Source organism: Dama dama, chromosome 10 (genome assembly GCF_033118175.1).
Source record: "Dama dama isolate Ldn47 chromosome 10, ASM3311817v1, whole genome shotgun sequence".
Taxonomy (NCBI): Eukaryota; Metazoa; Chordata; class Mammalia; order Artiodactyla; family Cervidae; genus Dama; species Dama dama.
In genome coordinates this window covers 4,960,600-5,104,158 of record NC_083690.1, presented here as the reverse complement: position 1 = coordinate 5,104,158, position 143,559 = coordinate 4,960,600, and the positions used below count along the sequence as shown (strand labels likewise).

The following is a 143,559-nucleotide window of genomic DNA, read 5'->3' as shown; positions in this document are numbered from 1 at the left end:
CCCTGTCCATCACCAACTCCCGGACTCTACCCAAATTCATGTCCATTGAGTCGGTGATGCCACCCAACCATCTCCTCCTCTGTCATCCCCTTCTCCTCCTGCCTTCAATCTTTCCCAGCATCAGGGTCTTTTCAAATGAGTCAGCTCTTTGAATCAGGTGGCCAAAGTGTTGGAGTTTCAGCTTCAACATCAGTCCTTCCAATGAACATTCAGGACTGATCTCCTTTAGGATGGACTCGTTGGATCTCTTTGCAGTCCAAGGGACTCTCAAGAATCTTCTCCAGCACCACAGTTCAAAAGCATCAGTTCTTCAGTGCTCAGCCTTCTTTATGGTCCAACTCTCACATCCATACATGACTACTGGAAAAACCATAGCCTTGACTAGACGGACCTTTGTTGACAAAGTGATGTCTCTGCTTTGTAATATGCTGTCTAGGTTGGTCATAACTTTCCTTCCAAGCAGTAAGTATCTTTTAATTTCATGGCTGCAGTTACCATCTGCAATGATTTTGGAGCCCAAAAAAATAAAGTCTGACACTGTTTTCACTGTTTCCCCATCTATTTGCCATGAAGTGATAGGACCAGATGCATGATCTGTTTTCTGAATGTTGAGCTTTAAGCCAACTTTTTCACTCTCCTCTTTCACTTTCATCACGAGGCTCTTTCATTCTTCTTCACTTTCTGCCATAAGGGTGGTGTCATCTGCATATCTGAGGTTATTGATGTTTCTCCTGGCAATCTTGATTCCAGCTTGTGCTTCATCCAGCCGAGTGTTTCTCACGATGTACTCTGCATATGAGTTAAATAAGCAGGGTGACAGTATACAGCCTTGCTGTACTCCTTTTCTTATTTGGAACCAGTCTGCTGTTCCATGACCAGTTCTGACTGTTGCTTCCTGACCTGCACACAGGCTTCTCAAGAGGCAGGTCAGAGGGTCTGGTATTCCCATATCTTTCAGAATTTTCCACAGTTTACTGTGATCCACACAGTCAAAGGCTTTGGCCTAGTCAATAATGCAGAAACAAATGTTTTTCTGGAACTCTCTTTCCTTTTCGATGATCCAGCAGATGTTGGCAATTTGATCTCTGGTTCAGGTATGACCTAAATCAAATCCCTAATGATTATACAGTGGAAGTGAGAAATAGATTTAAGGGACTAGATCTGATAGACAGAGTGTCTGATGAACTATGGATGGAGGTTCATGAAATTTTACAGGAGATAGGGAGCAAGATCATCCCCAAGAAAAAGAAATGCAAAAAAGCAAAATGGCTGTCTGAGGAGGCCTTACAAATAGCTGTGAAAAGAGGAGAAGCCAAAAGCAAAGGAGAAAAAGAAAGATATACTCATTTGAATGCAGAGTTCCAAAGGAGAGTTAAGAAATGCAGAATTCCAAAGGAGAGATAAGAAAGCCTTCCTCAGTGATCAGTGCAAAGAAATAGAGGAAAACAATAGAATGGGAAAGACTAGAGATCTTTTCAAGAAAATTAGAGATACCAAGGGAGACTCCGGGAGTTGGTGATGGATAGGAAGGCCTGGCTTGCTGCAGTCCATGTGGTTGCAAAGAGTCGGACATGACTGAGCGACTGAACTGAACTGACTGATCCTAAAGGGTGTGAGGTAATATCTCATCGTGGTTTTGATTTGCATTTCCCCAGGATCAGTGATTTTTAAGCATCTTTTCTTTGTTGGCCATTTTTATGAGTCATAAGATCTGAAGACATCACTGCCATCTGTTATATGCCATCTCCTAACTGTAGGAAAAGTACCTAAAGGAGCAAAATGCAGTCTTTTAAATCTACAGAGATAGAATGTGGATTAGTGGTTGCCTGTGGCTAGGAGATAGGGACGGGCAGAATGGGGAGTGACTAGCGATGGGTATGGGGTTTCTTTTTGGGGTGATGAAATATTCTAAAATTAGTAGTGATGGTTTCACAACTCTGAACTTACTAAAAACCATGGAATTATGCAATTTAAATGGACAAATCTTGTGCATACATAGCATATCTCAATAAAGCTGTTTTAAAAATGCTGCCTTTTGAAAGTAGAACTAAAGCAGTAACAGTGAGGGGGGAGGATGTGGGAAGGTTGGAGTGTGAGTTTGGGGTTAGTGGACACAAACTATTATGGATCAATAACAAGGTCCTAGTGTATAGCACAGGGAACTATATTCAATTCCCTATGATAGACCACAATGGAAATGAATATAAAAAAGAATGTATGTGTATGTGTAACTGAATCACTTTGCTTTTCAGAGGAATTTAACACAACATTGAATATCAACGATACTTCAATTTAAAGGGGGAAAAAAAAAGAAGTAAAAGTGATAATAACAAATGTCACTACTTCATTAGTCAACTCTATTGAGTAGGAGAGAATGTTACACATTTTGGGTGAATTTACGTTCCTACCCAGAATTTCAGAATTTCTCCCTTCCTCCATTGTTCCAAATCAATTCCTCTTCCTTAGGTTGGAGTCTGTCTTCCTTAGGTTCGTCTAACCCAGAAAACTTTTTTTTTTAAGGCCACGCTGTACAGCATGTGGGATCTTAGTTCCCCAACCAGGGATTGAACCCATGACCCCTGCATTGGAAGCATGGAGTTTAATCACTGGACCACCAGGGAAGTCCCAATAATCCAGGAAACATCTTCATTTCTTCAGCAGAGGCAGGCCTGCATATTTGGCAGAAAGTTAGGGAGCAGTCAGCCAGCCTGAGGTATCTCTGGGTCTCACCCCCGCCCCCGAAAATGTCATGGTTGGGGGGAAAAGGACTCTTGCAATTCCCATGTCTTAGGGACCTGAATGCATCCTACTGGTTTGTCTTATTTGTCCTGCAAGTCTAACTGGAGCAAGGCTTTGAGGGGAGGAGTCAAGGTCTGGGTGATTGGAGGAGAAGTCACCTGAAGTGCAGCCCTGGGCATGTCACCGTGGCTCGAGGCCAGCCCCCAGGCCCACCAAGACCCTGGCTTTCTCAGGCTGAGTGCCTTTGGGCGTAAGTCACAGAGCTGCAGGTATACCAAGAGCTTTGCAAGTTCATCTCTGTGTGTATCCAACTCTGCCAAGGTTCAGTTCAATTGAGTTCAGTTGCTCAGTCATGTCCGACTCTTTGCTACCCCATGAATCGCAGCATGCCAGGCCTCCCTGTCCATCACCAACTCCCGGAGTCTACCCAAACCCATGTCCATCGAGTCAGTGATGCCATCCAGCCATCTCATCCTCTGTCGTCCCCTTCTTCTCCTGCCCCCAATCCTTCCCAGCATTAGGATCTTTTCCAATGACTCAACTCTTCGCATGAGGTGGCCGAAGTATTGGAGTTTCAGCTTCAACATCAGTCCTTCCAATGAACACCCAGGACTGATATCCTTTAGGATGGACTGGTTGGATCTTCTTGCAGTCCAAGGGACTCTCAAGAGTCTTTTCTAACACCACAGTTCAAAATCATCAATTCTTTGGCGCTCAGCTTTCTTCACCATCCAACTCTCACATCCATACATGACTACTGGAAAAACCATTGCCTTGACCAGACGGACCTTCGTTGGCAAAGTAGTGTCTCTGCTTTTTAATATGCTATCCAGGTTGGTCATAACTTTCCTTCCAAGCAGTAAGCGTCTTTTAATTTCATGGCTGCAGTCACCATCTGCAGTGATTTTGGAGCCCAAAGAAATAAAGTCTGACACTGTTTCTACGGTTTTCCCATCTATTTCCCATGAAGTGATGGGACCAGATGCCATGATCTTAGTTTTCTGAATGTTGAGCTTTAAGCCTACTTTTTCACTCTCCTCCTTCACTTTCATTAAGAGGCTTTTTAGTTCCTCTTCACTTTCTGCCATAAGGGTGGTGTCATCTGCATATCTGAGGTTACTGATATTTCTCCCAGCAATCTTGATTCCAGCTTGTGCTTCATCCAGCCCGGCGTTTCTCATTATGTACTCTGCATATAAGTTAAATAAGCTGGGTGACAATGTACAGCCTTGACATACTCCTTTTCCTATTTGGAACTAGTCTGTTGTTCCATGTCCAGTTCTAACTGTTGCTTCCTGTCCAGATGTTCCTTGGTAAATGTGGAAGGTGCCCCCCTTGCAAACTGCCTTCCTGACTCAGAAAGAAAGGGAAAGGACTAAGAACTAGCTGGAGGAAAATGACAAAGAGCTGAAGGGAGGCAGGTGCTAGAAACGTATTCTGATGGAGTCTGGGGTAGAGAGAGGGTCGCTGAGCCTCTCTCTTGCAACAGTGATGCTCCAGTCGGTCTTGGACATCATCAGGGAAGCCTGTCACGTCTCCGCCTACCACGCAGTTCAGAATGAGGAAGCGGGTCCCCCGTGAGAGGAAATGCCTGGCCCAGGGTGGTCAGTTTCCAGCTGAGCCAGGGCCCCCAGCTCCCCGGCTTGCGGGTTCCCTCAGACCCCACACTGCTGATCTAGCCCAGCCAACAGCCTCGGGGGTCCCGGGCGCTCACTGCTGAGGAAGAGCTTCTCCAGAAGCCTGTCCACCCCCCTCCGCCCCTGGAGGCGCACGTGCACCCCTCCCCGCGCTTTCTTTGGAGCGGGCTGCGCTCCCGGTTTGCCTTCTGCCTTCTCTGCGGCAGCCCCCTCAGCCCCCACGCCCGGACCATCTGGAAGTGCCGCTCCGCTGCCTAGGATCCCGGCACCTTTGTGCCCACCCCCTCCGCGGTGTTCTGCCACCCGCCCGCGGGCCCACACCAACGCGCATTTACCGAGTACAGAGAGTTCTCCTCGTATTTGTTTCTGATGGCTTAGGGGGAATCAAATGTTGCTTCTCAGACTTCAGCGTCTTAGCCCTTTAAGGAGAGACAGTAAAAACAATTATTTGCAAAATCTGCCCCTTGGTGTTTATTATAGTTGCCCCTCACGCGCTCCTCTTCTGATTTGCATCCAGGACAAAGTCTGTGGCTTAAAGGGGTCAGACGCCCAGACCAGCAAGGGCTATTCTGTCCCCTCGGCCTCACAGGATTCTGAGCTGCAGTGGCCCAGGTTGTGTTCTCTGGAGTCTGACCTGCATGGCTCCAGCTCTCTCTCTCTCTTTCCTTCCCTGTTTTCCTCCCCATTTCTGCCTGCTTGTGGGATCTTTGTTCCCTAACCAGGGATTGAACCTGTGCCCTCTGTAATCCAAGCTGCAGAGTCCTAACCACAACCCTCCAGGGAATTATCTTTCTTTTCTCCTCCATCCTGCTCTCCTTCTCTTCTTCTCTTCTTTGTCTTCTTTTCACCTCCAGAGTTTCTCACGCTTGTGACAAGCGTCATCCAGTTCCCACCCGAGTGCAGTGCTGTCTCAATGATGTCGATTTTTTTTTTAAGAAAAAAAAGTGTTTATTGGAATATAATGGCTTTACAATGTTGTTAGTTTCTGCTGTACAGAGATGTGAATCAACCACATGCATTCATATACACCCTCCCTCTTGACCCCCCCCCTTCCCCTATCCCACCCATCTAGGTTGTCACAGAGCATGGAGCTGAGTTCCCTATGCTTTATAACAGGTTCCTCCTGGCTATCTGCTTTTCTAATCTGTCAGTTCATCCCAATTTCTCTGTACCTGTGTCCACATATATCTGTTCTCTACAGCTGCATCTCTATTCCTGCCTTGGCAATAAGTTTATCTGTACCATTTTTTCTAGATTCCACATATATGCCCTAATAAATGGTATATGGACATGGCTGTTTTCTGCATATTGATATGATAGTGTGGTCTGTTCTAGAAATTCATATAATTGAGATCATATATCCTCTCTTTCACCGTCATGTTTTAGAGATTGGTTCATGTTGTGACTGTAGATTGTGGCTTTTTTTTTTTTTTTCCTGAGTAGTATGACTTTGCTGTGGTTTTTTTATAGCTGAACATCTGGGACATTTCCAAGTTTGGACACTACAGATGAAACCACTATGGATATTCTTGTAGAAGTCTTCTTGTGGACACATGTTTGCCTCTTTCTTAGAGAAATAGCTAGAAATGGAATTGCTAAGTCTATGGTTTTATTTTTCGTTTTATAAGAAACTGAAAGACTTTTTTCCAAGGTGATTTTACCACTTACACTCCCATCAACAACATTTGAGAGTTTTGGTTGCTCCATATCCTCACTGATGGGCTTCCCTGGTGGCTCAGCTGGTAAAGAATCCGCCTGCAATGCGGGAGACCTGGGTTCGATCCCCGGGTTGGGAAGATCCCCTGGAGAAGGGAAAAGCTACCCACTCCAGTATTCGGGCCTGGAGAATTCCATGGACTGTATGTCCATGGGGTTGCAAAGAGTCAGACACGACTGAGCAACTTTCACTTTCACTTATCCTCACTGACATTTGTTGGGTTCAGTCTGTCTAATTGTAGTAATTTGGGTTGGTGTGTTGGAAATTCAACATTTTTATTAATTCCAGTTTACTATTCTTTTTTGGTGGCTAATGTTTTTTGTGTTTTGCCTAAGAAATATTTGCCTATTCCAAGGTCATAAAGATATTCTCTTGTTTTCTTTTAGATGCTGTATGGTTTCAGTTTTTCATTTAAGTCTAGGATTTATTTATTTTTAAACATTGTTGTATTTATGGTTGTGCTGCATCTTCATTATTAGGTGTGGGCTTTCTCTAGCTTCAGTGAGCAGGGGTTACTCTTTGTTTTGGTTAATGGACTGCTCATTGTGGTGGCTTCTCTTGTTGCAGAGCGTGGGCTCTAGGGCCCAAGCTCAATAGCTGGGGCGCACAGGCTTCGTTGCTCTACAGCACGTGGGATTTTCCTGGATCAGAGATTGAACCTGTGTCTCTTGCATTGGTGGGTGGATTCTTTACCACTGAACCATCAGGGAAGCCCTAAGCTGAATTTTTTGGTGTAACGTAATGAGTTGTTTCTTTCTTTCTTATTTTTCCTTTTGGGTAGACAATTATTCTAGCCCACTTGTTAAAAAGATTTTTCTTTCTCCATTGAATTATTGTGGTACTTTTGCTGAAAGTCAATTGGTCATATACATGTAGGTCTATATCTGGACTCTGTTTTCTGTTCCATTGATCTGTTTGTATATCCTAATTCTAATACTGTCTTGATTACTGTTGTTTATAGTAAGTCTTAAAATCGACTACTGTAAGCCCTCCAACTTTGTTAAGATTATTTTGGCTATTCTAGGTCCTTTCTGTTTCCACTTAAATTTTAGAATCTGTTTGTCAATTGCTAAAAAAAAAAAATTGCCTTTTAGAATTTAGGTTGGATTTATATAGAATCTATTGATCAATTTGGGGAGAATTGACATCTCAGCAATATTGTCTACTCATGCACTTCACAGAGGGTACCCTTCTTTCAGTATCAGCTCGGAGCCAACTTTTCTTTCTTCTTATGACTCAACCATCATTAATTAGACTGCCTGAGCCTCCTTCACTTCAGCCAGCAGCCCTGCCCATGCTTAAGCTGTTGATGCTGTAGGCATTGGCCTCTTTCTCATGTAAGGTCTTGTAGGAGACTTGTCCTTTCCAGACGTCCTCTTTAGAGGGACTCTGAACCCCTTTCATGGTCTGTGTGCGGGAGAGAAGATAACACCCTTTTCTTGTGATTTCCGCAGGTCCCACCTTTAAAGTGTCTTCCCATGATGCATGCCCAGGGTCTTAAGTGGGAGAGAGCATGGGGGCGAGAGGTGAGGAACACACCACTCCCCATCATGGGATGTGAGGCATCACAGGCTTAGGAAAGGAGCTTTGAGTCTGAACAAGCCTGAATTTGCTTGCCCATTCCTATGCTAATTAGCTGTGTGACCTTTGGTCGTTTATCCACTCATCTGAGCCTCAGTTTCTGCACCTATAAACAGAAGGTGATGGCATCTCTTGTATTGGTGCTTGGGATTGTTCAGTGGGATGCTGTGTGTGGACACACATGGTGTGGTACTTGCTTTGAGTAGAGGCTCAGTGAATTTTGCCTCCCTCACTCTACTTCCTACCACTGCCTGGGATTTGATCTTCATTCCATCTTCATTCCTTCATTCCAAGGCTGTCCTGGAGCCTCCTAGCAGGCACCCAGGTGCCGAAGGAGTCGTCTTACTGTATGGGAAGTCTTGGCACCCTTCGGAACTTACAGAGAGATCCACGGACAGAGTAAGTGGCCACTTTATGCTGCTCCAGAGCGTGACCCGAGAAGTGGGTAGTGGACTCCCTCTGTTACTTGTTACTCAGCCTCTGATGTGGCCTGAAATTCCTCCCGTTAGTCATTTCCATTTTTAAATTGTCTTCTGGAATCATTGATTCACCTGGAGAAACAGTCCACACTCTACAGGAGTGTAGAAAGCCATTGTCAAGGGTGGAGAGGAAGGCCATCTTCAAGGGTGGAGGTTGGCTGTCTCTCCTTCAGTAGCACACTGGACCCTTTAAACCTGATTTCATTGGCTGACTTCTTGGAGCAGAGACTCTGTCATTTACCTTTGTTGATCAGCAGCATTGAGAATGGGCCCTGATTGCAGCAAGAGGTCATCAACATGTGAGTGGCCTTTAAAAATTATATGATTCTGACACATGCTACAACATGGATGAACCTTGAGGTCACGGATGCTAAGTGAAATAAACTAGACACCAAAAGACAAATATACTATGATTCTACCTATATGAGGTACCTAGAATAGTCAAATTCATAGAGATAGACTGTAGAGTGGTGGTTGCCAAGGGCAGGAGGAAGAGGGTATGAGGGGTTGGTGAATAAATACAGTGTCAGTTGGGGAAGATGAAATTGTTCTGGAGATGGACAGTGGTGATGGTTACACAATGATGTGAGTGCACTTAACACCACTGAGCTGTGCACTTAAAAATGATCAAAATGGTACATTTTATTGTATGTATTTTAGCAGAGTAAAAAATTTATGTGTGCATGTAATCTGATCAGTGTCCTAAGTTTTTAAACTGTGGAGGAGCCTGGCTGGCTACAGTCCATGGGGTGGCAAAAAGTCGGATACAGCAGAGCAACTCAGCACAGAACATAATCATAATACTGTGAGCTAACATTTGGTAGATGAAAACATTGCTGCTTTTGCTCGATTATTCAACCAATATTCCTTCAGCTGCCAGCTCTACCTGAGCCCCTTAACCAAAGCTTGAGGATTCAGAGATCCAGTCCCAGGCTTACTCTTCCAGACCTGAATTCTGAGAGTGAACACTCGGCCCTTGAACCCCTGATGCCGTGAGCAAAGCTTGCGCTCTGGTGGAGACCAAGGAAGAACTGACCGGTTCCTCCTGGTGTTTGAGACAGTGATCTAGCTTTAGCCTGTTGTGTAAGGAGGGTCTCGGGAGGACAGGGATGCTGTGCCAGTGGAGGCCAGCCCTGGGTGAAGGCACGGGGTCCTGACGTTGTCTGGTGAGTCTGGGAGACAGTGGGGAGCCCTGTGGAGCTCAGGTAGGGTGCTCAGTGCCCAGTGAGTTTTCAAACTCGGTGCCAGCTTCACCTCAGTCTCCTGTCAGCTGGTGACCTCAGCTGAATTAACTAAGCCTCTGTAAAAGCTCAGTTTTCTCATCAGTAAAGCACTTCTGCCCAGTTCGACAGGATTAAATGAGAAAGTGTGTGTCGAGCATTGAATGGGGCTCTCCCTGTGTCATCGTGTGTCTATTATCTATAGACCTCTGTCTATACGCACATGCGAACTGGATGGGTCAGGGTGGGAGAACTTGGAGGCCTGGAAACAAGCCCTGATTATTTACAGGTTTCACTTCTCTGTTTTTCAGCCAGGGTGTCTTGGCTCTGGGGCGTGGTGAGAACATCTGGGTGTGGCTGGCGCCCCAGGTCTCCCCAGCCTAGCCTCTTTGTCGAGTGTGGCTGGGAGTGTGGGACCCAGGGAGGAGGATCTGGGTGGAGCCTGGGGTGTCAGCAAGGGTGGGTGCTGGGGCTGTGAAAGCCCAAGGCTGACTCGTTGCTTCCTGTGTTGGGGTCCAGGTCAGAAGTCCAGGCCCTTGGGATGAGCCAGTCTGCTTTGTTGCCATGGAGATGGCACTGTCTTAGCCCAGACCCATCCCTCCCACTTCCTGGAGAGACGGTTTGGGAGGCAGTGGATCCTTTTCGTCCACGGAAGATGTGTCGCACACACTCATGGGTGGCAAGCGTGGATGACTTAGATGTGATAGAGCCCATGGACAGAAAAGGAAAGGGAAAGGAAGGGACGGGACGAGGCTTCATCGGCCACTGATAACTCCGCTTGAGTCCGTTTCTCAGATCTTGCATAGTCATCAGTTGTGACTGTCGGAAGGCTGAGTGCTCAGCGCTCAGACACTCAGTTATCTCTGACTCTATGCAACCCCATGAACTGTAGCCCGCCAGGCTCCTCTGTCCATGGGATTCTCCAGGCAAGAAAACTGGAGTGGGTTGCCATGCCCTCCTCCAGGGGACCTTCCCAACCCGGGGATCCAACCCAAGTTGGATTGTTTACAATCTGAGCCACCAGGGAAGCCCATTCCCTTGCAGTCCACTAATAATTATAATAACTAACCCTTATTGAGCACCTACTGTATGCCAGGAACCACACATGTTATACCCGTCTTTATGGGCTTTGTTCGGGTGGGAAAAAATTACATCTCTATTTTTATTAACTCCTAATGGATATTCAGCATTTCCTTCAATTATGAGTATAGACGGCAGACCACAGTATTGTCAGTTTACTTTTTGGTTTATAATATTTTTTAAGTTTCACGTTATAAGCCTGTACTGCTTCTGTCATGTTCATTTACTTTTTTTTTTTTTAAGGCTTTTATTTATTTATTTATTATTTTTGGTGTGCTGGATCTTCATTGCTTTGAGAGGGCTCTCTCTAGTTTTGGCGAGCAGGGGCCACTCCTCGTTGCGGTGCGCGGGCTTCTCATTGTGATGGTTTCTCTTGTTGTGGAGCACAGGCCTTAGGACGCACGGCCTTCAGTAGCTGTGGTGTGTGGACTCAGTAGTTGCAGCTCCCGGGCCCTAGCGCACAGGCTTAGTAGCTGTGGCTCATCGGCTTAGTTGCTCCACGGCACGTGAAATCTTCCTGGACCAGGGACAGGTGGATTCTTATCCACTCCATCACCAGGGAAGTCCTTCATTTACTTTTTTTTAAAAAAATGTTTATTTATTTGGCTGCACTGGATCTTAGTTGCAGCATGGGGGATCTAGTTGCCTGATCAGGGATCGAAACTGGGCCCTCTGCACTGCGAACAGAGTCTCAACCACTGGACCACCAGGGAAGTCCCTTTCATTTACTTTTTAACAGAAGTATTCTCCAAAGCATCTTTTCCAGAGACAAACAATTTGATAACTTTTATTGTTTTATAACAATACCACTATAGTTTTCCTCGCCTATGTATCTGGTACCCTATTTTAACTGTCTAAGGCAGGTAATCTTTTCCCTGCCTTAAAGATGAGACTTACGGACTTCCCTGGTGGTCCAGTGGCTGAGACTCTGTGCTCCCAATGCAGGGGGCCTGGGTTCGATGCCTGATGGATGAGCCAGATCCCACATGTCTCAACTAAAGATCCCACTTGCCACAGTGGAGCTGGAAGATCCTTTGTGCCACAAGGAAGACAGGGAGCAGCCAAACGAACAATAAAATAAATAAATAAACATTAAAAAAAAAAGAAAAAGATGAGACTTAGACTTAAAGATCTTACGTCACTTGTCCAAGAGTGACAAGTGTCCACTGTCAGGAGCAGAGCTGAGACTAACAAGACTAACATTGCATTTCCCCCAGCCTATTTCAGAGTTGTATACACAGCATTTTCTCATTTACTTTTTCCTCTTGGGTCACATAAAACTCTGTGAGCAGGACAAGGCAGAGCTTATCCTCATTTTACAGAGGAAGAATTTGCGATTCAGAGAGAGATAAATAACGACTTGCCCAAGGGCTCATGTGGCAGTTTTCAGAGCTGGGATTTCATTTCAGTTCTGGTGGAGTCTGCTGGCTGGGTCTGGCCAAAGTGGGGTCCATTCACTGAGGGAGACAGACACACAGAAAGAAAAGGGACAGCCTGAGCTCATGTGCTTCGGCTTTGCATAGGCCCAGCTTTGGGGGGCTGTCCTTTCCTGACCTCTCCCTCCCAGGGGTGGGAGGGTGTGTTCGGAACTCCGAGGTGTAGAGCCAACCCCTTTTCTTGGAATAAACTGCGCACACAGAGGTGGGCCGCCTGGCTTTTCTCTACCAACTAGTATCCCTCCTTCTGTGTGTGAGTTTTCTAGCCCTGCTTCCGGCCAGAGACCAGCTGCCTGAATGGGAGTTTTCTAGGCTGAAAGATGAGACTTCCTCTCCTTGAATACAGATAACAGAGGGCTGGACACTTTTTTTTTTTTTCCTTTTTTTTATTATTATTATTTTTTTTTTTCCAGTGGGTTTTGTCATACATTGATATGAATCAGCCATGGATTTACATGTATTCCCAATCCCGATCCCCCCTCCCACCTCCCTCTCCACTCGATTCCTCTGGGTCTTCCCAGTGCACCAGGCCGGAGCACTTGTCTCATGCATCCCACCTGGGCTGGTGGTCTGTTTCACCATAGATAGTATACATGCTGTTCTTTCGAAATATCCCACCCTCACCTTCTCCCACAGAGTTCAAAAGTCTGTTCTGTATTTCTGTGTCTCTTTTTCTGTTCTGCATATAGGGTTATCGTTATCACCTTTCTAAATTCCATATACATGTGTCAGTATGCTGTAATGTTCTTTATCTTTCTGGCTTACTTCACTCTGTATAATGGGCTCCAGCTTCATCCATCTCATTAGGACTGGTTCAAATGAATTCTTTTTAATGGCTGAGTAATATTCCATGGTGTATGTGTACCACAGCTTCCTTATCCATTCATCTGCTGATGGGCATCTAGGTTGCTTCCATGTCCTGGCTATTATAAACAGTGCTGCGATGAACATTGGGGTGCACGTGTCTCTTTCAGATCTGGTTTCCTCAGTGTGTATGCCCAGAAGTGGGATTGCTGGGTCATATGGCAGTTCTATTTCCAGTTTTTTAAGAAATCTCCACACTGTTTTCCATAGCGGCTGTACTAGTTTGCATTCCCACCAACAGTGTAAGAGGGTTCCCTTTTCTCCACACCCTCTCCAGCATTTATTGCTTGTAGACTTTTGGATAGCAGCCATCCTGACTGGCGTGTAATGGTACCTCATTGTGGTTTTGATTTGCATTTCTCTGATAATGAGTGATGTTGAGCATCTTTTCATGTGTTTGTTAGCCATCTGTATGTCTTCTTTGGAGAAATGTCTGTTTAGTTCTTTGGCCCATTTTTTGATTGGGTCATTTATTTTTCTGGAATTGAGCTGCAGGAGTTGCTTGTATATTTTTGAGATTAATCCTTTGTCTGTTTCTTCATTTGCTATTATTTTCTCCCAATCTGAGGGCTGTCTTTTCACCTTACTTATAGTTTCCTTTGTAGTGCAAAAGCTTTTAAGTTTCATTAGGTCCCATTTGTTTAGTTTTGCTTTTATTTCCAATATTCTGGGAGGTGGGTCATAGAGGATCTTGCTGTGATTTATGTCGGAGAGTGTTTTGTCTATGTTCTCCTCTAGGAGTTTTATAGTTTCTGGTCTTACATTTAGATCTTTAATCCATTTTGAGTTTATTTTTGTGTATGGTGTTAGAAAGTGTTCTAGTTTCATTCTTTTACATGTGGTTGACCAGTTTTCCCAGCACCACTTGTTAAAGAGGTTGTCTTTTTTCCATTTTATATCCTTGCCTCCTTTGTCAAAGATAAGGTGTCCATAGGTTCGTGGATTTATCTCTGGGCTTTCTATTCTGTTCCATCGATCTATATTTCTGTCTTTGTGCCAGTACCATACTGTCTTGATGACTGTGGCTTTGCTAAGGGGAAGGTTCATAGCATTACAGGCTTACATCAAGAAACAAGAAAAAAACCAAATAAATAACCTAACTCTACACCTAAAGCAATTAGAGAAGGAAGAAATGAAGAACCCCAGAGTTAGCAGAAGGAAAGAAATCTTAAAAATCAGGGCAGAAATAAGTGCAAAAGAAACTAAAGAGACCATAGCAAAAATCAACGAAGCTAAAAGCTGGTTTTTTGAAAAAATAAACAAAATTGACAAACCATTAGCAAGACTCATTAAGAAACAAAGAGAGAAAAACCAAATTGACAAAATTAGAAATGAAAATGGAGAGATCACAACAGACAACACTGAAATACAAAGGATCATAAGAGACTACTACCAGCAGCTCTATGCCAATAAAATGGACAACTTGGATGAAATGGACAAATTCTTAGAAAAGTATAACTTTCCAAAACTGAACCAGGAAGAAATAGAAGATCTTAACAGACCCATCACAAGCAAGGAAATCGAATCTGTAATCAAAAATCTTCCAGCAAACAAAAGCCCAGGACCAGATGGCTTCACAGCTGAATTCTACCAAAAATTTAGAGAAGAGCTAACACCTATCTTACTCAAACTCTTCCAGAAAATTGCAGATGAAGGTAAGCTTCCAAACTCATTCTATGAGGCCACCATCACCCTAATTCCAAAACCAGACAAAGATGCCGCAAAAAAAGAAAACTACAGGCCAATATCACTGATGAACATGGACACTTTTTGACAACCCAAACTGATCACCTGGTAAAGAAAAGGGAGAGAACCAAGGTCCAAGTGACTTTTCTGTTGGCACTGACAAATATAGTTTTTTAAAAAACTAGCAAAAACAAAACAAAACAAAAAAACCCCTAGCTGGTTCATTTTCTTTGGCTGTGCTCTGTCTTAGCTGCCACACGCGGGCTCTTCCATCTTCATCGCCGCATGTGGGATGTTTAATTGTGTCATGCAAGCTCTTACTTGAGGCATGTGGGATCTAGTTCCCTGACCAAGGATCGAACCCGGGCTTCCTGCATTGGGAGCGCGGAGTTTCAGCCACCTGACTATCAGGGAAGTCTTGTAGCTCACTCATCTTCTAACAGTCTGTGTGTGTAATGATGAACATGGCTCTAAGCTGCTACCTCGGTTCCTGGATTATGAGTTTTTGAGAAAAGTGCCCAGTGATGTACAGCACAGCAGGCATGAAGGCTCCGGCCACAGCCAGTAGATGAGCACAATGGATAGCAGCGTTTGGCTAGAAAAAGAATCATTTAAATATAAAAGTGTCATATTTTGATGTTGTGTTGAGTTAAGGAAATGTTGATAATCACACAGTGAGCGGATTGGTATCGTGATGAATTCTCCACCACCCACTGTAACTCAGTTCAAAACATGGAGGCACATGGTAGGCGCCCAGTAAAACTTTCCCTGAATAACCCTGGGAGTCAAGCCGACCTGATGAATTGCTCGCTGGGCTTTTTGACACGACAATCAGACAAAGAATTTAAAAGTGACCTGGGTATTCCATGGTTATTCCAAGTCTCACAATAATCTTTCAGAATAAACCATTGTCAAAGCAGTGTTGCCAATGAGAACAAAGCCCAAAATTACATCTGCTTTCACCAAGGAAACCTCACGTGGTAATCACTTCTTTCCACTCTTACTGGTGGTCTGACATGTGAATGGGATTTGCTCCTGACTTCAGCAAGCAGAGTGCCTGCTGGGTACCAGTTAACTTCTGGTTAACTTCTGATCAACGCAAATCAAAGGGTTGCCCAGGGAGTCCATTATACCCGCACTTAATGCCATGTGGCCAGCAGGTCCCCGCTGGGTGTAAATATTGAGATAGAGAGTTTTTAAGTGTCTGCAACCCCTCACTTTCATGGGAACAGTGGAAGCAACCAGGATCGAGCCCCCCTTTCCAGAAATGTCTTCTCCTCTCTGGTGGTTCAGTTGGTAAAGAATCTGCCTGCAATGCAGGATATCTGAGTTCAGTCCCTGGGTTGGGAAGATCTCCTGGAGAAGGGAATGGCAAACCACGCCATGGGAGAACCCCATGGACAGAGGAGCCTGGGGCTACAGTCCACGGGTTGCAAAGAGGTACATGCTCAGCTCCTCCCATCAGTTGCTCAGGCTGATAACTTTGGAGTTAGTTTGACACCTTTTTCTTTCATATTCCTGATCAGATCCATAAGCACATCCTATTCGCTGTACTTTAAGAATGTATGTAGAATCTCACCACTTTTTTTTTTGAAGATTTTTTGAGGTGGATCATTTTTTCTTAAAGTCTTTATTGAATTTGTCACAATATTTTTTTATGTTTTGGTTTTTTGGCCACCGGGCATGTAGAATCTTAGCTCCCCGACCAGGGATAGAATCTACACCCTCAGCATTGGAAGGCGAAGTTTTAACCACTGGACCAGCAGGGAAGTCCTGAACCTTACCACTTTTAACTTGGTCCACTGATACTATACTGGGGTGAACGACCATCATTTCACACCTGGGCCGTTGAAATAGCCTCTTAGCTGGGTTTCCTGCCTCTGCCCTTTCTTATAATCCACACCCAACACATGAGTAGAAGGATCCTTTCGTAAAAATGTAAGACAAATTACATAACTCCTCTCAATTCTTTTCAAAATTCTCCTGATCTCCATCCTGCTCAGAGTACAACCTCAAGTCCTTATGGTGGCTTGTAATCCCCGTGACCTTTCTGAGTTCACTTCCTGGGACTGTCTCCCTGGCTAACTCCCCTGGGCCTCCTTTCTGTTCCTGGACCCACCAGACGGGCTCCCATCTCCAGCAATTCCTACCGCCGATTCTTCCTTATGTCTAGGACACTGCTTCCCAGAGAGCCCCACGATTCACTCCTTACATTCTTCAAATCTTTACCCAAACATGCCTCTCTCAGTGAGACCTACCCTTGTCACCCTGTTAAAAAGTTGCAGCAATCCCGTAATCCCTTGACCAGCATGCCTTCTTTGTAATCTCAGGGTTGCCTTCCCCACAGATGAGGAAGCGAGTGGTGTTCCCTGGGCTAGTCCAACTCAGCCTGGCCAGCCCACCACTTCCACTTTTATTTTTCTCTGTAGTACACTCACCACCTTTTAGAAGACTACAAAATTTTCTTTATTTGTCTTGCTCATTGTCTGGCTTTTCCCACCTGTGACTTAAATATACATTCCATAAGGTTAGGAATTTTGTCTCTTTTCCCCCACTATTAAGTTTCCAACATCTATAACAGTGTGTGGCACAGAGTAGGTGCTGACTACAGATTTGTGAATGACTGATTGACAGGCTTGCTTCTTCCTTTTCAATCTTATACCTTTTGTTTTTCTAACTGCTTTATTACACAGACTGGAATACACTGAATAAAGTTGAAAAGAAGCAGAGAAAGATTTTTGTCCTTCCTGATTTTTAAAGGGTCTACTTTTAACATTTTACTGTTATATATTAGGTTTGCTATAGATTTTTTTTGGTAGGTACTTTTTATTCGGTTAAGGAAGTTTCTATTCCTAGTTTGCTGAAAATTTAAAAAATACACTGACATTTAAAAAGCTTTTGCACAGCAAACGGAACTGTAAGCAAAATGAAAAGACAATCTAAGGAATGGGAGAAAATATTTGCAAACAATAAGCGATTAATTTCCAAAGTACAGTACACTGAATTAATGTGGTACATACAAACAATGCAATGTTATTCGGCCCTAAAAAGGAATGAAATTCTGACATGTGTTACAGCATAGATGTACCTTGAAGATATTATATTAAGTGAAATAAGCCAGACACAAAAGGAAAAAAAAAACTATTGTATGATTCTTAGATGGGGCGTCTAGAACAGTCACATTCATTGAGACAGAAAGTAGAATAGAGGTTACCAGGGACTGGGGACAGGGAGGAAATTGGGACTTAGTGTTTAATGGGGACAGAGTTTCAGTCTGGGAAGAGGAGCAAATTCCGGAGCTGGAGGGTGGTTATGGTTACACAATAATATGAATGTGCTCAATGTCATCCAATTGTACTATGAAAAGTGGTTAAAATGGTTAAGTTTTGTGTTTTTTTTCTTACCAGAAATAAAAAAATACTTCTTGTTAGGTGTTTGGAGCAGGAGCATTTCTTGCAGTATCGCTGGGCCTCCATGGAGAAACAAAACGCGGGCCCTGACATTCTAAACCACTGTGCTCTGTGCTTGTCCTGTCTCGGCGTTTATATTGTTGGGAGAAAGAATGGGTGCAAGCATATGATATCACAGCAGTTATTAGAAAGGGCAGGCAGAGCGTCCATTCCCAGCAGACGCCTTTGAACATTTATTTTTGGCTGCACGGGGTTGTGGCTGCGTGGCCTTTCCCTAGTTTCAGAAAGCGGGGTTACTCTCTAGTGGTGGTGTATGGGCTTCTCATTGGGGTGGATTCTCTTGTGGAGCACAGACTCTAGAGTGCTCAGGTTTCAGTGGTTGCTGCAGGACGGCTCAGTAATTGCAGCTCCCAGGCTCTAGAGCTAAGGCTCAATAGTGGCACATGGGCTTAGTTGCTCCAAGGTATGTGGGATCTTCCAGGGCCAGGGATCGAACCTGTGAGCCCTGCATTGGCAGGTGGACTCTTAACCGCTGGACCACCAGGGTAGTCCAGCCAGCCACAGGAACCCTTTTAATAAAGAACAGAGGAGCTTCTGGCACTGACAGACGCCGCTTTGCCACTGCGCCATTTTCTCCCATGAACAGGCCGTGAGGTTTGTCCAGCTGCTCTGGGTAACCAGGGTCAGCTTTTAGTGCATCTGGTGGGGATGGTGTCTCTGCCCCAGGCTGTGAGCAGGGCTCTGGGTGAAACCAGCTCCCATTGCCAGCCTTTTGGAGCCTCTGTCTACAGGAGGCTGTTCTGTCACACCGGCCCCTACCTTCAGAATCGCATGAGCTTCAACAGTGTCCAGAGAGTCCCTTCTTGGATGCCGATCCCATGCCTGGCAGCTGTGCCCAGATTCCAAAGAGAGCCTCCCAGACTTGCCTCTCAAGCTGTTCTGCCTCTTCCTGACTTTGAGTCGTGATGCCCTCAGGCAGGGATGCGTCTGCATCTATAGGTGACATCATTGGTCCCATCATCTGTATGGTGACATCACTGGAAGGGAGAGGTAGGCGCCTTTCTCTTCCCAAGCACATTTCTACAGCTGCCCTGGCTCCACCTGTGAAAGCAGATCTATATTGGGGGGGTGGGGGGTGTCTGCTGATGTGCTCTGTGTGTGGCCGCTTTGGCCAGGGCTGCGCCCGCACCCACACGCCTCCCCTCAGCATGGCCCAACCCTGCCTCACGCCCCCTCTGCCCTGCCCAGCTGGTCTGCTCAACCTCCTGGGCACAGACCACCTGCTCAGGCCTCTCTCTGGGACATTTGTCCTTAAGGCTCCTGGGCCCTGGTTTTGCTGCCCTCACTGGCAGAGTTCCCCAGAGAAACAGAACCAACAAATAGATGGGTAGGCAGATAGGTAAGGTGAATGGATGGATCCAGATCTATCTATCCTTCCATGTGCTTTGTGCTCAGATATATATCTACTTATCTAGGTCCGTCCATCCTTCAGTCCATCTAACTATTTATCCATCTGTCCATCCATCCATCCATCCACAGAGATTTATTCTAAGGAACTGTGAGGGCTGGCAAACCTGAAGTCTGCAGGGCAGGCAGCAGGCTGGAGACCCAGGGGAGAATGGACACTGAGCCCAAACAGGGCATCTTTAAATCAAATGCAGTCAGCCCTCTAAAGCAGTGCTGGGCTCACACTCCCTGTCTTCCTGGCTTGGGTTCCTGTGGTTTCTCTGACCCTCTCTCTGTTCCCCACATCCCTGCCCTGCCCTCCACCCCCTTCCCTGATGTGCTAACTCCTCTTCTCCCCCCATGGATGCCGTTCACTTGGTTGATGGGAGAAGCCCCGCAGTTTGTGAGGTGGGCAGATCCGGGCTCAAGCCCAGCAGCTCTGTTCCTAGTTGGTGACCCTGAACAAGTCCCTCAGCCCAGGCTCCTCTGTGAGGTGGTGTCGTTCGCCTCCCATCCCTCGAAGCCCCTGGTGGAGCGGGCGCCTCCTTGGCTAGGATGTCCTTTTCTCTCCTGTGATCGAGCGAGGTCTCCTCCCTCACAAGGAGGCTTCGCAGTCCCCCCACCACGCACACGGGTTGGAAGACTCAGCGTTGGTGTGTCAGTCGAGGTCTTGTGAGAAATAGCCAGTGGAATGTGTGTTTACAGAGGGAGGTGGTGGGGACTGGGAAGTCGGAACTCCATGGGGGAGGCAGCCACTGGAAAGTCAAATAGGTGGACATTGCAGTCTGAAGGCAGAATTCCCTCCCCCTCACAGGACTAGGGGCTCTTCTCTGAGGGCCGGCAATTGATTGGGTGAGGCCCACTCACATTAGGGAAGGTGGTCTGCCTGACTCAGAGGCTATGAATTTAAATGTTACTAATCATGTCTGAGAAACACCGGCACAGCAACATCTAGAGTGACGTTTGACCAATAACTGAGCACTATGACCTAGACAGGTTGACACGTGAAATTAACCCTCACACTCTCCCGCAAGGCTCATCTCTGATGGTGCTGGTGTGAACTGGCTGACATACCAATTGTTGCATAAAGCGCGTTCTTTGGCTCATATGATTTAATCCTCATAGTAACTGTATGAAGTATGTTCTATTTTGAGCCTCAGTTTATAGAGCAGGGCCCTTAGGTTCCTAGAGGTTAAGTAACTAGCCCAAGGTTGCACAGCAAACTGTGTGGCTGGGGTTTGAAGTCAGGCAGTCCCACTGCCGAGCCGACTGCTTTGGCCTCACATTTTCCTGCTGTCTCTCCCAGAATCCTCAAGAGCCTCTTCCCTCAGCCCCACTGGGACTTGCCGGTCCACTACCCTGCCTGTTAGGAGCAGGCAACAGGTTTCTGAAGTACTAAAGTCTGGAACTGCCTGCGGCCAGGCCTGTCTGACGCCACTTGGAGCCAAGGAGGAAGGAGACCTACCGGCTCTCTGTCTTGGCAACCGGGGCACTCCTGCATGGCCACCATCCCTGGTGGGGCAGAGGCCAGACTACAGTCCTGCAAAAGGCACTGTGACCACAGGCTCAGCTGATAAAGTGTCAGGAGGAAGACCAGCTCTGAGCTGCAGAGTCAAGTGAGGTTGGCCCCTCTTCCCCGCAGGGCCCCGTGGCCGGAGCACAGGCGATAACAGGACTTCCGCCTTCTCGGAATACTTGAGCAGTCCAGGAATGAGGTTTTATTCGGGTCCTGGCAATGCTGCCTGGGCCTTGGGAACTAGCATTCTGTCCCTGACCTCCCTGAATCTCAGAAAGCTGTGATCTCTGCTCCGTGTAGCCCTACACTGGGTTCACTCGCTGCCCTGGGCACCAGCCTCTTGCTAACCATATAGTCATTTCATGAACCCAAGATGTTTGTATTATGATTCACATGGTGTTTATCTGTGTCTCGATGCATTTCTACCTCATGTCTTTGTGCCTTCTTGTAACACAAGTACGGAGGAAAAGATGGTTTCTAAACTTTTAATGTTTCCAGGATTTAAAATGTACTTAAAGAAACTTGCTTGTTGTTGTTTAGTCACTAAGTTGTGTCCAACTCTTTTGTGACCCTGTGAACTGTAATTTGCCAGGCTTCTTTGTCCATGGGATTCTCCAGGCAAGAATACTGGAGTGGATTGCCTTTTCCTTCTGCAGGGGATCTTCCCAACCCAGGGATCGAACCCATGTCTCCTTTGTTTCCTGCACTGCAGGTGGCTTCTTTACCAGCTCAGCCATGGGGGAAGATGGGTATCATTATACACCCGGGACCTAACACATAATGCCAGGCACATTGTCCCCAATCTCAAGGGTTTATGGAATGACTCAAGCCCTAACCTGGAGATTGAGGATGCTCTAGCAGTTAATAGGTTTCAGCAGGGAATGTTGCCTAACTGTTTCCAGAAGACAAACAAAAGAAGGTGGATATGACCATTTCCTGTGTCTAAAAACCTGACATGGCTGATTTACAATGTCAAAGTCACCAGCAACAGTGGGTGGACTGAATGATTCGCAGAGAGGAGGAAAAGCGCACGCAGGCCAACTTTCAGATTATTGAAGGAAATCAGAAATGGGGAGCGTAGGATAGCACTGAACGGGGGGTGGTAGTGCACAGTTAACACTGTCTCCCAGGGCTTCCTGTCCAGCTAGGTCGGTCAATAGAGGAGGCAGCGGGGTGGTTAAAGGGCTACCTGGAAGCTCACAGAGAGTGGTGCCTGGCTGCTCAGAGCTTCTTGGCCGCAGGACTCTGATCTGGTTTTCAATCTGAACTCCGTCCCTAGCCCATTGTCTGACTTTGAACCTGTCACTCTCCAGCTCCTAGTTTCACATCTCTAAAATAGGGACAATAATATCTACCTCAGCGGGTTGTGGTGAGGACCAAAAAGGTCACAGTGAAAGCATCCAGTGGTTTCTGGTACTTAACGCCACATTCGAGCAATGTAAGTTTCCTACGCTTATTTCACTGACTGCTCTTCTGAACTTCAATTTTTTTCATCTGCAAAAAATGGGATATGTGAGAGTGCCTGGCACATCATTGAAGCTCAATAGAGGCTTTATTTTTAATTTTTTATGACTTTTATTTTTGAAACAATTTTAAAGTTGCAAAAAGTACTAGAGTTCTCCTATACCCTACACCCAAGCTTCCCCTAATGTTACCATGGTACCTAATCAAATTAGTGGCTTCTCTGGTGGCTTAGCAGTTAAGAATCTTCCTGCAATGCAGGAGACTCAGAAGACGCAGGTTCCATCCCTGGGTTGGGAAGATCTCCTGGAGGAGGGCATGGCAACCCACTCCAGTATTCTTGCCCAGAGAGTTCCATGGACAGATGAGCCTGGTGGGCTACAGTCCATAGGATCGCAAAGAGTTGGAAGAGATGGAGTACGCACACATGCAATCATATTAGTACAATGATCCAAACCAGGAAATCAACATCTCACAACTCAAAGCCATTAACCAAACTACAGACCTTACTCAAGTTTCCCTAAGATGACATTTTCTATTCTGGGCTCCAAATCAGGATCCTATATCCCATTGGGTTGTTGTATCCCTTAGTTTTCTGTGATTTGTGACAGTGTATTTTGGTGTTTCATGACGCTGACTCTTTATATGTGTACTGGTCAATAACTTGGGAGAAACACTTCTCAATTGGGGTTTGTCTGGTGTTTTCTCATGATTAGGTGGTTACTCACTCTTTGCAGAAATACCACAGCAGAGTTACTGTGTTACTTTTTGTTTTTCTTTTTCCTTTATTGTGATAAAATACACATAAGATAAAATCTACCATTTGAACCATTTTAAAGTGTACAATTCAGAGGCATTGAGTACTTTCACAGTATTGTGTGACTGCCACCTCCATGTTGTTCGGGAACATTCTCATCACCACCAGTCCCTAGCAATCACTAATCTGCTTTCTGTCTCTTTGGATTTACCTTTTCTGGACATCTCATACATTGGAATTGTACAATATGAAGTCTTCCCTGATGGGCATTTTTTTTTTACTTAGCAGCATGTTTTCAAGATTCACCCAGGTTACAGCAGTGAATCAGCCCACCACTCGCTTTCTATGGCTGACTAATATTCCACCATGCAGACAAACGGCATTTTACTTTATTTTCTAATTTAGCAGTGAAACCTGGTGAGGCAAGGTGGTCGCAGACCCTGGTGACTGGCAGGAGGTACTGTGAGGTGTGTGGAGGACAAAGTCAGGACTGGTGCCCTGGGGAGCAGAGGGCTGTATTTCACCTTGCAGACAGTGCTCACCAGGTCACTGCTGCTTTGAAAACTTCCTCTGTGGAAACGGAAAAACAGTTGTCCAGGAGGACGGGGAGACGACCCAAGGACGGGAAGGGAAACCTTCCCTAGGGCTGCAGAAGCTGGGTCTCAGTGGCACCAGCTTTCCAGGGTCAACCATGGCCTCCTGGGGGTCTGTCCGGCCGGGCCAGCAGAGGCTGGGGCTCGGACTGCACCCAGATAGTCGCCCCAAACACACTCAGGGAGGGGCTCGAGTCCCCGGTGACACTTGCTCATTGCTTATGAAGAAAGGGAAGCCTCCCTTTAGGCACAGGCAAATAGTTGCAAACTTCCATTTATAAACAAGGTGTGCTGAGCGGGAGGGTAAACATTTTCAAGTCCTAAACGTCGCACCTCAGGAGCTCCTTAACTAGCAGATGCCCTCAGGTTTCTGCGAGCGGGTCTGCCAGGCCGACCTGAGAGGGACGGCGGGCTCTCAGCCGCGTCCGCCGCCCCCGCATCGCGCGCAGCCCGCGGCCAGGGCGAGGCGCGGCCCCAGGCGCAGGGCGAAGGGCGGGGCCTCAGCACACGGCCCGCCCCTGTCCCGCAGCCCTGCCGTCCCGGCGCGCGCACCGTGCGCGTGCCCCGGACCTGGCGGCGGCGTGCGCGGGCCGCGCGTGCGCGCTGCGGCGGGGCGAGGGGCGGCGCGGGCGCGAGTCTGTCAGTGACAGCGGGAGGGGGAGGGGGCCGGAGATGGTGGCGACGGCGGCGGCGGCGGCGGCTCTTCCGACATGAGGCAGCGGCAAAGCGGGGCTCGTCGGCGGCCGCGGCCGGGGCGGCATCTCTAGCTCAGGAGGCGGCCCCAGGCGGCGGGCGGGCGTCCCGGGTCGGCGTCGCGGGAGCGGGCTCTGCGGCAGCGCCGCGCACGGGCCGCCGGCTGAGGGGCCCGCGCCCGCCGCGCCCTGCGCTCGGCGCCCGGCGGCTCCGGGGCGCGGGGCATCCCCGCCCGCCTCGTCGGCCCCGGAGGCCGGGAGGGGCGGCGCGGCCGGGTCAGGCCCCGCTAGACGGGCCGCGCCGACGGGGGCGGCCGCAGCGCCGCGGGCTCCGCAAACTCGCTCGGGGCACCGGGCCTCGCCGCCCGCCCGCCCGCCGCCCGCGGGGCCGCCGCGCGCGGGGCGGGGGCGGGGGTCCGGCCGCTGGCCTTGACGCGTCTGAGGCGCCGCTCCGTGCGCAGCATGAGTGGCCGGCGGCCGCAGCCGGGAGAGCTGTGTTTGCGAGAGCGGCCCGCGGCGTGAGAAGGCTCGGCTGGACTTCCCTCAGGAGCGGGCGGCGGAGCAGGCGAGTGCGCGCGGAGGAAACGAGCTCGGGCGGCGGTGGACGGGCGCGGGGGCGGCCGCCCGCGGACCCCCGGGCGCTCCCGGTCCGGCCCGGTGGCTGCGGCCGGCCTCGAGGGTGGACGGTGGAGCCGTGCTCAGACATTCCCCAGTCGTCGTGAGCAGACGGTGGCTTTCCCAGTAGACCGCCGGGGCCCCCGCTGAGGAAGCCGGTAGGGCTGGTGGCCTTCAGGTGCGCGTTCCTGCAGGAATAGACCCCGGGCTGACTCTGGCTGTCTCGCCGACAGGTCCCGGTGACCCCGGCCGGCAGGGTTCCGAGCTCGGCAACATGGCTTCCCCGCCCCACCAGCAGCTGCTGCAGCACCACAGCACGGAGGTGAGCTGTGACTCCAGCGGAGACAGCAACAGCGTGCGGGTCAGGATCAACCCCAAGCAGCCGTCCTCCAACAGCCACCCGAAGCACTGCAAGTACAGCATCTCTTCCAGCTGCAGCAGCTCCGGGGACTCCGGAGGGGTCCCCCGGAGAATGGGCGCCGGAGGCCGCCTGCGCAGGAGGAAGAAGCTGCCCCAGCTGTTCGAACGGGCTTCCAGCCGGTGGTGGGACCCCAAGTTCGACTCCGTGAACCTGGAGGAGGCTTGCATGGAGCGTTGCTTCCCGCAGACCCAGCGCCGCTTCCGCTATGCGCTCTTCTACATCGGCTTCGCCTGCCTTCTCTGGAGCATCTATTTTGGGGTCCACATGAAATCGAAACTGATTGTCATGGTAGTCCCTGCTCTGTGCTTCCTCGTGGTGTGTGTGGGCTTTTTTCTGTTTACCTTCACCAAGATGTACGCCCGCCATTACGTGTGGACTTCACTGGTTCTCACCCTCCTGGTGTTCGCCCTGACCCTGGCTGCCCAGTTTCAGGTTTTGACACCCCTCTCAGGACGAGTTGACAGCTTCAATCATACTCGGGCCGTCAGGCCCACAGACACTTGCTTATCTCAAGTGGGGAGCTTTTCCATGTGCATCGAAGTGCTCTTTTTGCTCTACACCGTCATGCACTTACCTTTGTACTTGAGCTTGATTTTGGGAGTGGCCTATTCTGTTCTTTTTGAGACCTTTGGCTATCACTTCCAAGACGAAGCCTGCTTTCCCTCACCTGGAGCAGAGGCCCTGCACTGGGAGCTGCTGAGCCGGGCCCTGCTCCACCTCTGCATTCATGCCATCGGGATCCACCTGTTCATCATGTCCCAGGTGAGATCCAGGAGCACCTTTCTCAAGGTGGGCCAGTCTATTATGCACGGAAAGGATCTGGAAGTGGAAAAAGCCCTGAAAGAGAGGATGATTCATTCTGTGATGCCAAGAATCATAGCTGATGACTTGATGAAACAGGGGGATGAGGATAGCGAGAATTCTGTCAAAAGGCATGCCACTTCCAGCCCCAAGAACAGGAAGAAGAAGTCTTCCATCCAGAAAGCCCCTATCGCCTTCCGCCCGTTTAAGATGCAGCAGATCGAAGAAGTCAGTATTTTATTTGCAGATATCGTGGGCTTCACCAAGATGAGTGCCAATAAGTCTGCCCACGCCCTGGTGGGTCTCCTCAACGATCTGTTTGGCCGCTTCGACCGGTTGTGTGAGGAGACCAAATGTGAGAAAATCAGCACCCTGGGAGACTGCTACTATTGTGTGGCTGGGTGTCCTGAGCCAAGGGCCGACCATGCCTACTGCTGCATCGAGATGGGGTTGGGCATGATAAGAGCCATCGAGCAGTTCTGCCAAGAGAAGAAAGAGATGGTGAACATGCGTGTTGGGGTTCACACGGGGACTGTCCTGTGTGGCATCTTGGGCATGAGGAGGTTTAAATTTGACGTGTGGTCCAATGATGTGAACTTGGCCAATCTCATGGAGCAGCTGGGAGTGGCTGGCAAGGTTCACATTTCCGAGGCCACCGCAAAATACCTAGATGACCGGTACGAAATGGAGGATGGGAAAGTTACCGAACGCCTTGGCCAGAGTGTTGTTGCTGACCAGTTGAAAGGTATGTGCATTTCTTTGCCTCATCATCTCCCTCCCCTATCCCGTTTGTGTTGGAAAAACAAAACAATCTCTTTCCAGTATCTAGAGGCAGATCAGTTGTCTCCCAGGGCCAGTGGGACTTTTCCCCTAGTGAGTCAGATATCACAGGTCTGTTCACTGTGACAATGCTGACCTAGATGACACCTTTAGAAGGAAGGAGAGCTTTGAAAATGTGTTGCCCGCCAGCCGACTGTTAATGTCTCTGAGATGCTGGGGCAGGTCCAATTAGTGTGAGGGGATCCGAGCCCTTCAGTGGTCAAAACTTTGAAGCGCCATAAGAAATTGCCTTTGTGATGCATTAGGTTGCCCTTAAGCCCCATCAAAACATTTTTCTATGCCTTTCTCCTCTCTAGGCCTCACTTTGCTGGAATAAAGAAGTCAGCTAAGCCCTGCAGGACTCTTGAGAATTAGATGAAATTATGTACCCCCAAGTGCACACTGCCTTTTGCCTAGGTCTCTTTTTTAAATGTTTGCATTTTCAGCTTTCAATTTTCATATATTCATTATGGTTTCTAATCATGGTATTTGTCTTACCTTTTGGACAGCAGCATTTTAGAATGTTGAACTTCTTAAACCACCAGGTGATTTGAAAGTGGGACATATACCCAGAGCAGTCTTTAGACCTTCTCCCCCGGCTCCTCAGATTTGTCCCTGTCTTAAGTTCCTTACTGCTATTCTTGTTCTTTCACCAAGCTGCTTCTTTTAATTTTCTTTTTTTCACTTAAGGCAAAAATCTTTGAGGTCTGGGAAGTGATGACTTATAAGTAACTGGGATCAAAAGTAAGAATTCTAAATAACATCCTCTCCCCTCCTTTTTAAAAAGAATCCTTCTATTTATTAAGGTCTTCAGGTGAAGGAGAACATCTGTTTTGGAACTATGTAGAGACAATAACATTGATCTTTAAAAGCCAACATTTGTAAAACTCTATTGTGTTTTGTGGTACCCCACGTTGTATAATTACATGATGAAAAGCCCCTGGAAAGGGAGTACTCAAGAGAAGTAACATCTTAAATCAGAGACAGGAGAAGTAATAGTGTAAATCTGCACTCGTAAGTGGTTGAGTTTGAGGGCCTGGATGGATCGTCACACCGCCTGTGTGCTCAGTTGATATTTCCTTTGTTCTCCCTGTCATTTACTTATTTGTTATCTGGTGAAGGTACTTTATCCTTATCCTGATCTTTATTTGTTCTGTTGATTTTGCTAATAGTTGAGGAATTTGTGGGTAGAATAGAAGAATATTTTCACCTGATACTTCTCTCTGCCTAGAGAGCTTTGTGTCTGCTTTCTGCTAAATACTTTCTCTCCTTCTGTCCTCCTCAAATTTCTCTCTGCCTCTCCTTTGTGTTAGTTTTGCACAGCATTATTAGCAGTGCTGTAGATCAGGGAAGGGGGCTTCCCAGGTGGCGCTAGTGGTAAAGAACCCCCCTGCCAATGCAGGAGACACAAGAGACACAGGTTCAATCCCTGGGTGGGGAAGATCCCCTGGAGGAGGGCATGGTAACCCACTCCAGTATTCTTGATAGAGGAGCCTGGTGGGCATAGGGTTGCACAGAGTCAGACACAGCGTTGGACTTAATGCTAGCAGAGAGCTTGCAGTGCTACATTGATGAGGTCAGAAACTGCAGTTTACAGTTGGCTTGAGATTTTACTGTGACAAGTGTCTTCATCTGTAGGATGGTGGCCCCTTCTCTGGAGTCTTGAGATGCCTGTGGAGTGGGGTACGGATGCAACCCTTGCTCGACATTTTGATACTTTTAGGATCTGAATGTCCCCGGCTCCATCCTCAGGGATTGTGGGACAGATTCCAGAGAATGGAGCAGCACTGTGCTATGTTAGATTAAGTGTGACGATGATGGCAATTTTGTAAGTGGTGCTCTGAGCAGTGTATTACTTGAATTTCAAAAATGAAGACAGATGTAATCAGTATGTCTGGAAATTGCCAGGTCTTTGACTCTTTGGCAGTACCCATTTTGGTTTATTTATGTGTAATTTTATTTTTAACTTACAGATCAAAGTTCTTGAAGACACTGACACCGCCCCCAAAAAAAAGCTAGAGTAAATTTTTAAAAACCCACATAGTGTAAATTTGGTAAATTAATTTCTTCTTTAAATTTGTGTACACTGTGTATTTATAAGGGAAGATTTTAGCACTGGATGGAGGATGGGGAAAGATAGAAGCCTTAGCCAAACTGGTGATTTTTTAAAATATAATATTCTCTTCTTTAACAGTTTCCCTGAGACCATGATTTTTGCTTTATTCAGCTCATTTTGAAACCCTCTGGACAGGACCCCAGTAATAGAGGATGTCTACACAACTTCCTGACCTCTTTTTTTTTTTTTTTAAACTGCACAGTTCACTTCTCCTGATGCTGTACAAATCTACTCAGCTGAGATGTTAGCATAGTTTGTAGAAGACCCTTTCCACAAAAGGAGTTAAGGTTATATACATAAGATTCCTTTTAGCCCATCTTTTTTGTGGCAGGTATTTTTCTCTATGCAATGCTGAATGCTAGCCTTTCCTCTCGTCCCCTTTTCTGATATTGGGGCTAAAAATACCCAGTCGAGGACTCTGTAGAAATGAAGATCCGTGGAGTGAACTGGGGGTTCCAGCGCTAGCCTGGCAGTGTGGGAGGAAGCTGCTGCTCTGTAGTTTGTCTGAATGGGCTTTGTGGAAAGTGGACTGACGTTATTTCTGCACTGTCACTCACCCCTCGCACATCTTTATTGTTCTCTCACAGCACCTGGCCCTGTGGGCACACAGGTGGAGTCGTGATGGTTCCTGCCCTGGGTGAGCTTGCAGATTGTAAACGTTCTTCGAGTCCACAGAGTTGGGAATGCTATAGAGATGTGCACGCACCCAGGGTGGGTCTTGAGGTCAAGCAGTGGCTCTCTAGGGGATAAAAGGACATTCAGTGCAGTGGGGGAAGCGTGGGCAAAGGCTTGCTGTGCTGTGCTTAGTCGCTCAGTCATGTCCGACTCTTTGCGACCCCATGGACTGCAGCCCGCCAGGCTCCTCTGTCCTTAGGGATTCTCCAGGCAAGAATACTGGAGTGGGTTGCCATGCCCTCGTCCAGGGGATCTTCCCAACCCAGGGGTCAAACCCAGGTCTACCACAGTGCAGGCAGATTCTTTTACCACCTGAGCTATCAGGGAAGCCTGGGCAAAGGCTTGGGGTTACATTTCTTGGCAGACTGGGAAGTTTAAGTAGTTCATCAGGACAAAGGCAGCTGTGATTACTTGGGAAGGAGTTTGGGTCCAGTCCTGTAGGTAATGAGGGGCCATGATGGGCTTTAGGCAGGAAGCTTAGGTGCTCTGACTTGCAGTTTTAGAAAGTTTACTCCTTCGTCCTAGGGAGTGTGGGTTGGAGATTAGCGAGCCGTTGCAGTAAACCCTTGGTGGCCTGGACCAAGGGAACGAGAACGGCAATGGAGGTGAGGTGGCCAGTGTGAGTAGCAGTCAGGTCACCTGGGTTGGACCCACAGCCATATTAAACAGAGGAAGGGGGCAGGTGTGGGGCTGGATTGTTTGAGAGGCTTTTCAGGTTTCTGGAATTGATGTGGGGATCTTTTGGCATCAGGAATGGGTGAGAGGCCTTTAAAAAATCTGTGGTGTAAGTGGAAATCGCAGGATCAAGTTGTAGAACTTGAAATAGGCCAGGAAGCCCTGGCTTGTCCATTCATTCATTCAGCATTTTGTTTGGGGCACATTTCTCGGTGCTCACTGTATCCACTGCTGTGGATACAGCAGTGAACAAAACACAAAAATTTCTTCTTTGTAAAAGTAAAAGTTAGTTTGTTTTGTGTTCAGTTCTAAGGAGAAGCCATAAAGCAGGAAGGAGACTATGGAGTGTGTGTGTGTGTGTGTGTGTGTGTGTATGTGAAATTTTAGAGAGGGTGGCCAGTCACTGAGAGAGAAGGTTGAAAGAATTTTCAGCAGGAGACTAGGATTTGAAAATGATCCAGAAAGTGAGGGGCAATTATTATTAAAGATTAGGAAGAAATAGTCTGATTTGAGTGATGGGAAGAAGGGTCCTTCAACTCCGTTTGGGACATACCACTGGGCCCAAGAGAATGCTGGCTGTTGTGTTCTGTCTTGGGCCACAAGCAAAAAAGATGAGTACTGTCAGTTGTTACAGGTTTTCCTCTCATAGGCAGAGAGTCACAAAGGAAGTGAAACTCAGAAAATACCTACAGACATCTTATTTTCCCTCCTTAACTATTGATCTAGGAAGATAAAGGTGCTCGGTCACCCTAAATCTACACCAACAGTTGTGTATTTGTAGAGGGAATACCAACAATATTGTGTTGTTATAAGCTAAACAAAAGAAGACTTTCCCTGCAAACCAAGCTTTGGACTTGTGGAGCAGCTTGGGGAAAGATCTGTGGATGTGCCTGGGAGAGATGCTCACCCAGTGGCCATTTCAGTGACTGACTCCTTCACCGTGTGCTCCTGTCACTTGGGAGAGTTCCTATCTAGACCCTGTCTGGGGTCTCTCCTCAATCTGACAGTGGGCAGAGACACTCAGCACTTCAGCCTCTGCCAGCAGCTGTCCCAAACTGGGAGTCTGGGCTCCTGGTTCCCTGCCAGCTACAGCTAGGATCCCTGGCTATGTACTAGTTCGGGGTGCAGTTTGCTTGCACCCCTGGCTTCACCTGATAGCTTGTCCCCAGCCTAGCCCATACCCCTTGCTACTCATTGAAAAAGACCGTGATGCAGGAAAAGATTGAGGGCAGCAGGAGAAGGGGGCGACAGAGGATGGAATAGCTGGATGGCCTCACTGACTTAATGGACGTGAGATTGAGCAAACTCCAGGAGATAGTTAAGGGCAGGGAAGTCTGGTGTAGTCCATGGGGTCACAGAGAGTTGGATACAACTTAATGACTGAACAACATCTTGCTGCTGTAGAGCTTGCCCATGGCTGACCTCTTGGCGTCCCCTCTTAAGTCCTGTTGAATAAAAACTCCATGCTCACCTGCATCCTTGAGCAGACTCTCATGCATGTAGCCAACAGCCTCTGGAGTAGCAAGGAGGCAGAGATAAGATGAAGCAGAAAATCTGGCTTGACATCTGGGATCGGAGACGGCAAACAGCTGTGGAGTTGGTGCTCAAGCAGCCCCTGATGACAGTTTATTCAGACTCCTTCAGACCAAATTATATGGCTTCCAGAAGGAGCACACAGCTGTTGATCCTGAGGACCAGCTTTTGAGTAAATTAGCTTCTGGCAAAGAAAGTTAAGGATATGGTTTGCTGAATTGCAGGTGGAATGAAGGGAGGAGAGTCATCTTTTCAGGCAGGATAACTAAGAAAGGAAAAAATTGAAAAGAAGCAAATAGAATAGGTAAAGAAATTTCAGGGTTCTCACCTACTAACCAGCCTTCAAATGATTGTGTTTTTACCTATACCGGTCAGTGTCTCCTGTGGACTTTGCTGTGGAATAATAATCTTGAAAAGAACACAGTGAATTTTCTATGGTGTATGCACATGGGCCTAAATTTTCATCTCTCTGCTGATTGGTGATTTTAGTATTGGTATTTCTGTTTAGATTTTGATATTGTGAGAATATGGTCATTACATACAACGTAACAAAAATTTACCATATGAGCCATTTTTAAGCCTGTCAGCTGGATTTTCTTAACTGCTTTGGCATTGTCTGTTGCAGTATGTTGAAGAATGTGTGGAAAATCTGACTCTACAGAGGGATATAGTTGGAAAGTGGAGGAGCATTTTAATAGCCATTTAGATAGTTGTGGATATTTTTCTTTGGTACTGCACGAACACCCAAGAAGTGGTAGTTTATTGAGGGTTAGTTACAATATCTAATCAGCTTTTTGTCTGCTGTCAAAAAACCCTGTTGGATTTTTGAACGAACTTTTTACCCAAGTGTGACTTTGTAACATCATGCATTGGTCATTTAGAAAATTACGGTTTCTTGAGTTACGCAGATCTTCCAGATGTCGACATAAAGTCTTTAAATATTAGGACGATGTCAGCTTCACAGTGGTGGGTAAAAGTGTTCCAAAATTTTGGTTTTCCCTTGAAAGTTTGAGTTTCATCCTTGGCAACAAATACGCTCAGTTGTTTTCATTGAAGGGACAGACTAATTTCGTTCATTTCTTAGGAACAGTCTGCCAGGTACTCAAGTGAATGACCAGAGTCTGTCTGTGCATCAAGTATAAGCGATGTTCTATCAAAAAAGCAGCCCAAACAGGAGCATAGACGCTTTTGGAGACAACCGGTCACTTTAGTTCTTAGGGCAGAGTTGTAGGCGTATTCCAACCTCATCCCTCAGAACACACTCAACATTTAACACAATTATTCGATTTTACTGCTTTATCAGGGGACATTCTTAAGTGCAAATGACTGTTTTTTCCTTCTGCAAGTGTGTGATGCAACAGAGCTGGTTAATGACCAGAAGAGTTTGGTGCTACTGCCCAGATTCATGGTCAGGCACCAGCAGTTTCTTTAGGGGTCAGGATGAAGAATATTGGCTTAGTATCATCACGTTTGCTTTTGTATCATAAAGGCCAATATCAACATGTGCGTGTGTGCTGAGTCACTCAATTGTGTCTGACTCTCTGTGACCCTATGGACTGAAGCCTGTCAGGCTCCTCTGTCCATGGAATTTTCCAGGCAAGAATGCTGGAGTGGGTTACCATGCCCTTCTCCAGCCAGAGATCTTCCCCACCCAGGGGTCGAACCCGTGTCTCTTGTGTTTCCTGTATTGGGGTGTTCCTTACCACTAGCACCATTTGGGAAGCCCAGTGTCAACACGGAGAAAGGCAAGTCCTGTCTTAGTATGAAAATAGTTTCGGCCTCACAGATGCCCTGCAGAAGTCTTAGGGACCCCTGGGGGTCTGCACACCGCCCTGAGAACTGCTTCCCTGAGTGGTAAGAAAGGAAGAACAAAAGTTTGTACCCACTCCCCGGACACATTCTCGTGTAGATGGTAGAGTTCATGTTGGAATTAGGATGGACGTGTGACATTTATTGTGGAAGTAGCAAGTGACTTCAGTTCATGCATTTCCTTTTTCTCAAAAAAAAAAAAAATCCTTTGTGACTCTGCCAAGTCCCTACTGCTGGTGTTTAGAGGTCAGGATAAAGAACGTCAGCTTTGTTTTTTGATTTATATTTGCTGAGCTCCCTCTTTGGCGGAATAGTGTAGCGGTCGGTGCGTGGGTTTTGGTTTCCCATACATTTGGAATCAGTTCTCAGTTCTGAACAGTGGAACCCGGGGAAGGCAGGAACGACAGTGCCTCTGTCAGAGGCCTGTTGGGAGACTAGGAACAAGTTGATCATTCAAATAAAGCAGTTATTAGCATAGCGACGTGACTGCAAAAGGCGTTCAGTAAACAATAACCAACTCTTCTGCCTGAGGAATCACGTTCCATGTTGCACTCGGTGTGTTTTTTCTTGCCCTCTATCTGGTACACCTCTTGTGTAATTGGGTATTGAAACCGAGAACACACCAGGGACTGTGATTGTGACAGTTTCTTGAATGAAAAAGGGCAAGTGTCCAAACTACAAAAACATGGATAACTTGCCCTAGTTAAACTGTAGCTGCCAAGTTTGGCAGCTTCATTACTGAAAGCTCAAGGGAGTTCAGGCAGTATTGTTCTTGGGCTGGTCTTGTCCCTAGAGCTTAGAGGTACTTAAGGCGACGTGACCCTTGATAGTTGAGAAATTATGGGAAAATCTTCACCTCTGGGACTCTGGAGATACTGGATGAGATTTGTACCAGTTAGTTATTCAGCTCTGCTGTGTTCTGCTGTAAACTCATTTATTTATTCAATAAACATCGAGTGACTTTTTTTTTTTTGGAAACTATTTGCAATGGCTCGACTAGGTTCTGGAGATAGAGCACGATGCCCTCTTAAAAGCCTACAACCTAGAAGGCAAAATAGATACGAATCAAATAATCACCTAAACAAATACTGTCTAAACTTGCTGATCTTATTACAAAAAGGCCTGGAGGTAGGGAGACTTACCATCTCCTCCTTATAGGTGTGGGAACTGAAGTACTGAGAGGTTAAAGGTTAAGTGACCTGTGATGGTCATCCAGCTAGAGAAGTTACCAAATGGTGGAGCTAGTATTTATTCCCAAATGACTGTGTTAGAAAACATTGGTACCTGCTTCACAGAATTGTTGTAAGGATTAAAGGAGAGAATAATATTAAGTACTTAGAAATGTACTTGGCACATAGTACTCAGTAGAGATTAGATTCACTAACTAGCATTACTGAAAGTGGGGAACGTTTTCTTAGCAGCAGCAGCAACAGAAAAACAGCTATACTTTTCTTCATTCAGCTCTCTCCTGTTCATACAATGTTTTCAGGCATGTTATTATCTCAACCATTGTGAAATCCTAGGATCTTGGGATCTGTGTATCCCAAGAAGTTTATGTATCTGTGTATCCCATGACGTTTATGTTTCATTTGCTTGATTCCTTCCCATTGTCCACCAGTTTTCAGGCTGACTTGGTTTCTTAACATCCTCTGAAGAGGACTGGTGGCTTTTTTTTCAAGAATTAATGTAAACTGTTGGATTTTAGCTTCTTTGGTGTATTTCACTCCATTACAGATATGGTGGTGTTTTTTTTTTTATGCGCAAATTGTCCCTTCTTGGCCCCTTGGGAAAACCCTTTTGAGTTAGCCCCTGAGTTCTTTTCATACAAACTGGCAGTGTCTGAGGGCTCTTGTACTTACCTCATAACGTTTTTATGGAGTAGAGAAATTATAGGCATGAAAATCTTGTTATTTCTGTTTGTCTGGTATTTTTGTTGAGCGAGACTGAGCTAAGCTTTACCCTCTTCTTTTTTGAAAAGAAAATTAATAGTATATGCGTGTTTATGTGGAGAAAGAGCACTTCTGAACAAATGGTTTGTGCTTCTTCAAGCTCCTCAGAAGCTTTAATTTACATTTTCACAGTTGACAATTACAGAGCAACGCAGCTTTCTGTCTCCCGTATCGTCCCACTAATGCTTGTTGAAGGACAGGTGCCCTCGAATGTTGGTAAATAAGGATAATGAACAAGGAAATGAAAGGGATCCTAGACCAAAATGTAAGTCAACTGTTTGCAGACTGAAGCGCACGCCCCCTGCCCCTTAAGCCCTATCTTCCAGGATAGCTGTGGAAAGTTCTGGGAGGCCCCGCTCCAGGAATTCCCTTCCTGGGCCGCTTGTTCTGAGTGGCAGCTTTTGGAACGATGCCCCACCACTCCCCTTCCTGCGCTTTACAGTAATGTGCATCTGACTTCTGATCCTTATCCACCATGCTTGGATGTGCCTCAAGAGCAGGAATTTTTGCGTATTTTATTTACTGCTGTATTCCTGGTGCTGGAAACATAACTGGTATACAGCAGAGGCTCAATATTTGTGACATGAACAAATGAATGAATGAACATGGGTGGTGTTGTTCAGTCACTAAGTTGCATCCGACAACTCTTTGAGACCCCATGGACTGTAGCACACCAGGCTTCCCTGTCCTTCACAGTTTGAGTTTGCTCAAACTCATGTCCATCGAGTCGGTGATGCCATCCAACTGTCTCATCCTCTGTCACCCCCTTCTCCTCCTGCACTCAGTCTTTCCCAGCATCAGACATGTGTGCGAAACTACGCCCCAGACATCTGCATGGAAGGTAGAGAGAAGTCAGCAACTGGCCTTCCAGGAATAGCTGTGTGGTTAATTAAGTCGAGGCTGTGAGCAGGGTCTCTAAAGGCCCTAGAGAACGAGATGGGAGGGTGCCTGGGAGTGTGGATGGCCCGCAGGTGGGGAGTGGGGGCAGTCCTGGGCTCCCGGGTCCGTGGGGAAGGCTGCCAAGCAGGAGTGCAGAGGATTGAAAACCCAAGTGTTTATTCAGGGCCCAGGAAAAGTGGGGTTAAATGGCTTAGTTTTGGCAATAATTTTTAAGCTTTTTAAGACAGAGATTTCAATAAGTATATTTATCTTTAATAATACTGTAGCTCCTTAAAATTCTTATTCAATTATCATTTGTGCACATGGAAAGCCAGTATATCCTTTTTTGGGCAAAGCTCCAGCATAATCTTTGTGCATAATTTCCAGGATTTTTATGTAATGCTATTAAATTCTATTCATTTTTTTTTTCCTTCCAAGGAAAAATGTGCTACTGAAAGCAGCTTTTGGATCATTTATATTTGTGTTTGAATTGTGTGGGAAAGATCAACTTTGGTTTTTTACCATGTAGTTTGTAGAGAGGAAGAAAACCCACATGCAGGTGATTTTATTTTCTTGTTTATGGATATCAACATACAATATCCCATTAAGGCTTTGACGTTTTAGGTGGAAGAGACTATTGCCCGTGAATTTAGTTAATTTTATCCTGTCATCAAGTGTTGACATCGCAAGTGTGGGTCACACTGCATTCTGTAACTTCATAAATGCGTTATCTTCTCCATGAGAAATGCTTCTTATGGTCATTAATTTTTGTTTTGTGAATGAGCTGTCTAAAACCAGGAGAGGGGAGTGTTTCTGAAGGAAAAGTATATTTATAGAATTATCTTATTATTTGAAAAAATAAATTTGTTTAGTAGATTAGCTTTTCATCTTAAAATGCTTTCTCCACTAACTGGATAAGCACTTCCGGGAAAATAATCTCTCTGGTTCTCAGTTCCCTCCTGTTCGTAAAGCATGAAGTTTGAACTAGATGTGCTTTAAATTCCCTACCATTCTTTAAGAACAGCTGAGCTTCTGTGATTGGAACACAGTACACATTCTTCATATGAGGAACTGGTTTCTTCTTCGTCCACTTGTTTAAACTATGAACCCTCATTTAGATAAATTTAGCATATGGAAACTCAGATTTACCTAACCACTAAATTGCAGGGCATGGTGAAATTCTTAATGTTCTAAAGGATTCTTTACTTTCTTCAAATATAAGTAAATAAAGATTGAGTTATAGAAGTGTAATTTACACATGGTTTTTTTTTTTGGATCACAATTGTTGTATAAAGCAGAGTATCATTAGAGGAATCCAATTTGATTTTGAAAGTTTGAGACATTCTCTGGAAATGTCTTGGAGAAAATGTAAAGTGATTAAATAATAGTAAAAAAAAATGTGCTTTGGTTCCTGTTTGAACATTATTTGGGAGAGAGATTGGAAGGTTAGTTGCCAGTAAAATGAATTTCACTTGTGTTGGCAAGTTTCTCCCTAATAGGACAGAGCAAATACTGGGTTAATAATGTGCTTACTGATTATTCCATTAATAAAAGACTCACTTGCTCCCAAAGTGGGTTCCTGGATCAGCTGACTGTATATTTAGGGTGTCAAGGTCCTATATACTTTGTAGTTGGTATGACTTCAGTAGGCCCCAAATTAATACACCCAGGAAGAGTCTACCTTAGACCTCTTAATTAGAAATTACAGGTCACAGTGATAAAAGGAAACCCTTGGATTTCATTATAAAGGATTTATAAAAGATTTGAATGGTTTTCTTAGCCTGTCTTACAAAATAGCAAAGCCTTGCAAAGTAGCTCACGGAAAGTAATATGACATTTTCTGTGATCTGCATGGTTGGTGAAACAAAGTAAAAAGGAAAAACACTCTACTACTCTGTCCTGAAAGTTAGCGTTGACACTGGGTACATGTGTCATCCGACCTGAGAGAGAATTTCACCTCAACAAAGGCCCAACTTGTGAAACTGTAGCTTCCCTTAGAGAAGCTGTTATTCACAGCCTGCTGGAGTCATATGTTTTCTACTGACTAGAGCGCCTGACTCAGTGTCAGTCATTGCAGGAGGTTAAAACCTTGTGGAACTACCATGCAAGCAAAACATCTCAAAGGACTTTTCTGGTCTTTCACACACATTTCATAGTGACTTTCTCAGCTGGAATAACTTAATTAGCCCTGTGTTCTCTCTGGCTCCTGAAAGAAATGGTGATTTATGAACACTCTTAGAGCCCACGATCCTAAGATAACAACTTTGTCCCTCTGCCATTTGAAGTTCAAATGGAAATGTTTGCTTTCATAACTCCAGTCATGATGTTGCTTTATTTAGTAGCTATTAAATTTCCAGTTCCATATACTGCCCTGGAGTCGTTCCAGTTTGCACTAAGGTTTCTACTTCTTTCAACAACATTGCTTATGGTGTGTGGAGCTTTCCTGAACAAGGAATATGAACGAAGTTCTTGGGGTGGATGATTTTGAACTTTTCTTTTTTTTTAAATTACAGCTTTTTTGGATGTATAATTCATATACTGTGCCATACTATTTACTTGTTTAAAGTATGCAATTCAGTGATTTTTTTTTTTTTTAGTATATTCACAGAAATGTGCAACCATCACCATAATCAATCTTAGAACCTTTTTTTTTTGTTTTTCAGTTTATTTTTTGACAGTGCCTCGCAGCATGAGAACTCTTAGTTTACCAACCAGGAATTAAACCCATGCTCCCTGCAATGGAAGCATGGATTATTAAAAACATGATTTATTTATTTATTTTTATTTTTGGCTGTTACTGTTCCTGCTTGGGCTTTTCTCTAGTTGCAGTACACGGGCTTCTCATTGTGGTGGCTTCTCTGTTGTCGAGTACAGGCTCTAGGGCTCATGGGCTCATGGGCTTCAGTAGTTGCAGCACGTGGACTCTAGATTACAGGCTCAATAATTGTGGCACATGGGCTTAGCTGCTCCGCGGCCTGTAGGATCTTCCTTGATCAGGGATCAAATCTGTGTCTCCTGCTATTCTTTACTACCAAGCCACCAGAGAAGCCCCGGAAGTGTGGATTCTTAATCACTGGACTGCCTGGGAAGTCCCTGGAACATTTTTATCACTCCCACATGAACCTCTGCACAAATTAGCACTCAATCCCCATTTCTCCCCTAAACCTCCCAGCCCCTGGCAACCACTAGTCTACTTTCTATCTCTGTGGATTTGCCTATTCTGGACATCTCATGCACAAAAAAATTATGCAATATGCAGCGTTTTGTGTCTGACTTCTTTCACTGAGCATATTGTTCAAGGTTCATCTGTGTTGTACCTGTATCATTACTTCATCCCCTTATTTGGTCATATGGATAGACCACATTTTGTTTATCCATTCATCAGTTGATGGGAAAGAGATTCCTTTTTTGAAATCAACAGTCATACTGAATACAAATAGAAATGATAAAAGTATCTTTTATTATTTAATAATATAACTTGACTAAAATTTAGCTGTTTAATTTTCACTAATGTTTAAAGTTTTCCTGAAAGATGATTAAATGAGATTTATTGCTGAATTGTAATTTAATGTAAATGCTTCACATAATCAGCTTAGTGTTTTTTTTTTTAAACAGCTTTCCTCTTTTCTAAGCTTGATTTGGGTTTACTAAATATTAAATTCTCTGATGCTCTTCCTTTCTCCCAGCCAGTTACCGAATAGACAGCTTTGGGAGTAGCAGGTGGTTGACTTTGAAACCAGCCTCATTTGATATCTTGTTAGATATAAATATCGAATATAGTAAAGCTTTTGGAATTTCTCAGGTGTTTTGAAGAGTTGAGGATTTTCCTCTGTAGTCAGTCACATGTTTTCCTGTTTTAACCAGTTTAAATGTTTGGTTTTATGTTTCTGAAATGTATGAAATACTTTTTTTAATCTTCATAAAAATGAAATATACCAAATAAAATTTAATTTTCTTGCTGACTCAGTTATTTTTATTGCTTGTTGTTTGGCTTTTATTGATATAGCATTTTGCCTATAAAAATAGGAATTTTTGCTTTTTACTTTTGATAAACTAAGATTGTTCTGTTTTCCCAGTTCTTATGTGTTTAAATACTTTTTCTGCTTGCTCTCTTGCTATCAGCTAATGTAGCTATCAGTATGCTTTCTTGTGACAGGTTTGCTCCTGGTTTTCACTTTATTCCATTAAAAAAACCCCAAATAACCAAACTCATTAACCCTGCAGATATACTTTGATTAAAAAAGACTGAGTTCCATCTTTGTGTGATTTTTTTGGTTGTCTGCTATATTCTGAATAAGTTGCCAGGTACTGAGTTCAGGATGAGTAAGATGTTGTGACAGTTATTTTTAGTATATTTTTAAAGGGGAGGAGAAAGGGAAATTTGAATCAAATCTGTGCTTTCATAAATGGAGCATGTTTTCCACAAGACTGAAGTAGGTTTCTTTTGAGTGTGTAGAAATAGAAAATGGGAATTATAGATTAGATTCTGTAGCTAATTCACTAACCGTGAATTCTATAACTGGTTGTATTGTAAAGGTAAAACATGAACGTTAAATTTGGGAAGTATTGATTGTTGTTGAGATTTACCAGAGCTTTGAGAAGGTACTTTGCAGACTTTCCCAGGAAGCATTTGGTAAGAAGAGCTCCTTGCAGAGAAGTCATGTGTGTCAGGTGTCCTCGAATCCACTGCCAAGGAAGGAGGGGCCGTGTTTCTTCCTTTTTGGTTTAAGCTGAAGGTGTGCCTGGGTTTGCATACCCCAGATTTAGTCTTATGGCCTTTAAAATAGGTTGGTCTATGGTGGTTTGTTTTAGAATGGTCTGTTCTTCCCGAAGGGCCTGGCCAGGGCCCAGGTGCCCAGCGCAGGCCCAGGTGACCCCAGTTAGCTGATCCATGCTCACATCTCACTCCTCAGGTTATGTTCCCGTGTCTCTGCCCTCTAGTTCAGTAAGGTGTTCTCTGAGGTTAAAAACTAAGGTAGACTCCATCTGTAGGAGGATGGGTTGTCAGCGTTTAAACTGTCCAGGTAGTCAACGTGCTAACATATGCCATCTGAGCACTGGTTTCCTCTTTAGGGAAGTGTGTTGTCTGACCTGGGAGGTTCTAGCTTCAATCAGTCCAATGCCATCATGCATGTAAGAGTGCCTGGTGTGTGGTAGGCATTCAGCAGATGTTGGTTTTCACCCTGCTCCCCTCCCCACAACCGGTTTCATCAGCGATGAAACCCATGCAGTCAATGGTAGTGTCGGTTAGAGACTTCCCTCATACCTGGGTGGAGCTTACCTTTCGTCTTTGGCGCCCGCCTGCCCTTTGCAGATGCGTGTCTCCTGCCGTGAGCTCTGGACACAGCGGATCAGGGCAGGGGTGGCAGTCAGGGAGACTCTAAACCAGAGAACAGGAGGCCGACACAGTGGGGCCGCACGAATGAGTGGAGCAGCATGATGGCGTAGTCGCTGCGGGTAGTGAATTTGTGTCTGGTGGGCAGAAGATGCATTCGTCTCTCCAAAGAGACGTTCATTAATATTGTGGCTGAGTTAAGACTGTTGGCGCAGCACTTGAACTCGTTTGTCCCCTTTTACAGGTAGAGAAAAAGGTATTTTCCACAGATCAAGTGCTCAGTTCATGCTTCTCCACGGGGCCTCCCGAGCTGCTTGCCCAGAGCCTAGGAGGAGGGGGTCGACATTTCTTAATGATAATCGTTGTAAGACTGTCATGGAAAGTCTTTGGGTGGGGACTTGGGATTTATCTAAACCTGACTGGCTCCCAAGCCTGGTGGTGCTGCCCCTGTTGCTTTTATAAACTGATGCCAACTTCCTGTACACGAGAACTTTCTAAGGTCTCTGTTCTGCCACCCATCCCCTTGCTGTAATCCCAGTTTTCTGATATTCTGTTCACTTAAAAAAAAACTGGTATGAAATTCACAGAACATAAAATTAAGTTGACAGTTCAGTGGCATTTTGTGTATTCACTGTGTTGTACAACCATCGCCTTCCACTCTAGCACGTGTTCATGGCTCCAGATGAAAACCTCACATCCATTAAGCAGTTGCCCCCCATGCCCCCCTCTCCCCAGAACCTGACACGCATCCAGTCTACTTTTCATCTCCATGCACTTGCCTGTGCTGGATACTTCATGTGAATGGACCATCTGTGGCCTTTGTGTCTGGCTTCTTTGACGTATCATCATAATTTCCAGGTTCATCCGTGTTGTAGCATGTATCAGAACTTCATTCCTTTCTGCGGCTGAATAATACTCCACTGTGTGGCTGGACCACATTTTGTTTATCCACTCATCTGCTGATGGACATTTGGGCTATTTCCACCTTTTGACTCCAGTGAATGGTGCTGCTGTGAACCTTCTAATTTTTGAGCACATGTTTTCAGTTCTTTTGGGTATATGCCTAGGAGTGGAATTGCTGGGTCATAGAGGAACTCTATGTTTAGCTTTTGGACAAACCTCTGCAACTTTTTAAAATGAGAAACTTGTAAGAAGGACTGTGTTGAGTCACATCTGGCAATCAGATGTCTCAGCAAACATCCTCCAGGTTGAGAGCCAAGCTGGAATAGGTGGTGATGAATGAGGGGTCCTGATTGAAATCATGACTTTGTTCCCTCTGAGCTGGAGTGGTATTGTGGTATTAGGGAAAGGATAGCGTAGATGACACTTGTTTAGAGATCTTTTCTTTCTGATAAACATATGGGTTTGAACTGTCCCCTCTGGGCTGGCACTGGATTCAGCAACTTTGGAATTGTGTCTTAGATAAACAGTTGGTATCTAGGGCAAGCTTTAAAAAAAAAGTGCTATTTAAATATTGACCAAAAGAAAAAAGAAGCCCTAAACAGCTCTAGGAACTTTCTTGTTCGAATGAATCCAAATTGTATAAATACAGCGTGGTAGGATCAGGCTCCTCTCTGGTTCCGTGAGTTGATAAGCCGGGGGCCTCCTGTGCCGTCTGGACACTCCTGTTAGCTGTCCTTCCAGCACGGGGACGCGGACTACTGCACACAGCCACCAGTGTTCCCACAGCTTGGCCTTAATATAGAACGTTTTTCCAAAAAAACATTGGCCGCTGAAAGAGCCCAACTCCCAAACATGGTCATTGGTTCATAGTTCGTTTGTATTTGTTTTTACGTAGTTAAAATAAGAAAGAGTATGTGAACTGGTCGGTGTTACCAAGCGTCAGTCCTGTTCAGGGCAGAAGAAGAGGAAAGTGAGTTTCTAGTCAGAAAATGACTCTTCCTCCTTCGGGGCAGAGGAGGGGGCAAGGGTCACCTCTGCAGTGACGAGGGTAAGGGTGGGGGCCCTCTGCCCAGAAGCTGGGGTGGGCAGATGCTCCACCTCGGCCCCCGACTCTGGGAAGTGGTGTCACCGCCTCAAGGCGTGTTTATTGTTCCCCCTGAGAAGGTGCCCTGTGCACGGCTTGGAATGCCCTATAGGGCAGCTGGATTACGATGCCCACGAGTAGAGAGGTTTTGTAGCTCATCTCTGCACAGCGGAGGGGGATGAGGTGGGCGGTGCTGCTGTAGCCTCCTGGGAGAGCTAGCAGTCCTGGGGGGAATCCATGGGCTCCAGGGGGATCTTGTTCACCATTTCAGTCATTCAGAACCTTTGTTTCCATCAGCATTCTGAGTTGTAGAAGTTTAAGACAACTGATTCATGCTGGTCATGAGACTGATCCATAAACTTGGTGCCAATGTGTTGGTTTATGTTGGGGAATATAGTGTATTTTTCTAGGGGTTAGAATATTCTTAACTACTGCCCAGGGCATTTCCTCCATGAACTCAAGATATGTGGGGGCCTAGGAACAAGGTTGCTAAGGAGGGTAGTGTAGAGTGAAGGGTCTTATAGCATGTGATGCTTTACATAGCCATGGGGGAATCACAGTCTGTACCTCTTACCAGGACCTGGAACACTTAGGTCCACCAGCTCGAATGCCTTCCCTGAACTGTGTAAGGTGCTGCCAGAGCTCTTACCCTGTGCTTTCCTTAAAGAAGAAGAGATGCTGCAAAATAAAGCTTCACCATAAAGTAGAAAGCTCCCTACTTCATAAGGGAGGGAAACATATGTAGAAAAGCTTACAAGTAAAATGAAGATGGTTTCAAATTAATAGCGTGTGAACTAATGAAGACCTAACTAAAAACTAGGCTTCTCTTGTGGCTCAGCTGGTAAAGAATCCTCCTGCAATGCAGGAAACCTGGGTTTGATCCCTGGGTTGGGTAGATTCCCCTGGAGAAGGAAATAGCTACCCACTCCAGTATTCTGGCCTGGAGAATCCCATGGACTGTATGTATAGTCCATAGGTTCGCAAGAGAGTTGGACACAACTGAGTGACTTTCACTTCACTTAACTTCAACTAAAAGTAGCTAGAAATAGAGGAATTTTTAAAAAAATCTCACGGAACAAGAAGTGTGGCAGTTCCAGGGCTGCTTAAGTCAGAGGTTTGATGATATTTCCAAGGGCCCAGGTGCTGACTGTCTTTGCTCTCTGCCGTCCCTGCTGGGTGGGAGACGTCTTCCCTCATGGCAGAAGGTGGTTGCAGACATTCCAGGTGACACATGACATCCATCAAAGAAGAGGGCCTTTCCCTCACGTGCATGTCTTGTTTTATTAGCAATGAAACTTTTCCTCGGTGTCCCCAAGCAGACCTCCCTCAGGCCCCTTTGGACAGAGCAGGACCATGTCCATGATCACTGGAAGGGAAGTGAGGCCCTGTTGGCCTGGACTTAACTTGCTTCATCAACTGGGGCCCGGGGTGTCTTTCCAGAACAAGTGGGAGAACCCCCAAAGAGTATCAGGCTTCTGTTGTTGAGAACAACAGAGGTGGGGCCTGAAGAAAGAAAATGGCCCCTAGGGATGCACAGCCTTAAGGCTGTGATTTCAGTGAAAACTCTGTGTGTTTAAGATGAAAATTTAGGTGCTTGTTCTTAGGAGAAACTTGTGAAACTGGATCATGCAATCAACTCAGACTTTGCATGTCTTCTCTTCATTTCCCCCAAATGGATCCAGTCCCCTAGACCTGGCACAACAGTTTTTTCTGCCTCGAGCCCGTACCCTCACTGGTTGAGTTTTTTTCAAAGGGCGGGTCCTCTGTGCAGTCCGCCCCTCTCCTCAGCCCGCAGACTGGAAGGACGTCTTCCTCCCCCACTCTCCTGGCCCCTGACATCAGCTCTGACCCGCTGGCCCCCCACAGACGTAGCCACCCTCCTCCCCCTCCGGATGGGGACTCTGCCATTGACCCTGTGGGTGTAAATGAATGAAGGAAGATATTTAGACTTGATATGATGAGAGGTAAAGCACTCTTGAAGGTTTTGAGCGGTGTTGTGACTGTCGCGATGAATGTGGTTTTAATGTGTAAGAGATTTATTCCTTTATAGTCACCTGCTAAGTGTCTTGGATTTCACCTCTGTGTCTTTTTCTTTTTTTCTCAAAAAAAAAAAAAAAAAAAAACCAAAAAACCCTTGTAACAAACATATTTCTTAAACTTTTGTCGGGAGCTCTGGAAAGTATTGGTTGTCCTGTAGGGATGATGAAGTGTCTAGAGCAAAGCTAGTTCTTCCGGAGCTGGGGAGCACTCTCGGTCCCAAGGATGGCAACAGGAGGAGGCGAAGATGGTTTCACAGTGGGCTGTGAGCTGTTTACAGCATTTTCTTTAATGTTAAGTGAAACAGGGTTCTAAAATACTCTGCGATTGTTGGTTCTAATTTGTATTCCATGAGAAAAAAAATAAGTGAAGTGCCAGTGGCCCCTGGAATATAAACACACAGTGAAAGTATTTTCCTTTCCTGAGCCTCCTGTCCTGGCCCTGGGCTGTTCCGTCGACATACATTAGCACGCCTGTCTTCCTTTTCCATAGAGCACAGGCCTATAAATATTTCGCAGTTTAAAAATAATGTTTTCCCTACCGTGAGTCAAGGTTCAGCTCTCGCCTATCTAATTTTAGTTCCTTGTTTTTATGAACTTGCAAATGTTTTCTTTAACCAGAAAATGGGGGGAGGGGGGTGTGGGAAGGCACACACAGAGATGAAGGAGACTTCTTGGTACGTTTCCTATAGCATAGGCATTTCTGTGTGAGATTTGCTGTTTTGTTGGACAGGTTATAGAAAAAATTGTGAACTAAGGAGTTTAGAGAAGATGCGGAAAGAGTGCTGTCTGTTGGTATCTACATGGAATGTTTTTTGAGAGTAATGTTAGAGACCTATGGAATGCTGACATGGTTCTGGAAAGTCTTAAAATTTTGCCTCTCTTAAACTAATTTTATATGAAAAATGGAATGAAAAGATAAAAAACAAAGAATTATATAACACCCATTACCTGAAGTGACCTCTTTGTAAGACCGTAACTCCTTCACATCCTGAGGTACAGGCAGTGATTTTTTTTCTTGGTTAAGATTGATGTCATTCAATACGGGTTTTCTACTTCTGCTGCTGTTTTGTTTAGATTTCTTGTGCATCTCCTTAATTCACATATTCTTATTTGTGAGGATGTAATATCCCTTGGAACAAATGACCATGATTTGTGTAATGGTGTTCTGCCTGAGCTGTTAGATTGTTTCATCTTTTCTTCCCCTCTTGTCAGTATTGCATCTTTAAGGAGTTGTGTGACATTTGAAGACTTATGCTTAGACAGATGACCAGGTGGGTGGATATCTTATACTTACATATTTTTAATAACAAAAATGAAACATGTTTGTGGTCTACCTTCAGAAAAGGCAGAAGAGCAAACAAAAGATTAAAAAAATGCTTACCACCCAGAGATGGCCTGTAAGAGATGTGAACCTCTCAATACAAAGCTTTTAGACCTTTTCAGTTCAGGTATACATACCAATAATTATCTTTTAACAAAATGGAAGGCAGCTATGTTCACCGCTATACCACCAACGCAACAAAATGGTGTCACAGTAAACATGTTGTTTTATAATTTACTTGTTCACCTAATAGATTGTGAGCGTCTCTCCACCATTAATCTTTATATACATCTATATCATCATTTTAAATGACTGTAAATTATTATCACAGGGGTGTACTATGACTTGTCCAGGAAATCTCCATTGTTGGAAATTCAGATTGTTTCCAGTTTTGTCTTACTACATATCGTGATGCTGAGAGGTGCATTTTCCAGACATCCCTCAAATCAGGATGCATCACAGAATTTCGTGTATGCCATAGTTTAATGGACAAGTTTCTTTTGCTTAGAATAACACTTTTAAGATTTCATCCAGGGACTTTCCTGGTGGTCTAGTGGCTAAGACTCTGAGCTCCCAATGCAGGGGGCCTGAGTTCAATCCCTGATCAGGGAACTAGATCCCATATGCTGCTGAGTTCTCATGCAGCAACTAAGACCCAGTACCGCCAAAATAAATAAATAACTTAAAAAAAGATTCATCCATGTTGTCGCATGAATCCAAAGTGTGTTCCTTTTTAAGGCTAAGTAATAGTCCTTGTATGGATGGATCTACCACAATTAAAAAGCTCCACTCATCAGCTGATGGCTGTTTGGGTTGTTCTCAGTCCTTGGCTGTGATGAGTAAAGCTTCTATGAACATTCACAGGTCTTTTGTGGACACGTAATTCCATTTCTCTTGGTTAAATACATCAGAGTTGAATTACTGGATTGTGTGGTGAGTGTGTATTTAATTTCATGTGAGTGTGTGTGTGCTCAGTTGTGTCTGACTCTTTGCAGCCCCATGGACTGTAGCCCCCCAGGCTCCTCTGTCCATGGAATCCTCCAGGCAAGAATACTGGAGTGGGTTGCTGTTTCTTTCTCCAGGGGATCTTTCCAGACCCCGGGATTGAAAACACGTCTCCTGCAGTGCAGGCCTTCTCTTGCATTTCAGGTGAATTCTTTACCACTTCATATGACACTTTAAAACTGATAGTTATTTTTCTGTGTAACAGGCCTCTTAACTGAATGCTTATTTGTTGTGATGTTTGAAACTCACCCAGTCTTTAGATTTTCTTGGTATATATTCATATAAATTTAAAATCCCTTCCTTTTCAGTGCTTATAGTTCTTATTTCTTTTTATGGAACTGACATGTGCAGGCTCCACATGTGCCTTTTCTCTGCGTAGAGCTACTGTAACATATGGCTCTGGGGGGTGTGTGTGTGTGTTCTTTCCTTAAGAAAAGAAAGGATGATGTAAAGTGCAGGAAATAATAATAAAGGAAATGCTGACCTATTTCTTAAGTGCTCATCGCCGCCAAACGAGGCTTCCGGGCGGTGGCACCCGCCTGCCAACACAGGAGTCGTATGAGACTTGGGTTTGATCCCTGGAGAAGGGCCTGGCAATCCACTCCAGTGTTCTTGCCTGGAGAATCCCATGGACAGAGGAGCCTGGCAGGTTACACTCCATGGGGTTGCAAAGAGTCAGACACGACTGAAGCAACTTGGCACAAACTGGTTGAAATGTGCATTGAAGGCATAGGTGAGGCAAAGTGAGTTCAGAATAAACCCTGGTTGTATGCTGGGTGTGATCAGAGGTGAACTTGTTCTGGGGTGAAAATATCACATTCTGTACATTCTTTATTTCTTAAGTAGCCTGAATTACTGCAGAGAAGGCAGTGGCAACCCACTCCAGTACGCTTTTTTTTGGGGGGGGGGGTTTATTTATTTTTGTTTTCATTTATTTTTATTAGTTGGAGGCTAATTACTTTACAATATTGTAGTGATTTTTGCCATACATTGACACGAATCAGCCATGGATTTACATGTGTTCCCCATCCCGATCCCCTCTCCCGCCTCTCTCCCCATCCCATCCCTCTGGGTCTTCCCAGTGCACCAGCCCTGAGCACTTGTCTTACGCATCCAACCTGGGCTGGTGATCTGTTTCACCCTTGATAGTATACTTGTTTCAATGCTATTCTCTCAGAACATCCCTCCCTCCACTCCAGTACTCTTGCCTGGAAAATCCCATGGGCAGAGGAGCCTGGTGGGCTACAGTCCATGGGGTCTCAAAGAGTCAGACACAACTGAAGCGACTTAGCAGTAGCAGCAGTAGCTTGAATTACAAATCATAATATCCAAAGACTTGGTTTTCCCCCCAAATAGAAAACTTCTTAAACACCTTCAAATTTCAAAAGCGAAAGAGGAAAAAAATGTTTCTGCTACCTTTTTTCTCTCTAGCCTATTTAATGAAAGAAGGAATCAATTTTTCACCAAAGGTGTAACTGTGGAGTTAGTTCAGTCACCAAAAACAGGTTCAGACATTTGATTCTGTTCATGTAGCGAAGTGTGTTAGTTGCTCAGTCATGTCTGACTATGCTACCCCATGGACTATGCTACCCCAGGCTCCTCTGTCCATGGAATTCTCTAGGCAAGAATACTGGAGTGGGTTGCCATTCCCTTCTCCAGGGGATCTTCCCCCTAGGGATCGAGCCTGGGTCTCCTGCATTGTAGGCCAACTCTTTTACCATCTGAGCCACCAAGGAAGCCCACTTAGCGAAGATGTACAAATTCACAAAGTAAATATTTGCATGCATTACCTCACGGAGGAGAGTGCGTCTTGGGAAGTGACATCTCACTGCTGGTGGCGGAGAGCCCATCCTCTTGATCAGCTTGGGCCCTGACTTAACCTGCTCCCGAGGGTCACCTGAAGGCTGCTTTGGTTTTGGAATTCCTCTGGGGGCCCAATTATGTTTGGGACAGACCCTAAGCACAGCCCTCTAGGATGCGCAGGGTTACCCCAGAGCAGGCATTTAGCCTTGACATTGGCTCAGCCGCCTGTGTGCAGGGTGACTCAGTTGAGCCAGAACTGTCTTAATTCGATAACTATCCTAATTTGAACCATAAGGCTTGGGTTTGACCCAGAACCATCTTGGTCTGCAGTGGAGTTGTGGTGTGTGTAACGCTGTCAGATTATGTGTATTGTTAGAAGCCTGGGGAGAGGAAGTGACTTGCTTGGCCAACATAAAAATAGCCGTGGTACAAGAAGAAGGATTTTAAAAATTAGTGTTTTTAATATGCTTGTGAAGTAATGTTGGTTATAAATACTGTTTCAATCTATTTCTTAAATCCAGTTTTTAAAAAAACCTGCATTTAGGGCAGGAGTTCAAGTTTCTAACTTGGGGTGCATTTTTCTCATCCCCTCCCCTCCCACTCATTATTCTAATTGAAAAAATAAGTTGCTAGTTTTTAAAACTTTTTCATAAGAGCTAGGCATCAGCAAAAATTTCCTCTTGATTCTGTCTCATGATGACTTTCAGTTTAGTCATATAACAGATAAGGAAATTGAACTAGTAAAGTTGCATTTGCTTTGATGTAATAAAGAATCTTTTCTGCATCTAAAGAAAATGGAAATTTATGGAAAAGCAAATCCTTTCTTTGAATTGTATGTAAATAAGAAAGCTGGGATGGACAAGGTTATGTTTAACTGGGCAGTTTTGAAATTGCTCCTGTTTGAAGCCAAGTTTTTTGATATGAATTATTTGTTGTTCTAAAGAGTAATATTCACCTTCTTGGGGCTTATGGAAATGTTATTGGATATATGATCTCTGTCATTAAAAAGTAAAACTATTGGATCTAGCTTAGGGAGAGAAAATTAAAATATAGTCAAAGGACTTCCCTGGCAGTCCAGTGGTTAAGACTCTGAGCTTCCAATGCAGGGTTTGGTTTGATTCCTGGGAAGTAAGATCGCACATGCCACGAGCCGTGAGCAAAAATATAAATAAAATTTTAAAAATAAAATATAAAAAAATCTAGTCAAGGAGCAAAGAGGAGTTTGTTGTAGTTGATCAAGATGATAATACCAAGTGTTTTTTCCAGACAAAAGACTTATGCAGTATTATGTATTGTAATTGAGCTACTTAATACTTTTTAAAACTTCAAGAGTGTACATTTTTGTAAATTTGAGGGTGTTCCATGATGAGATGTAGATGTAACTTCCCAGTTGCCCATCACAGATACTCAGGCAAATTCGTACCCATCGTTGGAACAGGCCCCTTACCTGTTGCTTGGAAGTGCCCCCGTGCCTTGGGAGGCAGCAGCAGGAAGTAGAAAACACGTCCCACTTGTTGAAGTCACGGGCCTGTACAGGAGGCTGATTGCTACTATGTGACATTGGACCTCACCATTATTTCAGATTTAATGCCCTCCCTGTCTCTGTTGTGGTGGCGTTGTAAGGATCTTAAGAGGAGATGAATAATGCATGACAAATGTAAAGTACTATTCCATTAGGGAAGAAAGAAAGAAAATTGGAAAGCACCAAATGTTTGGGAGGAAACTAAAACACAGCTTACTTTCCCTTTCTGCGAGGGCTGTATAGTGTGCACTTGGGGATAGAAAGTGAAAGGAATGCGCAGGTGTTCCAGACAGGATGGGGTGGGGCAGGACAGTGAAGATGACAACTTTAAAACCCTGGATGCTTTGATCTTAGAGCACCACTAATTTGTACTTAGCTCAGATCCAAGTAAATTACGGTGTAATTGACATAACAATAGAGGGGCGTTTTTGTAACAGACTCTAGTAGCTTCCAGTCCAGCACATAGATCATTAGAGACTGACACATGCAGTTGTGGAGTGGCTGGCTGGAAGCTGCCAAAAACTTAAGCCTGGTGACTGACTAGACTTCAGGAACTGCTGTAGCTAATGCTTCTGATCTTTCCCTTATCCTTCCTTTGTTACTCTGTATGTTTGCCCTCTTAAGTCTTCCCCATCCATCCATCCACTAGTCATGTGTACCAAGAGTGGGCTTGGAGCCATCATCAATCTAGAGGTGAGTGATGTAGGCAGAGGATGAGGAGTGACAAGTATTAAGGCAGCATCTGAATTAGTTGTTAATTATTTTATTTTATTTTTGAGATCTCATTGTCTTTGTTTGATGATGCATGAATTGGGAAGCATCTCATCTAGCAGAAAAAAAGTTCTGTTAATTATTGTTTAACAAATATATTATGGATAACTTCAAGCATACAAAGGTGAAGACAACAGTACAATGAACTCAAGTACCCATAACTCAGCTTCAGTTATCTACTCATGGCCATTCTTGTCCATTTCTATAAGAAAAACTTACTGGATTGTGTTGAATCTGTATATATGGGGAGAAAATCTATCTTAACAATTCTGAGTGCTTCAATCTAAGAACCAGTATCTGTCTCCTTCCACTTATTCAGATGTTATTTAATATCTCAATAATAATATGTTTTTTAGCATACAATAATTTTGTACTTCATTATTAAATTTATCCCTAAATATTTATTAATTTTAATGCTGTTATGAATGGAGTTGTTTATTTTTGGATTGTTCATTGCTGGTATGTAGAAATACAGTTGGTTTTTGGATATTGATCTTGTATGTTGTGAGCTTGTTAAAGCTCACGTATTCTAGTAGGTTTTTTTTGTAGTTGCCTTAGGATTTTCCATGTACAGGGCCCTGGCATATGTGACTAAGGACAGTTGAACTTCTATCCTTTCAATCATCTATTAGTATATTTAAGATTCCCTTTTCCTGCCATGGTGCACAGCTGAGAGCCTCCAATAGGTACACTGTTGGCTGGAGGTGATGAGGATGGACATCCTTGCTTTGTTTCTGATCAGAGAATGAGCTTTCAGTTTCATTGATTTCCTCTTTTTTTTCCTAGTTCGTTGATTTCTACTTTAATATTTATTCATGTCTGCCTTCTGCTTCTTTGGGGTTTAATGTGCTCTTTTTGGTTTCTTAAGGTGGCAGCTTAGATTACTGGCTTGAGACTTTTCTTTTTTTCCCCTCCAGGATTTTTAGAAAAATTATAAATTTCCCTCTCAGTACTTTCCACAGCTGAATTCCATAGTTTTGATCTTCTGTGTTTTAATTTTCAATCAGTTTGAAGTGATTTCTTCTTTGATTCTTGAATTATTTAAGCATGTTTTCTAATTTCCAAATATTTGAGGTTCCCCCAAATTTCTCTTCTTGACTAATGGTTTAATTACATTGTGGTAGACAACACACTTTACATGATTTTGATCCTTTAAAATGTATTGTTAATTATTTTTTTGGCCTAGCCTATTGTCTGCACTGGAGAATGTTACACGTGCACTTGAAAAGAATATGTATTTCACTGTTGTTGCTGGAAGTGTTCTGTAGATGTCAGGTTAAGTTGGTTGTTCAAGCCTTATATATCTTTGCTAGTTTTCTATTTAATTGTTAAATAAATTAAAATATCTTTTTGAGTTGTCTGTTTCTCCCTTCTGTCAGTTTTTGCTCCATGTATTTTTTTTGGGGTTCTGTTTTAAGTGTTTATGTGTATATAATAGTTATATTTCCCTTATGAACTGATTCTTTTATCATTATAAAAATTTCTCTTTGTCTAAGATTTTTTGTCCTACAGTTGGTTTTTCTAATATTAGTATAGTGACTGCAATTTTCTTGTTGTTTTGTTTGCATAATATCTTTCCCCATCATTTTATTTCAACCTATTTATTTCTCTTGTAGCCAACATATGTTTGGGTTTTGTTTTTATTTAATTTTTTAAAAATTTATTTTGTGTTGAATACAGTTGCTTTACAATATTGCATTAGTTTCAGGTGTACAGAATAGCAAATCGGTTTTTTTCCTTGCACATTACATTCTGCTATAGATCATAACAAGATATTTGATACAATTCCTTGTGATATACAGTAAATGCGTGTTGCTTTGTTTTTATTTTTTATCCAATTGGATGGTCTTTGCCTTTTACTGGAGTGGTTAGCCCACTCAAATTTAGTGTATTTATTGATATGGTTGGATTTATGTCTGCCATTTTGCTATGTTTTCTCTGTCTTATAATTTTTTTTTTTTTGTTCTTCTGTTGCTCCTTTATGTCTTCTTTGTGTTAAATAGATATTTTCTAAGGTTCTATTTTAATCCATAAATTTAATGTTAAATGAATTAAATTTAAATTTAATAAGATTTTTCTTAAGTTATATTATTAATGGCTAGAGATTACAGTATGAACTTCATCATGATCTACTTTAGATTAATGCTAACTCATTTTCAATAAGATAGAAAGTTTCCCCGTTGAATCTCTGTCCTCTTCCCCCCTTTGTGTCCCTCTCTGTGGTATTATTGTCATATATATTACATCTTTATATAACTGAATTATGAGGTCTAGAGTAAAGGTCTATAGTTATTGTTTTATGTTCAAGTCTTTTAAATCAGTTACCTGTGGGGGGGGGGGGGAAAGGCAAGAGACTATTCATAACTCTTTTTTATATTTATCCATGTAATTACCATTACTGGTGCTCTTTCCTTCTTTGTGTAGATTCAGAGTACCATCTGGTGCTGACTTCCAGACTTAAGGATATCCTTTAGTATTAGTAAGGCAGGGCTAGCAGCAGATTCTCTCAGTGTCTGGAATCTAAGGATGTCCTTGTTTTTACTTCATTTTTGATGTACAGTTTTGTTGGATATAGAATTCTTGGTTAACAGATTTTTTTTTCTCTTTTTTTTCTTTTAGCATCTTGAACGTATTTTGTCACTGCCTTCTGGTTTCTATCATGTCCAATGTGATGTCAGCTGTTAATCTTTTTGTGGGTCCATCTTAGATGATGACATTTTTCTCTTGATGCTTTTCAGACTTTTCTCTTTGTGTTTGGCTTTTGAAGATTTGACTGTACTGAGTCCAGTGGATATTTTTGTGTTTGTGTTTCTTGGAGTTTATTGAACTTACTTTGAGTTTGTTGAATGTGAAGATCAATTTTTAAAAATCAAATATGGGGAGTTTTGGCCTTTTTTTCAAACAGTTTTTGTGCACTTTTCTGACTTCTCCTTTTGGGGTTTCCTTTACATATATGTTGTTATTCTTGGTGGTATCCCTCATGTCTTGGAGACTCTGTGCATTTTTCTTCATTCTTTTCTTATTTCTTCGTCATATTGGATACTTTAAAGTTTGCTGATTTTTTTTTTTCTTCTTCCACGTCAAATTTATCATTGAGCATTTAGTGAATTTTCTACTACATTTATTGAACTCCAGAATTTCTATTTGGTTCCTATTTATAATTTCTCTGTCTTTTTCTCTTTTTATATTCTTTATTTGGTGAATCATTATGTTCATACTTTCCTTTTTTCTTTGAACACAGATTCCTTCATTTCTTTGACCATATTTATAATAGTTACTTTGAATTTTTTCAAGTTCTGTATCTGAACCCCCTTAGAGTTTCTGTTGATGGCCCTTTTTCCTTAGTATTGTTCACAATGCTTTCATGTTTCTTTGCTTGTCTCATATGTTACTTTTTAAACTGGATATTTTAGTTCACATAATATAGCAATTCTAGATTCTGATCACCCTTGACAAAAATCCAGGTTTGTTTTCATTGCTTTTTGTTTTTTTTTTTTTACTTGCCTGGATTAATTCTATAGAGTATGTCTTCTTAGCAGTGTGCAGCTGCTGATCCTGTTCTTTTCTTCTTTTTATATTTAAGTCCAGGTTCCTAAGGGTTGCCCCTGCATCAGCATAGCTTAATGGTCAGCCAGTGATTGATCAGAGTTATGTTTAAACACCTTAAACTGGCAGAGCTTCATCATTTTGCAGTAAATCTGTGTGTACACTGAGGAATATGTGCAAGATTCAGGCCATTTAGGTCTAGCTTGGTTTACTTTCGGCCACCACCTCACTTCAGCCAGGGAGAAATAGATCACTAGGGCCCTCTCTGGTTTCTCCTGCATGTGTGCACCCTTTCAGGATGCCAGGGACACGTGGGAGCTTACCCTTGTCCACTATAGCTGTCTTGTTTTTAGCATCTGTCTCATGTATTTTTGGCTAGTCTACTGGTCCATTTCTTACCCTGACCAGTATTGCAGCCTAAGGCTCTCTGAGATGTTGGCCTTGTATGACTTTCCGAGATCGCTGTTGTTTATGGTAGTGCCCTGGGCGTGTGCTCTCTCCACACCAGTCATTTCCTCCAGCAGTGGAGACACCACTTTTCAGAGCCTGTCCTGCCCTAGTGGATCCAGCACTGTGATGGAGCTGGGGTGAGGGGTGGGAGCACCACAGGGCTAGAATGCTGTGGATCCACACTGCTCTAATGCAAGGTTCTGTAGTTCTCTTTGAGTGAACACTTCTTGATTTGTTGTTTGGTTGATTTCCATTCCCGAAATGGTTCCTTTTGACAATCCAGATCTTCTCTTTGCTTTTGGAGAAGCTTCTCACTTATTATTCCAGAAGTTCTGTCCTCACCTCCCCTTTTACCAAGCTGCCTTTTTGTATCTTTTTCTCCCCAGGGTCCTAAGTGGTGTTAAGTTAGTTATAAAAACACAGCAGCAGGCGGGCTGAGGGCAGGCGGGAGGCGGGAAAAAAGAAAAAAAAAAAAAAAAACACAGCAGCATAAGGTGTATAGAATGGAAATGAAAAGCATCCACTGTTCCCATAAAGACAGCCTCTGCTGATAGGCCAGTGAGTGGCTTCCAGACCAAAGGCTTGCTTTAACTATCGTGCTTTTGGTTGTATCCCCTCTCCACACAGTTCACTTACCCTTTGCCACAGTGGTTTTTAACTCAGGGACTTCTTTTAGCTCCAAGGAGATAAACTTAATAATAATTAGTTGAACTAAAAGGAGACAAGGGGCCCTCTCCTAGCAAGGATGTAATACTCAGACTGGTGCGATTTCTGGCTTGTGAGTAACTCTAGTTCTGCCTGCATCTTTCACAGCACTCGCCTGCCTGGTCCCCTCTCTGCTGGGTCCCCGCCCCGCTGCCCTTTATCCCGCTGAGAGTGCATGCCTTCCCAGGCTCTGCGGGAAAGTGCCCATCAGTCATGTCCCCTGTGATGTCACTCTGGCGTGACTGCATTTTAGAGAGTTCTCAGAAAGAAGAGGGGACACAGAGCAGGGTTAGGGCCTGAGCTCTGGCATCATGCTGCTCAAGGTTCAGATTTCAGCTCTCTGTCCTCTAAGCCTCTGTGACCTCAGTTTTCCTGTCTCTGCAGTGAGCCGGGTAGCAGTCCTTGCTGTCCTGGGCCTTGAGAAGGAGGTAGCAGCATTCTCTATGTCATGGGCTTTGCAGTAGCGCTTGGGACTTTAGAGCAAGCAGCAGATGCTTCCCCTGTCTCTCCTCCTGTTTTCCCTTTTGTTCATCATCATCTTTTTGTTGTTGTTCTTTATTACTAACGAGGAATCAGATAGGAGAGGATATCTAAAATGGGGCCTCTTCCGTGCTCGCAGCAGCTTAGTTAAACCTCTGAGTGGAGTCGAGACTTTTCTACCAGGCAGGGCGTGGGGGGTGCCATTGCAGGGGCACAGGGGTGGAGGAGCGGGCGCTGCTGGTGAGCACATGGCAGAGGCCTGAGGCCAGGCGGACGGAGAAGCACAGAGAACAGAGGACATAGAAGCTGCTGGAGGGCACAGGGCTTGTTTTCAGGTTGGTGAAAATGTTCTCCGTGGACCGGCCTGTGGTCGCACAACTCTGTGAATACATTGAAAGTCTCTGACTTTTGTACTTTAAATGGGTACATTGTATGAGGTGTGAATTTTATCTCAATAAAGCTACTATTTAAAAATGGTGTTAAAGAAGTAAGGAAGTTAAGAGTGGTTGATCTCTCCAGTTAGGGTTGCTGATCATCTTTATTTTTCCATTACACTACACTTTTCACTTTTTTAGGTATTTCCAGCAGAAATATACTTATTGCCTTTAAAATGAGAAAACAGCCATCAATTTTTTAAAAGATTTATTTATTTATTGGCTGTAGTGAGTCTCTGTTGCTGCATGCAGATTTTCTCTAGTTGCAGCAAGCAGGGGCGACTCTTTGTTGTGGTACACAGACTTCTCAGTGCAGTGGCTTTTCTTGTTGTGGAGCACAGGCTTCAGCCACGTGGGCTTCAGTAGTTGCAGCTCATGGGCTCTAGAGTGCAGGCTCAGTAGTTGCGAGGCACGGGCTTAGTTGCTCCGCAGCATGTGGAATCTTCGTAGACCAGGGATCAAACTGGTGTCCATTACATTGCAAGGTGGATTCTTAACCACTGGACCACCAAGAAGCCCCAAATATCAGTTTTTTAAAAACCATGTTATTTTATCTGCCAAGAGCTATGACAGGTGTAAAATAGTAGCAGAATAAGATTGAGGTGAGTTTTGCCAGTGCAGGTGACGTGAAAGAACTGAGGTCTCGGGCTGAACTCAGCTGGAACCAGCCCTGCACCGGCACTGACCGAGACCCTCAGAGCAGGGCTTCGAGACTGATGCTTGTCTGACCCCAGGCCTGCAACAGCTCAGGCGTGACAGCTTCAGAAATCACAGGGGTAGTGAGTGGGCGGGGCAGGAGTGTGTGTGTGTGGACTGCTGTCAGTGGGAACCGATAATAAAAACACACATGTAAAGCTCTGCACATCTCTGGCCTTCCTCATGCTCAGATGTAACAAGGAAGTCTGTTTCCTGAGGACCCCCTGTGTGCAGGTGTGGCACTGGATGTTGCTGATGCAGAGATCAGCTGGGGTGTCTATTGGTCTGGCCCTCGTGGTTCATCCGCTGCCTCCCAGTGGTCCCAGGAGACCAATTTTGAGGTTAGAATTCTGCTTTTTACCGTGAGGGCTGGTTCTGACTCCTGAGAGGACTATTGCGTCCCTCCTCCTCCCCCCCCTACTTTTGCTTTGGAGCCACAGAATTTTTGTGCAGGTAGAAAGATAGCTGTGCGTGAGGCAGCAGGTCTATACATGTTTTGAGCTCTGATGTTGAGGAAGTTATTCGTGAACCCACAATGTCATAGATTTTTCTGAAGATGACCTCTGTGGGTAGGGGAAGAGGAGTCTTTGGGGGAAGTTGACCCGCTGCTTCTCACTTGTCGACTTTTAGATTCCCAAGCCCTGACTGAGAGCTCCCTGCCAGTGCCTTTCAAACAGTGCCCGACAGCAAGGCTTAAGAAGTGGCTTCAAAGCCATTTGCCAGAGGTCCTCAGCAAGCCAGCCATCTCGCCGACCACCTGCAGGGGCTTTATTATTCCTCAGGTGTCTTTGATAAGGAGTTACTCACATTTAGGAAGCCACACCTTTATTCTGCTAGTGAATTTCCACCCCAAAAGCATTTCTAAGCATTTCTAAAGACTTCCTTACCTGTGAATTTGCTGAGTAGAGCTAGCTTTCTGAGTCTGGCCATGCCTGCACAGCATGGAAGGGAGGCTCAGCAGAAGCCCCCAGGATAGCCCCCACCATGTCCCCACTCACTCTTCTCCCCCCTCTGCCTGTGCCCTCTCCCCTTTCACTGGAGCGCCGATCTCTGCCTCTTCCTGACCTTCCAGAATTCCCCATGGTGACTTGAATTTTATTTACCTAAAATCAAATTTTGTGGCTCAGCTGGTAAAGAATCTGCCTGCAATTCGGGAGAGACCTGGGTTCAATCCCTGGGTTGGGAAGATCCCCTGGAGAAGGGAAAGGCTACCCACTCCAGTATTCTGGCCCAGAGAATTCCATGGACTGTATAGTCCACGGGGTTGCAAAGAGTCGGACACGACTGAGTGACGTTCATGTTCAGTTTTCATCAAGTTTTCATGATATACTGCTGTGGAGTGGTGCCGGAGTGACTGCGACCACCTGGGTGTTGCTGCAGAAACACACGGTGGCTTCCCGTGGAGCGAACCTCAGGTCTAGAAAGTGTCTTCTATCCTGTGTGTGTGAACAGTGGCTCAGTCATGTCCAACTCTTTGCGACGCCATGGACTGTAGCTTGCCAGGCTCCTCTGTCCATGGGGTTCCCCAGGTAAGAATACTGAAGTGTGTTGCCATTTCCTACTCCAGGGCATTTTCCTGACCCAAGTATCAAACCTGTGTCTGTTTGTGTTTCCTGCGTTGGCCACCCGGGAAGATGCATACTGCTGTAAGACCCCGAAAAAGACTAAAATCTCAAGTCATTTGTTGTCCACAATAGAGTGTCCTTTTGCCTTAGTTGATGTTCTTTCATACTCGCTGAATTAGGGCCATGCTTTTCATTAGCACCAGTGCCTCCCAAGTCCGACACCTCCAGCAGGGTTTGCCCAGTGGATAAATAGTGATTCGAATAGTGTCAGAGACACAGTTTGAATGAAAACAATTTCAGAATTGAACACTGTGAGGCATTTTACCAGTCTTTCTTGGCATCTTACCAGTTTGAGGACATCAAGTATGTATGAAGTCCATTTTTGTTTTTGCATGCTGTGAGTGTATGTGAACAAAACCCAAATCTTTATGTTTGGGGGAGAATTCTGGAACCTGACCCTGGTCCTCAGGATTCCCATGTGCTTCCTGAAACCTCTGTCTGCTACTTAAGTCACTTCACAGGGACACACTCGGTAACTAGTGTGGGCCAGCCCCATGTCTCAGTTCTGCAGATCCATAAGTGAAGGGAACAGACAGTCTGCCTGTCCCTGCTTTTGTGGACCACACGTGTAGGATGAGGGCATCAAAATGTGGGCACGCATCTTAGGGAAATATGTGGTGTGTCAGAGAAAATTCAGCCAGGGGGCCGGGCTTTGGGGGAGTTGCGGGGTGAGGGCAGCAAAGAGGCTTAGAGGGGGTGGTTGCTGCGGGAAATAAGGCCATCAAGGAAATCCTTGCTCCATTGGGTCTTCCCTGTCAGGGAGACCCTCAGCATATGTGTCCAGTGCAGTTTCTTTACCAGGAAGGAATGGTCTGTGAGTGCTCCCAGGCAAATAACTTGCAAAGTTGGCATTGGTGGGAGGTTGTGCAATCAGGCTCGCTGGCCGAGTCCCAGGCCGCCGGTCTGAAGGGCCCACGACTGTGCGCTCATTCCCGTGCCATCCAAAAATATTTTGTGACCTTGCTGGTTGGCAATTTTTTAAATGTTATTTTAAATCTCCAAAAAAGGGAAACATCAAAGTGCAGGCTGTCCACGGCTGCCCTTCTCGATACACACAAACAGCTGCACAATACAATCGCCCATTGTGGCGCCCGATGCCGGCCGTTATAAATAGACCCGCGGCCCCACGTGAAACGCTCCCGAGGAAGGGCAAGTGCTCTCTTGATGAATGTGAGCCGCTGTTCCCGTCGAAAGCCCTTCTCAGACATCAATATTATTTTATGTTTCACTGACTGAACTACAAGGACAGCAACTGTGTTTCTGCATAAGCCCTACGTTGTTTAACTCTTTCCAGTCCTCTCATATCACTGTGCTGTGTGTGGTGTGATTCACGGCTGGGAATGTCCAGCTGTTGAATATCCTGTTCATTCCCACATTTTCACCCCTATTCTAGGAAGTTTTTGTTGTAGTTTACTTGGAACATGTCAGAATGTCTAAAACTGTGCCATTCATATAGTTAGCTGTCAGTAATCTAGAAATCAGTTTGTGTCTTAAGAAAAAATAAATACAGCATGCACTTCTGACAGTCTCCACTCTTCCAGAGCGGATTAAGAGCAGCTCGTAAAGAGTCATAAAGAAACAGTGCTTATGTGGTGTGTGGCCTAAGGTGCTATGACATAGTCACTTAGCTGAGATATGAATATGTCAAATGATTTACTTAATTATGTAAATATGTTAAGTGAGATTTTAGTATTGTTCACAAAACCATTTTACATATTCTCGGAGTCATAGATTCACTCTCCAGGGCTGCTACAATAAAGTGCCATCCACTGGGTGGCTTCTGATGACAGGAATTTACTCTGGTACAGTGCTGGAGGCCGGAAGTCCAGGGTCAGGGCGTAGGCAGTTGGTTCCTTCTGGAGATTCAGGAGAACCCATCCCAGGTGTGTCACCTGGCTCCTGGGGCCACCGACCATTCTGGGTGCTGCCTGGTGGTAGACGCAGCGTTCTCCATTTCCACATGGCTTGCTCTGGGTCTCCACTTCTCTTCTGTCTCTTGTGCATGTGTTCTCTTCTGTCTCTTGTAAGGACACTCGTCGGAGTTCGGGCCCATCCTAATCCAGTGTGATTTCACCTTGAACCTTATGTGATTACTTATAATCATATCTGCAAACACAGTGTTTCCAAATAAGCCCACCTCCTGGTTCTGGTGGACATGAATCAGGGGGGACACTTTTCAGCCCACTACAGGGAGCTTGCATTCAACACGCATTATTTGAGCACCCTCTATTTGAACATTTACAAGACCCCAAATATGGCATGGGGGCAGGGTTCAGAGATAAGTGACATAGCCTTTCTCTTAGGGGTTTGTGGTGTCCTAGTCTCCACTCTTGGCATTGGTGATCAAATGTCATGGATTAGCATTTACAGTTGGAAGGGCACCACTGACATGTCTTTCTGTCCAGTGGGTCAGCCCGAGTGGGTCGTCTTAAGAGCTGTGCCCAGTGGCTGTGACAGAACTGCGTGGCTGTGTCTCTGGGGTCCACTGAAGCCCTTTGCCCAGATTCCCCAAATGCTAATGTTCTGCCACATTTGTCTCTCTCCAAACCACATACACACATTCTTTTTTTTTTTTTCCTCTCTGACCCGTTTGGGAACAGATTGCAGCCAAGAGTCCCTAGAGTCCCTAAATACTTCCTTGTGTACTTTTTCTTTTCTTTTTATTTATTTACCTATGGCTGCTCTTGGTCTGCGCTCCTGCACACAGGCTTTCTCCAGTTGCGACAAGTGAGGGCTGCGCTCTAGTTGTGGTGTGTGGGTTTCTCATTGTGTTGGCTTCTGTTGTTGTGGAACGTGGGCTCTAGGGTGCATGGGCTTCAGGAGTTGTGGCTCATGGGCTTAGTTGCCCTAAGGTATGTGGGATCTTCCCAGACTAGGGATCTAACCCATTTCCCCTGTGTGGGCAGGTGGATTCTTAACACCTGGACCACCAGGGAAGTCCCTTCCCTGTGTATTTCTTAAAAACAAGGACACATTCTGTGTAGTTACCATATACCCACCAAGTCAGGAAATGAACACTGTCACCATACCCTTCCCAGTCCCCCTTCACAGTTTGTCACTTGTCCAGTCATTTCCTTTATAGGCCCAGGAGCCAGCCTAAGCTTACGCATTACATCACCTGTCATGGCTCTTCAGTCACCTTCAATCTGAAACAGTTCCTTGTCTCTGTGTTCCATGACCTTGACATTTTTGAAGAGAACGGGCCAGTTACTTTGGTAGAATGTCCCTCAGTTTGGTTTTGTCTGTGTTCCCTCATGGTGAAATTCACGTTGAACCTTTTTGGCAGGACTGCAGAAGTGGGGCTGTGTCCTCGTAAGTGTGTCAGTGGAAGGGCACACAACTTTGATTTGTCCCATCTCCAAAGATGTTAGTCAGGGGTTATCATTGGCTGAGAAGGTGTCTGCCAGGTTTCTTCACTACAAAATTAATTAGCATTTTGTAATTATTGAATAACTACTTGATGAGAAACATTTTGAGGCTATATAAGGCTGTGAGACTGTCTTTCATTCAGTTTTTACCCACTAGTTTCAGCATCCTTTCCTGTGGCCCAGGTTAGGTTCTGCTCATCTGTGGGAGGCGAGGAACGGTCCCTGAGTAGGCCACCGCATTGGGAGCAGACCCGTGGCGGGTGTCATGCCGGCAGTGGCTCTCCCGGCTCCCGTTGGTAATGCCTAGCAGGGAGTGCTGCCTTCTCCTGACCTTTGCTCTCCCCGTCCCTGCTTCTGTGTATTTGAACCTTTCTGATCTGGGATTACTGTTTCCTTATCGGAATCATAACTGACAAAGGCCCCTCGGTCGTTTGGAGTCCTGATGGCCCCAGGGAGTTTCTGGTCACTTGCTTGGTCTTCAAGTCACGATCTGGAGACCCGGGGCTTCATTTGATGGGGACAGTGTTGGGTTTTATCCCATGAGTGACCAGAAGCCCTGCCCACCTGGCTCCTTGAGAGCTCCAGGGTTGTGAGTGGTCTGGGGGCTGGAGCGGCCGTGCTGGGGGTGGAGGATGGGCGGTGGAAACGGTGGGAAACCAGCGTCACTGAACACTTGCTCTGTGCAGGATACCGGGTCATGCTCTGAAGAAGAGAGGGTGGTGAATAACGACACGTGTTCCTTGCTTCAGGGAATTCCTACTGTATCTCGAAAGGACAGAGGTGGGCTCTTGGAAAGCAGGGAGCGGGCCGTGGCCACGACCCTGTGGCTCCCATTTTGGTCTTCCTCTGCAGGTGGGGCGAGGTGCCAGCCTGAGCCGTGCTTGAAGGTGTGCCGACGTTTGTTTCACCTTTTCACATCACAGAAGGTGGTGTTGTGTTATTCTTAGGTAGGTTTTAATGGCTCGGTTTTCACAGTAAACTCCATCTTGGCCTTGCACCACCGTTTGTTGAACAAAGAGAAGTTGCATGGCTACAGAAGGGCGAGAACTTGACAGAAAGATGAACTGCTGTGTGTCTCAGTAAGTGTCTAACTCACTGAGGATGGTTCTTCAGCGTCGAGCAAAGAGGTGATTGAGATTTGAACAATGTGCAGTCACTCTCCTTTAATAGAGACTTCATTCTAGTGTTATTAGTGTTATCTCCTTTTAAAATGGCAGTGCAAATACAACTTTAAAGGAGTATTTTTGATTAATTAAATCTCTTTTTATGTCTCTCTGATAGTTTCTGATCATCAGGTGTTTCCTTTTCTTTGAAAAATGGCAGGGACTGGAAACCCACGTAAAGATCTCTGCTTGGCATGCTTCCCAGCCTCAGACCTGATTCCGCCCGGGAGGAGCTTGGTGGAGAACTGAGTCCTCCCTTGAGGCCGAGGGGAGGACGGCCTTACAGATCCAAGTGGGTCAGGGTGGGGCGGAGGAGCACAGAAGTATGACTTGAGAGCCGCTGCCGCCATGAGGCCCCCTTGTCACCCAGTGAATGGTCCAGGGGGAGGTTAGATGGATCTGCAATTTAAACAATGGCAGACATACCAGGGGATGCGAGTTCATCCCAGAACCAAGGTCTGTTTCTCTTATATTCTGAGCGCACACTGTATGGTTTTCAGACGCTGTCAGCAAAGTCTGTGGGTAGCTCTGGACCCGTCTCCCACCCCACTGATCAGGAAAGCAGGCCATCTGCCAGTCCTGGAACCTGCGTGTGTGCAGTTTTGAAAGCTAAGAATGAAAGCTGTCCAAACGCTATTTATGTTTAAAGAAGTGTGTGTTGGAGGGGGTAGGACTGTGGTTACCTGGCTGCTCTCACACGGAAACTCTCCTGCCCAGAGCAACTTCTCAGTTTCCCTCAGGCAAAGCTGTAAAGACCTGTGATTGTATGTACCCATGTCATCTCCCTTTCCATCCTGAGTGAACACCGGTATCTCAGAGGCCACACAGAAGTGAGTTGCTTGCAAAGAAAGCCTCTTTGTCAATCCAGTTCCTCCCTCCCCTCCGCAAAACAAACAAACAAACAAAAAACCCTGAAGATGTTTTTACATAGTGACTTTGTAACAGATATATAAATCCCCTGGCCTTTAACTGGAGAGAAATACTACCTTGATAAGGAGACTAGTAAAGAATCTTGGTTTAAGACTATGTACACTGATGACTTGCCTGGAATTTTTAGAGACTCTTATTTTCTTTCCAGCTCTGCTAGAGAGAGTGAAGCCCTAGATCTAAGTGAAAGGGCACTATAACAGTTAACTTCAACCCTTTTCCACGAAGTACAGGCATTTAACATGGCCTTGGAAATAACCACTAGCCCTCTCCTTTAAAATTGATTCCTTCTGCATGAGTGGAAACATTGTTGGTTTCTCCCTTTATATCATTAGTGCTTAAAATACACATGCACTGTGAACACACACAAGCAACAAAGTTGCCTGGCTGGTACAATTTTGTCCTTATTTACAAAGCTAATATAAACAACGTAGCGGTGCTCACACATGACTCTTCACAAAGTATATCTATTAACATAACTATGGGAAATACAGGAAAACCTATGTGCTTTGGTTCAGGCTAAACCCTGCTGCTTACTACTAAGGTGACCTTGGACAGTTACCTAAAGCTTAGCCTCAGTTTCATCATTCAAATGAATCACAAAGTCATGAGGATTTTCAAAGCTAGTTATTATCTGAGGTCTTTTTCCTCTCTAACATTAAGCAAGAAAATTAGAAAGCAAAATTGTTTGGCTCTTCTTTAAATAAAAGAGTACAAACTGCTTATTCTTTTTTTTTTTTAATTTATTTATTTGGCTGCTCCAGGTCTTAGTTGCAGCACGTGGGATCTCTTTTTGGTTGTGGTATGTGGGATCTAGTTCCCTGACCAGGGGCTGAACCTGGATGCCCTGCATTAGGAACATGGAGTCTTAGCCACTGGACCCCCCAGAGAAGTCCCCAAACTGCTTCTTCTTACTTAGGCTTTGATATTTTCTCAGTAACCATTTTATTTTGGTTTTATTTCTGTTCTCAGCTTCCCCTCAAATATTGTTAAAGGATCTAAAAGATGGAACTGGGCTCTTCAATTCAGGGCTCTGTTCAGAGTCACTTATAAAGATTTATAATTTGTATTTGTACCCATAAATTAAGAAGGTTGTATTAATTTATAGGAGTTTATTCTAACAAATGTTTATTGCGTGGTTGCTTCATGAACAATGCAGAGCCAGCGCAGTGTCAGAGAATTTATAGTTGGTTAGGGCAGCCGGGAGCCAGTCACCGGAATGCTGGGGAGAGGAGTGTTTGTCTGGGGAGAGACAGATTGTTCCCGGGGTGACAGAGGCGGGATGGAGAGTTTACCCACCTGGCGGAAGGGCTGGAGTGGCCTCTGATGAGGTCCTGGAAGATTGGTAGGACTTAGATGCTGGCTCAATCTAGGGACGGTTTTTAAATATATTAAGGTTAGGAAGTGACACCCTCCGTGCTTCACAGAGATCAGCCTTCTAACCTGGGATCTGTGACTAGCCAGAGACAAAGCTGATTTCCATGAAAAACAACTGCATACCTCTGTTTCCAGGATTAAATGCAGTATGTTTGTTGACACTGAGCTGTGCTGTCGCTGGTGGCTACATTGTTAACAGTTTGATAACATGGGTTTATGAGAAGTCCAAGTCTCTAAAACAGGTCTTACTATCCAGGAGCCTTGATTTAGATTTCCTTTTGTCTTGGACAAAAAAGCCTCCATCAGATCATAGACTTTTATTAGTTTTATAAATCCTTTTTAAAAGGATTTAGTTAAGGACATTTTGTAGTTTAGATGATTCTAGTTAAACCGTCTTTTTTTTTTTCTTCTTCTTTTTTTCTTTAAGGGAGAAACGAGGTCCGTAGAACTTCTGTGCCCTGCCCTAGGTCACACAGGTTTCTTTTTTTTTAGCAACTGTTAATGTGTTCCTTCTTACAGTGAGCAGAAGTTCTAGGGGAAGAATCAAAGACTCCAAATTATCAGAAAATAAGAGAATGAGATTTTGATTTTGTTCTATTGGTACATTCCTTTTCTTACGATACTTTGTCTGTATATAAGACTATAAAATAATCTAAAAATAGTGTGTGTGTGGGGTCCTATATTTTTTCCTTTTCCTTTTTAAAAATGAATTCAGGGACTTCCGCAGCCATCCAGTGGTTAAGACCCCACGCTCCTGATGCAGCGGTGTGGATTTGATCCTCGTTGGGGAACTAAGATCCGTAAGTGGGTGGTATGGCCAAAAAATAAAAATACAGTGAATTCAGATAAATAAAAACAAAAAGAAACTTTAAACTTACGAATCATCGCCAGCTTTTCCTTTGCACATCATCTCGTTCTGGTACTTGCACAGCAGTAAAATGATAGAATATGAGGGTGGAATTTGCTAGTACTTTGTGACTTCAGAGCTGTTGCAGTCAAATGTTCCTTGAGTCTGGCAATAAATCTAAAAATTTAGATAAGAGTCTAGCTATTTAGAAGGAAAAAAAATATGGATAGAAACATAGAGAATGGTAAGTAGAGGCAGCTCCCTTGTTGGTGAGAGTGAGGTGGTCATGGAGCCCTCTCTCCTTGGAGAAGTATGACAATACTGCTGGTCTTTAATCCTCCATATGTGATTTTGCTCTCTGAGCCCTTGTTTTCTGCCTTATCTTACGTGGTCTTTTCTATCCTGACGTTCTGGATGAATATTGACCTCCAACTTAAGCTTGGCCCTGGTGGTTAAGTACTGCCCCTGCCAACCACCCCCCCGCCCCCAGCCGTCTCTACTGGAGGCAGGATTATTTCACCTATCTCATCGGAAAATCAAATGAGGTAATGGAAATGAAAAGTGCTACACAGGTATAGTTATTAAAGACAATTCAATCAGCAGGTGAAAGGCTTGTTTTAATACTTTAACCTGGAATCAATATCTTGCACTCAGTAGACACTCCTTAAATGTTTGCTTAATTGAATGTCATTTTAATGAGCAGTTCCTTTTCAAGGAAGGAACCAGGAATCTGATAGCACCCAGCAACTTCACCAGGCACTTGTCTTCAAAGCAGAGATACCCAGAGCAGGAGAGTATCACCTTGTAACTTCCCTGCTCCTGCCAAAGAGGCTTTCTTGGTTAAGAAAGAATGAAAAAAGAAAGAGAGAAAGCCTCAGCAATGAGACAATAGACCACATAGTCTGAGCTAAGTGCACCACCTAATGTCCTGAACCTAGATTCTCTTTGGAGGAGAGGGCGAGCGTGGTTTTGGCTGTAAGAGGGATGATTGCGTTACATCAGGTGCAAGCCCAATTTTGCTATTGACTTCATTAATTGTGGTTAAAAAGAGGAGCACATTGGCACTCCTGGGTGGTCCAGTGGTTAGCCCTCTGCACGTCCATTGCAGGGGGCACAGGTTCGATTACTGGTCGGGAACTAACATCCTGCATGCCACATGGTGCAGACAGACAGACACACACACACAGAATGTGTATGTACGGGTGCCAAGCCAACGGGTGGACTGTAATGGACTCATGTGTCAGCTTGGTTAAGTTGGATCTCTGCGTGTGCAGCTTGGGCCACAAGAGGCAATCTGCACAGGCTCTGGGAGGAAGAGGCGAAGCAGCGGGGCCTCTTCTCACGTTCATAGTCAGCGCAGGGCCTGGACCACCCGGTCCTGACCTGCTGGCTGCCCTGGTCGGCGGGGCAGCAGGTCCTCCGACACCCAAGCATCTTTGGTTGGTCCTCCCATCCACACTCGTGATAACCAACTTTTCTGTGTCTTCATCCACGCTGTTGACCAAACAGTAACATGACTTTGTAACAGGCCAGCATCAGGGCACAGCTCTCTGTACGGTCTCAGGCTGCAGACTGCAGATATCCTGGTGTGACAGTAGCGGAAACAAACGTTTCCTGAGTGCTTACTACGTGCCAGGCATTTTCCATACATTATTTTAATCCTCACAACTGTCCTGTCAGCTTGCAACCGTTATTGCTCCAGTTTTACAAACGAGTAAACAGGAGCAAGAGTGTTAAACAGCAGGTAGTTTTGATGTGGTAGAACTGGTACTTAAAGCCAGACAGCCTGATGCTAGAACCCGCGTTCTCAGATTCCAGAGTGGCGTGTACCCCCCAGAGCCCATTCCTTCACGCGGGATGCTTTCGGCCACATTCTCTGGGTGTGGTGGTTCGGCCAACGTGTTACCATGTACCGCCACTGCCCCCTTTCACGTGAAGATGGTGTTTGGTCAAAGCCTTGTGTGATGTCTGTGTGTGCCCGGCATGACCCTCAGCACTCTGTGTGTGTTTACTTGTGTAATCCTCAGAACAACCCAGTCAGTAGGTCGTGTTACGTCCTTTCAGATGAAGACATGGAGGCACCATGAGCTTACGTCATTTGCTTGAGACATCGCAGGCTGCACATGGAGAGTTCTGAACCCAAGCAGTTTGGCGCTGGAGTCTGAGGGCTGAAATGGAACACAGATACTGTTGTCGCTTGTCGGAAGTGACTTCACTGAGAGGCTGTGGAGGGTTCCTCCATCTCTGTGTGGAGAGGGTTTGTCCTCAACATGGAATCATGCAGGTTTAGCTCTGCAGTTAATTTGTCTACTGACTGACTCATTTGGAGTTAAATTCCAAGGCAGCTGTAAACAATAAACATTTTGTTTCTAGTTATCTTCATAGCACTGCCCAGAGAAGAGAATTAAGAACCAAAACCTATGGGAGTTTTCAATATTTTTGCTAAGTTTTTATTTGCAATTTACGGGAAAATGACTTGCTGGGAAACAATTTTGTTTCCTAAAAAAAAAGAAACAACCCACCATCTTGCAACACCTTTAATAAATCATCCTTCAGTGTAAGTTAGGTGTGTTTTCATAGCAACCAAATTGTGAGAACATTTGGCAGCGAAGAGGCAGTAATGCTATTTTGATCGTGTAACCACGCCAGCAGCTGCCACGCCAGACATGGCTACGCGGTGAGGCCTGCAAAGTGTGGTGGCAGAGGCTGTGGAGCTGGAGCAGAGCGACCGAGCTGGTCTCTCCTCATCCACCTGGGTTATAATTGCCTTTCTCACACTGCACACACAGCTCCACCCTCCTCAGGCTCTCTGTTCCTCCGTAAAACCACAGCTTTGTAAAAATCATGAAGCAACACAGCCACAGAAGACTGCATAAAATACACCTGCGACCTGATTAAAGTGTCCACCCTGTGTTTCTGGACCAAGTTAAAAAAGAGAACTCTGCCACTGCTCATGTGCCCCCAACCTGTCTCGTCCTGCCAGAGATAACTGTGGTGTTGCCCTCTCCTGGGGCCACTTCTCTTCTTTGTGGTTTTCTTATCAAGTGTGTGTGTGTGTGTGTGTGTGTGCGCGCGCGCGCTAAATCGCTTCAGTTGTGTCCAGCTCTTTGTGACCCTATGAACTATAGCCCACCAGCCTCCTCTGTCCATGGGATTTCCCAGGCAAGAATACCAGAATTCCAGAATTTTCCATTTCCTCCTCCAGAGGATCTTCCAAACCCAGGGATTGAACCCAGGTCTCTTACGTGTCCTGCATTAGCAGGTGGATTCTTTACCACTAAGGCCATATGGGAAGCCCTTTCTTACCAAGAGTGCTTCCTTAAACACCTGGATTAGGTTGTTTGGTTTTGCCAGATTTTTGGTTCCCTTTTGCTTCCCCCCACCCCAACTTTTATTTTGAAAAATTTCAGACCCACAGAGAAGTTGAAAGAATAGTGTAGTGAACACTAGTTTGCCCTTCTCCTGGATTCACCAACTCAACATTTTACCAAATTTGTTTTCTTTTTCTCTATACATGTATCTATGTGTATATTTATGCAAACACATATATCTGTATGTCCTTTATATATGTGTATATATACATGCTCTTTATATGTATTTATGTGTGTATGTGTGTATCTCCTCTTATTTCTTTCCTGAGCCACTGAACCACTTGAGAATAAGTTGCAATCAATATGACCCTGCCGCCTTAAATTCCTTAGCATGTGTCTCCTGAGGAGGAGGACATTCTCCCGCATACAAAGACTTATCACATCAAGAAGTGTCACCATTAACACCATGCTCCAGGCAGATGTGTCATTCACAGTCAGTTGTCCCCGGTTGTCCTGTGGTAGCTTTCAGAGCTTTTCTTACTTCCATCCAGGGTCCAGTCAGGGATTGGACTGTTCATTGTGATAGTTCCACATCTGTGTGGCCTCCTTTGACCCAGAACTATTTCCTAGCCTTTTTTGTCTCTAGTGATACTGGCATTTTTGAAGATTTTGGATGCTTGTTCTTGAAACTTCCACCTTGACGTATAATTTGCATAAATAAAAATGCATGACTTGTAAGCGGACATTTGAAGAATTATCACAAAGTGGACCTGTCTCCACAACCAGCACCCAGAAGAGATGGAATGCTACCAGCCCCGCTGAACCTCCCTTTGTATGCCCCTCAGTACTGCTCACTCTTCCTCCTGCAGGGACCTCATCCTGACTTCTGGCCCCATCAGCTGGTTTTGCCTGTGTTTGCATTTTATACAGATGGAATCCGCAGGATGTCCTCTTCTGGGGCTGCTCCATCACTCCACATTATGCTTCCAGGGTTCATCCCTGTTGGACCTTCCAGACGTTCATCTTTGTTGTTTGTCCATCCTCACTACTGTGACGTGCTCTCTAGGTCTGTACTGCTGTCTCTGTCTCTCCTGTTGATGGGCGTGTGGCTGGTCCACCCTGACTCCTGCTGAACTCCTGCAAACATGTCTCTGCTGTGTCCTGGAGACACTTGCATGCGCTTCTTTTGCATAAATAGTCACCCAGGAGTGGGAGTCTTGGGTCATAGAATATGAGTATCTTCAACTTTAATAGACAGATGACACTCAACTGCAAATTTACTGATTTTTTTCTCCCACCAGTAGCTCCTGTTGCCCGATGTCTTCACAGGCACTGTCAGTCTGTCTGACTTTAGCCACTCTGGTTGGTGTGTGAAGTTTCTGTTGGTAGCTTTAATTGGTGATTCCCTGGTTTGGTTCCCGTTTCCCTGGTCGAGTGCCTTTTCTTACGTCAGCCAGCCATCTGGTTTTGTTCTTTTGTCAAGTGTGTGCTTGAGTAGCTTGCCCATTTTCCATGGAGTGGTCTGGTTTTGTTTGGTTTGGTTTTCTTATTGATTTTTAGAAGCTCTTTATATTCAGGCTACTGGTCCTTTGTCAGTGATATGTGAGACAAATGCCTTCTCCCACTATGGTCTTGCCTTTTTACTATGAAATAGCCATTTTTAGAGATCACAGTGATCAAATTCTGGCAGTTTCATGTGGTTTAATCTAGTATGAATTTTTAAAAAATATTTATTTATTTGGCTGTGTTGGGTCTTAGTTGTGGCACACAAGATCTTTGTTGTAGTACTTGGGCTCGGTAATTGAGGTGCGCAGGCTCAATTGCCCCATGGCATTTGGGATCATATTTCCACTACCAAGAATTGAACCTATGTCTCCTGCATTGCAAGGTGGATGCTTTTTTTTTTTAAATTAATTTATTTTTAATTGAAGGATAATTGCTTTATAGAATTCAAGGAGGATTCTTAACCACTGGACCACCAGAGAAGTCCCAGCTCATGGTGTTAGTTTGCATTTCCTAAGTGGCTAATGATATTCAGTAGCTTTCCACGTGCATATTTACCAGCCTAGAACTTTGAGGGTGGCTGTAAAGGAAGCAAGAGATATCCACTCAGAGCTTAGCACCATTCTTGGAAAGGCCATCCTTTCCCCATGCTCTGCAGTGTTGCTTTTGTCATAAATTGTGTCCATATGTGTGAGTCTGTTTCTGAACACTGCCTTTTCATCTATTAATACTTGTCTGCCCCTGTGTTGATACTCTGCTTAACTGATGTAGCTGCGTAAGACCTGTTGGATTCCCGTAAAACAGTTGATGGACTTCTGGGGTGTTTGCATTTGGGGCTGTTATGAATAATGCTGCTACGATATTAGTACACAAGTGTTTGTGTGGACATGTGTGTCATTCTCTTGGGCTGATACCTAGGTGCAGAATCACTGGGAGCTCAAATATTTAGCATTTTGAAGAACTGCCAGTGTGTTTTCCACAGCAGCTGCCCCATTTTACTTTTCCACCAGCAGTGCATAAAGACTGCAGTTTCTCTTTATCCCTGCCAGCACTTGTTATTGCCTGTCTTTTAAATTATAGTCATCCTAATGGGTGTGACGTGATAGCTTGTTGTGGTTCTGATTTGCGTTTTCCTGATGGCTAATGATGTTGAGCATCTTTTCACGTGCTTTACTGGTCACTTGTATATCTTCTTTGGAGAAATGTCTATTCAGACCCTTTCGCCTTTACAGAAAAGAGATTATTTGTTTCACTGTTGACTATGAGAGTCCTTTGCACACATCACCTCCGGGCATCCACAGCCCATCATACTAGTCCTCTCTCCTGTCGTCTCTTACTCCACTTTCAAATAGGCTTCAGGTTGTCAGTTGGCGAATTAGCATGTCAGCTCGTCTGTCCACTCTTTGATTTCTGTATTTGTTCATCAGGTACTTAAGTGCCTCACCTGTGCCTTTGCTCTTTCTCTGCCCTCGAGTGCTGTCCTGAGAGAGCCGGCCCCCTGCCATTTGGCTGGCTGGTAGTACTGTCACCTTCGTGACTCCAGGTACCCACCCTTGGGAGCATGTCTGCCAGCCTGAGCCCGACATGACATCCTCACAGTCACAGCCAAACCTTGAGAGTCCCGTGCCTGCTCCCACTCTCTTCCCGAGAAGCCTGCAGATGGTTACGTCTAGTTGGTTCTTCTTCCTTTTACAGAAGACGTTTGCTTCCTGGTAATTCCCCAGCCCCTTCACTTGAGTTATGGGTTCTGTCTTCTCTCCCTTTTCAGCAGCATTGCTCCTTGAGCTGCCTTCCTTTCCCCGCACCTTTAACCTCCCCACTCTCCGGGACCACCCTGTCAGCCAGAGCTTTCTCGAGCGCCTACGCCCTGCACAGATCCCCCCCAGAACACCAGATCACCCCAGTTCTCTGCCACACGTCATGACCACACTTCTCTGACGGATTGACATGTGCTTTCCCCACTCAGCCCACCGAGTCTAACCACTCAGGTGCATCCCTGCTTGGCATGGCGCTGCCAGTCTCCATGCTGCCCAGCCCAGGATGGCTTTTCAGCAGCATTTGACAGAGTGGCCCATTCCTTTTTCTGAGTTGGTTTCCTCAGAATCCTGTTTGTCTGACTGTCTTCTTGGACTTCTTTGCTGGACTCCCTCCCCCACCTCTTCATGACTCAGAGGTCCTCAGGCTCCCTTCCTGGCCCCTCCTTTCTTGTCATCCTCTCCATGGGTGTAGCAGGGACATCCCATCTCTGGTCTGGATCTCCCCTCTGATTGGGACGGTGTGACTGCTTCATTGATGTCCTTGCTGGGGGATTTCACAAGCGTCTTATAATTAAAGGGTCTAGAACTGAGCCTCTGGTCTTACCCCTCAAACCTGTGCCTGCCCTGGTCTTCCTCAGCCAGTGAATAGGGCAGAACACGGGGAGTCGGCCTTGTTCCCCTTCCTCACCCCCACGTCCAGCCTGTTGGTTCTGCCTGGAAGTTATTTCATGAATCTGCCTGCTTCCACCCAGCGGTGACCCCAGGCCAGGCCGCTCTGACCCTGTGCTTGGGTCACAGCAGCAACGTCACGGTGAGCTGCTGCTGGCCCTCGATGCCCTCCAGCTGCTCACCTGTCCCAGCCAGCCAGGGTCTGGGTAGGGTCTTGGATCAGAAATCAGATCGAACATTGGTGACACTTCATTTGAATAAAGTTTGTAGTCCAGTTAGCAATATTATACCAATGTTGATTTCCTTTTCTTGATTATTGGTCTATATTTTTTAAATTAATTTATTTTAATTGGAGGATAATTACTTTACAATATTGTGATGGTTTTTGCCATACATCAACATGAATTGGCCATAGGTATACGTGTCCTCCAATCCTGGACCCCCCTCCCACCTCCCTCCCCTTGTTCTATGTTTGACGTTGCACAATAAGACAGTAACACCAGGACAAGAGGGGTGAGGAATAGAAGGGAACTCCTAGTTCTTTTTGTAACTTTTCTGGATTGTCTAAAATTACTTCAAACAAAAAGTTTTAAAAAATTAAAATGAAAATAAAAACAGGGAAAATTGGGCTGTGTGCACCCACACTTAAAGCTCCGCCGAGGTCTCCCTTGCGCTGACTCAGGCTGCGCCCACTGTGTCCAGCCCTGCCCGCTGCTCCAGCATCACCCAGGCCACACTCCTGCCTTACCCTGCTCAAGGGAGGAGCAGCTGATTGTTTATTCTTCACTCCCAGTTCCAGGGGGTCAGGGACAATAGTCTGTCCTGCACACAGTTTTGTCATTAGCGTTCGCCTGGCATATAGCGGGTGCTCAGATAGAGGCAGTAGACAAGTGACTCCTTGGTCCTGTTCAGAGGAAGCACAGCACTTTCAGCGCTTCATTCTGCCCTCACTTGATTTTCATGCCATGTAAACGAGCCCCTGATGCAGGGGTGCGGTCCACTCCTGACGCGTGTGGATGCCTCGTGTGCTAGGCCTTCAAGCCGGTGCTGTCAGTGCTCAGATGAGTAAGGGAGAGGCCATGTACGGTATTAAGGGCATTTGTAGTGGGCCTTGCCTCATGCTTGGCAGATCTCAGGAGCTCATTATTTGCTGAAGGAGTGAGGAGGATAATTTCAGAATCTTTTCCTTTTAAAATTGCTGCAGATACACACATAACATGCACACACACACACATTATATGTACAATCATGTAATAGATGCATATGCAGCATTGTGGAATTTTTCAGTTTTTTTAATATCCTTTCAGCTGGTTCTCCCTTGACAGGGGGAGGTGTGGGAGGAGAACTGCAGGACTTCTGGCGGCTTGTGGGGCAGGGGCCCTACCGTGGCCTGGCACCCACTTTCCTGGGCACCCCCTGCTGTGTCCCAAGGCGGCTTGACATAAAGCCACATGGTGGGAGATGGGTAGAGATGTGGCTGATGATCTCAGTGGTGAAGGTTGCATATTGTCCATGAATTTAATTTCATTCAGGAAGGTAAAGAGGACACTGCAAAGGAAGTATGTAGTAAAAATGGGATAACACAGGGCCTTTGAGGTGGATTGGATTGAGAACCATCTGGTCTCTTGAAGGTGTCAGTATAGGTCCTCAAGGAACTTGAAGTATTTCAGAGGATCCAGCGGGAATGCTGTGCTTCATGATGATTCCAGACGAAGCTCAGCTTTATGCTGGAACCAAGACCTGCCCTTGGCATGGGGGTCCCTTCTCGCAGTGCCTGGCAGAACCTGTGCCCGACTGTTGGTGACCCTAGAGTTTCTGGGCTGTGACGGGGGACCAGATACTGTCACCGAATTTGCGTCAGGAAGGCACAGCATGCAGGTCAGCCAGCTGCAGGGTGAGTGCCTGATCACTGCGGGCAGCTGCTGCGTGAGAGCAGAGGCAGGGGCGGGGTCCCTCCCTCCCTCCCTCCCGTCCTGGGCGATGTCACAGCCCCTTGGGACCTTTCATCTCTTGGATGCCGTGGACGCAGACAGCAGGCGGCAGGACAGAGGGGACCCAGGAGGAAAAGAAAGGGGAGGTTGGCTGAGGTGACCAGAGTCAGTTTACCTGCTTCACAAGTTGCCTGGGGTTGCAAGGGCCGGTCAGCAACACGGCTCATGAGACGCCTCCTCTGGCCTGGCCTTGGCCGCTTGCGACAAACCCATTAGCAACATGGCCGAGTGCCTAATTCAACATTCAGGCCGGTGCAGTCAGAGAAGCCACCCCCCGCTGGATGGTCATTTGTTCAAGGGCGTGTTTTACTACATGTGTTGCTTTTAATGAGTGTGAAAGATCACCGAGCTCAGTGTTCATTTTACAAACTGCTTTTAGGAATCATGAAGTAAATTTCCAAGCTCTCCTGTTTCCTTATTCTTAAAGATTGTCTACCATTTTGTTTGCTTTCATCTTCTGTTTCTATATAGTGTCTGTTTCTACCCTGCTTTTCCAGTTTGCCATTGCTGCTCTCAGTGTGGAGGGTAATTTGCCCGTTGTCTTTGCTACTAAATGTTATCTATAAAAAAGTTCATACTGGTTTCACATTTAGTTCTCCTCTTTTCTCCAGCCTTTTTTTTTTTTTCTTATACCTCTTCTCTAGTTAATAAAGATAAGGAGTTTTCTGTTGCCCGTTCATTCTGGTTCTCTAACAAGGAAGGATCTAGATCTTCACTGTTCAGTGTGGTGGCAGTGAGCCACATGTAGCTATCTATAATTTATAACGAGAGAACATTAGAAATTAAATTTTTCACTCGTGCAGCCACATTTTGAGTGCTTGGTGGCTTGTGACCGCTGAACCGATGGCTGTAGGACATTTCCTTCATCAGAGACAGTTCCCTTGGACTGCCAGGCTACCTGCTTTACACACCCCAGTAGTGCTCTTCCTGTATTAACCTCATCAACCCCCTGAAAGCCTCTTCAGTTTTCCAGAACCTTCTCCTGTTCCTCCCAGCCCAGCTGTGTGGGGCTGAAGAGTGGAAGGCACGTGACCTAACTCTGTAGCAGTCCCACGGGGTCTCTGAACCAGGGGAATGGAGTTGTCGCCTCTCAGCCTCCGTACCTCACCGTCTGAGGAGCTCTGTGTTCCTCTTATTTCTCTTGTTTGTTTTTTTCTACTTCTGTATGGTTTTGTGGTGCCTGGCCTGCCATCTTAGCTGAGCTGGATTTCTTTGACTTTTGGGGGGCAACTTTTCTTCCATCCTTGAGCTCCTCTTCTGATTTTTTTTCTTTTAACTAGTTTCATTTCTTTCTTAAATGTGTATTTATGACGCATTCTTTGAATCAGTGTCATTTTTGCGTTCAGTATGTCTTTATTGATTTATCATATTTCTCTCTTATTTTAAACAGAACACAGGATTTATCATTGGTGTTAATTAATGTAATACTTGGAGGTTTTCTTTATTGAATAATGATGTATTTATCCAGTGGGACATTTCATAGTTTTGAAAATAAATGAATGTGGATCACATGTATCAGTATGGATGACTCTCAAACATATTGCTGCACCCAAAAAAAAACAACAAAAAAAACTTCTAGAATGCTTGTAAAATAATATCATTTAGGTGAAGGCAAAAAAATATATTAACGCTGAGTATTGTTAGCATGATGTATGTACTTAGTGAAAACCTAAAGAAATATGTGCGGAGGAGCCCCTGATTGTGAGTTCAGGACGGGTCTCTGCTCTTCGGGGGAGGGGTTGGGTGGGGAAGGCCTGCAGGGAACCTGGATGCTGCAGACGACCCTTGCTCCTTGGACTGGAGGGACTCCAAGTCTTCAGCCTACTTTTCCTTACATGTTTCTATGTCTGAGAAATTTTCTCATAAACTCAAAACCTCATGCTTATTTAAAACATAAGTAAATAAGAAAAATATGGAGAGTGTTTTCCATAGTTCTGTTGTCCTGTGAATATTTTGGTACTTTTCTGTGGGTTTTTCATTCCTTAAATTTTTTTCAGCTTTATTGAGGTGTAACTGACAAATAAAATTATAAGATATTTAAAGTATAAATTGTGGTTTGATATATGAACATGTTGTGAAAGGATTTCCCCATCTAGTTAATTAACACGTTCATCATCTCATGTATTTATCTTTTATGTTTGTGTGTGAGAGAACATTTAAGTTCTAGTCACTTAGTAGATTTCAGTTATGTAATATGGTATTGTCAACTGTTGTCACCACAGTTTACATTAGCTCCTCAAGCTGTAATTCAGTGTTTTTAACATAGTGGTTTAGCTGTTAGTCGTGTTCGACTCATTGTGACCCCACAGACTATAGCCCACCAGGCTCTCTCTGTTCATGGGATTTCCCAGGTGGGAAACTGGAGTGGGTTACCATTTCCTTCTCTGGAGGATCTTCCCAACCCAGAGATTGAACCCATGTCTCCTGCATTGTCAGGTGGATTCCTGACCACCGAGCCACCTGGAAAGCCCATCTTCTGGTGTTGTTGGGAATAACACATTTTTCTTTCCCGTGACGCCAGCTGCTCTTCATGCCTACTCTTGTCCAGGCACTCAGCTGTGGGGTTTTGGGCCAGCACCTCTGCAGCATAGGGACCCGCTTGCTAGAGTGTCTGCCTCCGCTCCCTGGGAAGTCTGAGCCCCTGGCCTTCTGCCTGGGTCTGCCTCTCCTTTAGTAAAGCCCCACTCTCTGCCCTTAGACGAGGGGACTTGTCAAGATTCATCCACCCTTCTTGGGCATGAGAAGCTGTTTCCTGCAGCTCCAGGCCACAATTTTATGTAAGTCTCATCTCTGCGTGTCCACGTGCCCCCTGCATTGCCCCTTGACCTCTTCTCACAGGTGGGCGCTCACTACTTCCTGCCTTGGTTTCAGTTTCAGTTTGCCTCTGGGAGAGTCTACAGCGTAGCTGTGATTTTCCCGAGGCAGGAATTACAGTGGGAGGCTAGCATGGGAGAAGGAACCCCCAGCCGGTGACCCCCCCACCCCGTGGAGGGTGCACTCCTGACCTCTCTTCTGTTGCCCGGCAACACTTTTCAGGTTGTCAAGAATAGACCACACAAACACAGCTGAGAAAGATCTAAGAAAGGAAGACCACCTCTAGTGCTGAAGTGAAATTAGAGAAGCCGGAGATGTCCAAGACGATATTGCTTCCTGATCAGGAAATAGAGATTGGGGTTTCCCAGTTCTGGGCTTGCGCAAGTCTGCCTCTGGCAAGAAAATGCCATCTGGGAAACTGTTTCTGGCGGCAATCCAGCTGGTATGCAAAACACTCATCGAGAGAGAGAAAACTTTGATGTGACCTGAAAACTGGTTGACTTGGAAAGTGAGGACACTCGCAGCAGGCGTGTGACTGTGCTGGAAGTGTGATCTGGGAGCCTGCCAAAGCCTGCATAAACATTCCCACGAAGGAACAGGTGGTGACGGCCCCGTGCCGTCGCTCCTAGGAAAGGCTAGTCAGGAGTGGGAAGAAGTGTGGGGTTTTGTTTTTGCATAAGGTGAAGTCTCCAGGTGAGGCAGGGTGAAGCTGTCAGTGTTGCCTTCCGTCCCAGCTGTAGGTGCTCCCGGGAAGTGTCTCGTGGTGGCTCCCCTGCCTCTGCAGATGAGGGTCCTGGTGGGTGAGAGGGGAGCGGCAGTGCTGGGGGTCTGGCAGCGCCCCGCCGTCTGCCACGGTGTGGCGAGGCCGTGGCCCCGCTGCTCAGGCAGGCTCGCTTGCAGCGCAGTGAGCAGTTGTCTGGGGGGCGTTGCATTGGTGATCTAGGAAGACAACCTGGGTGTCAGCCCAGCTCTTCTGGACTGGCCTGTAGCAGTGAGTGTTGCAAATTTGCTGATTCTTGGAGATATCTCGTGAAGGTCAAACTTCTGCTGTGTTTTGTTTAATCTCTCCCAGACTTCTGAGCTTTTGCCATGTTGAATTTTTAGTTCTTCAAGGCTGTTTAGCCTTATTTCTTATTTATGTGCTTTTCCGTCCTAGCTCTACTGTGCTATCTGCTCCCAAGCCTGTCTTTGTAATATTTTTCTCTCGCCTGCTACTGCCCACTCCTTTACCTTGAATTCCCGAGGGCAGTGTATTTCTTACTGGCTTTTTTTTTTTTTTTTTTTTCATTTCTCCTTCAAATCTCAGGACTGTTGCATCTTAATGTTTGTGTAGTTTTTGTTGTTTAAAAAAGAAGCAGCCTTATTGAGGTATAATTAACATACTGTATAGTTCACACTTCCAAAGTATACAGGTCAGTGGTTTTTAGAGTGTTCTCAGTTGTGCAACCGTCACCACCATCTGACTTTAGAATATTTTCATCATTTCCCCCAAAAGGAACCCTGGCCCACTAAGTCGCTCCCCATCCCTCAACCCCCAAACCTCTGGCCACCACGAGGCTGCTTTCTGTGGATTTGCCTGTTCCAGACACTTCCCATCAGTGGGATTATGTCAGACGTGGCCTTTTGTGTCTGGCTCCTTTCACTTAGTGTCCTATAGCTTTATTTCCATTTCAATATATTCCCCTTTTAGGGTTTTGCTTTTCAGTTATTTAACTGCCACTTATTCCCAGATCTTAAATTAAATCTCCTATTTATCTATTTTTTAGAACGTATCTTCCATTGTCTGTGTCCTGTGTGCAAATCTGAAACTCTTAACATTAATTTTTAAACTATTAGTTTAACTATTAAGTTAAAATCTTAAAATTAGCTAGTATTTCGCAGGTCTCCAGGGGGAAGAGTACAGTCTGTGTCTCCCGTAACTGCCACAGACGTGACCCGACATGCTCGCCTATGTCTGATGGTCACTCAGGGTCACAATTCGGTGAATAACAGTTCATTAGTTGTCAGTTCATCTTAGTTCCTGACTCCTTTCCTTCTAACTGTCTTGTTTTGTAGTCTCTTCTGATTGTTTAATTCTGTCATATGTAGTATTCCATAGTTACTATAGACCTTCACTTTCCTTTTGTTTTCTAAAACTCACTCTAAATATGCCTTTTGTCACTGGTGAACCACCTGCCAGCACAGATTTGACTTCACGTGATTCTCTCTTCTTGTCGGTAGTCACTGTCCTCACCCTCACCGCCAGCCTCCCATCCTCCCATTTAACTCTTTGTGAGCATTACTACATGCCCTTCCTCGGTCTACTCTGAGTTCCTCTGGAGTGTTCCTGGAGCTGCCCTGAGGGGAAGCACTGACTCCTTTAATCCTCACATAAGTCCTCACATAAGACTCACGTAAGGTGGGTCATCATTAGGTGACTTGTATTTCCATCTTAGGTCACGGTTTTCATCTGTACTGTTGCAGATGAAGCCATTATCCATTTCTTTCAACACTCAGCCCAGGTCCCTGCCCTCATTAGGTTACTCAATAAATATTTTGTTTGCTGGGTAAGTGAATGTGAGAATGAGCCAATGAATGAAAGAGATGGTTAGTACCTGGCAGACTGTTTCCATAAACAGCCAAATGCTGTCTTTCAAAGAACTCATTTTGTAGCTTTTGAAGACCTGTGGTATTAAACCCTAATTCAGGAGCTTCTTAGAGGTGGAGGGAGTGGGTCTTTGAAGGTGGTTACACTGGCCTCTCCCTGTGTTGGTTTCCAGCATTGAACAGGGTAGCACGTCCTCTTGCCAAGTAGGAAAGTTCAGAAGACAGCTCAGAGGAACGTGGTCACCAGGTGACTGCCCGGTCACTCACCTTTGGCTGTGATATGTACCCATTCCTGCGAGAAAACGGAGGCTCGCACTGGGGGCGCCAGCCGCAGGAGCAGGTGTGGGGCAAGTGTGTGCACATGTATGTTCTTGTAAGAGTTTGTGGGTTGGGCTAAAGGTGTAGTCAAGATCAAGCCACACAGGCACAGTGCCCATCACTTCACTTTTTTAGAAGAGCGTAAGTTTCACCCACAGCCATTTGCTATCTTGAGAACTTGTGATTTACTGTCAAGTGTTGGGACAATCAGGATGAATCACCTCCTTGCAATTAATTAATTGTTTCATGTAGGAGTAGAGAGGGCCCATCCACAATGTTGTGATGTTAATAAGATGGAAAATACTTTTTTTTCCCCACCAAAACTTTTGCTCTTCTTAAGCAGAAGCAATAGATAGTTATGAAATATCTATAATTTTGTAGGCCCTGGTTATTTGGTAGATTAAGGTTGAACACTTTGAGTCTTTATTTTCTGTGTTAACTGACTGCATTTTAGTGTAAATAATCCTCATGCTACTTGGTCATCACAGACCTAGTTAGGAGGAAAATTTGTTACAAAGTGAAGTGAGTTTTTAGACTGTTTGGTTCTGAATTAGCCCAAACCGATGGCCTCCCCTTACATTTATTGTTTTAAGCTCCCAGGCATCTGCTGTGTCACGCCTCTAACTCCCAAGGTCGTGCCTCCAGGCATTCTTTCCTTCCTGATTAGTCTCCTCTTTTCTTTCGGGTTTCGGGTTGACACTCATGTCCTTGGTTCTCGGGTTGGGATATCGCCCTCCAGAGCAAAAGTCCTGCAGAAAAAGACTGAAATAAAGAGGCCAGAATCATCTTTCTTTTCCAAAATGAACTTTGGCACTCACTCAAATTACACTCAGCTCACGAAAACTAGACACGAGTTGTGTGCAAGGCTTAGGTTTTCTCCTCAAAGAATTGATGCTGTAGTTAAGATTGTGGACCACGTCAGCCTCTTGAGCACATGTAGCCACAGGTGGCACTTCTGCCCGTTGGAAGTTCCGGGTACCTTCTCTAGCTGCTATGAAATTAAGCCAATGGAAGGCATCCACACTGGCGAGGTTCAAAGTCAATTACCAGGAAAGAATATAAGAAATCTTATTAATTGTTCTCCTGTTTACACTGTACATAAGAAAATAAATAATTCAGCTGCCTTATTTTGCCCTTCTGCTCAAAGAGAGCCGTCCTAACGAACTTGGACCCCTGGTTCTCTCTGCGTGGTTACTCATTAAATCCTTATGTCTTATGACCTCTCTTGACTGGAGACTTTAAAGGGGTTGCAGCCCAGTCACCCGGCCCAAGTACCTTCCCTGGGATAGTTCACATCCGGCCTGGCTGTGTCACACTTGCCACTCCGGTTTCAGCAGAAGGCTACACTTTAAACTTAAACTTTTCATATTGAAGCATAAATTGAACGTTGCTTAACTTGGTCACCGATTTGGTCGCACATCCGTGTGTCTGTCCTTTGGAATACTAGCACTGCTGTGTAACTAGTACAGGTTGGTCACTAGGGGCTCCCCAGAGGAAAATTCAAGTTAGGAGCAAATTCGGAGCAGTTATTGATTTAACAGTCCTCCAAATGCTTTTGTGCATAGAAGGAGCGTAAAAAAAAGAGTCCCAGCGATAAGCAGGCCAAACACACTGGTTGATAATAGTAGCTAATGTTACTGGCTTTTTGCCATGTGCCAGGCACTGCTGTGAAGGCCGCACGTGTGCTAATCATTTAATCCTCGAGTCAGCCCGGTGGGGTGAGTCCTGTTCTCAGTGGGACGCAGAGCCATGAAGAGTCTCACCCTGTTACATGTATCGAAGGGATGGAGCCTGAAGCCCTAGGCTCCCCCGCCCTCGGAAGCCACGCGCCCTCACCCATCACACCTGCCTGCCACGAAGCCTTCCCGCTGCCCCACACTTTGGGGAGCAGGTTTCTGCCCCTTGGTCTCCCACCTTCCTTGTCCCCTGACTCCCTCTGCACCCGCTTGTGGCCAGTGTTCCCAGGGCTCCCCGGTTTTTCCTCAGCCTCCTGCCTGCTTCTTCCACCTCCTCCCCATGGCCCCAGTGTGAAGGTTCCTGGAGTTGGCCCGCCCAGTGCAGGGCATGGACTCCAGCCCCTGTGTGACCACCCCTCTCCCCCACATGTCCTCTGTTCCAGCCACGCGACACTCACCTCCATCCCCGACTCTGCCCGCCAAACATTCCCTTTCTGGAGGCCACTTCCCCAGTTTTTCTGTCGACACCCACAGCCTGACCACGGCTGCCCCAGCCCCTGGTCCTGGCAGCTCTCACAGGACTGGCCTCTCTTTATCGTCTTCCTCAGCATGGAGGAGACATCACCCAGCAGGCCTCCCTGAACCACTGAGTCTTTGCAAGGTGCACCCCGTCCCGTGCCTTCTGGGCCTGGACACGCTGCTGAGGTCCCCTTGCAGGAGCCGCCTGTATGGGGAGGGCCGTGGCCACCGTGTTCACATTTGTCCCCCCAGCATGATCACAGTGCATTGTAAACAGAGGCTCATGATACATGTTTGCTCGGTGAGTGGCAGCTCAGTAGCCACAATTCAGAGCGAAAGCAGCAACAAGCCTCAGGGGTGTCCCCTCCACGGCAGGCATCAGAGCTCGTGCTGTGGAGCTGGCGCCGGGCCCTGCATCCCCAGGCAGAGATATTCTAGTTAACGTCCCTCTTTAGTTTATGCGCAGTCAGGACTGAGACTAATCCTATACATATTTGGGATGTATATTTTTTTTGGAAAAAATCTATGGAAGTTCAGGACCTCAGGTTAAGAGTGAGCATTTGACACTCTCCTTGGAGTCAGTCAGTATCTAAAATTATTTATCTCAATCTTTAGATTCCCACCTCTGAGTTGGCTGCACTCCTGGGTGTCTTTAGGTGTCCTCGGTGTCCTTGATAGATTCTCAGAATAGTTGACTTAAAAACATACATGAAAAAAAAAAGTACACCATACAGTATTTTACAAGGAGGGCGGGAGAGAAAGAAAGATGAAGTGACGAGATGGTTTAACTATAAAATGATTAAGGATTATTGAGGAATTAGCCCCAGGGTCATTTGATTAATTTTAGAGTATTTATTAAATATGAATTGATTGCAAGAAACTGTGGATTCAGAAGTGTAGACACTGGCCACCTCTTGAGTCTTTCCATGATGGCTTTTCTTTACTGCCTTCTGCTGCAGCTTAAACTCTTTAAGATGGAAACCCTGCTTTGTTCTGATTTTATTCTCTGTGTACAGCATACACCAGGCCTAAAATAAATATTTATTGAATAAATCACATTGTCACTCCCTTTCATAAATTCACAGTCTGGGTCAAATTCCAGTAAAGACTAACAATGAATTTCTTTCAGTCAGGCTTGCTTCTTTTTCAGAAAGCCCTTGGGTTCCATCTGGAAAAGCTGTTCCTTGTTACCTTCCCAGCAGATAGTCCTGCACACCCAGAGCAGGGCCCACCACCCGTCACAGTGGCTTCCCGGGGGAGTGTATACTGCTACTGCAGCCTTTAGTGAGCATTGTAAAGTTGTAGGCTAAGTGTCCACTTAACCAGCTTTTTTCATTTGTTTTAAATGGGGATTTGGTGAGAGAATAAAATTCACATAGATGGCAGCTTGACATATGCTGATGTTCTTGCCATGAATGTCTGGATCCCATAGAAACTTGATGAATGTGAATCGAGGGAGGGCTGAGTTCCCTGATGGTGCACATCCTGGTCTCCCTCTTCAGGGTGGTTGGCAGTCCCTGATGTAGGTAACACAGTCTGTAATGACCCTCATGTCTAGAGTGGCCAATATGAAGATCAACAACCGGTCTCTACAGATAGAAACAAACCCCAGAATTGTAGAGGGTCCGCCATCAGTGGACTCTGCCGCTGGCAGAAAGAGGCCATGAGACCCTTCCAAAGAGGGACTTTTAACCCCCATTTCAGCCCCAGAATGTGACATGAGCTGCCGCCACTCAGAGGACACAGCTGGAAGACATGGTGTGTCCTAGAGGCGGGTGTTCTCCGTGAGGCTGTGCGTCTCTGGGAAGCTCACGGGCGCAGTAGTGAAAATATGACCTTTTCTCATTTTTGCTTTACTCTCAACTTTGCAGGAGAGTGCCCTGCGCAGAGAACAGGACGGAGCTGTGCTTTGACCACTGCTGGTGTCACCTGTGCTGACTGTAATTTTTATCCATAGGTTTGAAGACATACCTGATAGCGGGTCAGAGAGCGAAGGAGTCTCACTGCAGCTGTTCAGAGGCCTTGCTTTCTGGCTTTGAGGTCCTTGACGGCTCGCGGGTGTCCTCAGGCCCTAGGGGACAGGGGACAGCGTCGCCAGGGAGTGTCAGTGACTTGGCGCAGACTGTCAAAACCTTTGATAACCTTAAGGTTAGTTTTTTTTTTTTTCCTACTTCTAAAACATGATATTAATTCTGCAGTAGAACATGTGAAATAATAAGCAGCCTTCAGGTCTGTGGCAGAGACTTGGAATGCCCTTTCATTTTTTTTTTTTTTTTAACATTTTAAAATTTAGTATAAGGTTAGCAGCATTTTGCATTTTTAATATCTTTGCTTTTATGATATTTTATGCACCACCATTTTCTTTTTACACATAGACTTGCTTCTAACTTGAGTTACTATTTTCTTTCTCTATGAACTATGATGTCTTGGGGGGATTTCTGAAAGCTCACGAAACGTGATGACAGTCAAGATGATTCTCTCAGCGTCTTGCTTTGAGACCTAGTTCATATCTTATTTCAGAGACCACTTTCTCAAGTACTCATACGTCTCCTGAAATCCAGTGTTTTATATAATTATTTTAAGTTTTGTTGGTGTGGATAAAGCCTGTGCTGTATACCTCACTGGAAGAGCTCAGGCTCGCCAAGAACATTCTAGAAGTTCATCAGTGGGACAGAGATCGCCTGGTGGTTGCATGGCTGCACCCATTCCTGTCCTAACAAACCACCAAGGAGTTAACACAATGGGCCCCGAGCCTGCAAAAGCACTCTAATGTGAGTCGTTCCTCAAGGTTGATGTAGTTCCCCCACTGCTCTGATACCTTTTGTTTATTTTTACAGTTTACATATTTGCCGTTTCTTTTTTTTTTTAAGAGACAGTTAAAACCTTTTCACTTCACTGTTTTGTGCTCTCGAATAACACTGTGACATGTGGTCAGGATGATGGCCTGCCGATGTGGCTGTGACCCAGCACGTTCCCACGTGTCCTTGTCCGTTAAAACTTTTGAAGGCTAGCGGTCTTGGTGTGTCATAGTGTGACACTTGGCTGCAGCCTTCGGCTTATTTCACTGTGCTGGACTCCGTGGTGCCTCTCCTCCAGGTGCCGTGTGTGGGTCCCGTGTTCAGGTTTGTGGACCACACACGCAGCATTTTCATCACGTGCTTTGTTTCCTCGGGGCAGGGTTCCTCAGTCTCGACACCACTGGTGTCAGCTTCAGCCTCGACTCCATCGACACTCTGGGTGGAGAACTCGTTGTGATGGGGGCGTCCTGTGTACTGTGTGATGCTAAGCAGCCTCCCTGGCCTCCCCCTGCTGGAAGCCAGGAGCACCCCCTCCTCCCAGGGTGGCAACCCCGGTCTGCAGGCCTAGCCCCGTGGCCCCTCGCAGGAGGGGAGAGGTGCAGTCACCCCTGCTGAGGAGAGGGTGTTAGCCCCCTCCTCCCGCACGCTCTCTGGCGGGTGTGCCACGGTGGGTGTGGCAGAGAGCCCTGCAGTGCCTGCACACTTGGAGCCAGCTCCTTTGCCTGGGCTGCTGTCTCACAGGAGTCAGAGAGAGGAACCCCCCTCGGTGCCAGCACCGAGCACAGGCCAGGCCAGGAAGAGCAGGGAGGCAACAAAGGTGTGGCTTCCAAGTCTGGCCTTCTTACCGGAGGAGAGTGTTTCCTCAGGCTTCCAACTGGACTGTAGTCAAGTAGAGAAACAGCTCAAGCCAGAAGTAAGCTCTTCATTGCATTTGTGTGCCACTTGGGATGATGTGCGTGCGTGCGTGTGTTTGTGAGGGCGGGGCCCTCGTGGACCTCACCGCGCCACATGCCTGCAGCGTCAGCAACAGCAGTTCTGCACTCAGTTGCCTTACGAAGGTGTTCTGTCCTCCCGACAACATTTCTTATTCTAGCTATAAATCTACTTATATACTTACGTATTTTGGGTCTGGTTAGGCAAAAGCAATTTAGCATTCTCTATTGCCATGTGTAAGTTTTCCAGATAATCTTGTGACTCCTGAAGGATCTCTGTGCCCCTTCCCGGAGGGGACGATGAGAGCATATGAAGTATACTCTCAAATTAATTTTGGGAGGATAACAGGACATCCCCATCCTGAGACGAGGACACCCTGAAGGTAGCGTTCCTAGATTCACGGAGTGGAAGGAGCAAGAGGAGACAGGAGGCCTGGTCTCCATGCCAGGATTTGCCACTCAGGGTCCCTTCTCATAGCCCTGCTCTGGGCCCTGGTTCCTGGGCGTCGGCTGGGCCAGGGCATGCGACTGAGAGTCATACGCTCCAGGGACCTGAGTGAGTCGCTGTGAACTGTCATCCTGGACTCGAAAGGCAGAACACTGAGGTCTGCTGTAAAGAGTACGTAGATTACAATCTGACGGGCAAGGCCTCCCCTCCGGTAGGAGTCTCTGAACAGTGCACAAGTGCACGAGCACTCACTGGCACCGGGTCTCTGGGAGGATTCCTCCTGTGAGCGGGCAGCGCCTCACGTGGGCCCCTGGCCTGTCGCCTGTGTCATCCACACTACCGTGAGCCTTTCTAATTTGCTGGGTCACAGACAAGTTCCTCCCCGTCCTTTCCCAGGATCTGCAGACTCTCTCTGTCCACAGTCTTCTTTCCCTTGGATGCTGCTGCCACCCTGGCCATCAAGAGTTGGCTCTCGTGGGCATTTCTATCTCTCTATATCCCCCTGGCCCCTGCCCAGCTGAGGGAGCCTGTCATAGAGAGGGTTTCCCCAAGTAGGTTCCCTTGAGCAGTAGTTTCTCAGGATGGCATAGGTGTCAAGTATGGAAAAAATGTTCTGCAGTCAAGTCAGTGTGGGTTAAGGGACACTGAAAATGTCTCTTTGCTCTAGGCCTTCTCAGCGCTTTAGCATGGTAACATGCATGGGTAGGTCTCCAGAGAGCGAAGTGGTATGCAGAGTTCTCTGGCCTCTTCACCAAAGATATCTTCTTTCAAGCTGCACCTTTTGGGGGCCTGCTTGACTAGTGGAAGGAGTTCTATAACCAAGCCCAAGGACTCCTGAGTCTGCAGCAGAGTCAGGGTTTATCTGTAGGTGCCAAGCAATACAGTGGGAGACGAGCCTCAGACCCACTCCCGCTTGGTCTTTGAGTTAAAGGGGGAAGACTAGTGAAGCTGGAGTTAGTCATCGTGTTGCGGCATTTCTTAACTGTGGTTTCAGGAGTCAGGATGGCTCTGGTTCATGATTCTCTGGCCTGGGGTCCGTGGTGACCCATGGCTGGGGGTCTGTGGCTCATCTAACCCTGGAAAAAGCAACCTGACGGTGATGCCAACAGCAACAATTCAACACGCTAATGATGCTGTCGGCGATACCATCTTAGTCTCCTGACGCTGGCCGAGGCGTGTTCAGTTAGCCCAGCGTTGAGGTCAGAGGGCACAGGAAAGGGAATGAGGTTTTTGATAGATTGATCATAAACTCAGCAGGGGAACTCGATGTTAGAGTGACTCAGCTGCAGTTTCAAAAAAGAACCAAGGACTTAGAGGAAAGGGGTTCCATAAACTCTTGGGGAGTGAATCCAAGCGTCTGGTCCTGTCACGCCTCTCGCCTGTGACGCGCTTGCTTCGTTGTCCCCACAGACTCCCCTCTTCCTGTTGCCCTGCCCCTTAGTTTCCCGTGATTCCTCCAGCTCGTAATGCTGCCTCCCTGTCTCTGAAGTCTAGCTCAGTCAGTCTGTACCGCTTGGTTATAACACACGCAACCTGAAATATGTGCTTTCATTTCTTATGCACCTTTCTGTGAGCTCTTTGCATGCAGGGCCCGTGTGTTACATAACTTCAGTTTCTCCTGAGTGCCTAGCATGGTGCCTGGCATGAAGTAGATAAGTACAGCTTCCTTTTGGCTTTTTTTAACTTTTTAATGATGCACAGAGACCTGTAACTCTGCAGAGCTAGACTGAGGGCTGCACTGGTAGCCTGGGCAGAACTGAACAGAGCCAAGGTGAATGCCTGCAAAGCTCTTGTTTTCTGCTTCTGTTGCTTGTACCCAGTTCACAGCTGGAGAATTGCCACCTGATATTTCATAAGATAGTCTGAGTACGGTGATGACCTGCTAAGAAACAATAGTGGTGTCAGAGGTCAAGGGCTTTGGCCCTGAGGTTTTAGGTCAGAGGGAACCCTTCACACCCAGGCCTTGGCTTCTTGAGTGACTGGCTGTGAGTGATGCTGCTCAGGAAGGTCCTGGCATCACATATTGTGGGAAAGGGGTCCCCTAGAGCACTGGCACTCACCCACTGAGCCCCATGAGCTGTGAGAGCATCTTACGTCGCCTCTGAAAGGCCTCCCCAGGAGGCAGCTGCTCGGCTGGTCTTTGTGCATTTGCCTCAGTCCCTTATTCAGAACCCAGGGCATGTGCTCACGGGGCCTTTCTCCCTGTTTGCAGTTGGTAATGAGGCTAGTGGTGTGGATTTGCCCATGTAGGGGTGATTCATAGAGGACCTGTTCCAGCTCATATGGGTTATATTATACTTATATGACTTGTGGTAAAGAATCTGCCTGCCTATGCAGGAGAGGCAAGAGATGCGGGTTCAATCCCTGGGTCAGGAAGATTCCCTGGAGGAGAGCATGGCAACCCAGTTGAGTATTCTTGCCTGGAGAATCCCATGGTCAGAGGAGCCTGGCAGGCTATAGTCCATAGGGTTGCACAGTCGGACATGACTGAAGCGACTTAGCTTGCACACGCACACCTGGGACCACCCTGCTGTTTCAGTTGCTGTGGCTTTTTAAATAACTCTAAGAAAATAATCTCCTCTTTTATCTCCTTGTTATTTATATGTGAAATCATTATGAATAGGCTCAATCCAGTTTGAGGAAGTGAGGGTCTTTTATTTCATTGTATCAATAGATGGAAAAAGTAATAGACTTTTCTCTTTCTCTGTCTGTGTGTGTAGTTTGTGCATGAGTGCTCAGTCATTTCTGACTCTGCAACCCCATGGGCTATAGCCCGCCAGGCTCCTCATAAATCCCATAGATATATGGGATTTTCCAGGCAAGAATACTGGAGTGGGTGCCATTTCCTCCTCCAGCGGATCTTCCTGACCCAGGGATCAAACCTACGTCAGTTTAGACATTAAGTATTTATTGTAAATAGTTGTCTGAGTTAATTGGTGGTGATGGTTGCACAATTCTGTGACTATACTGAAGACTATATACTTTAGATGGTGAGTTGGGTAGATACAATGTAAATTGTACCTCCATGAAGCTGCTGTGCAAATAAGTAAATAGTAATCTGAATGCTGGCTCTGAAATGTGAATGCAAAGTAAGTTTGTTTGTTTTTTTTTAAAAAGGACTTTTCAAGTTGCGTCTATAGTTTTAGTCGTGTGCATGTTTCCTTCAATTAGGAGGAAGCACATCAAGTATAAATTGATAGCTCTTCCTTGTAGAAGAACTCCAGCTAATAGATTATAAAAAGAATGAGAGAAAGAAAATCAGCTTTAGAGCATCACAGTAATAATTGCTTCAGGCACGATCCATTGGTGAGTTCTAACAGAGGTGGATAAAAGTTTAAGGACAAACAGGACATTTGCATAGCCTCCAAGCATCTCCCCTCAGGTAGTTATTCATTTTAAAGGGAAGGATATTGAGGGAGTTCCCTGGTGACCTAGTGGTGATGGCTCTGCACTTTCACTGCCCTGGCCCAGGTTCAGTCCCCGGGAACTGAGATCGCCCAAGCTGTGCAGCTCAGCCAATATGTGAACAAATAAAGGGAAGGAGAGAAACTTGGCAATGGAAAACCTGGCAGAGCCCACCTTCAATAATGGTTAGCATCACAGTGAATGAAACCAGCTGTGTTGTGTACCCCCACCACCGCATGTTGTGCAGAGAAGAGGGCATCCCCTCTGTGGGATTCTTCCCTCAAACCCTGAACTTCCATCAGCTTCTGAGAAAACATTAGATAAATCCAAGTTCAAGGACCAGGACTCAAGTGTCCCAGACTGGAGGAGATTAAGTGTGCATGGGATCCTGGAACAGGAAAAGAACATCTGAATGAAAACTGCATCAGGGACTTCCCTGGTGGCCCAGTGGTTAGAACTCCACAGCTGGGGCCACAGGTTCGATCTGTGGTCGGGGAACAAAGATCCCACATGCCACGTGCCATGGCCAAGATGAATAAATAAATAAAGTAAAATATATGCAGTGAAAGCAAATCTGTTGCAAACAGTGGAATGAATCTTGACAAATCAGTATTTTTTTTTTTTTTCCAAATCTGCAGTGTGGTTAATAGTACGGTGCCAGTGTTAAGCTCTTAGTTTTGATAACTGGACCAAGGTTCATGTAAGATACTAACTTTCAGTGAAGCTGGGGTTTTCGTATGTGACTCCCTGAATTATCTTTCCCACTCTGTTTAAGTCTAAAAGTGTTTCAAAGTAAAACATTAAGTATACACATATAAAATATTATGTTTGTATTGTTTTGTTATAAATATAGTTATTATTGTTATATACTACACTACACATGAATTGAAATGGGAAGGTTAGTCCAGCTCATTTAATTGGCATCATCAGGTAGTAGAGTATTGCACATGTAGGGGATTTCCCCAAATACCAACTATTTTCTTACTTTGACTTTCTGGTGGAACTTTATCACAGCACAATGACACTCTTCTTGCTTATCAGCCTCGGTTATTAAACTCAGTGGTCGTTTAGGGCTCAGAAACCTGAGGAGGTTTCCGGGGTTCTGCACTCCATGACTCGGAGGTTTTGTGCCTGGTTCTTACAGATGTGTGTTTCATTTGTTCGTTACTTTGCCTCCAGTATTTGCAGGCTGTCCGCTTGCTGTTCTTACCGCTTCTGGATGCCTTTCATTTTCTGTAACAATTACTGCTTCTGTCTTCCTCTAATATTCGGCCTCTACTTTTCTCTAGGATCTTGTTAACAGCAGTCATCCGTTTGGGAGTGTGCGTGCCTGTGCCGACCCGCTAGCTTGGGGAGGGTGCCTGGCCCTCCTGGGGTAGGTTGCAGCCTGGGCAGCCTCTTCCCCACATGGGAGGCGGCCCCTGCTCACCCAGCGACGTCACATGTGTGGCTGGGGTCTGCACCTGTGCCTCAGTGCCCTCGGGTGAGAATGGGCCGATCACAGTGTTACCCAGGTGCTCGTGGGGACTCAGCACAGGCCCCTGTGGGGCATGCGTGCTCTAGCTGCATGTGTGCTCCTGTCTGCCACATTCTACCTGTGTCTCGAATTTTGGAGGCAAGGGACACTTCTCCTGGTCCTAGGAGGCTTGCTGAGACTGAGCAGGCAAAGCAGGACTTTCCTCATGTTTCCTCCTTGATTCTCAGAAGAGAGGTCTCCCTGTCCCCCTCCCCCACCCCTAACAGCTGTTGGCTTAGAGCTGGTTTTATTTTGTGAAGAGAAGTAGCCTTCTCTTCTGAAGGAAAAATTATCTTATAGCTCCATGCCATACATTCTAAAGAGAATATAGGGTGTGTGTGTAGAAATGTGAAATGTGTTAAAAACAAATACAGAGGCACCTGAGTGCATTAGAGAAATAGTTACAACCTTCCCTCCAGAGCTCTCGTCCTAATGGGGGCGGCCGTGGGGGTAATCTGGGAAGATGCAGAGCTTGCTCCTGGCTGTCTCCAGGGGAGCTTGGGTTTCCTGGGCAACAGCCAGCACACGCCTTGGTGAGAACAGTCCCTTGTCCCGGGGACCTTAGCTGGTCTTGGTGAAGCTTCCCTTGGTGCCACTTAAAGGAGCCAGGAGATGACTGTAACTGCCTGGGTCACTTCAGGAGAACGACGCAGAGGCGATCAAAGTGCCAGGATTATTCTTGGGTCCCCTTTGTGCCAGGAAAGGAGGCAGAGAGAGGCTGCCTTGTGGTGGTCAGGGGTCAGGAGCCCCGCTGTCTGACCCCCACTGTGGCCAGTCACTTCTGCCTTGCAGCAATGACAGGAGGATTATTAACAGAGATCAGGCACGTGAGACCATGGGTGTTGCATGGATAAGGACCTGACAGGGTGCGTTGGCACGTCCTAGGCACGGAGGCGTCTCCATGTCATGGCAGCTGCTGTCATTAGAACAGTGGCTTTGACCCACTGCGCCTTCAGAGAGGCTGCCCTGAATGTCAGCTGCTCAATTCAGGCGTGCCCCCAAAGCCCCCAGTGAGGGCTTCTTGGGGTCAGACATGCCGACAGCTGCTCAAGAGGAGAGACAGGCCTTTAATGATCTAGCAAACGTTTCACAGGGGGTATTTGTGTGCTTGACAAAACCCAGTATGTAGGGTGTTTTAATCCAATTAAAACAAAGCTGGCAAATAGTTCAAGCTGCTGTGTGTCTTGGGGGCAGGGGATCAAACCCACCCACTGTTACTTGGTGAGACCCTCATGGAGCACAAGGGGCTCCCCCCAGAGATCAAGGGAATGTCAAGATACGAGAACATCTCCATCAGGGCAGACATATTTCTCTAAGGTTTCTGTTTCATTTGTTTTAAACTTAGAATCAATACAATTTCCCCCAGAAAAGAAAAGGGATTTGAACCCTGGTTTGTGAGAAATGAAAGCTCTGCCCTTTCTATTTGGTTGGCTAAAAAGTTCGTTTGGGTTTTTCTGCACAATGGTATGAAAATCCAAACAAACTTTTTGGCCAACACAATATTATCCAGGTCAGTACTTGTTTAAAAGTTGAAGTATGTTTTTTGTACAATATGATATAAGTTGTGCATGCTAAGTCTCATCAGCCATGTCTGACTCTGTGTGACCCTATGGACTGCAGCCTGTCAGTCTCCTCTGTCCTTGGGATTCATCAGGCAAGCATTATAGGTATACAATATAGCAGTTGACATTTTTAAAGGTTATCTTCTCTTTGTAGTTATTGTAAACTATAGGCTATGTTCCCTGTGTGGTATCAATACTATACCTGGCAGTGTTGGGTCTTTTCGAGGTCAAATAATTCCTGCAAACATGTGAGAAGGGCTGGGTCTGTAAGCTCATCCCTCTGCTTTACAAGAACAGCTCACCTTCCCAGGGAGCTTGAGAACCTTCACTTAGGGTTCAAGTATGGGTTAGCGGCTAGTATAACAAGAGCTTTATTGAGATATGATTGATATACAATAAAATTCACCCTTGTAGAGCATCTAATTCAGTGGTACAGCCATCACTACGGTCAATTTTAGAACATCTCCATTCCCCTGAAAAGAAACCCCACACCCATTCCAGTCACCCTGCATCCCCTTAACACCTCTCATTCCTGTAAACCACTAGTCTCCCTTCCGTCTCTGTGGAGTCACCTTTTCCAGACATTTTATGCGGATGGAGTCCTATGACACGTGGCCTCTTGTGTCTGGCTGCTTTCACTGAGTGAGTTTTCAAGGTTCATGCATTTTGTCGTGTATATCAGGGCTTTATCCCTTTGGAGAGCTGCATAATGTTTCGTTCTATGGACATCCCCCATTTTATTGATCCACTTACCCACTGATGGACATTTGAGTTATTTCTGCTGAAGAGTAGCCCTGTTAGGGTGCATTCACGTACAGGCCTGTGTGGATGGATGTGTTTCCATTTTCACGCTGCCTGTTCCTTTGTAACTCATCCTGAGAGATTTGGTAAACTTTCCATTGGGTTGTGCCCTTCTTGTGTGACAGTTTGCAACAGCAGCGGGCTCATCTGAGTCACATAGTGAGGTTGTGTTGCCGAGTGAGCTCCTACGCTCTGTGCTTTTCTTACAGACCTGCCCATCGTGCGGAATCACATTCACTCCCAAGTCAGAAGCTGGTGCAGAAGGCGGAGCGGTCCAGAACGGCTGTCAGGAGGAGCCCAAGAACAGCGCTAAGGTACCAGCTCTCGGCCCTGGTCCTTACCAGCGCCTCTCCCGGTGTGCCCACCAGAGGGGACGTCCCGTCGGGTCAGCTTCTCAGTCCGAGGGTAACTCCTCCTGGGTGACATCACCGCACACCTTCTAGTCCTCTGGGTTTTGGACAGACGGATAAAGAGCAGGATGGATGCTGACCTGGTGGGACTCCCTGACGGCAATGAGACCTGAGGGCGTGTGGCTGAGGGGAGTTAGGGAGGGTCCATGGGGCTGGACTCAGCGGCTGGTGGAAGGTGGATGTTGAGGAGAAGAGGGGCATCCTCAGGGTGAGAAAGGAGAAACTCCAGAGCTTCAGTCTGCCCCCACCTCCTTCCTGGCCCTCCCTGCGATACCACTGTCCTGGTCACCTGGAGGAGCAGGGGCAGTGGGGAGAAGCAGACGGTTGCTCATGTTAGAGCAGAGGCCCAGAGGTGCAGGTTGCGGTGTGTGGGGCACAGTCCAGGGGCCTCTGGTGTGGCTGAGTCGGGGGATGGCGCTACTGCGGCCCGCACGCAAGCCTCTGCGTTTGCCCGGCTTGTCCTGATGCAGGCCTCCGGAGGACCCAGCTCCAAAACGCAAAATGGACTTCTGAGCCCTCCCCCGGAGGAGAAGCTCACCAACAGTCAGACCTCTCTGTGCGAGATCTTACAGGAGAAGGGCAGGTGGGCAGGCGTGAGCCTGGATCAGTCGGCGCTCCTTCCGCTGAGGTTCAAGAACATCCGGGAGAAAACGGACGCCCACTTTGTTGATGTTATCAAGGAAGACAGGTAAGATGCAGCCAAGGTCTGCAGGTAGAGCCCCCGCCCCCGCTGCTGCTTTTCTGAGCCCCCCGCCCCCATGTGTTTGCCCTCCAGTGTCAATGTGTCAGTAACTTGGAACTAACAGAGTGGATAACACAGAGGACTCCCTTTATTCCCCTTATACCCAGTTTACCAATGTTTAATGCTTTGCTGTGCTTGTTTCATCCTCTTTTCTCTCCCTGTGAAAGTTATGTTTGTTTGTTTTTTTTTTAACCATTTGCAATACCTTGGACACATTGTGCTCTCTACCCCTTAAAACTGTATTTCTTGAGAACAGGGGTGTTCTTGTATATGATCATAGTTACAGGCTGCAGTTCCTGTTCCGGTTTCGTGGGATGGCCCCCTGCGTCCCCGACAGCATGTCCTCTCCTCTGGTCTGAGACCCAGTCCAGGGTCATGTGCTGTGTTTATGTGGTTGTCAGATCTCTTCCATCTTCAAATCTGGGAGCAGTTCCTCAACCATCATCCTTCATCTTCCAAGACGTTGACTTTTTGAAGCACGCAGGCCAGGCTCTTACATAAAATCTTCCTGAAGTTGGTTTTGTGTGACGTCCCCTCAGGATTCTGTCTGGGCTGTGGGTGTGTCCATACCCAATGGAGGGGACTTGTCTTCTCCAGCCCCAGACCCAGAGGCCCGAGGTGCCTCTGTGATGACCTTCGTCAGGCAGTGAGATTGATCAGCTGGGCGAGTGTCGCCAGCTTCTCCAGTCTGTGCTTGCTGTTTTCTCCCTGTGACTAGTCGACCACCCATGGGATCATGTAGAGATCCCATTCCTCACCACACTTCACTGATGACTCGTGCCTATAATAGTCCTCACTGTGCTGGTCAGCATGGCGACTGTCCTGCGTCAGTACTGACAGCACGTTCACCACTCCACACTTGGCATTCTGCAGTGAACAACCTCTCCCCACTCACCACTTAATCTCTCCATGTAGACCCGCATGGAGTCCTGTTTTACTTAACAGGGCATCACTGATCACTGTCCTAATGAGTGTGATGCCCTAGTCATCCTGATTCTGGCCATAGGAAGCCCCCATTCAGGCTGGCCTTGCATCCTTTTGACATAGCTCTTTCATTTGTTTTAGCTCATTCATTTCTTACTTTCCAGCACAACAACTCATTTTATATTTTCCCTGCCCCAGCACAGGCATTATTTATTTCTCCAAATAGCCCTGGCTAGTGAAAAAATGGTACTTAGATACATGAGTTATTAATGTTCGATTGATTGTCTTTGTAGTCAAAGGCATACACTCACTATGTGACTTCATTCCTTTTGCATTCATTAGAACTTGTTCTGTGATTTCTGTCTGTGGTCTGTTGCGGTGACCGTACCATACACACTTAAAAAGAATGAATGCTCTGCATTCTCAGGATGTTGCGATCCATAAACCTCAATTAGATTCAGGTGGTTGGCAGCAGTGTTCAGATCTTGTGTCTCTACTGAAATTTTGGGCTGTTTTTCTATTGAAATAATTGTAAGATTATTATTATTTCTATCAGTTATTGAGATAATAAATAATCTCCAGCTATGGTTATGGAATTGTCTGTATCTGTCTCACAGAATTGTCTGTGTCTTTGTTTCAAGTATTTTGAAGCTCTTTTTTAGGTACATACACACTTGTGATACAAGGTAATACACACTGGTAATTAATCCTTTTATCATTTTGAAGTGTCCGGCTTTGTGCCTAGTAATACTCTGTCTTGAAGACTGCTTTATCTGATATTAACAGTCGCTCTAGCTACTGTTTGCATGCTATATCGTTTTCCATTAAAAAACATTCTAACCTGGGTCTTTATATTTGAAATACATCTCCTGTGGGTCTTGCTTTTTAAATCACTCTGACAATATCTGCCTTTTTACTTTAATGTATTTTCTTTTTAGCCATAACTCTTTGTATTATTTTTCTTTTAGTGGCTGCTGTAGGCAGTCTTATATTTTTGTAGCCTTCCTATGGTTAATATTGTATCGTTTCACGTTAAATGTAGAAATCTTATATCAGTATAGGTACATTAAGTCTCCTCTCATCCTTTATGTTATGGTTTTCACATGTTACATATATATACATTATAAACAACAACCTCCAATTCCAACCTCTTGGTAACCTCAGGTTGGTTTCTTTTTTTGATTGCTTTTTGTTGAGGAGGGACCATGTTTTCCTGTTTCCTTGCTTGTCTAGTAATTTTGGATTATGTTGTGCACATTGTATACAGAACTCTCCATTCTGTTACATTCCTTTGAAGAGTATCAACTTTTTGTTTGTTTCAGCAGCCAGATAACTAATCTGAACTCAAATCAAACTCTGTCTCCCCTGAGGTGGGCAGTAGCTGCTCTTTTTGCCTTTATTAGGCTGCTTGGAGTCGGCCACACACATGTGCATTTCAAGGGTCTGCCAGGGATGGGAGCAGAGCCTGTGTGCAGAACGTAGGGCTCCCACTTCTCTGGTCCTCTCCTGCTGGGATGTCCAATCTCATTTTCCATCTGTGGGCATGCTGAACTCTATCTCCTGGTTTTCCAAATCAGTGAGACTGGAGCTTTTCTTTCTGAGTTTTAGCCATTCCTACATGTGGTGCTGACTAGTGGCTCTCTGCAGATGAAAAAAACCCCACAAATTCAACTTCTTCCAAGTGTAGCTCCATTTTCTTACTGCCTCAGTCCAATTGCCAGTGCCTTCCAATTGCTTTTATATTTTGTTCAGGGTTTACCTTGAGACTCAGATGGTTAAGAATCTGCCTATAATGTAGGAGACTCGGGTTTGATTCCTGGGTCAGGAAGATCCCCTGGAGAAGGAAATGGCAACCCATTCTTGACTTCTTGCCTGGGAAATCCCACAGACAGGAGCCTCGTGGGCTAGAGTCCACAGGGTTGTCAAGAGTCGGACACGACTGAGTGACTAACATCTCAGGGTGTGTGGTCGCTGTCTGAGAGCGGATTGATCCAACATGAGCTCATCCCTGTTCCCAGAAGCACTGGGATGGCCCAGTATTCATTTCAAACGGGCAGCGCAGCTTACAGTGTGGGTCCTGCCTCTTGACTCTTTGCGACCCCACGGACTTGCATGGAATTCTCCAGGCCAGAATACTGGGGTGGGTAGTCGTTCCCTTCTCCAGGGGATCTTCCCAACCTGGGGATTGAACCCAGGTCTCTTGCAGTGCAGGCAGATTCTTTACCAACTGAGTCACCAGGGGCAGGAGGCCTGGGTTCGATTCCTGGATTGGGAAGATCCCCTGGAGAAGGGAACGACTGTCCACTCCAGTATTCTGGCCTAGAGAATTCCATGGACTGCATAGTCCATGGGGTCGCAGAGTCGGACACGACAGAGCAACTTTCACTTTGCCTCTTGACTGCAGAAATAAAGCCGTTAGGTTTCCTCCTTGTAGCTGCTTTGTCTTTCCCTTTGTCCACACTCACCAAGTGAAAGGGAAGATGGGGGGGCGGGGTCAACATTTGGGGGTGGAATTTTTTTCTCTTCTGAGCCTGAGAGCCAGTAAGGAATCTCACACTTAGCACCAGGAGTCCAGTCTGAGCGTGGAAAGGAGGAAGTGCAGTGACCCTTACTATGTGTTCAGTGCCTGAAAGGTACTTCATGTATTTCATCTGCTTTAATAATTCTGGTAGTTACTGTGTGAAGCAGAGAGACATCCCACAGCTATATTATCATTTTAAAATTATATTAACATCCCCTTAGATTTATAGTAATTTTCTGCAGGATAAAAAGGATATGACTGTTTGCTAGCCTTCCGTAAAAGAATGAGAGTCACGTAAAGGAGGCTTGATTTCTCTGCTATTAAAATCATCGAGCATTATCATTTTTCAGGTTTCACATGCAATCTGCATATGTGACAACAGCTCCAAAATTACACTGACTGTAAACACAATTTTGTGATAACAACCTGTTAGCGGTGACGGTGGTAATTACTGTCAGTGCTCTGAGTGACAGGACAGCCGGTTCTGAATTATGTGTGCAAGGAAGCCTCCGAATCAACAGAAGCACGATCCGTGCAGGGACCTGCTGGTCCTTCAGAGGGGAGCATTTCATGGAACAAAAAAAGCTGCCGCCTCCTTCTAATTCTGGATGCCAGAAGATGTTTTCAAAAGCACAGTTCTAATGCTGTGTGTTATATTTGTGGTGAATGGGCATTCTTTCATGGAGGTGCAGCCTGAAATGGGATTCTGTGTAGAAGCATGAAGGACTTTCCAGAGAGTTCTAAAGGGGTGGTTGAGCAATGTCTATTGTGCAGTGACTTTCAGGTACAGTCTTTGTGACACGCTCCACAAATGGCATCTCAGTAGCTAACTGTGGTTCTCTGATAGAATAAATGTGACTATTGTGCTGCATGTTGATTGATTGCATTTATCATCTCTTCTAGCCTGATGAAAGACTACTTTTTTAAGCCACCCATTAACCAGTTCAGCTTGAACTTCCTGGATCCGGAGCTCGAGCGGGCCTACAGGACCAGCTATCAAGAAGAGGTGTGTGTTTCCTCATAATTTTACTAAAGACATGCAGGTTTTACTCAGTAGCTCTCAGTCTTGTGCTTGGGCAGCCTTTTTTCGTTTTCCTGAGCAACAGGAAATTGAAGGCTCATTTTGATCTTCCACAGTCTGTATGTAAGCCCTGAATTTCATCTATATGTGAATTTACCACCACAAGGGAGGAAACCCTAAATCTCTCTATAGCAACTCAGGTCTTGGTCTGCTTCCCCTTCAGGTGGTGGTACCCAGGCTCCCCGGCCGTGCTCCAGCCCCTGGAGGCCTAGTATGGGGAGAGGGCTCCAGCCCCACCCGTTCTGTTCTCCAGCAGCACTTCTCTCCCTGTTCCCTGTTGGCTTTCTTCCCACTGAGATGGGACAAGAGTCAGAGGCCTGCCACCTCGCTGGGCTTTCCCAGATGCTTCAGGACTGAGCTCCCGTCCACTGCCCTCCCCTGCCTTAATTCCTGCTGTCCTGTAATTCTAAGCCCAGACGTCACTTCCTCCAAGAAACAGTCCCTGACTGCAGACTGGATTCCCGCCCCGCCCCCAACTCGGTTACACCATATCTTCACAGCTGGAATCCCTTTTTGAAACCTCTTCTTGTGGGACTGTTGAATCATATGCCTCCCTCCCTGGACTCTCAGCTTGGGGAGGCAGGCAGGAGCCCATCTCTTATTCTCTACTCTATGTGGTGTCCAGTCCCCAAACCTGCAAGTGCTTGGTGGGGCTTGATGGGAGCAATGGACAGACTCAGGAGCCTAGAGCCTGGTTTGAGTTACAAGCAGCCAGCCCCCTGCAGTCTTCCCAGACCTAACCCGGCTTAGTGTTACAAGGTCAAAAACACATACCCTCCCAGCCCAGAGCCAAAAGGATTCCTCCTTCGACTTCCATTTGTTCATCCAGAGGATCACCCCTTAGTGCCTATTGCATCCAGGGCCCGACCAGGCCCAAAAGTCCTGGTGAAATAGACAGGGCAGGTCATGCCTGTGGGGTTGGGTTTCATGAGCCTCTTGGGACCTGAATACCTGTGAACACCCCAGGCAGGGCTCCTCATGTGGACTTTCGAGTCAGTTGACTGGTGCCTGGAGAGCAGAACATTATCTCATTTAGTCCATGTAGCAGCCTTTCAAGCAAGCTTACGATGATCCCCATTTTGCCGAAAGAAAGCCAAGGCCAGGGAAGGCGGAGAGGCTGAGACCCCATCGCCAGAATGGAACACCCCCCAACCCCGGTGCTGAGTGCAGAGCCTCCCAAGCAGCGGGCACAGGCTACCCCCCCTCTCATCACCGGATGCTCCCTGAGCATCCTGCTCCTGGGACTGAGGTGGAGAGATGACAGACACTCTCGGGGAAGCAGTAACCTGGCAGAAGTCAGACCCCAGACCCCTGGGTCCTGGAAGGTCATCAGAGCACACCAACCCCAGCTTGAGGGCCTAGAGGGAGCCGTGTCAGTGGGAGGGCTGGCAGCTAACCCAGTGAGGGAACGTCCCAGAGAGGGGCCGGCAGCTGCAGACCTTGGAGATGAGACAAAGCCTGGGTGCCTCCAGGGATCTGGGGGCGCTTCCATCTGGCAGGTGGGCAGCTTCCTGCGTGGTGGACGTTATGCCAAAGGCCAGGAGAGCTGGGAAGGGTCCAGAGCAGGGGGTGGCACCATCAGACTGTGCTGTGTAGAGGTCACGTGGCCAAGCCACAGAAGGTGACGGGAGTGGATGAGCCTGTAGTCTGGGGCGCAGGTGGGGCAGCACCCCCTGAAACTTGGGGCAGGGTGGCGAGTAGGGGAGGGTTGCAGGAGCAGCGGAAGGCTCCAGGCCGTCCCCACTTAGGCCCCTATCACACTCAGCGTTTTCCCAGTGAAGCATCACTGTTGCCCATAAGGTGTTGGTCCAGAGTTCATCCTTGTTCCCAGATAAGGAAACGAGGCCCAGGGATAGTAGGTGATGTGGTCAAGGCACCACAGCCCTGGCCGGGCTCCTTGCCTGTGTGACCTCGGGTAGCCCCTCGCCTTGGCCTCTGACCTGTACCCCGAGACGAGGAGCATCTCCTCCTCAAGAACCGTGTGAGCGTGGAGTGAGGCCGGTCCCCGCAAGGGTCCACCTGGTGCCTGGGTCTGGCCTCTCTCTCGGACTCTGGCTTTGTCATCAGTTTTCCCCCTTGCTGTGATTCCCTAGTACCCTGTGCATGTCGCTTTGTCACACTGACCACACCACCATCTCAGACCCTTGTCTGCCCACCATTAGGCTGTGAGCCCCCCAGGGGCATTGTTTCCCACCTGTCTGTCCCCCTGCACGCCATGCAGGCCCAGGCCCAGAGCAGACTCTTGCCATCACTGTTACTGCTGACCTGCTGCTGCCCTAGCCCTGCCTTCTGCTTCTGTCCTGAAGCCCCGAGTCTGGGACCCGGCTTCTAGCACGTGACCTTCCTGTCACCAGCGTATTTTGGGCTCAGTGTGTCCCACGCCTGTGAGAATTTACTGGTTTGTAGTCAGCTGCTCTGTGACCTTGGACAAATTTCTGCACTTCTCTGTGCCTCAGTTTCCTCACTGTTGGGCGGGGGCTAGTAGTAGGGAGACGGCTGTGTGAAGCATTTCTCGCCCTGCACCTGGTCCGAGGGAGGCAAGTGCTCAGTAGACATCCACTGCTTTCCGCCTGGGTCGCCTTCCTCCAGGTGGGTACGTCTAGCAGTGTCTGTTAACGTTCCCCCACCGCCACCTCCCAAACAGGTTATAAAGAACTCTCCCGTGAAGACTTTTGCCAGTGCCACCTTCAGCTCCCTCCTGGATGTGTTTCTGTCGACAACAGTGTTTCTGATTCTCTCCATCACCTGCTTCCTGAAGTACGGGGCCGCCTCCACGCCGCCCCCGCCGGCCGCCCTGGCAGTCTTCGGAGCGGCCCTGCTGCTGGAGCTCCTGTCCCTCGTGGTCTCCGTCAGGTAAAGGCCCACCTGCGAGCGGCTCCCAGCTACTAGCCTTCAGCTCCCTCTGCTGGCGTAAGTGCCAGCCGGCTCTGTGAGTGCATTTCTGGACGGTCCTCTTCTCTTCCCTGCCCCAGCCTTGCTTCACAGGCTCCTCCCTGGCGAGCCCCTCAGCACAGGGGGTCCCCCGCCTTACCTGCAGTCAGGGTCCTCTGCGGCCGCGACACCACCAGTTAAGTCCCTTGAGCGCCCAAACCAGACAGTTAGAAAGTGGGAAGATGAGGGGTAAGAACGTGGGGCAGAGGGAGAGAAAAGGAGGTGTGCAGGGTGCGCCTGGGAGGGGCCTCTCCTGGGTGCAAGAGTGAAGCTTGAAAGCCCCAGAGGAAGCGCAGGCCCAGGTCCATGGGTTCGGGTCAGGCAGTGGTTTCTTCAAGATGCCACGGAAACATGAGCAACCAAAGAGAACGTAGCCAAGTTGGACTTCATTAGAATCTAAAACTTTCATGTTTCAAAGAACACCATCATCACCTTTCACTCCCCAAGTGAAAGAGAACATATGGAACAGAAGAGTATTTGCAATCATGTCCATGACAAGGGTCTAGAATGTTAGCTCAATAATAAAAAGACACTCCATTTAAAAATGGACAGAGGGTCTGAAGAGACATCAGGGCCCCTCTAGGAGGCAGGGCCCTCAGGACCCACCCAACTTACCTTCAGGTTCAGCCCCAGCCCCAGGAGCTCACAGTGATTCTACAGATGCCAGCGGTGCCCCAGGCCCACCCCTTCCTCCAGCCCTGCTGCTCTCAGCAGGACAGCCCCACACTGGGGGTCAGAGAGAAATAGGGGGACTGGCCCTGACCTGGGCTTTCTGCTCCTCCCCAACATCCCAGGACAGGAGACTAGCTTCGGGTCTGGCCCTGAAGCTTCCAGTGCATGACCCCTCCCCTCCACGCTCACCTCCAGCCTCCGCTGAGGCCCCTTCAGCTCTTCGCCAAAGGGTTTCGCTGCCTTGCCCACATCAAGGCCTGCTCTGGGGCCTGCCTCCCTCTGTGTCTCTGCTCCAAGCTCCTCACCAAGCATGCTGGGGACCCACTCCCAAACTAGCTGTGCCCTGTGCGGGCCTGCCCTTGGCCAGGGGCCACTGAAAAGACCCAAACCCTGATTTTCCTTTCTCCCCGCTCCCCAGGATGGTGTTTTTCCTGGAGGACGTGATGGCATGCACCAAGCGCCTGCTGGAGTGGATAGCCGGCTGGCTCCCGCGCCATTTCATCGGGGCCATCCTGGTGTCCCTCCCCGCCCTGGCGGTGTATTCACACGTTACCTCTGAGTTTGAGACAAACATACACGTAAGTAGAATCACAGTGATTTTGTGTCTAGGCTCCTCTAGGCTTACAGATCACTTTTTTTTTTTTTTAATAAGCCTGCTGGCTTGAGACAGGAATTTAAACACAGAGGCCCATACCCTATCAGTCCTCTGAACTTGTCTTTTTAAAAGACTTGCCTGGGACAGAGGAGCAGCCTCAGAGGTTGGACCAGGGCCTGCCTGTCCCCCGTGGGACTGGGTCCTGTCCCATCTCCTGAGTGTCGCCAAATCCCAAGTCAGTTATCTCCTTACACATTTTATGAGGAAGCATCTGTCCCACATATCCAAATGTTACAGGGTAATATGCTGTTGTCCGTAATCTGTACTTCATTTTAAAAGAAAAGTAAAAATAATAACCTTAGTCTGCAGAACTGGCACCAACCATCCACTGGCACCTCGATCGGCTGCTGTTGATCATGGAGGGTGCTTCCAAGTTAAACCCATAAAGAGTGAATTCACGCTGCTGTGCACGATTGTATTTCTGGCGCCGGCAAGTGTAGCACAAAGTGTTGGCGGGCTGGCTGCATTCGATATTTACACACCCAATTTCATTTCTGCTGACATGCAGTAGGGTGCCTGCAGGATGGGATTTGGGGAGGGAGCTGATGAGAGGGTGGCTTCATGGGGTTAGCCTGCCTTTCCTCCCCTCCAAGGTGACGTGTGCGGTTCCCACACGTTGGAGAGGAATCTTAGTGCCAGTGAGACCTCTAAGCGAGAAAACTGTGGGTACTTAATTAATCTCATCATTTATGATCTGCCCCTGAACTGAGGGTGTTCTGTTCCACAGAAGGACAGGCAAACGAGTGTGTCATCTGCTCTCGGGGTACCCAGGCGGCAGGGAGGCAGGTGGGTGCACTGGGGTCCTCACGAGCCCTCCCCTCGTTTCAGTCCACCGTGTTCACGGGCTCCGCCGTGCTGACTGCCGTGGTGCAATACTGCAACTTCTGCCAGCTCAGCTCCTGGATGCGGTCCTCCCTGGCCACTGCCGTCGGGGCCGGGCCCCTGCTGCTGCTGCTCTATGTCTCCCTGTGCCCGGACAGGTATGTGAGCCCTGCTCGCCAACGCAGGGGTCACCTGCCCTGACACTGCTTTCGTCCCCCTCATGCCTCCCCTCTTAATTGAGATATATGATTGACACAGAAGTATTAGTTTCCAGGTGCACTATGTAATGATTTAGTATTTCTGTACTTTGTGAAGTGATGACCACCATGTCTAGTTAAGTTACTCCCAGGAATTTCCTGGAAGTTCAGTGGTTAGGATTTGGTGCTCTCACTGCTGGGGCCCAGGTTCAATCCCTGGTCGGGGAACTAAGATCCCACAAGCCATGATGTGAAGCCAAAAAAAGAAAAAAAGTTACCCTCTCAGCATCTTTCAAATATATAGTACAGTATTATTAACTGTAGTTACCATGGTGTATGAGTTCAAGTAATCTCCGGGAGTTGGTGATGGACGGGGAGGCCTGGCATGCTGCAGTCCGTGGGGTCGCAAAGAGTCAGACATGACTGAGCAACTGAACTGAACTGACCACGGTGTATATTACTTCCCCAGGACTTATCTACTTTATAACCGGAACTTTGTACCTTTTCAGAACCTTCACCCATTTTACCCACCTTCCACCCCTGCCTCTGGCAACCCAGTCTGTTCTCTGAAGAGTTCATGGTGTGTTTTTTGGTTTGTTTTTAGAGTCTACATGTAAATGAGATCATACAGTGTTTGTCTTTCTCTGTCTGACTTACTTCATTTAATGCCTCCCAAGGTCTGTCCATGTTGTCACAAATGAAAGGATTTCTTTTTTTTTATGGCTGAATCATATTCTGTTGTATATATACCATGTCTTCTTTGTCCATTCATTCATTGACAGATACTTGGGTTCCTTCACATCTTGGCTATTGTAAGTAGTGCTATAATGGACATGCGGATACAGATGTCTTTTCAAGTTGCTGTTTGTGTTGCCCTCAGATGTTTCTGAAGTGAACTGCTAGGTCATATGTTAGTTCTATTTCTATCTTTGGGGGGAGCCTTCACAGTGTTTTCCATGGCGGCTGTACCAGTTTACTTCTCACTAGCAGTGCACGGGGGCTTCCCTGGAAGCTCAGCTGGTAAAGAATCTGCCTGCAATGCAGGAGACCCCAGTTTGATCCCTGGGTCAGGAAGATCCCCTGGAGAAGGGATAGGCTACTTGATTCAGTATTCTTAGGCTTCCCTGGTGGTTCAGCTGGTAAAGAATCCTCCCGCAATGCAGGAGACCTGGGTTCGATCCCTGGGTTGGGAAGATCCCTTGAAGGAGGACACAGCAACCCACTTCAGTATTCTTGCCTGGAGAATCCCCATGGACAAAGGAGCCTGACGAGTTAGAGTCCATGGGGTCCCAAAGAGTTGGACACGGCTAGTGACTAAGCACAGCGCAGCAGTGCCCAAGAGTTTTCTTGTCTCCATCTCTTCAACATCACTTGTTACTTATCTTTTTTTTTAATATCTGTGCTAATAGGTGTGAGGTGATGTTTTACTTGATGTGCATTTCCCTGATAATTAGGGGGATATTGAACAGCTTTTCATGTACTTATGAGCCATCTCTATGTCTGCTTTAGAAAAATGTCTATTTAGATCCTCTGCCTGTTTTTCAATTAAATTTCTGGGTTTTGCTATTGAATTGTGTCTGTCACTTGTGCTTTCTCATCAGTACTAATGCCCTCCACTCCAACAGACATTTACTGTCTCAACAGGAAATGGCTTTCAGCCTCATCAAGTCAACAACTTGATGAAATGCCCAAAGAGTAATGTGCAAAGGAAAGAAAAAGGAAATAATTTTTAATAGCAAAATAAGTATTTACCTGTAGACCTCCTGGGTGACCACCCCCAGCTGATGTCATGCAGTAGTCACATGCTAGAACTCACAGTTGTCCCATGGTATCCTCAGGGGATTGGTTCCCAGACCCCCTCCTCTAATACCAACATTCAGGGATGTTCAAGTTCCTCCTATAAATGGCGCCACATTTGCATATAACCTACAGAGCTGTTTAGGCTACTTATGATACCTCATACAGTGTAAGTGTTATCTTGTAAGTTGTAAGCATGCAGCAAATTTAAATTTTGCTTTTTTTGAACTTTCTGGAAATTTTCTTCATAATATTTTCAATCTGAAAGTGAAAGTTGCTCACTTGTGTCCGACTCTCTGCGACCCCATGGACTCTACAGTCCATGGAATTCTCCAGGCCAGAATACTGGCGTGGGTAGCCCCTCCCTCCTCCAGGGGATCTTCCCAACTCAGGGATCCAACCCAGGACTCTCCCGCATTGCATTCTGTACCTGCTGAGCCACAAGGGAAGCCCAAGAATACTGGAGTGGCTACTGGGCTTCCCTGATAGCTCAGTTGGTCAAGAATCTGCCTGCAATACAGGAGACTCCGGTTTGATTCCTGGGTCGGGAAGATCCCCTGGAGAAGGGATTTTTGATCTGAGGTTGGTTGAATCCAGAGATGCAGAACCTGTGAATGTGGAAGGCTGTTTGTATTTACAATGAAGAAGTTTGAATTTAAGAAAGTAGGACTAGAAGCCATTTCATACAAGACTATGAAGAAAACAAAGTGATGGAGGTGGACCTGACACACAAATGGAAGGAAGTAGCAGGCTCTTCTAGCAGGGCCAGTGTGCTGAGACAGGTCGCAGCCTGGCGAAGTGGAGGAACTGAAGAAGGAGGGCCTCGAGAGGGACCTGGCCCTATTCATAAATACCATGTCATAACAGTTCTCCGCCTTATGACGTGAAATGTTAGGGCAGTGAGGAATCACTAGAAATACATCTCTTATCTTGAAATCCTTCCACATATTGAAGAATACATTCTACTCAAATGGCCTTCAAAGCTCTTTCACTGGTGATGTGGGGAAAAGAAACAGGAGCTTTGTGAAGACCCCTGGGGACAGGATCTGTTCTGTGCTATGAAAAATGTAAAAATTAAAATAAATTGGATGGTGCTGATAGGTGCTATGTTTAAAACAGCCTTTGTTAATGAATCCATCAAGACTCCTACTTTCCATGTGTCCTACTAATTAAGTTGTGTTTTGGTTCTCCTAAATCACCAGTTGCACATTTGCAACTGGCTTTGTGGCTTTTAACCTTTTCAACTAAATATATAGTTGGAAATACGATGCTACCTTGGACAGCAGAGTGCACATAGTAAGTAACTTATTCAGAAATTTGGAGGGAATGTCTCAAATCATTAAGCTTCTGTTTCTAAACGTTGGACTTTTTGTGTAACTGCTTATGAAAATGTTTTATGTTAGCACACATTAAAGAACCATTTATTTATATTTACAGTGGGTTTAGGTTAGCAGGATATTTCAAAGTTACCTGGGACATTTCTCCATTGTGCTCTGCAGGACACCAACATTCCTGGCTCCCCAGATTATTATGACAACCAGCAGGGACTCCAGTATTCCCCAAATGCTCCCCTGTGCTATGCTGCGCTCAGTTGCTCAGTCATGTCTGACTCTCTGTGACCCCATGGACTGAAGGGGGTCCCCTTCGGACTGGCCGCCAAGCTCCCCTGTCCATGGGGATTCTCCAGGCAAGAATACTGGAGTGGGTAGCCTTTCCCTTCTCCAAAATGCTCCCCTAGGAGTGGCATTACCGCTGAGAATCATTGCTTTCCTAAATTCAAAAGTAGAAAATGGTCTAATTTGTTTCAATATCCAGATGAAATCACCATAGTGCATTTGGGGTATTACCAAAGCAGTGGTCAGTAATGGACAGAGTGAGTGTCCTTCCTCAATTTACTTAATAAAATAATAGCGACATGAAAGATGTTCAAGTTCTTTGCAAATAAGATCAAAAAGGGAATTCAAAGTATTCAGCATTCACTTTATTCAGGAAATTTACTGCTATTCAGCATTTGAAAGGAAACTTTAATGAACAGTTAAATTACTTTAAGCAAAACAAAGTGTCCTTTTTCCTTACTGAAGGTGTGTGCAGCCTTCTGGAATTATGGTCTTTATAAAGCTCTTTCCCAGCAGTATGAAATTCAGTAATCCATTTTTTAACCTTTTAAATCCATCACAATTACCCCATCAGACATTCAGTCACAGGGATGAACCTTTTCCACTTGAATCTGGAGAGCATTAGCTATGGGGAACCCAGAAATCAAGCAGGAGATCTCGAAGTGGGGCTGGTGGCTGAATCTCTGCTTGATCCGGTTCACCCCCATACTCACAGGATCCTCTCAGCCCACCTGCCCTGTCACTACTGAGTCCAACCAGGATAGGGGGCATGTTCAGTTCAGTTCAGTTGCTCAGTTGTGTCCAACTCTTTGCGACCCCATGGACCGCAGCATGCCAGGCCTCCCTGTCCATCACCAACTCCCAGAGTCCACCCAAACTCATGTCCATTGAGTTGTTCATGCCATCCAACCATCTCATCCTCTGTCGTCCCCTTCTCCTCCTGTCCTCAATCTTTCCCAGCATCAGGGTCTTTTCCAATGAGTCAGCTCTTCGCATCAGGTGGCCAAAGTATTAGAGTTTCAGCTTCAACTTCAGTCCTTCCAATGAACACCCAGGACTGATCTCCTTTAGGATGGACTGGTTGGATCTCCTTGCAGTCCAAGGGACTCTCTTCTCTCTCTTCTCTAACAGTTCAAAAGCATTAACTCTTCAGCTCTCAGCTTTCCTTATAGTCCAACTCTCACATCCATACATGACTACTGGAAAAACCATAGCCTTGACTAGATGGACCTTTGTTGGCAAAGTAATGTCTCTGCTTTTTAATATGCTGTCTAGGTTGGTCATAACTTTCCTTCCAAGGAGTAAGCGTCTTTTAATTTTATGGCTGCAGTCACCATCTTCAGTGATTTTGGAGCCCCCAAAAATAAAGTCAGCCACTGTTTCCACTGTTTCGCCATCTATTTGCCATGAAGTGATGGGACTGGATGCCATGACATTAGTTTTATGAATCTGGAGCTTTAAGCCAACTTTTTCACTATCTTCTTTCACTTTCATCAAGAGGCTCTTTAGTTGTTCTTCACTTTCTGCCATAAGGGTGGTATCATCTATATATCTGAGGTTATTGATATTTCTCCCAGCAATCTTGATTCTAGCTTTTGCTTCATCCAGCCTAGCATTTTTCATGTACTCTGCATATGAGTTAAATAAGCAGGGTGACAATATTCAGCCTTGCTGTACTCCTTTTCCTATTTGGAACCAGTCTGTTGTTCCATGTCCAGTTCTAACTGTTGCTTCCTGACCTGCATACAGATTTCTCAAGAGGGAGGTCAGGTGGTCTGGTATTCCCGTCTCTTTCAGAATTTTCCACAGTTTATTGTGATCCACGCAGTCAAAGGCTTTGGCATAGTCAATAAAGCAGAAATAAATATTTTTCTGGAACTCTTTCTTTTTCGATGATCCAGCGGATGTTGGCAGTTTGAGCTCTGGTTCCTCTGCCTTTTCTAAAACCAGCTTGCACATCTGGAAGTTCACAGTTCACGTATTGCTGAAGCCTGGTTTGGAGAATTTTGAGCTTTACTTTACTACTGTGTGAGATGAGTGCAATTGTGTGGTAGTTTGAGCATTCTTTGGCATTGCCTTTCTTTGGGATTGGAATGAAAACTGACCTTTTCCAGTCCTGTGGCCACTGCTGAGTTTTCCAAATTTGCTGGCATATTGACTGCAGTGCTTTCACAGCATCATCTTTTAGGATTTGAAATAGCTCAACTGGAGTTTTATCACCTCCACTAGCTTTGTTCATAGGGGGAACAAAACATGAACTCAATTCCTATGAAGCATGGAGGACTCTTCTAGCTTTGAGGAGACAGGGGGGACTCTTCCAGCTTTGCGGGGGGACACACATGTGGGTTATAGCAGTGTCACAGTCTTGTCTGGACTGGATGAGAAGAGAACATAAAGTCTTAGAATGGCATTTTGTGTGTAGCTCTCTCTTTCCTTCTCTGTGAAGGCAGCTTCTGTAATCACGTAAGCCACTGTGAGCCCTCACTGGCCTGTGCTGCCCAGGAGAGCTGCTCCCAGGTGCTCCAAGAGGTCTTTTTTGCAGGAAGCAAGGCTGGGGGCCTGGAGGATGAAGTCTCAGGGCCCTTGCCCCAGAGAGAGGGGAGGTTCAGGTGATCTGTGGGCCTGACTGGATGCTGGGTGTAAGGTGATCCCAAAGGAAGCCATGGAGAGGATGGGCTGTGTGTCTCGGGCACCTTCCCCAGCAGCACCGAGAGAGAGGTTGTTAGATACTTGTGGTTTCAGTGCCCTAAAATTGGGATTTGATTGCTTTGGACACCACCAATAGCCAAGTTCAGCTTCCAGAGTAAATAATTCAGCAGCACCTCCAGAAGGGCCTTTTGAAATTGATCCTCTGTCAGTAGACTTCAGTGTCTGAAAATGACCAGAGTTTCCAGCCTGTAGACACTGTGGATGTGTTCTTAGCAACAAACTGAAGGCTTTAGAGACCTTTCCTGATTTTGCTCTTTGTTGACTGTGCATACCTTCCATGGCTAATATTAAAAGTTGTTGTCGTTGTTAATATTTATTTATTTATTTGACGTGCTGGGTCTTAGTGCAGCATGTGGGATCTTTCTTTAATTTTTGTTGCAGCACGTGGGATCTTTAGTTGTGGCATGCAGGATCTGGTTCCCCGACCAGGGATTAACCCAAGCCCCCTGCACTGGGAGCGAGGAGTCTTAACCACTGGACCACCAGGAAAGTCCTGCTATAAAGGCTTTTACATCATTGTCTTTACCATTCTGTTATTCTTCATTAGCACACAGCATCAAATTATAATTAAAATTTACTGTCGTTAACTGTCTACCTTGAACTCCACCTTGAAAATAGAAAAGTTGTTTTTATTTAAACTCTTCTCAGATTGCTTTGTATAGTGCCTTCCTAGCTTTTTATAATCATAGTTTTCTGCATTTTAATTTCAGTTCCACTGTAATTTCACACCTTGACTCAGTACAGAATTTCAGGTAAGCTTTTAACATTGTGCCTATATCTGAATAAGTGAGAGTAACTATATTATTGCTGGTTATTTCTAAGCTTCCTGAAAACAGTTGTGTCTTGAATAAAAAGAGCAACATACTCACTCTTAAAAGAGCAAGCGGAAAATATCTGTTTATTAAAGTAGCGATTGTATTTAGAATACCTCATTGGGACAGTGAATGACTGCTAAGACGCAGGCAGGCTTCTCCTGCTCTCTTGCCAGTGGCGCTCCTGTGAGAACTTTCCTAACCCTCACTGTGGAGCAGCAGGTACCGCAGGACACAGCTTGCTGTCGGAGGCACAGAACGCGCCGAGGTGAAGCGCCGATGCTCACAGCTCAGAGCTGCGATGGCCGTGGCTGATGTGGCGACGCTGAGAGTGGGACCTGGGGAGGACTCCCTCCTTCCAGGGCGGCGCTGCCTTTCCAGCATCCACTGCAGAGCAGACGCAGAACACGGTTTTTACTTTCTGCCTTTTCCCCTAAAGGCCAAAATCCCCTTCAGATTCCTTTCATTAGCAAACAGGTACTAATATTGATCTTTCATCCAAGCAAAGCAGCGAAAAGCCAACTTTCAAAAAGCAAAAGATTCTGGTATTAGATTTGGCTTAATTTTATATACAACCTTTTATATACAACTGTTACAAAGAAAATCTCACAAATCACACAGTACTTTATTCCCTAAAATATTTTGAAATAACTGACTAGAAATTTGAAGAAGAAAAAAAAAAAAAGGTTGGGTCCTTTCCTTACTATAAACATCAAAATTTAATTCTAAATAAATTGAACTCAAAAATTTTTTTAATTATCTAAAAGTATATAAATATCTAGAAAAATAAAATTAATCAGTTCTCAAGTCTCTAAGACAGAGATAACTTTCCAGTCTTACAAATACTAAATAAAACCACATTCACAAAAAAATAAGTCTGACCGAGTGGGTGGTACCAGCACACTGAGATAAATGTCTGTGGGACTGTTACATAAAGAGCTAATTAAGACCTGCATAGATGAGAGACAGAGAAATCGCAAAACAAAAAACGTGGTAGGAGATAAATACACTGCTCCCTAAGTCATTGCACAGTTAAACTACAAAATTCCCTCTGATCTCCTGCATGTTTCCTTCAAAATGTTACCACATGGATATCCAGCGCAGGCCAGGGTATGGCACATTTATGAATTGATGGTGGTGTTTAATACAGGTTTGTTGAATCTGCACAGTAACCTCATACATTAGGAGACTTTGTCCCTAATTTCCAGATAAGGAAGCTGAAGCTCAGAGAAGTTAAGGAACCTGCCTGTGGAGACACAGCTAGTAACTGGCAGTGTTTTAAGCCTTGCCTCCGTCACTGCCAGGCCGTGCTTTTTCTGCCATGCTTCATTACTTTTCAGATGGTACAGTAGTTTTGGAAAGTAACTTGACAGTCTATAAAAAATAGTCCTAAAAATGTTCATCACCTTTAGCCTAATAATTCTATTTTTTAAGCTTATCTGCTGAGGAAATAATTCAGCATTTGGTAAAGGCTGAATATGCCCCCAAATATTGATCATAGTGTTTTATAACATTGTCATCAGCAACTTCAGTTGTCAGTAAAAGAGAAGTTAGTTATGAAACATGTACCCAAATATTGCAGCCATTAAAACACGGAAGTTATGGAAAGCATTCATGATTTTTCATCTTTCATTTATTATGTGAAATTGCATATGTCTTATAGCTACAGGTAGGTATTTCATTATATATTTTAAAAAGTAAGATATGTAATACTTATGATCTAATGGTGAGTGGTGATTTTTTTCTATTTCTATAATTAAATATCTATGTACGTTTAGATGTTGAGAAGGAGAATTAAAGTGACAATAGAAGTAGAATACATTTGCACAGAGAAGTCCCTAGATGAGAAGAACAGCTCAGTGAATTTTCACAAGTGAACACACCCATTTAACTGCCACCCAGACCAAGAAGTGGAACAATACCGCAGCCCAGAAGCTCCCCATCACACCTCCTCCTGGGTCCCTGCACCCGTCCTAAGCGTAGGTTTTAAATGGCATTGAAATACACCAGAATGTTGACACATCCCATGTTGAGCTGGCCAGGACGACCAGTGATCTGTGTTTTCTGTTTCTCTCTATTTTGTAATCCCTCTCTTCTGTGGTAATGAACTCTATCTTACTGTAACCTCCATTTGTCCACCTGTTGAGTTGTCTCTTGCATTTATTCATATCAGATCCCTCCTTTAGGGACTGACCTTCACTATTTGCATTTAGGAGTAGAGCTATTGCCTTCATTATCCCTTCTGCAGTAGAATAAGAAACACAGGTGTAGAGTGGAGGTAATTCTCTCACCCGCTGGTGGCAGATCTCTTTGGCTGCAGGGCAGCCCAGGGCTCGACGTGACAGTCTGTGCACTAGGACCCTTCCTTTTCTCTCTCTCTCTTTCTCTCTTTTTAATTGAAGGATAATTGCTTTACAGAATTTTGTTGTTTTCTGTCAAACCTCAGCATGAATCAGCCATAGGTATACACATATCCCCTCCCTTTTGAACCTCCCTCCTTTTTAAGCAAAGGCCAGAGCAGGCAGTGCCGGTGTTCCCTCTCCCTCTCCCACCCGCCACTTCTCACATTCCCCTGCTACATCCAGAGCAGACTGGCCCGTGCCTGTCCCAGGTTTGGGCCACACTGCCGGCTTTGGCCACAGCGCAGTCGACTTCTCCACCCTGCCCACCTCTCCCTCTGGATTCTACAATGCCTGGTTCCAAGATGACCTGAAGCCTCAGTGACATCTCCCCATACAGAGGCTGTTCCTCAGTGTTGCCTCTTCAGAGAAACGAAGGAAAGGCCAGCTTCTCAGCCAAGGAGAGGAGCTCACGCAGGGACGACTCCTCCCTCCAGATTCTCCCCTCCTCTGGGCCAGCCAGAGGGCTTAAGGGGCTGCACATGGATCTGTTTCAGTACCTAAAATAGTTATGTTTAGTGCTTGTGATTCATAGTATGTTTTGCCATTCATTTAAGTGACAGTTGGCAAAATAAATGAGTGAAGTGTGGTGAATCTTGCCACAGAGGCCTTTTTTGGTTCCTGGTTCTTAGGCATGAAGTCAGGGTCCCCAGGACCACCCACCCGCAGAGATCATTCTCTTGGGGGACTCAGAACTCATCATATGGTTGTACCCATGACCATGGTTTAATACAGCAAACAGGACAGAAAGCACAATCATCGGGGGCAGGGGTGCGTGAGAGAAGGCTGGAGGAGACCAGACGCCTGTGTTCAAGAGTCTGCACCCAGTGGGGTCATGCTGGATGTGCGGAACCCCCAGCCGTGAGCTGCGACAGCCGGTGTGCAGCGCCCGCTGGGGAGGCGCATCACATGGGCGCCCTCTGCCTGGCAGGTTCCAAAGTCCCAGGTTTCTGGAGGAAGGGCAAGTGCCCAGCACACACTCTTGTTTGTACAAGCAGTCCAGGCACAGTGAACCTCTCTCCTCAGGGACTGGCGGGAGTGCCCCAAAGCCAAGCTCCCGATGCCAACCTAGGGTGCCCTGCCGGTGGGCCTCTCTACGACACAGCCTCAGGCCCTTTCTGCACAGGCCCTTGGGCCGGTAGAGACTTAGCCATACTCCAGCCCATCTTCAATTTACATATAAGGAAACAGACCTGAAAGGTGGTGTGACCTGCCCAAGGGTCCCAGAGCTCTTCGGGGGGGCGCCAATCTGGCCATTACTCCAAGGCTGGGGCTTTCGGGACTATGTTTCATGGAAGGTGTTATGGCCAAATTGGTCAGTTTCATTATTTTTAATATCCTTCAGTTACTGCTAACAGTGAAACTCATTTAAAGCACTCTGATTACAGGATTGAGCTTTCTGTGCCATGGCACTGTCTACACTCAGGAGCCATCTGTTTTGTATATAATTATTTTCCTATAAGTGACCCAGCAGTCCGCTCTGTGCATTTTAGAGTACAGCAGGGAACAGTTTACATAAGCAGAGCAATCACAGCCGTGTAAGCTAATAGAAGAAGGATGAGAAGGAAATTCAACAAGCATTAACAGTGATCCCCTTGGATAGTACAATGACAGTGAATCTTTTCTTTCTTTCTACTTTTACCCTAACCTTTCTATGCTGAGTATGTAGTATTTTTAAGTGGAAAAAAAAATTCTACTTAAAGAATAAACTTTAGAAGAGGCAGTAGCCCATGCTCACCTTCAGTCCTCGGGTGCCAGCTGTGGGCCTACAGCGCCTTCACCACACTGCCTGGAGCCGCAAAACGGACTGAGCAGACTCAGTCATCAGAAGGAAGAGAAACGGGTTCCACCTTTAGAAGGGTAGTTTGGACATTTCTACTGGAATTCTAAGTGTGCGGTATTTTACATGACTCAGCAGGTCCATGCTCAGGAATTTATCCCATAGACAGGCTCCCTCATATGCACAAAGATGCACTTGGGAGTACCAGCTGCAACTTTGTTCCTAGAAGCCCAAAGATGGGCGAAGTCAAGCACCCTCACCCAGCGTCTGGTTGTGACAGCACAGCCAAGGGTTAGAATAGTGTGAAAGGGCACCGCATGGGAAAGACGCTTATTTTCCATTGGTTATAATGTTTGAGTTTCTTATAGTATGTTACTCTTAAAAGTATACGTTATATATATATATATATTTAAATGTTAAAGTTGTCTTAAATGACTTTGGTAAAACAGAACTAACCCGGGTGGGGGAGTGGGAAGGAGGGGGCAGGCAGATTGTATCAAAGTATATGGATATGAAATATCTTGGGTATGGCAGTGTGGTATGGTTCCCAGGGAGATGGCCTTGCTCTTAGGAGACAGGTCCTGAGCAGTTCAATACTGAAGTGGCCTGGTGTCTGCAGCTTGCTTTCAGAATGTTCAGCAAAGTGTGCCTGTGTGAGTGTGCATGCACATGTGTACCCCATGTGTGGAGTGTGTATTGACAAAGGGGGGGAAAGCAAAGTAGCACGATGTTGACAACAGTTTCATGCAGGAGAATGGTGTACAAATGTGTGTTTTGCTAGTCTCTTAACCTTTTTTTGTAAGGTGGAGACTTTTCAAACTAGAAAGTTGGGAAAACAAAAAAGATTTTAAAAATCAAGGAGCTCAAGACTTCTGAAAAACAGAGCACTTAATATAGAAATCTTACAAGAGTGACTCTACCTCGCCACATCTTTCTAAACAGAAACAGGTCACTCGGCAGCTGCAGGTGACGGAAGGTTTGAGCTGCACAGAACTCTGTGCAGGATGCTGGTTAGGCAGGGCTGGCTCGGACCTGGAAGTGCTGGGCAGTAACCTTTCCTTAAAGATACATTTCAGGAGGCACGCCCTCTCTCCTCTCTTTCCCCTCCAGCTCCACGAGGAAGCTGTGCAACACCTCGCTGCCTCACGACAGCAGGAGCCCAGCCAGCCTGATCGGCCAGGAAGTAATTCTCGTCTTCTTCCTCCTGCTCCTGTTGGTCTGGTTCCTGAACCGAGAGTTTGAAGTCAGCTACCGCCTGCACTACCACGGGGACGTGGAGGCGGACCTGCACCGCACCAAGATCCAGAGCATGAGGGACCAGGCTGACTGGCTGCTGAGGAACATCATCCCCTACCATGTGGCCGAGCAGCTGAAGGTGTCCCAGACCTACTCCAAGAACCACGACAGCGGAGGTGTCATCTTCGCCAGCATCGTGAACTTCAGCGAGTTCTACGAGGAGAACTACGAGGGCGGCAAGGAGTGCTACCGGGTCCTCAACGAGCTGATCGGGGACTTCGACGAGCTCCTGAGCAAGCCGGACTACAGCAGCATTGAGAAGATCAAGACCATCGGGGCCACATACATGGCTGCGTCCGGGCTGAACGCCACGCAGTGCCGAGACAGCAGCCACCCGCAGGAGCACCTGCAGATCCTCTTCGAGTTTGCCAAGGAGATGATGCGTGTGGTGGACGACTTCAACAACAACATGCTGTGGTTCAACTTCAAGCTCAGGGTGGGCTTCAACCATGGGCCCCTGACGGCGGGCGTCATCGGCACCACCAAGCTGCTCTACGACATCTGGGGGGACACGGTCAACATCGCCAGCAGGATGGACACCACGGGCGTAGAGTGCCGTATCCAGGTCAGCGAGGAGAGCTACCGCGTCCTGAGCAAGATGGGCTATGAGTTCGACTACCGAGGGACGGTGAACGTCAAGGGCAAAGGCCAGATGAAGACCTACCTGTACCCCAAGTGCACGGACAGTGGGTTGGTGCCACAGCACCAGCTGTCCATCTCGCCCGACATCCGCGTCCAGGTGGATGGCAGTATCGGACGCTCCCCCACAGACGAGATAGCCAACCTGGTGCCTTCCATTCAGAACCCGGACCAGGTGTCCCTGGGTTCCGAGAACAACGCCCAGACCAGGGACGCTCACCCGTCTGCTAAGAGACCCTGGAAGGAGCCCATCAGAGCTGAAGAAAGGTGTCGGTTCGGCAAAGCCATAGAGAAAAGCGACTGTGAAGAAGTGGGGATGGAGGAAGCCAACGAACTCACCAAGCTCAACGTCTCAAAGAGGGCGTGACGTGGCCCAGCCCGCCTGTGGTGCTCTGTCCGTCCAGGCGCCACCGTTCCCGTCCCCGGACGTGGTGTCGTGTGGTTACTGCAGCCCTACTTCTGTGTGGATCACAGTCATTCAGGGTTCACTTTCATCTGCCTCCTTCCCCTTCCCCCACTCAGTGTGACCGTCAGAAGCGTGGAGAACAAGTGCCTTCAGGGGCTGGCGCGACCTGGAGTCCAGGGAAGCACAGCCAGGGTGTGGCGCTGGGTGGTGGTGGACGTTAAAACAGAAGCTGTGGTTAAAATCAGATTTTTATTGCTTTTTCTCACGAGACACTTTTTTTTTTTTTTTGGCTAATATAATGTTTTTGAGGTTTTTTTTTTTTCCTGTATACATACTAGTGTTTTTCCAGTGACCTGACCTTTCTATGTAAACACATACACGCACACACACTTGTATTCATGAATATGAGATCAAGTGCCAGTAACTCACTGGGTGGGGTGCTGGGGGCGCAGGCTGAGGACTTCGAGGAACCGGCAACCCCCTACCCACAACTTCCAGGGCGATCAGGCCCTCGGGGGCTGTGGCTGCACCCACTGGCCCCCAACACCCAGCGGCTTTAGGGCTTCCTCCTCATGCAGGCCAAGATTCCAAATGCCAACCGGTCTCACAGCTTGTGAACCCAGGCCTCAGGTATCTAAAAGCCCTTTTCCATTCTGCCCCTGCCCTGAGGGGTCTTCCAGCCGGAGTGGAGGGGCTCGTCTTTGAAGCTGACTCGTCCCAGAGGGAAACGCAAAATAAACATCCAAGGGTTGCATTTATTTATTTATTTATTTATCAGGAACCGTGTGTGTCTCGGGGAGGGTTGCTGGGCTGTTCTCTCTAGCGAAGGGAACTAGGCTTGGAGCGGAGGGTAGGTCACATTGGAAAGATGAAGATGGGGCCATTAAAGCTCCAGCCACCCAGGGCCATCTCTCCTGAGGAGCAGGACCCCAGTGGGCATGGCCCATGCTCTGGGTTGGGGTACCCTCGGCCACCACTTTGAACGCAAAAGCTCTGCTCCTACCCCTCGCCCATGGGGTCTGCCCGTGGCAGGAGCTGGGTCAGAACAGCTCAGTGTGAAGCAGGTCTGGGCCGAGCACCAGGGCTGGCAGGCAACGCTTGGCCTCCACTTTGGGGAAGTTCCTCCATCCTTTCCGTTCTCAGCCTGCGCAGCGCTTGTCTGTGGCAGGATCGGGCCTGGTGAGTGGACCCCAGTCCTCTTTAGGTGGAGCTCTTACACTGTCAGTAGGGACAGAATTGTCTGGATGTGAAAGAGGTGTTGGAACCCGGGGGAGTACAGAAAACCCAAGAAACTCACTTCTGTGCCCTTTGTTACGAATCCTGTTATCCCCCTTGTAATTGTTTTGCCACATTGAGTCTGAAGTTTATGTAGACTTGAACTCAGGCCAGAGTTGTCCTGTCACAGTCACATGACCCCTCCCTCTTAAGGTGGCTGCAGCCCATGCGGTAGGAGAGGGCTAGCTCCTCCTCTGTGTGAGGCCTTCACCAACGTGCCCTGTGCGTTTTCTTGTCCCTAGCAAATCTCTGTGTAGCTTTTGCATCTGCACCAAGTCCCTTTATCACTCCTCCTTGCCAAACTCACACAGAATCTGCCCTCCCCGGCACCATGAAGTATTGACTTGGATCAGCCAGCTCCCTAGTGACGTGCTTGGGATGGCCCCCAGCAGCGCAGTCATAAGCCAGGATCTCCACGTCCAGGGGGATTTGCCTTCAGGTTTTGCTGTCAGACTGTTGGTCTTCCAATGCCGGAGAAAGTACTGTGACAATACCTCTTGCTTCTAAAGAATGTATTCTTATAAAATACCGCAGAATTTTTATTTTTTCTTAGAAACACTACCTGATGCTCTGCCTGTCCATCAGGGTTCTGGGCACGTCAGGGGTTCCTTCCATCAGTATTAAGGTGGGTGTCATGTATGGCCCTCACCCTCTGTCCCCCCACCCCTCAGCCCCAGGCTCTGCAGCTACTGTGGTGGCCAGGGCTTGCTGGGCGGTTGCTGAGTTCTCTGCTCTTCTGCTCCACAAAGCTCATCTCTGCACATGCTTCCTCCCTTGAAAGCTCTTTTTTTTCCTTCCCCTCCTGCAAAGGTTGTTTGTGATTTCTAGGAAGCCAGCGGGCTGCAGATACAGGGATAGCGTGGTGACCCCCGCCGGCCCAGTTCAGCATTGTGCAAATGGGAACCTTCAAAGGACGGTTTAAATTCTTTAAAAAACACCCCGAGCCTTCCTAAGCAACCAGTACAGGTATTCCCTCTGGGTGTTCCACTCGTGACTTGGGTCCCTCCCAGCCACTGCTCAGAAGCATACCTCAGCGCAGAACCACGGAGTGTCCGCAGGGGCTGCACTGGGCCTCCGACACAGCCGGTTGCTGAAGACAGACAGACTTCTGAGCAGCAGTCTCAGGCACTACCGATCCAGTGGAGGCGTCCTTCAGAGCGGTATACCTCCTGTGAACTTAGGGCAGGAAGCAATACTTCAGAATTGAATGTGTGTAAATATAGTTGCTTTGAGTTGCAATCGCTGTTTTCTTCTTGGCCTCAGGTCTGATCAAATTCTCCATGTACAAATCCATATAAACAAGCACACAGAACTGTATCCAAGGCAGACAAACGCAGAGCATCAGTTATGAAACCTTCACAGAGCCTGGAGGCTCCCCACAGCTCCGTGACCCTGACCGTGCTGTGGAGACGCCCGCACATTTGCACTTGACACTGAGAGCCAAAGGGCCGCGTGCTTCCCGTTATGTGGGCTGTCGTGATTTGTAGTTTCCAAAGGTCTGTCCGCGTTTGCATTTCTAGGTTTTCGAGGTAAGCACTTTTTGGTGGTTGTTTCGGAAAATCACGTCATGCCTAGAATCTGAAATCATATTCGTGAGAACCAACTGTTTGAGTTCTCCATCTTTCCTTTACTCTACCTTTTTAAATTGTTAATCCTGATAATTTCAAAATGCACCCCACTCCCCACCACCCCAAAGAAATGAACATTAAAATACTCTAAAATCTCAACATTTGCTGCCTGGTATTTCCTCACTGACAGGATTGGTACCACTTCTGAGATTACAGTAGTCTTCCTTGCCAGCCAACTGTGGCTGAAATAAGGTTTGCGGGTCTTTTACATTGTGACTTTGAAAACAAGGCAACTAAAAACCCTATTGTGTGTGTGTGTGTGTGTGTGTGTGTGTGTGTTAAATGACTGTATTTGCTATAGTTAACTTTTTTTGAGAAGTATTTATTTCTGCATGGAACTTTTAACAAAAGCAGGTTACAGCACAAATTTTGCTTGAGACCATATCCTGATTTTATTAGGCCTCCTAAAGATTTTCTCCCACAATATCTCAAGCAATTGACTGAGAAAATGAAGTCAGTTTTTTAAAAGGACCTGCCCACACAGCCTCTCCCTTACGGAGTTCTGGGAGGCCCGTGTCACAGGGAAGGTCACAAACCCAGTTCAGAATCTGTTTAAATTCAGAATGTCTTTGCCAGAAAATACACATGCCATTTCACACATCACAGGGGCTCACAGCACCTCCATACCTGGAGCCAGATGCTGGCTCTGCTGGGGGTTAGCACCTTCCCCATGGTTTTTCCTGGCGGTATTTAGGTGCAACTGCAAAGTCGCTCTTGTCGACTCAGGGAAGGGAAATGCAGACGTGGCCCAGGCCTTGTTCATCAGCTCGGAGGCACCCAGCGTCTAGGTGATCCTGGAACCCATGAGGACAGCACTCGTTGATGAGGGTGCTCTTTCCTCTGTACTGCAGGCATCTTCAGGAACTTTCCAGGAGGTGAGGGAACAGCAGTCTTTGTTGCATTTCTCTCTTAGAAAGGACACCTCAGGTACTTACGGAGCTTTCTCTAACAGTCTCTCGAAAGGCAACCTCTAATTCTCGCAGCAAGCCCCAGGTCTTTCCATTTGTGGTTTCGCTTTCACTTTCCTTTTCATCTATTCTGTTCCTTTTAAAAAAAAAATACTTTAGCTTGCATTTTAGAGACAGTTCTGAAATAAGTGTGAAGAATTGACCTTACCCAAGTTGAGGGCTGGTCTTTTCTCTGGTCTCTTGGGAAGTGATCTCTGAGCTCTTGGAATGTCCTGCGTGATACATATCTCTGGGTAACTGGGGGCTTTGGGTCACACCAGCTCGTCCGGTGGTGTGGTTTAGTGTGGTTGTCACATGGACGTTATGCTCGGGCTGGAGACAACTTCTCTCTTTCAGCTGAAACCTCTCCACGTGGCGGCTTTTCTTTGCTGTGGAAATCTGTCATGGTGGCCACCTGGGTTGGATCCCAAGGGCCAGCGAGAGGAAGCGGACTGGGGCAGCAGATAGCGAGAGGAAGTGATTAAGAAAAAGTACACACTTGCTCACCACATACGCGTAAACTCAAAATCTCCCCAAGTGTCTATTTTTATACTCTTCCTTTGTAAAAATTGTTTTTTAAATAACATGACTTCAAAGCGTTGTTAGCTTTACATCAGAGTAACCCAAGCGTGGGGAATTCTCACATCCTTGCTGGGCCTGAAAGTCGGAAGGAGGAAGGAATTATGCAGTCAGACATTGAGCAATATTAGCGCTTCCTGAAATCTCAGTCATCAACAGCATTGATTCCTAACCTTTCCGCAGTGGGGGGGCTTACAGAGCCTTTGATAATTTGATGAAAGCTGTGACTCCTTTCTCCAGGAAAAAAAAAAGGCACATAAACTCACTTCATGTTCCTTGATCCAAACCAAAACACCCGTGATCTACAATACCAGGATGGATGGTGATTTTTAATTGCAAGCATCTGCGGGTGAAGTTTCCATGCATTTCTGGACTCTCCATTGGAAATGTGAATAAACAGATGAATGCTGCTTGTTGATATATGCATTTCCAATCCAATTATGTTTTAGACTTTAATGTCCAAGTTACCTAAGTACATCTGGAGAGCCACTCAAAGAACTTTTCAGTATAAAGATGAAGCTTGTCAGAGTCTCTCCAAGATAACTAGCATTCAGACAGTATGCGCTGAGCACCTACCGCATGCCAAAGCTCACTCCAGCGTGGTTGCGCCATGCTACTTGAGGCTGTTTGAGGCGCCCCTGGGATCAGTCACTGCTTTTCCTGATGGCTCTCCCATTAGGAACCCCACAAGGAAACTGAAAAGAATTCTGAGACACCCCTGTCCTTGCTGACATTTTTAAACAGTGGCTCTTTAGTGTCATCTGTTACTGATGATTTTCGTGTTCACGGTCTCATGGAGTATTCAGTCTTTCCATGAAGAAAAGGCAACAGAAGAAGTACCATTCAGAAAAAACAGCTGCACCAGTACTGTGTCGGTCCCTCTGTGAGGGAGGCGGCACTCCACATTGGTCGTGTATTTTTTTTTTAAAACAGGCCTCTCCAGGTGGCGCCTGGGGTCTCAGAGCTGGGCAGGACGAGGCACTGGCCTGGACGGACCAGACTAGGGGCAGCCTTTCAGGAGCCACACCGTCAGTGAAGCATGCCCCTCCTGCCTCCCCGGGAATTGCTGGGGGTCAGAGGACCACAGCCTCTGCCCATCCTACCTCCTTCCGAGGGGCCTCCAGCAGGCTGCAGCGTTCTCAGAGCTGCTCCTCCTCTGTCCTCCTCTGACCTCCTCCATCTACTCAGCAAGCAAAATTCTTGCCCTGTACGTTGACAGGGCAAGAGGAGTGATCACAGAAAGCAGGAACCGTTTGGACTTGTCCATGTGATTCCAGGAAGGAAGCTGAAGAGGAGTGACGTGGCTGAGCATGCTGCGCTGGGCGTCCCCTGGGCACAGACACCCTGGCGCCCAAGGCTTCCATCTCCAGCCCTCCTTGCTTCGCAGCCTCCAGTCCCCAGCTCCGGCCTCAGTCTCACGGAGGCCACTCCTCTCCAGGACACTTGGGGCTCCCTCCCCTCTACCTGCGGCCCCTGCCCCCTGCCCACCATCACCTTTGACCTCCCAAGTAGGTTTCAGTGCTATGCTGCCTCACTCCCAAACCTCAGGAGTACAGACAAACCTACGGCAACACTTTGGAGCAGATGCTTTATTGATTTAAAGAAAGTAACTCTTCAGCCACAAAATTAAGTTCTCACATATGCAAATATGCCTCTACACATAAGGCAGCCTCTCATTCTATGACAGTTTTCTGCCAAGGAACTCAAAGCACCTGGAACCCCTTCTGTCTTCACCATACCTCACTAAAGGTGGAGGAGTTTTCTTCTGTCCAACAGGTTTGAAAGCTCAGGTTCAGAGTGGCTGGCCATCCTCAGCCAGTCATTACCAGTGACTTCCAGCTTCAAAGCCAGAGACAGATCACCCTGTCAATCCAGACCATCTCGTGGCTTGACAGCCCCTTCCTTTACAAGAATAGAATAAAGATCCAGGTGGTGGAGTGAGACACTGTGCATTTAAATGGTGAGATTAGGCAGTAGGTCAGCAAGTGACTAGCAAGGTAAATCCATTTCCCCTTCTCTCCCTCTCCCCTTCTTTCTGTAAGACTGGCTACTTGAACTATGTGTAGAATGTTTAAGGTATTACTGTCTAGTGTCTTCTTAGAATGGAGAAGTTTTCAACTTATTCAAGTGTCTGTGTGGACTTGTATCCATCTGCTAACCAAGACCATCAGGGAATGGAGGCAAAGTTTGCAACACGTGGGTGCCTTCAGAAAGGTCCGTGTGAAACACAGATTATATTAGTGTCACGTGTGTCCTGCTAACGTAACAGAACTAGATCACGTCCCTTTAACACAAGATCCGGGTTTCTTTTTCCCCTAACTGTTGATTACACAATAAGTTTATTATTATATGTAATGTTATATTGTTTTTGAAATGCCTTTATATATCTGTATGTACATCTCCGGCAGTATTTCAGGGAAGTATTAGAGGGGAAAAAAAAAACATTATTTAACCATTTAACTTGAAATATTATAAGATAATTCCCAATTTCCATGCCAAAACCAACTTTGTTGACTATTTACGAAGGACAGAGGAAACAGTTTGCCTTTTGGAAGCAAATCTTGGCAAAATGGTGAGTTGGTGGAACTTGTCTTCAGTAATTTTGATTTGCCGGAATCATGACTCTTCTTCCTCAAGAGTAAAGACTTCTGGTGGCATCGCAGATACACCTAGAGTGTTCACTTAGTGCAGAAGAGCATGGCTGAATGTTGTCCTTGGTCTCCTGTTTCTATTATTAATTGCATGTGAGTTGTGCTTTCCCAAAATTTCAGTCAAGGACTTCCAGAGATTCCTAAAGACCCTAATCTACCATAATACCTAGAGAGCATTTGGATTCAGTTGGTTGTTTATTTTTTAATATTGAAGAATGTGACTTATGTGAGCCTTCGGAAATTGATTCAACTAAAACCTAAATCTAAGAAGATAAGGTAAAATTACTTGGAAGAAAAAAAGAGATCTGAAGCACTTATCCAGATACTTTAGGATAAAAGCATCCTTTTGCAAAAAACATTTCAAATGCGACAAAATGAATTTATTGCATGAATCACATGGACAGTGATCTACGTTCTTCAAGTCGCTTTTCTTACATAGCCAATACAGTGTGCCGCTTCAGTCCCTTCAGCAGCTCATTTCCCAATTTCCTCATCTTCTCCTGTCACTGTCCGTTATGTTGGCAGGATTACAGTAGACTCAGACCCGCGTGTTTTGAGAGAAAACCTGGCGTGTTCTTGTGAACTCGCCGTTCAGTAGTTACCGAGACTCCGAAAGTTTGTCTGTGTTCCCCCTGACCGGTGGTTTCTGTCACCATCGCAAACATAAGACCTCCTGCATCTGTTCCCATAGCAACAGCCTCGTGGGTGACCTCTGGCAGGAGCTCTGTAGCGCCAGCGTGACCATCCCACATGCCTGAGACAGTCTGGCCACCAGGAGGAGACTGGCTTTCCTCTCTCATCCCTCTGTAGTACAGGAAGGCAGCCCCATGCTCCAGCCCAGCTTGAGATACTGCAAACCCCTCAGCACAAGCTGCTGCCAGGTCTGGGGCAGGCCTGTGACACCCTGCACCCTTCAGGAAACCATCTGCCAGTCCCTTCCAGTTTTAGCCTCAAGAAGCTGCCTGAGCAGCAAGCTGGGGCTTGGGGCCTGATTAAGGCTCACAAAGAGATTCTTCATCCCTCCAGTCCTGGGCTGGCCCAGGCAGCAGCAAGCCAGACTCTCAGGCCCTCGTCGAAGCCAAATAGACTCCCACCAATGCCACACATGGTCCTGGAGTCCCCAAAGCTGTCCTTGGACCTGGGGGTGGTCAGGGATAGAGAAGAGGACCAGCTGGGAACACCTAGAGAAGTGGATGTCAGTGAAGTGGGGACTCCAGCGTTTTGTGACCTAACACAGCAAGGGCCCAGCCCCTCGGGTGCCACCGCTGCCCCACATCATAAGCCATCGGGTGGGTTGTGCCAGGACAGGCCTCTGGGGCACACCCACTTCACGCTACTGCATTCAACCTAAGCACCAGTAACACACAAACAAGCACCAGTGAAAAACCCAAAGCCTTAACATCCTCTAGAAACCCTGTGTCAATTTCACGATTTGTAACAGACATTGTTTTAGCATGGAGCTTTTCCCTAGGATGATCCAGTTACTAAAATCAACATCCACCGTCTTGATCCATGCACTCATGCTCCTACCAAAACCAGTTCTGTAACGCAACAGGACAGTGTCACCCCATCCTGACAGCTTTGTCCTGACGGGTCGCCGGGGCGTGTTTTCCTTGTTTACATCGTTGTATCACCATGAAGGGGCAGCAGCGGTTTGTTCCAGCAGCGTTTTGGCTCTGGGTGGTTGCACGCTCCATCCTAGAACGGGCATTCTCACACACTGCACGTGTTTGTGGAGAACAAGATAGCACTCATGGAAGGGAGTAAATCGTCCTTCCGTTCCAAAGCATGAATAGTTTACTTTTTTAATTGTCATATTATATTGAGCCTGCTCGTGGTTCTTCCTCTCTTCCTCTCCGAACTTCTTCCCATCTGCACTTTTCCTGTTGCCTCTTTTCCACAAAATGAAAGCACTGCTGAGAGGGGGAACTCCATTTCCTTCCAGATAAAGGGAAGGAGCCTAATTGTAAATTTTAAAAATAATGTAAGAAACTGCTTATGTTCTGTCAACAACCAAAAAAAAAAAAAAAAAACAGGAAGAATTGTATCTGTGAACTATCAAGCTGTTTCTGTAAATAGATTAAAAAGCACATTATCTTTAATTTGTCACTACAGGCCTTGTAATCTATTGTATATTCAAATGTTTCACTGTATCAGAAAAAAACATTATGTGATACATTCAGAAAAGCTGGGAAAATAATTCAAAATACAGTATAATTAACTCAAATTTTGTTGTTTGTTTATTCTGGGCATGGCACAATTTCCAAGTGGAAAATGTGCTTACCTTAAATTATCAACCAGAAAATGAATTTATCTGTGAGACTTCTGAGATTTATTTATTTTTTATTGGAGTATAATTGCTTTACAGAGTTGTGTTAATTTCTGCTATAAAACAAAGTGAATCAGCTACATGTGCTAAGTCGCTTCAGTTGTGTCAGACTCTCTGTGACCCCTGGACTATAGCCCGCCAGGCTCTTCTGTCCATGGGATTTCCCAGGCAAGAATACTGGAGTGGGTTGCCATTCCCTTCTCCAGAGAATCTTCCCGATACAGGGTTTGAACCCACGTCTCAACATCTCCTGCATTGGCAGATGGGTTCTTTACCACTAATGCCACCCGGAAAGCCCCTTGTATACATATATCCCCTCCTTCTTGGATCCCCCCTGACCCCCGCACCCTCCCGAGACCTCTTTTTAATGCAGTACCATTCACAGAGTTCACAGTGTGGCTTCACCGTGCAGCCCAAGGGGTCAAAACCTCGTTGTTCCAATTTAATCCAGAGGCAGGCATTTCAGGGAGAAGGGGCTGCAGCCTGGGTCCAGCCTGCTTCGCGCCAGGTTACTGTCAGCTCCCTTTTGCTTGACCAAGTATCCAGAACTCAGAGTGGCTACGAATGTCCAGGGCCTCCAGGGCCACTATCGGAAGTTCGGGAGCCCCTTCCCTCCAGCAGGACATGTACAGACAGACAAGCAGAGAAAGAGGACAAAGAAGTGCCCCCCACCCCGCCCGGGGGTCTCTCCTGCTGAGAAAGGGCTGGAGAGGCCTCCGGGGTAAGAAACAAGGATGCAGGGAGTTGGGGGGGGTGGTGGCTGCTGGGGAATGAGCTTTTGCTGTGATTTTGCTGAAGTTTGTTCAACCCTGAGCTGAGCTCATGGACAGGAGGGAGACAAAACTTATTTGCTTTGGACTGTTTTGAGCCAAAATAGAAGAAAGGGGCTCATTTTTTCCAGCGATTTTTTTTTTTTTTTTTTTGGATCAGTAGTACAGATCCAAAGTAAGCGCTTATTCACTGGCCCAGCTTCCCAATCTTTTTGCTTAGACGCACGACAGCCAATTCCCTGGGTTGTAAGAGTATTCAGAAAACAGCCCACCAGCTGAGGACTCATGAAACGTGCTTTCCCCGTGTGATGGGATGAGGGTGGCTGCACCAATCACAGAGTATGTTGCTCTTCACTCTGAGCTTGACTGTTTTAGCCGGTGTTGGGTGAGCAGGTGTGTGAAGCTGGTTAGCAAACACGACACCCATAGAAGCTGCGCGCCTCCGGGGAGAAGACCAAACGAACTCTTCTTTGGTTTTTAAATTCAAACCAACTGTCTATTAGGAGAAAAGCCTGACCCTCCTAGCCAGAAGTGATGTGCACGGGAGGAGAGGAGAAGGGTGTTTAGATGTTTTGTACTAACAGATGCCCTGCTGGCAAAAGGGTTTTGTCCATGAAGGAAACACTGTTCACCTCTTCACCACACCCCACCCCCCGCCACCCAGTTATCAAGCTCTTGTGGAAGTCAGAAAGCATTCCTTTAAGTAGCATTCCTTTGGTGGCCTGGTGGCTATCCTGACAGTAGGATTGTCACCTGGTGGCCCCCAGACCTTCCCTGCATGCTCGGAGATGGGGCCTTCCTTGTCCATCACCAACCGGAGAGAGGCAGCCAGCACACCTAGGCCACACGTTCTTCCGGAAAACTGGAAAGTACCTTGTATATCGAACTCTCATAGCCAAAGGGATCTGGCAATAAATGTTAAGACCGAAGGATCCCAGTCTCCATTTTTAAAAGGGTATTAGTTTGAGTTTTGGTTTATCAATTAGTTTTTCTGGAGGGCTTTTTCTTTTTTTTTCAGTCAGATTACTCACTCTGGTCTGTTGTGAAGCAGTCAGTTTAATTTCATGGCTTTCATAAGTTTACAGGAACATAAAATTTTGATGCCAATGAAATTGATTAGAATTCTCCATTATCCAGTGGGTTTAGTGCCCATCTGTCCTGCATATGTTTCCAGTGGTGACTGACAATGGCACTCGCCATCTATTGGCCTCATGCCCACGTATCACGCATGCAGGGACAGGACAAGCCTGGGGACCCCAAGGCTGGTCATAAAATAAGGCCCGTCTGCAACTTGAGTTCAAGCCCCCACCAAGGCGAGTGCCCTGGAAAGGCGCGCGGGCGCACACACACGCACACACACTCTCTCTCCTGTGCTCTTGACAATAGATTTAGAAACAATCCAGCCAGCTCAGCAAATGTCACTTTGTTTCTGCCTGCGCTCCCTTTCATTTGCAATAAACCTGACAAAAAACTTCCAGAATGAAAATGAGAAGGTTCGCATTGGAAGGAGATGCTGGCCGGCAGCCACAGACTCAGAGGACGAAAGCTAATTTTGCTCTTGTGTTTCTGCCAATAACTTCTTGGCCCCCATGAGCTCCGCACAGGACGGGCCCAAGGGGGATCCTGACCAGTCAGCGGCACACAGGCCACGGAAAACCCCCGGCGGAGAAGGGAGCTTCCTCAGCTCCAGAACAAACTGTCCCTTCCCAGTCAGGGCCGCTCAGTCCACAGAACCGGGCAATCCCACCTCCTGGGGGCCTCCACTCACTCAGCTTGAGCCCAGGAACATCCACGTACATCTGGCTTCCCTGACGGCCCCCCCAGTTAGGGGATCCTCCAGTTTAGGAAGCAAGGAAGGGAAGTGGGGAGGAAGGAAGTTCAGAGAGAAAGAAGGAAGGAAGAAGAAGGGAAGGAAAGAGAGAGGGAAGTGGGCAGGGGGAGAAAAGAGAAAGGGAGAGAGAGCGCGAGAGAACACAAACGCTTTCACTGCTTTTAAAGTAGATTTGATTTTTAAATCCATTTCTGGGTCCCATTTTCAGAACACGTCTCCTACAGAAAGTGTGCTGCCACTGGGGACACAGAAGAGCTGGAGTTTCACACCTTTTTGTGTGTGTTGGGTTCCAGGGGGCAGGGGTGGTCCTCTCGTGGAGTTTTGAGCTGAACCCCAGAAGGCACTGGGGTGGGTTCCTTCCCTGCACGGCTGGCGAGGTGCCCCCACTTCAGATGTGGGGTGGTGGAGGGAGCACCCTGGCTTAGAGGAACAAGACTGACTTGGGCCTAACAAAGCTTGGAGGAAAGACTCAAGGCTCCGGAAGGCCCACTGGAAGAGGGGTGGGTGAGGCGGGAGGGTCTAGCCCCTCACTAAGCTCTCCTGGACCTGGGAGCTCCGGGGCCAGGGGCCTGCACCAGGCACAGGAGAAGCGAGGGGGACAGGCTGGCAGCCTCTTTAGCCAGAGGCTCAGGAGATCCTGGAGGGGCAGGGCCAGGACCACCATCGAGCTTTCCGGGAAGCGACTGAGCACTCCCCAGCCTCCCGTGAGTGTTCCTTCACCCAGAAGACAGCCTGGCAGCTGAGGGCCCAAGACCCCAGGGCCTGGCCTGAGAGAGCTGAGGTCATGTCAGGAGAGAAGAGCCCCAGGAATTGGCTCTGCAGGGGAGATCCTGCCCCCACCTCCCACAGCCACGTGTAGCCCAGCAGTGGGACCTGGAATGTTCCAGAAACACTAAAGCTTTTGGTGCAGGGAGGGCAGCTCAGGAGCAGAGCTGAAGGCAGGAGGAAGGAGCCGCTGAATGAGGCTCCTTTCATGCGGAGCCCAAGGCTATATATAACCAGGCAGCTGCTGCACAGCTGGTGCAGAGCCGTCCGGACAGGGGGAGGTGGGGCTGGGCAGTGAGACAGCAGCACCCCTGCACCTCTGAGCCGAGAGGGGCGGGGGGAGGGGGTCCTGGGCAGCGGAGAGACTGCAAGCCTCCCCTCCTGATGCCTGGCGCCGGCAGCCGGTCAAGACAGGACAAAAGAGACCCAGGGCCTCTGTGCAACCCTCCATTCCAAGGACCTTCCCTGTGGCTCTGGCCCTGCTTTGCACATCAGTGTTGGCAGTTTTTTTTTAAAAAACTTTTTATTGAGATATAGCATCTGTGATGCACACACAGCTCAGTGAGTTTCATATGTAGGTATACACCCACCCAACTATCATACGGATCAAAGTACAGGGCATTCTGAGCAGCGTAGGGGACGGTCTTGTGTCATGTCATCAAAACCCCCCCATCCAAGGGAATCCCTGTTTTGATCTCTGTCATTGTAAATGGCTTCTTCCTTTCAACTTCACGGGTGATTCATCTCACTGGAATCCCACAGGAAGCACTGCTTTGTATCTGGTTTCCTTTGGGCACTCACATGCCTGCGAGATTCCTCCACCTCCCGGGTAGCAGAGCTCTGTCCTTTTTCGTTGCTTTATACTATTCCATTGTTTGATGAGACTGTGATTTATTTCTCCATTATCCTGCTGATGGTCACTGGACTGTTTCCAGTTTGGAGCTTTGATGAATAACACTTCACTGGGGATTCTTGTCAGTGTTGGCATATGACAGAACAGGTTTGGAAATAAATTCTGGTGGGGATCTTACTGGTACACCCTCAGTTCAGTTCAGTCGCTCAGTCGTGTCCGACTCCTTGCGACCCCATGGACTGCAGCACACCAGGCTTCCCTGCCCATCACCAACTCCCAGAGCTTCCTCAAACTCATGACCATAGAGTCAGTGATACCATACAATCATCTCATCCTTTGTCGCCACCTTCTCCTCCTGCCCTCAGTCTTTCCCAGCATCAGGGTCTTTTCTAATGAGTTAGCTCTTTGCATCAGGGGGCCAAAGTATTGGAGCTTCAGCTTCAGCATCAGTCCTTTCAATGAATATTCAGGATTGATTTCCTTTAGGATTGACTGGTTTGATCTCCTTGCTGTCCAAGGGACTCTCGAGTCTTCTCCAAAACCACAATTCACCCTCAGTGGATGGCAATTTGGCAACAGCGGGCAAAATCAGAAAATCACACACCCTTCTGAGAATTTATTCTGCAGATCTGCTCAAACATGCAAAACACCTTGTGCATATGGTTCTTCATTACAGCACTTATTTGTAAAAGCTAGAGTTCTGTCTTTTTGTTGTTGAGTTATGTTCTTTGTATAGTCTGGATACTAGGCTCTTATCAGACACAGAATTTGCTAGTATTTTCTCCTGTGGGTTGTCTCTTCACTTTCTTGATAATGTCCACTGATACACAGTTTTGACTTCAGTGAGTCCGATATGTCTGTTTTTTCTTTTGTTGCTTGTGCTTTTGGTGTCCTGAGATTCTACTGCTAAAACAAAAGTCGTGAAGCTTTACCCCTGTATTTCTTCTAGGAATTTTATGGAATATAAACCCACTTCTTAAGTGTGGGCTGCAACTCACAGTTTTGCTGCAAAGAGCACAGTATGGAAAATGGAAAGAAAGCCAAGAAACCTGACCAACATACCTCAGCCAGGTGATCCAGGTGGTAAGTCGGCAGTGATAAGCCATGTTGGCAGCATGGACCCTCAATATGACGAGACCGGCATGCTTATGGGCTCAACTGTGTCCCTTAAAATCCATATGTTGAAGTCCTAACTCCCAGTATCTCTGAATGTGAATGTATTTGGATAGAGGATCTTTTAGGAGACAATTAAGGCTTCCAGGTGGCTCAATGGTAAAGAATCCACCAACCAAGCAGGCAGGATTTGACCTGGGTTTCAGCCCTGGGTCGGGAAGATCCCCTAAAGAAGGAAATGGCAACCCACTCCAGTATTCTTGCCCAGGAAGCCCCGTGGACAGAGAAGCCTGGTGGGCTACAGTCCATGGGGTTGCAAAGAGTCAGACATGACTTAGCAAGTAAACAACAACCAGGTTAAATGGGGCCATTGGGATGGGCCCTCATCCAATATGACTGGCGTCCTTATAAGAGGAGATTAGGAATGAGAGAAACTAGTGAGGACACAGGGAGAAGATGGCTGCGTACAAACCAAGGAGAGAGGCCTCAGGAGGAACCAGCCCTGGGGACACCTTGAGCTTATTAGACTTTCAGCCTACAGGACTGAGAGAATAAACTACTGTTTAAGCCTCCCAGTCTGAGGTCCTTGTTTCGGCAGCCGGAGCGGATACAACAGGCCCTTTACCTCCAAGGTCTTCGGCTCAAGAACCCATAACCCCATGCTAATCATAAGAAAAACATCAGATAGATCCCAATTAGGGATATTTCATGAACTATCCAACCAGTCCTCCTCAAAACTGCTAAGGTTATCAAAAGTCAAGGTTTAAAAAGAACGCCTGAGAAACTGTTAGAGCCACGAGGAGCCCGAGGAGACATGACCACTAAATGTAACAAGGTGTCCTGGATGGAACCCTGGAAGAAAAAAGGGGATTCAGGTAAAAACTAAGGAAATCACAAAGTGTGAACTTCAGTTAACGGTGACAAAGGTACCACAATGACATCAGACAGATGTTAGTAACAGAGGAAACTGGAAGTGAAGTATATGAACAGTTTGTACTGTCAACACTTTTCTGTAAATCTACCACTATAATAAAACTAAAAATTCACTTTTTTAAAAGTGGACAAAAGATTTGAACGGACATTTCAACAAAAATATTCAAATGGCCAATAAGCACTTGAAAAGATGCTCAACATTATCATTCATTAGGAAAATGTAAGTTAAAACTACAGTTAGGTGGGAATTCCTAAGTAGTCCAGTGGTTAGGATTCTGTGCTTTCATTGCCAAGGACCCAGGTTCAATCCCTGGTCAGGGAATTAAGGTCCCACAAGCCCATGATATGGCCAAAAAGAAATAAAACAGACTTAAAAAAAAAAAACCAACTACAATTAGGTGCCATTTCACACCCACTAGGAAGGGTACCATCAAAAAGAAATCAATGTTGGCAAGCATGTGGAGGACTGAAATTGTATTGCTGAGGGGAATTTAAAATGGTACAGCCAAAAAAATATAAAATAAAATAAAAAAATAAAATAAAATGGTACAGCCACTTTGGGGGAAAAAATTGACAGTGTTTAAAGATGTTAAGCATAAATATACCATCATATGCAGTAATTTCCACGTCTAGATCCTTACCAAACGGACATGAAGTGCAGCGCTGGTGGTATAGTGGTGAGCATAGCTGACTTCCAAAGAGACATGAAAACATCTGTCCACACAAAGGTTTGAATGTGACTGCACATAGATGTTTTATTCATAAAAGCCCCAAATACAAATAACCTAACTGTTGTCATCAACTAATAAGCAAAATGGGACCCATCCATACAATGGACTGTTATTCATCCATAAAGAAGAATGAAGCACTGATACACTCAACAACACAGATAAACTTTGAGAACACCATGCTCAGTGAAAGAAACCAGATACAAAAGACCACACATACTGTACTTCCATTAACATGAAATGTCAATAGAGATTGAAGGAAGACCAGGGTCTGCCTGAGGGCTAGGGATGAAAATGAGGATAGACTGCAATTAATCACCAGCGAAATTTAGGGGATAGAAATGTTCTAAAATTGGATTGTGATGATGGAGTAGGTGAGTTTCCTACTATTTATTGTTTTGTGATTCTGTATTTTCCAGGGTCTGACTCAGAGGTTGGCAAAATAAGTGTTAGTTGAAGAAATTCCTAAAATATAATAGGGAGGGAGAAAAGGAAATAACTGGTAACATAGAGAAAGACCATTTTACAAAAGCTAACTCAAGTTTCTCAAAAGGAAACATTTTAAGTATTCAGAACTGCAAGATGACACCTTACTTCAAATGCGTTTGGCTGTTGGATTTTCTGGGATGTTCTGCATTAGGGAGGGGCCCCTGTTAACAGCAACCACATTGATGGTTCCCTGGTTCTAAAGTTGTTATAAAACACCTAAAGCGCTCTGAATGAAAATAACCCTGAACAAAACTAGATCCTTTTGGGTAGGGACTTTACAGTGTCTCAGGGTCCCCACTGCGAAGCTCCTCTCCTTACATTTTAGTGGAGAAAACTTGACTTTGGTTCGGATAAATTTCCTGTGTTTTAAAAATGTGATTTTCTTGCCAAGCTGCAGTCCTCTGTGGCACGTGTTGAGCAGGAAAACTTCGAAGAATCCTCCAGATTTGCTAACAGGAACAACCCACCCGAAAAAAAACAGCCTCCGGTCCCCCGCACCCCGCCTCCACCCCCGCAGTAAGTGGAGGCAGGAGGAAATGAGCTTAACGTGCCGTCCACCTTCTTCAGGGGTCGGGCAAGGGCTGGGTCTTGAGAAGTTCTTCCACGTGATTCTACCGACAGTCTTGCTAAAGAAGCGAGGAATCGCCCTCTCCCGCTCCCGCCCCCGCCACTCCGCCAGGATTCCCCGGGGCCCCAAGGATTCCCAGGAGCCGGGTAGGGCCGGCCGGCGGGCGCCACCTAGCGCTGACAGTGCCCGGAGCCGGCCCTCCCCGCGGGTCCTACCGGCCCCGATCCGGAACACCTGATTCCCAGGTCCCTGGATAAGCGAAAGCAGGACGAACAGCGCTAGTCCGCCCTGCGCTCGCGATGCTTCTGCCCGCGTCCTGCAGGGGTTTCTGATGCGCAGTGCCTGGGGCAAGAAAGGCGCTGGACTGGGGGCAGGGCTGGGACAAGGTTCTAGCCCAGCCTCAGTCCTCAAGGATCTGTTTCTTCTAGAGAAGCAGAAGGGAGGGACCCTGAGACCATCCAGGGGGGGTTCTAGCATTAAAAGTCCGAGTCCAAGCGCACAGTGTACTCCCAGCCCCTAATTTATCCGTAGAAACGATCAAAACGCTTCTGTGGCCCCTTAACCTTGGTAGTTCACTGGAATCACTGGGCGGGAGGGGTGGGGGTGGGGTGGGGGACTTCTTAAAGGGCAAGTATATGGGCCCCACCCCAGACCAATTGAAGGGGGAGAGAGGGTAGTATGGGGGGCCTGGGCATCAGGATTTTCCACCTTTGCTGGGGTGATATTTTTTTTTTTTTTTGCTGGTGGACAGTTAATGCGGGATCTTAGTTCCCTGACCAGGAATGGAACATATGCCCCCTGCAGTGGAAGCTCATTGTCTTAACCAGTGGACTGCCAGAGATGATGGGGGATTCTATTGTACAACTAAGAACACAGCCTTATACTTTGATATAAATATTATTAATAGTGTTGATCCATGTGCTCCTCCCAGCAATCCTATGGCGTAAGACTATGCTCCCTTGTAGGTGAGGGGCAGTGTAAGGTTATGTAAGTCATTCCAGGTTATGCACTTACAAAATGACAAAACAAGTAAACTGATATGCTCTTTCTACCAATTATTCTGAACTGACCTTCAACTAGTCAAGGGTAAAGGCCCTGTCCTTAGACATTCCTATCCAAGAGGGACCAAATCTGAATTAAACCCCTTTTGTGGGCTGTATTGTGTCCCCCCAAATCCATATGTTGAAGCCCTAACCCCTAGTCTCTCAGACTGTGACTGCTCTAGATCCCATCTAGAGATGGGATCTTAAAAGAGATGTTTATTCCAAATGAGGGCTGTTAAGGTCAGCCCCAGTCCAGTCCATCTGGGGTCCTTAGAAGAAGAGTAAGAGTCACAGAGGACAGACCATGTGAGGACAGAGTGAGAAAGCCAAGGGGACCTTCACCTTGAACTTCCAACTTCAAAACAGTGAGAAAATTAATTTCTGTTGTTTAAGGAAAACAGTCTGGGGTAATTTGTTATGGCAGTCCAAGTAAACAAACACACCCTCTCCCCAACCCCAAGGAATTCAAGGGTGAAAGGATGGAGTCCAGGAGCCTGGTGTGCACATTTCTTCCTGTCCAAATTGTTGCCCTTTTGTTCGAACTGTTCAGTGTCCCACCTGGCACATGATAAGCACAAAGCCATTCTTAAGAACATACAACACCTGGCTAGGACAAGGAGTATTCCCCCTCGCACATCTGAGCTGTAGCCCCATTCTCCAGATGAGGAAACTGAGGCTTATTAAGGCTGCATAAGTTGTCCAAGGTCACACAACCTTTTAAATATGGAACCAAGATGAAAGACTCAAACCCAGGTCATTTATTTCCAGATACTCATGCTCCTTTTAATTTGTTTAATCCAGTTTCCCTATTACAATGCATATATTTAAAGTCTACAGTCCAATGAGTTTTGGCAAATGTATGCACATCCACATAAGCACCATCACAATCAATCAAGATATTTGCATCCCTCCAGAAAATTCCCTCATTCTCCTGTATAGTCAATTCCCCAACCCCAAGCTCTGCTCCAGCCAACTATAGATCTGATTTCTAATGCTGGTTCTAGAGTTTTGTATAACTCAAATTATTCTGTGTGTACTGTTTTCTTTGGTTCAACATAATGTCTCTGAGACCCAACCATGTTTTTCTGTATCAGCTGTTGTTTCCTTTTTATTACTGAGTAGAATTCTGTTGTGTGGACCTATCCTAATATGTTTATTCCTTCATCAGTTGGTGGACTAATTTGTTTCCAACCACTTTACACTCCTACCAATAGGGCTGGAGAGTTCTAGTTACTCCACAACTTGCCCCTGCCTCCCTGTGAAGCCCAGCGAGGCCGGGAATGGCCAGAGACCTGGGAGGAGATCTGGGAGGAGAACCAAGAGGAAGTCCAGAAGGAGGAGGAGGGGGACAGTGATGAGAAGGGCAGGGAGGAGCCGAGGACCAGGAGTCAGGCCTGCGGCAGGGAAAGCCTAGGTACAGGCCCAGGCCTTCGTCTCTCTGGAGGACAGAGGTGTAGCGTCCGGATCGGGCAGAGTGACAGTGAGCAGGAAGCATCAACAGCACAGCCCTGAACCCATGAAGCAGGGACAGGAGGCTCTGGTGAAAGAACGTTCCAGAACTCCGAGCTTAGATGCAGACGCAGAAGACTCCGCACAAGAGCAGAGTGCAAGTGGAGCAGCTCTCCCGCCAGCGGAGCAGAGACAAGCGGACGGAGACAGCAGAAGAGATATCGCGAGACCCTGGGATCCCAGGGACCGACGCGGGTCTGAAGGGCGTCTCGACGCTCCTGCAGGAAGGCGCCCCCAGCCCACCGCCAGTCCTCCCGCTGCCCTTGAAGTGCGGTGCCTCCCTCCCTGCAGGCAGGCCCAAGCGGGGACGGCCCGCTCCTCAGAGGCCTTCCTCCGGGTCCGTCCCGTGTCTTCTGTCGGGAGGAGACTGAGAGACCGAAGAGGTGACGTCCGGACGAGCGGCCCCGCGCTCTGGGTAGGTCAGGGCGGTTGGCGAGACAACTTTGCTTTCCTCTGAGGGGTGAGGAGACTGTTGAGGAAGAGCCCTTCTGAGCAAAGGTTTGTTGTTGCTGTTGTTTTTAAGAATTTTAAAATATTTATTTCTTTTTGGCTGAGTCCGGTTTTAGTTGCTGCATAGGACTCAGTTTCCCCACAGCATTTGGGCTGTTAGTTCCCAGAGAAGGAATCGAACCGTCGTCCCCTGAATTGGCAGGTGGATTCTTAACCAGTGGATCACCGTGAGCAAAAGGTTTTAAATCACAAGTTAAAACCAAACTTTGTGCACTGTTGGTAGGAAGGTAAAATGGTGTATCGACTGTGGAAAACAGAAGGTGGAACTGCCCCCTCCCCCAAGCAATCCCACATTTGGGTGAAGATCCTGAAGAAATTGAAAGCAGGGTCTCCAAGAGGTATTCTCACCCTCATGTTCCTAACAGCACAGTTCACATGAGAGCTGAGACATGGAAGCAGACAAAGGGGTGCTGATGGGTGAGTTAGTCAGCAGTCGCTCAGCCGTGTCCAACCCTTTGTGATCCCATTGACTGTAGCCAGCCAGGCTCCTCTGTCCATGGGATTCTCCAGGCAAGAATACCAGAATGGGTTTCCATTCCCTCCTCCAGGGGATCTTCCCAACCCAGGAATTGAAACTCAGGTCTCCTACACTGCAGGTGGATTCTTTACCGTCTGAGCCACCAGTGGGTGAAGGGATGAGCAAACCTGCTAAGTTCATATGATGACTGTGACCCAGCCTTGACAAGAAAGGCAGTCCTGACACAGGCGACAGCATGGATGGACATGCTGAGTGATATGGGCCAGTCACAGAAGGACAAGTCGTGTATGATCCATTCACATAAGGTCCCTAGAGCAGACTGATTCATAGAGGGGTATGGTGGGGGCTGGGGCCGGGGCTGGGGAGGGGAGTGAGTGTTGCATGGAGACAGTTTCAGTTTTACAATATGAAAAGAGGCATGGAAGGTGGTGATGATGACACAACCATGTGAATGTACCTAATACCACTGGACTGGTCACTTGAAAATCATAAACTTTGTGTTGTATACATTTTACCCAATAAAAAGAGAGAGATAGACCAAAAATATTTTTTCAGTCATGCTGGTGGGTGTGTGCTACTACTCATAGTAGTTTTAATTTGCATTTCTCTAGCCCTAAACATTAATGATCTTAAGCATCTTTTTATAAGTGTGTGTGAGTGCTTAGTTGCTCAGTCTGGACTTTTTGTGACCCTATTGGCTGTAGCCTGCCAGGCACCTCTGTCCATGGATTCTCCGGGCAAGAATACTGGAATGGGTTGTATTTCCTTCTTCGGGGGATCTTCTTGATCTAGGGGTCTTTTCATTTGCAAATTTTTATTTGGTTTCTTCGTTTGTGAAGTGTCCAAGTCTTTTGCCCATTTTAATTTTTTTTGAATCAAGGTATACTTCATATAACAAAATTCACTATTTTTTAATATATTCACTGTGCTGTGCAACCATTACCACTAATTCCAAAACATTTCCATCACTTCAAAAGAAACCCGCATCTATTAACTTATTTTTTTCTTCTTTCTTTTCTTTTATGGGGAAAAGGAATGTTAAAATTCCAGAAGAAACCTACACTACATCTGATCTCCATGAAAGAGTAACTGGTAATTTCATCACAAAGGGAAAGAGTCTATAGATGAAAATAAGTATAGAAAAATTCATTGTAATATACTTAAAACTTTCCCATAGATTTAAATTTTTTCAAAATAAATACATTTAATTAATTTAAAAAGGGAGTCCTTTGGCATAGAGAAGTGGTGAAACTGCACAACTCCTATTGGGATTTGAACTCACTGTCTTTTTTAAAATTAAATTTATTTATTTTTAATTGAAGAAAACTCACTGTCTTTTAATTGAGCTCACACATCTGGCCTCAGGACTTGATGAAGTTCTTAATGAAGTTCTTTGTGTTTCAGAAAGAATTCAGTGAGAGACAGGGAAAGGTAAGAAGTGGGATTCCTAGGTGGTGCTAGTGGTAAAGAACCCGTCTGCCAATGCAGGAGATGTAAGAGATGTGGGTTCAATCCCTGGGTCAGGAAGATCCCTGGGA

At 46.4% G+C, this 143,559-nt stretch overlaps 1 protein-coding gene across 2 annotated transcripts; it reads left to right on the top strand.

The window, feature by feature from the left end:
- The first annotated feature begins 24,723 nt into the window (after positions 1 to 24,723).
- Positions 24,724 to 124,024, top strand: ADCY9 (adenylate cyclase 9). 2 transcript variants are annotated; one of them, XM_061152731.1, is made up of 11 exons: positions 24,724 to 24,879; positions 25,163 to 26,896; positions 87,109 to 87,299; positions 96,823 to 96,927; positions 97,494 to 97,711; positions 102,114 to 102,216; positions 104,936 to 105,144; positions 106,313 to 106,472; positions 107,378 to 107,529; positions 114,401 to 114,442; positions 119,792 to 124,024. In XM_061152731.1, exons 2-11 carry the CDS (start codon positions 25,204 to 25,206, stop codon positions 120,981 to 120,983), a joined length of 4,065 nt encoding a protein of 1,354 aa, XP_061008714.1. In that variant the 5' UTR covers positions 24,724 to 24,879; positions 25,163 to 25,203; the 3' UTR covers positions 120,984 to 124,024. The 2 variants fall into 2 exon arrangements, with proteins under 2 accessions (XP_061008714.1, XP_061008715.1); XM_061152732.1 differs by lacking the exon at positions 114,401 to 114,442.
- The last annotated feature ends 19,535 nt before the right edge of the window (positions 124,025 to 143,559 follow it).

Excerpts from the sequence above, each read along its gene's own strand:
- ADCY9 (XM_061152731.1), top strand. The coding sequence starts at position 25,204 with ATGGCTTCCCCGCCCCACCAGCAGCTGCTGCAGCACCACAGCACGGAG. Across the intron at positions 87,300-96,822 it reads AAACCTTTGATAACCTTAAG|ACCTGCCCATCGTGCGGAAT; the intron begins GTTAGTTTTTTT and ends CTTTTCTTACAG. Across the intron at positions 97,712-102,113 it reads GATGTTATCAAGGAAGACAG|CCTGATGAAAGACTACTTTT; the intron begins GTAAGATGCAGC and ends CATCTCTTCTAG.